A 144,179-nucleotide genomic window follows, 5' to 3' on the forward strand; every position below is an offset into this window, starting at 1 on the left:
CAGACTGTTTTACAAGAGGATGAAGAGCAGTCAAGCTGTTTTACAAGAGGATGAAGAGCAGTCAATCTGTTTTATAAGAGGACCAAGAGCAGTCAAACTGATTTATAATCGATGAAGAGCAATCAAACTGATTTATAAGAGGATGAAGAGCAGTCAAACTGCTTTATAAAAGGATGAAGAGCAGTCAAATTGTTTTATAAGAGGATGAAGAGCAGTCAAACTGATTTATAATCGGATGAAGAGCAGTCAGACTGTTTTACAAGAGGAGAAAGAGCAGTCAAACTGATTTATAAAAGGATGAAGAGCAGTCAAACTGCTTTATAAGAGGATGAAGAGCAGTCAAACTGATTTATAAGAGGATGAAGAGCAGTCAAACTGCTTTATAAAATGATGAAGAGCAGTCAAACTGTTTCATAAGCGGACGAAGAGCAGTCAAACTGATTTATAATCGGACAAAGACCAGTCAAACTGATTTATAATCGGACGAAGAGCAGTCAAACTGATTTATAATTGGATGAATAGCAGTCAAACTGCTTTATAAAAGGATGAAGAGCAGTCAAACTGTTTTATAAGCGGATGAAGAGCAGTCAAACTGATTTATAATCGGACGAAGAGCAGTCAAACTGATTTATAATCGAACAAAGAGCAGTCAAACGGTTTTATAAGAGGATGAAGAGCAGTCAAATTGATTTATAAGAGGATGAAGAGCAGTCAAACTGCTTTATAAAAGGATGAAGAGCAGTCAAACTGTTTTATACGAGGACGTAGAGCAGTCAGACTGTTTTACAAGAGGATGAAGAGCAGTCAACCTGTTTTACAAGAGGATGAAGAGCAGTCAATCTGTTTTATAAGAGGATGAAGAGCAGTCTGAACTGCTTTATAAAATGATGAAGAGCAGTCAAACTGTTTTATAAGAGGACGAAGAGCAGTAAAACTGATTTATAATCGATGAAGAGCAGTCAAACTGCTCTATAGGAGGGTGAAGCGCAGCCAAACTGGTTTATAGGAGGATGAAGAGCAGTCAAACTGCTTTATAAGAGGATGAAGAGCAGTCAAACTGATGTATAAGAGGATAAAGAGCAGTCAAGCTGCTTTATAAAAGGATGAAGAGCAGTCAAACTGTTTTATAAGCGGACGAAGAGCAATCACACTGATTTATAATCGGACGAAGAGCAGTCAAACTGATTTATAATCGGACGAAGAGCAGTCAAACGGTTTTATAAGAGGATGAAGAGCAGTCAAACTGCGTTCTAAAAGGATGAAGAGCAGTCAAACTGTTTTATAAGAGGACAAAGAGCAGTCAAACTGATTTATAATCGGATGAAGAGCAGTCAAACTGTTTTATAAGAGGATGAAGAGCAGTCAAACTGCTTTATAAAAGGATGAAGAGCAGTCAAACTGTTTTATAAGAGGACGAATAGCAGTAAAACTGATTTATAATCGATGAAGAGCAGTCAAACTGATTTATAAGAGGATGAAGAGCAGTCAAACTGCTTTATAAAAGGATGAAGAGCAGTCAAACTGTTTTATACGAGGACGTAGAGCAGTCAGACTGTTTTACAAGAGGATGAAGAGCAGTCAACCTGTTTTACAAGCGGATGAAGAGCAGTCAAACTGATTTATAATCGGACGAAGAGCAGTCAAACTGATTTATAATCGAACGAAGAGCAGTCAAACGGTTTTATAAGAGGATGAAGAGCAGTCAAATTGATTTATAAGAGGATGAAGAGCAGTCAAACTGCTTTATAAAAGGATGGAGAGCAGTCAAACTGTTTTATACGAGGACGTAGAGCAGTCAGACTGTTTTACAAGAGGATGAAGAGCAGTCAACCTGTTTTACAAGAGGATGAAGAGCAGTCAATCTGTTTTATAAGAGGATGAAGAGCAGTCAAACTGCTTTATAAAAGGATGAAGAGCAGTCAAACTGTTTTATAAGAGGACGAAGAGCAGTAAAACTGATTTATAATCGATCAAGAGCAGTCAAACTGATTTATAAGAGGATGAAGAGCAGTCAAACTGCTTTATAAAAGGATGAAGAGCAGTCAAACTGTTTTATAAGAGGACGAAGAGCAGTCAAACTGATTTATAATCGTACGAAGAGCAGTCAAACTGATTTATAATCGGACGAAGAGCAGTCAAACTGTTCTATAGGAGGATGAAGCGCAGTCAAATTTGTCTATAGGAGGATGAAGAGCAGTCAAACTGCTTTATGAAAGGATGAAGAGCAGTCAAACTGATTTATAAGAGGATGAAGAGCAGTCAAACTGCTTTATAAAAGGATGAAGAGCAGTCAAACTGTTTTATAAGCGGACGAAGAGCAGTCAAACTGATTTATAATCGGACGAAGAGCAGTCAAACTGATTTATAAGAGGATGAAGAGCAGTCAAACTGCTTTATAAAAGGATGAAGAGCAGTCAAACTGTTTTATACGAGGACGTAGAGCAGTCAGACTGTTTTACAAGAGGATGAAGAGCAGTCAAGCTGTTTTACAAGAGGATGAAGAGCAGTCAATCTGTTTTATAAGAGGACCAAGAGCAGTCAAACTGATTTATAATCGATGAAGAGCAATCAAACTGATTTATAAGAGGATGAAGAGCAGTCAAACTGCTTTATAAAAGGATGAAGAGCAGTCAAATTGTTTTATAAGAGGATGAAGAGCAGTCAAACTGATTTATAATCGGATGAAGAGCAGTCAGACTGTTTTACAAGAGGAGAAAGAGCAGTCAAACTGATTTATAAAAGGATGAAGAGCAGTCAAACTGCTTTATAAGAGGATGAAGAGCAGTCAAACTGATTTATAAGAGGATGAAGAGCAGTCAAACTGCTTTATAAAAGGATGAAGAGCAGTCAAACTGTTTCATAAGCGGACGAAGAGCAGTCAAACTGATTTATAATCGGACAAAGACCAGTCAAACTGATTTATAATCGGACGAAGAGCAGTCAAACTGATTTATAATTGGATGAATAGCAGTCAAACTGCTTTATAAAAGGATGAAGAGCAGTCAAACTGTTTTATAAGCGGATGAAGAGCAGTCAAACTGATTTATAATCGGACGAAGAGCAGTCAAACTGATTTATAATCGAACGAAGAGCAGTCAAACGGTTTTATAAGAGGATGAAGAGCAGTCAAATTGATTTATAAGAGGATGAAGAGCAGTCAAACTGCTTTATAAAAGGATGAAGAGCAGTCAAACTGTTTTATACGAGGACGTAGAGCAGTCAGACTGTTTTACAAGAGGATGAAGAGCAGTCAACCTGTTTTACAAGAGGATGAAGAGCAGTCAATCTGTTTTATGAGGATGAAGAGCAGTCAAACTGCTTTATAAAATGATGAAGAGCAGTCAAACTGTTTTATAAGAGGACGAAGAGCAGTAAAACTGATTTATAATCGATGAAGAGCAGTCAAACTGCTCTATAGGAGGGTGAAGCGCAGCCAAACTGGTTTATAGGAGGATGAAGAGCAGTCAAACTGCTTTATAAGAGGATGAAGAGCAGTCAAACTGATGTATAAGAGGATAAAGAGCAGTCAAGCTGCTTTATAAAAGGATGAAGAGCAGTCAAACTGCTTTATAAAAGGATGAAGAGCAGTCAAACTGTTTTATAAGAGGACGAAGAGCAGTAAAACTGATTTATAATCGATCAAGAGCAGTCAAACTGATTTATAAGAGGATGAAGAGCAGTCAAACTGCTTTATAAAAGGATGAAGAGCAGTCAAACTGTTTTATAAGAGGACGAAGAGCAGTCAAACTGATTTATAATCGTACGAAGAGCAGTCAAACTGATTTATAATCGGACGAAGAGCAGTCAAACTGTTCTATAGGAGGATGAAGCGCAGTCAAATTTGTCTATAGGAGGATGAAGAGCAGTCAAACTGCTTTATGAAAGGATGAAGAGCAGTCAAACTGATTTATAAGAGGATGAAGAGCAGTCAAACTGCTTTATAAAAGGATGAAGAGCAGTCAAACTGTTTTATAAGCGGACGAAGAGCAGTCAAACTGATTTATAATCGGACAAAGACCAGTCAAACTGATTTATAATCGGACGAAGAGCAGTCAAACTGATTTATAATTGGATGAATAGCAGTCAAACTGCTTTATAAAAGGATGAAGAGCAGTCAAACTGTTTTATAAGCGGATGAAGAGCAGTCAAACTGATTTATAATCGGACGAAGAGCAGTCAAACTGATTTATAATCGAACGAAGAGCAGTCAAACGGTTTTATAAGAGGATGAAGAGCAGTCAAATTGATTTATAAGAGGATGAAGAGCAGTCAAACTGCTTTATAAAAGGATGAAGAGCAGTCAAACTGTTTTATACGAGGACGTAGAGCAGTCAGACTGTTTTACAAGAGGATGAAGAGCAGTCAACCTGTTTTACAAGAGGATGAAGAGCAGTCAATCTGTTTTATGAGGATGAAGAGCAGTCAAACTGCTTTATAAAATGATGAAGAGCAGTCAAACTGTTTTATAAGAGGACGAAGAGCAGTAAAACTGATTTATAATCGATGAAGAGCAGTCAAACTGCTCTATAGGAGGGTGAAGCGCAGCCAAACTGGTTTATAGGAGGATGAAGAGCAGTCAAACTGCTTTATAAGAGGATGAAGAGCAGTCAAACTGATGTATAAGAGGATAAAGAGCAGTCAAGCTGCTTTATAAAAGGATGAAGAGCAGTCAAACTGCTTTATAAAAGGATGAAGAGCAGTCAAACTGTTTTATAAGAGGACGAAGAGCAGTAAAACTGATTTATAATCGATCAAGAGCAGTCAAACTGATTTATAAGAGGATGAAGAGCAGTCAAACTGCTTTATAAAAGGATGAAGAGCAGTCAAACTGTTTTATAAGAGGACGAAGAGCAGTCAAACTGATTTATAATCGTACGAAGAGCAGTCAAACTGATTTATAATCGGACGAAGAGCAGTCAAACTGTTCTATAGGAGGATGAAGCGCAGTCAAATTTGTCTATAGGAGGATGAAGAGCAGTCAAACTGCTTTATGAAAGGATGAAGAGCAGTCAAACTGATTTATAAGAGGATGAAGAGCAGTCAAACTGCTTTATAAAAGGATGAAGAGCAGTCAAACTGTTTTATAAGCGGACGAAGAGCAGTCAAACTGATTTATAATCGGACGAAGAGCAGTCAAACTGATTTATAAGAGGATGAAGAGCAGTCAAACTGCTTTATAAAAGGATGAAGAGCAGTCAAACTGTTTTATACGAGGACGTAGAGCAGTCAGACTGTTTTACAAGAGGATGAAGAGCAGTCAAGCTGTTTTACAAGAGGATGAAGAGCAGTCAATCTGTTTTATAAGAGGACCAAGAGCAGTCAAACTGATTTATAATCGATGAAGAGCAATCAAACTGATTTATAAGAGGATGAAGAGCAGTCAAACTGCTTTATAAAAGGATGAAGAGCAGTCAAATTGTTTTATAAGAGGATGAAGAGCAGTCAAACTGATTTATAATCGGATGAAGAGCAGTCAGACTGTTTTACAAGAGGAGAAAGAGCAGTCAAACTGATTTATAAAAGGATGAAGAGCAGTCAAACTGCTTTATAAGAGGATGAAGAGCAGTCAAACTGATTTATAAGAGGATGAAGAGCAGTCAAACTGCTTTATAAAAGGATGAAGAGCAGTCAAACTGTTTCATAAGCGGACGAAGAGCAGTCAAACTGATTTATAATCGGACAAAGACCAGTCAAACTGATTTATAATCGGACGAAGAGCAGTCAAACTGATTTATAATTGGATGAATAGCAGTCAAACTGCTTTATAAAAGGATGAAGAGCAGTCAAACTGTTTTATAAGCGGATGAAGAGCAGTCAAACTGATTTATAATCGGACGAAGAGCAGTCAAACTGATTTATAATCGAACGAAGAGCAGTCAAACGGTTTTATAAGAGGATGAAGAGCAGTCAAATTGATTTATAAGAGGATGAAGAGCAGTCAAACTGCTTTATAAAAGGATGAAGAGCAGTCAAACTGTTTTATACGAGGACGTAGAGCAGTCAGACTGTTTTACAAGAGGATGAAGAGCAGTCAACCTGTTTTACAAGAGGATGAAGAGCAGTCAATCTGTTTTATGAGGATGAAGAGCAGTCAAACTGCTTTATAAAATGATGAAGAGCAGTCAAACTGTTTTATAAGAGGACGAAGAGCAGTAAAACTGATTTATAATCGATGAAGAGCAGTCAAACTGCTCTATAGGAGGGTGAAGCGCAGCCAAACTGGTTTATAGGAGGATGAAGAGCAGTCAAACTGCTTTATAAGAGGATGAAGAGCAGTCAAACTGATGTATAAGAGGATAAAGAGCAGTCAAGCTGCTTTATAAAAGGATGAAGAGCAGTCAAACTGTTTTATAAGCGGACGAAGAGCAATCACACTGATTTATAATCGGACGAAGAGCAGTCAAACTGATTTATAATCGGACGAAGAGCAGTCAAACGGTTTTATAAGAGGATGAAGAGCAGTCAAACTGCGTTCTAAAAGGATGAAGAGCAGTCAAACTGTTTTATAAGAGGACAAAGAGCAGTCAAACTGATTTATAATCGGATGAAGAGCAGTCAAACTGTTTTATAAGAGGATGAAGAGCAGTCAAACTGCTTTATAAAAGGATGAAGAGCAGTCAAACTGTTTTATAAGAGGACGAATAGCAGTAAAACTGATTTATAATCGATGAAGAGCAGCCAAACTGATTTATAAGAGGATGAAGAGCAGTCAAACTGCTTTATAAAAGGATGAAGAGCAGTCAAACTGTTTTATACGAGGACGTAGAGCAGTCAGACTGTTTTACAAGAGGATGAAGAGCAGTCAACCTGTTTTACAAGCGGATGAAGAGCAGTCAAACTGATTTATAATCGGACGAAGAGCAGTCAAACTGATTTATAATCGAACGAAGAGCAGTAAAACGGTTTTATAAGAGGATGAAGAGCAGTCAAATTGATTTATAAGAGGATGAAGAGCAGTCAAACTGCTTTATAAAAGGATGAAGAGCAGTCAAACTGTTTTATACGAGGACGTAGAGCAGTCAGACTGTTTTACAAGAGGATGAAGAGCAGTCAAGCTGTTTTACAAGAGGATGAAGAGCAGTCAATCTGTTTTATAAGAGGACCAAGAGCAGTCAAACTGATTTATAATCGATGAAGAGCAATCAAACTGATTTATAAGAGGATGAAGAGCAGTCAAACTGCTTTATAAAAGGATGAAGAGCAGTCAAATTGTTTTATAAGAGGATGAAGAGCAGTCAAACTGATTTATAATCGGATGAAGAGCAGTCAGACTGTTTTACAAGAGGAGAAAGAGCAGTCAAACTGATTTATAAAAGGATGAAGAGCAGTCAAACTGCTTTATAAGAGGATGAAGAGCAGTCAAACTGATTTATAAGAGGATGAAGAGCAGTCAAACTGCTTTATAAAAGGATGAAGAGCAGTCAAACTGTTTCATAAGCGGACGAAGAGCAGTCAAACTGATTTATAATCGGACAAAGACCAGTCAAACTGATTTATAATCGGACGAAGAGCAGTCAAACTGATTTATAATTGGATGAATAGCAGTCAAACTGCTTTATAAAAGGATGAAGAGCAGTCAAACTGTTTTATAAGCGGATGAAGAGCAGTCAAACTGATTTATAAGAGGACGAAGAGCAGTCAAACTGATTTATAATCGAACGAAGAGCAGTCAAACGGTTTTATAAGAGGATGAAGAGCAGTCAAATTGATTTATAAGAGGATGAAGAGCAGTCAAACTGCTTTATAAAAGGATGAAGAGCAGTCAAACTGTTTTATACGAGGACGTAGAGCAGTCAGACTGTTTTACAAGAGGATGAAGAGCAGTCAACCTGTTTTACAAGAGGATGAAGAGCAGTCAATCTGTTTTATAAGAGGATGAAGAGCAGTCAAACTGCTTTATAAAATGATGAAGAGCAGTCAAACTGTTTTATAAGAGGACGAAGAGCAGTAAAACTGATTTATAATCGATGAAGAGCAGTCAAACTGCTCTATAGGAGGGTGAAGCGCAGCCAAACTGGTTTATAGGAGGATGAAGAGCAGTCAAACTGCTTTATAAGAGGATGAAGAGCAGTCAAACTGATGTATAAGAGGATAAAGAGCAGTCAAGCTGCTTTATAAAAGGATGAAGAGCAGTCAAACTGTTTTATAAGCGGACGAAGAGCAATCACACTGATTTATAATCGGACGAAGAGCAGTCAAACTGATTTATAATCGGACGAAGAGCAGTCAAACGGTTTTATAAGAGGATGAAGAGCAGTCAAACTGCGTTCTAAAAGGATGAAGAGCAGTCAAACTGTTTTATAAGAGGACAAAGAGCAGTCAAACTGATTTATAATCGGATGAAGAGCAGTCAAACTGTTTTATAAGAGGATGAAGAGCAGTCAAACTGCTTTATAAAAGGATGAAGAGCAGTCAAACTGTTTTATAAGAGGACGAATAGCAGTAAAACTGATTTATAATCGATGAAGAGCAGTCAAACTGATTTATAAGAGGATGAAGAGCAGTCAAACTGCTTTATAAAAGGATGAAGAGCAGTCAAACTGTTTTATACGAGGACGTAGAGCAGTCAGACTGTTTTGCAAGAGGATGAAGAGCAGTCAACCTGTTTTATAATCGAACGAAGAGCAGTCAAACGGTTTTATAAGAGGATGAAGAGCAGTCAAATTGATTTATAAGAGGATGAAGAGCAGTCAAACTGCTTTATAAAAGGATGAAGAGCAGTCAAACTGTTTTATACGAGGACGTAGAGCAGTCAGACTGTTTTACAAGAGGATGAAGAGCAGTCAACCTGTTTTACAAGAGGATGAAGAGCAGTCAATCTGTTTTATAAGAGGACGAAGAGCAGTAAAACTGATTTATAATCGATGAAGAGCAGTCAAACTGATTTATAAGAGGATGAAGAGCAGTCAAACTGCTTTATAAAAGGATGAAGAGCAGTCAAACTGTTTTATAAGAGGACGAAGAGCAGTCAAACTGATTTATAATCGTACGAAGAGCAGTCAAACTGATTTATAATCGGACGAAGAGCAGTCAAACTGTTCTATAGGAGGATGAAGCGCAGTCAAATTGGTCTATAGGAGGATGAAGAGCAGTCAAACTGCTTTATGAAAGGATGAAGAGCAGTCAAACTGATTTATAAGAGGATGAAGAGCAGTCAAACTGCTTTATAAAAGGATGAAGAGCAGTCAAACTGTTTTATAAGCGGACGAAGAGCAGTCAAACTGATTTATAATCGGACGAAGAGCAGTCAAACTGATTTATAAGAGGATGAAGAGCAGTCAAACTGCTTTATAAAAGGATGAAGAGCAGTCAAACTGTTTTATACGAGGACGTAGAGCAGTCAGACTGTTTTACAAGAGGATGAAGAGCAGTCAAGCTGTTTTACAAGAGGATGAAGAGCAGTCAATCTGTTTTATAAGAGGACCAAGAGCAGTCAAACTGATTTATAATCGATGAAGAGCAATCAAACTGATTTATAAGAGGATGAAGAGCAGTCAAACTGCTTTATAAAAGGATGAAGAGCAGTGAAATTGTTTTATAAGAGGATGAAGAGCAGTCAAACTGATTTATAATCGGATGAAGAGCAGTCAGACTGTTTTACAAGAGGAGAAAGAGCAGTCAAACTGATTTATAAAAGGATGAAGAGCAGTCAAACTGCTTTATAAGAGGATGAAGAGCAGTCAAACTGATTTATAAGAGGATGAAGAGCAGTCAAACTGCTTTATAAAAGGATGAAGAGCAGTCAAACTGTTTCATAAGCGGACGAAGAGCAGTCAAACTAATTTATAATCGGACAAAGACCAGTCAAACTGATTTATAATCGGACGAAGAGCAGTCAAACTGATTTATAATTGGATGAATAGCAGTCAAACTGCTTTATAAAAGGATGAAGAGCAGTCAAACTGTTTTATAAGCGGATGAAGAGCAGTCAAACTGATTTATAATCGGACGAAGAGCAGTCAAACTGATTTATAATCGAAAGAAGAGCAGTCAAACGGTTTTATAAGAGGATGAAGAGCAGTCAAATTGATTTATAAGAGGATGAAGAGCAGTCAAACTGCTTTATAAAAGGATGAAGAGCAGTCAAACTGTTTTATACGAGGACGTAGAGCAATCAGACTGTTTTACAAGAGGATGAAGAGCAGTCAACCTGTTTTACAAGAGGATGAAGAGCAGTCAATCTGTTTTATAAGAGGATGAAGAGCAGTCAAACTGCTTTATAAAATGATGAAGAGCAGTAAAACTGATTTATAATCGATGAAGAGCAGTCAAACTGCTCTATAGGAGGGTGAAGCGCAGCCAAACTGGTTTATAGGAGGACGAAGAGCAGTCAAACTGCTTTATAAGAGGATGAAGAGCAGTCAAACTGATTTATAAGAGGATAAAGAGCAGTCAAGCTGCTTTATAAAAGGATGAAGAGCAGTCAAACTGTTTTATAAGCGGACGAAGAGCAGTCAAACTGATTTATAATCGGACGAAGAGCAGTCAAACTGATTTATAATCGGACGAAGAGCTGTCAAACGGTTTTATAAGAGGATGAAGAGCAGTCAAACTGCGTTCTAAAAGGATGAAGAGCAGTCAAACTGTTTTATAAGAGGACAAAGAGCAGTCAAACTGATTTATAATCGGATGAAGAGCAGTCAAACTGTTTTATAAGAGGATGAAGAGCAGTCAAACTGCGTTATAAAAGGATGAAGAGCAGTCAAACTGTTTTATAAGAGGACGAAGAGCAGTCAAACTGATTTATATTCGGATGAAGAGCAGTCAAACTGATTTATAAGCGGACGAAGAGCAGTCAAACTGATTTATAATCGGACGAAGAGCAGTCAAACTGATTTATAATCGGACGAAGAGCAGTCAAACGGTTTTATAAGAGGATGAAGAGCAGTCAAATTGATTTATAAGAGGATGAAGAGCAGTCAAACTGCTTTATAAAAGGATGAAGAGCAGTCAAACTGTTTTATACGAGGACGTAGAGCAGTCAGACTGTTTTACAAGAGGATGAAGAGCAGTCAACCTGTTTTACAAGAGGATGAAGAGCAGTCAAATTGATTTATAATCGGATGAAGAGCAGTCAACTGATTTATAAGCGGACGAAGAGCAGTCAAACTGATTTATAATCGGACGAAGAGCAGTCAAACTGATTTATAATCGGACGAAGAGCAGTCAAACGGTTTTATAAGAGGATGAAGAGCAGTCAAATTGATTTATAAGAGGATAAAGAGCAGTCAAACTGCTTTATAAAAGGATGAAGAGCAGTCAAACTGTTTTATACGAGGACGTAGAGCAGTCAGACTGTTTTACAAGAGGATGAAGAGCAGTCAACCTGTTTTACAAGAGGACGAAGAGCAGTCAAACTGATTTATAATCGGACGAAGAGCAGTCAAACTATTCTATAGGAGGATGAAGCGCAGTCAAACTGGTCTATAGGAGGATGAAGAGCAGTCAAACTGCTTTATAAAAGGATGAAGAGCAGTCAAACTGATTTATAAGAGGATGAAGAGCAGTCAAACTGCTTTATAAAAGGATGAAGAGCAGTCAAACTGTTTTATAAGCGGATGAAGAGCAGTCAAACTGATTTATAATCGGACGAAGAGCAGTCAAACTGATTTATAATCGAACGAAGAGCAGTCAAACTGTTTTATAAGAGGATGAAGAGCAGTCAAATTGATTTATAAAATGATGAAGAGCAGTAAAACTGATTTATAATCGATGAAGAGCAGTCAACCTGCTCTATAGGAGGGTGAAGCGCAGCCAAACTGGTTTATAGGAGGATGAAGAGCAGTCAAACTGCTTTATAAGAGGATGAAGAGCAGTCAAACTGATTTATAAGAGGATAAAGAGCAGTCAAGCTGCTTTATAAAAGGATGAAGAGCAGTCAAACTGTTTTATAAGCGGACGAAGAGCAGTCAAACTGATTTATAATCGGACGAAGAGCAGTCAAACTGATTTATAATCGGACGAAGAGCAGTCAAACGGTTTTATAAGAGGATGAAGAGCAGTCAAACTGCGTTCTAAAAGGATGAAGAGCAGTCAAACTGTTTTATAAGAGGACAAAGAGCAGTCAAACTGATTTATAATCGGATGAAGAGCAGTCAAACTGTTTTATAAGAGGATGAAGAGCAGTCAAACTGCGTTATAAAAGGATGAAGAGCAGTCAAACTGTTTTATAAGAGGACGAAGAGCAGTCAAACTGATTTATATTTGGATGAAGAGCAGTCAAACTGATTTATAAGCGGACGAAGAGCAGTCAAACTGATTTATAATCGGACGAAGAGCAGTCAAACTGATTTATAATCGGACGAAGAGCAGTCAAACGGTTTTATAAGAGGATGAAGAGCAGTCAAATTGATTTATAAGAGGATGAAGAGCAGTCAAACTGCTTTATAAAAGGATGAAGAGCAGTCAAACTGTTTTATACGAGGACGTAGAGCAGTCAGACTGTTTTACAAGAGGATGAAGAGCAGTCAACCTGTTTTACAAGAGGATGAAGAGCAGTCAAATTGATTTATAATAGGATGAAGAGCAGTCAACTGATTTATAAGCGGACGAAGAGCAGTCAAACTGATTTATAATCGGACGAAGAGCAGTCAAACTGATTTATAATCGGACGAAGAGCAGTCAAACGGTTTTATAAGAGGATGAAGAGCAGTCAAATTGATTTATAAGAGGATAAAGAGCAGTCAAACTGCTTTATAAAAGGATGAAGAGCAGTCAAACTGTTTTATACGAGGACGTAGAGCAGTCAGACTGTTTTACAAGAGGATGAAGAGCAGTCAACCTGTTTTACAAGAGGACGAAGAGCAGTCAAACTGATTTATAATCGGACGAAGAGCAGTCAAACTATTCTATAGGAGGATGAAGCGCAGTCAAACTGGTCTATAGGAGGATGAAGAGCAGTCAAACTGCTTTATAAAAGGATGAAGAGCAGTCAAACTGATTTATAAGAGGATGAAGAGCAGTCAAACTGCTTTATAAAAGGATGAAGAGCAGTCAAACTGTTTTATAAGCGGATGAAGAGCAGTCAAACTGATTTATAATCGGACGAAGAGCAGTCAAACTGATTTATAATCGAACGAAGAGCAGTCAAACTGTTTTATAAGAGGATGAAGAGCAGTCAAATTGATTTATAAGAGGATGAAGAGCAGTCAAACTGCTTTATAAAAGGATGAAGAGCAGTCAAACTGTTTTATACGAGGACGTAGAGCAGTCAGACTGTTTTACAAGAGGATGAAGAGCAGTCAACCTGTTTTACAAGAGGATGAAGAGCAGTCAATCTGTTTTATAAGAGGATGAAGAGCAGTCAAACTGCTTTATAAAAGGATGAAGAGCAGTCAAACTGTTTTATAAGAGGACGAAGAGCAGTAAAACTGATTTATAATCGATGAAGAGCAGTCAAACTGATTTATAAGACGATGAAGAGCCGTCAAACTGCTTTATAAAAGGATGAAGAGCAGTCAAACTGTTTTACAAGAGGACGAAGAGCAGTCAAACTGATTTATAATCGTACGAAGAGCAGTCAAACTGTTCTATAGGAGGATGAAGCGCAGTCAAAATGGTTTATAGGAGGATGAAGAGCAGTCAAACTGCTTTATAAGAGGATGAAGAGCAGTCAAACTGATTTATAAGAGGATGAAGAGCAGTCAAACTGCTTTATAAAAGGATGAAGAGCAGGCAAATTGTTTTATAAGAGGATGAAGAGCAGTCAAACTGATTTATAATCGAATGAAGAGCAGTCAGACTGTTTTACAAGAGGAGAAAGAGCAGTCAAACTGATTTATAAAAGGATGAAGAGCAGTCAAACTGCTTTATAAGAGGATGAAGAGTAGTCAAACTGATTTATAAGAGGATGAAGAGCAGTCAAACTGCTTTATAAAAGGATGAAGAGCAGTCAAACTGTTTCATAAGCGGACGAATAGCAGTCAAACTGATTTATAATCGGACAAAGACCAGTCAAACTGATTTATAATCGGACGAAGAGCAGTCAAACTGATTTATAATTGGATGAATAGCAGTCAAACTGCTTTATAAAAGGATGAAGAGCAGTCAAACTGATTTATAATCGGACGAAGAGCAGTCAAACTGATTCATAATCGGACGAAGAGCAGTCAAACTGTTTTATAAGAGGATGAAGAGCAGTCAAATTGATTTATAAGAGGATGAAGAGCAGTCAAACTGCTTTATAAAAGGATGAAGAGCAGTCAAACTGTTTTATACGAGGATGTAGAGCAGTCAGACTGTTTACAAGAGGATGAAGAGCAGTCAAACTGTTTTACAAGAGGATGAAGAGCAGTCAAACTGTTTTATAAGAGGATGAAGCGCAGTCAAACTGCTTTATAAAAGGATGAAGAGCAGTCAAACAGTTTTATAAGAGGACGAAGAGCAGTCAAACTGCTTTATAAAAGGATGAAGAGCAGTCAAACTGAGTTATAAGAGGATGAAGAGCAGTCAAACTGCATTATAAAAAGATGAAGAGCAGTCAAATTGTTTTATAAGAGGATGAAGAGCAGTCAAACTGATTTATAATCGGATGAAGAGCAGTCAGACTGCTTTACAAGAGGAGAAAGAGCAGTCAAACTGCTTTATAAAAGGATGAAGAGCAGTCAAACTGCTTTATAAGAGGATGAAGAGCAGTCAAACTGATTAATAAGAGGATGAAGAGCAGTCAAACTGCTTTATAAAAGGATGAGGAGCAGTCAAACTGTTTTATAAGCGGACGAAGAGCAGTCAAACTGATTTATAATCGGACGAAGAGAAGTCAAACTGATTTATAATCGGACGAAGAGCAGTCAAACTGATTTATAATTGGATGAATAGCAGTCAAACTGATTTATAAGAGGATGTAGAGCAGTCAAACTGCTTTATAAAAGGATGAAGAGCAGTCAAACTGTTTTATAAGAGGAGGAAGAGCAGTCAAACTGATTTATAATCGGACGAAGAGCAGTCAAACTGTTCTATAGGAGGATGAAGCGCAGTCAAACTGGTTTATAGGAGGATGAAGGGCAGTCAAACTGCTTTATGAAAGGATGAAGAGCAGTCAAACTGATTTAAAAGAGGATGAAGAGCAGTCAAACTGCTTTATAAAAGGATGAAGAGCAGTCAAACTGTTTTATAAGCGGACGAAGAGCAGTCAAACTGATTTATAATCGGACGAAGAGCAGTCAAACTGATTTATAAGAGGATGAAGAGCAGTCAAACTGCTTTATAAAAGGATGAAGAGCAGTCAAACTGTTTTATACGAGGACGTAGAGCAGTCAGACTGTTTTACAAGAGGATGAAGAGCAGTCAAGCCTTTTTACAAGAGGATGAAGAGCAGTCAATCTGTTTTATAAGAGGACCAAGAGCAGTCAAACTGATTTATAATCGATAAAGAGCAATCAAACTGATTTATAAGAGGATGAAGAGCAGTCAAACTGCTTTATAAAAGGATGAAGAGCAGTCAAATTGTTTTATAAGAGGATGAAGAGCAGTCAAACTGATTTATAATTGGATGAAGAGCAGTCAGGCTGTTTTACAAGAGGAGAAAGAGCAGTCAAATTGATTTATAAAAGGATGAAGAGCAGTCAAACGGTTTTATAAGAGGATGAAGAGCAGTCAAATTGATTTATAAGAGGATGAAGAGCAGTCAAACTGCTTTATAAAAGGATGAAGAGCAGTCAAACTCTTTTATACGAGGACGTAGAGCAGTCAGACTGTTTTACAAGAGGATGAAGAGCAGTCAACCTGTTTTACAAGAGGACGAAGAGCAGTCAAACTGATTTATAATCGGACGAAGAGCAGTCAAACTATTCTATAGGAGGATGAAGCGCAGTCAAACTGGTCTATAGGAGGATGAAGAGCAGTCAAACTGCTTTATAAAAGGATGAAGAGCAGTCAAACTGATTTATAAGAGGATGAAGAGCAGTCAAACTGCTTTATAAAAGGATGAAGAGCAGTCAAACTGTTTTATAAGCGGATGAAGAGCAGTCAAACTGATTTATAATCGGACGAAGAGCAGTCAAACTGATTTATAATCGAACGAAGAGCAGTCAAACGGTTTTATAAGAGGATGAAGAGCAGTCAAATTTATTTATAAGAGGATGAAGAGCAGTCAAACTGCTTTATAAAAGGATGAAGAGCAGTCAAACTGTTTTATACGAGGACGTAGAGCAGTCAGACTGTTTTACAAGAGGATGAAGAGCAGTCAACCTGTTTTACAAGAGGATGAAGAGCAGTCAATCTGTTTTATAAGAGGATGAAGAGCAGTCAAACTGCTTTATAAAAGGATGAAGAGCAGTCAAACTGTTTTATAAGAGGACGAAGAGCAGTAAAACTGATTTATAATCGATGAAGAGCAGTCAAACTGATTTATAAGAGGATGAAGAGCAGTCAAACTGCTTTATAAAAGGATGAAGAGCAGTCAAACTGTTTTATAAGAGGACGAAGAGCAGTCAAACTGATTTATAATCGTACGAAGAGCAGTCAAACTGTTCTATAGGAGGATGAAGCGCAGTCAAACTGGTTTATAGGAGGATGAAGAGCAGTCAAACTGCTTTATAAGAGGATGAGGGGCAGTCAAACTGATTTATAAGAGGATAAAGAGCAGTCAAGCTGCTTTATAAAAGGATGAAGAGCAGTCAAACTGTTTTATAAGCGAACGAAGAGCAGTCAAACGGTTTTATAAGAGGATGAAGAGCAGTCAAACTGCGTTCTAAAAGGATGAAGAGCAGTCAAACTGTTTTATAAGAGGACAAAGAGCAGTCAAACTGATTTATAATCGGGTGAAGAGCAGTCAAACTGTTTTATAAGAGGATGAAGAGCAGTCAAACTGCGTTATAAAAGGATGAAGAGCAGTCTAACTGTTTTATAAGAGGACGAAGAGCAGTCAAACTGATTTATATTCGGATGAAGAGCAGTCAAACTGATTTATAAGCGGACGAAGAGCAGTCAAACTGATTTATAATCGGACGAAGAGCAGTCAAACTGATTTATAATCGGACGAAGAGCAGTCAAACGGTTTTATAAGAGGATGAAGAGCAGTCAAATTGATTTATAAGAGGATGAAGAGCAGTCAAACTGCTTTATAAAAGGATGAAAAGCAGTCAAACTGTTTTATACGAGGACGTAGAGCAGTCAGACTGTTTTACAAGAGGATGAAGAGCAGTCAACCTGTTTTACAAGAGGATGAAGAGCAGTCAAATTGATTTATAATCGGACGAAGAGCAGTCAAACTGATTTATAATCGGACGAAGAGCAGTCAAACTGTTCTATAGGAGGATGAAGCGCAATCAAACTGGTCTATAGGAGGATGAAGAGCAGTCAAACTGCTTTATGAAAGGATGAAGAGCAGTCAAACTGATTTATAAGAGGATGAAGAGCAGTCAAACTGCTTTATAAAAGGATGAAGAGCAGTCAAACTGTTTTATAAGCGGACGAAGAGCAGTCAAACTGATTTATAATCGGACGAAGAGCAGTCAAACTGATTTATAAGAGGATGAAGAGCAGTCAAACTGCTTTATAAAAGGATGAAGAGCAGTCAAACTGTTTTATACGAGGACGTAGAGCAGTCAGACTGTTTTACAAGAGGATGAAGAGCAGTCAAGCCTTTTTACAAGAGGATGAAGAGCAGTCAATCTGTTTTATAAGAGGACCAAGAGCAGTCAAACTGATTTATAATCGATGAAGAGCAATCAAACTGATTTATAAGAGGATGAAGAGCAGTCAAACTGCTTTATAAAAGGATGAAGAGCAGTCAAATTGTTTTATAAGAGGATGAAGAGCAGTCAAACTGATTTATAATCGGATGAAGAGCAGTCAGACTGTTTTACAAGAGGAGAAAGAGCAGTCAAACTGATTTATAAAAGGATGAAGAGTAGTCAAACTGCTTTATAAGAGGATGAAGAGTAGTCAAACTGATTTATAAGAGGATGAAGAGCAGTCAAACTGCTTTATAAAAGGATGAAGAGCAGTCAAACTGTTTCATAAGCGGACGAAGAGCAGTCAAACTGATTTATAATTGGACAAAGACCAGTCAAACTGATTTATAATCGGACGAAGAGCAGTCAAACTGATTTATAATTGGATGAATAGCAGTCAAACTGCTTTATAAAAGGATGAATAGCAGTCAAACTGATTTATAATCGGACGAAGAGCAGTCAAACTGATTCATAATCGGACGAAGAGCAATCAAACTGTTTTATAAGAGGATGAAGAGCAGTCAAATTGATTTATAAGAGGATGAAGAGCAGTCAAACTGCTTTATAAAAGGATGAAGAGCAGTCAAACTGTTTTATACGAGGATGTAGAGCAGTCAGACTGTTTTACAAGAGGATGAAGAGCAGTCAAACTGTTTTACAAGAGGATGAAGAGCAGTCAAACTGTTTTATAAGAGGATGAAGCGCAGTCAAACTGCTTTATAAAAGGATGAAGAGCAGTCAAACAGTTTTATAAGAGGACGAAGAGCAGTCAAACTGATTTATAATCGGATGAAGAGCAGTCAAACTGAGTTATAAGAGGATGAAGAGCAGTCAAACTGCATTATAAAAAGATGAAGAGCAGTCAAATTGTTTTATAAGAGGATGAAGAGCAGTCAAACTGCTTTATAAAAGGATGAAGAGCAGTCAAACTGATTTATAATCGGATGAAGAGCAGTCAGACTGTTTTACAAGAGGAGAAAGAGCAGTCAAACTGCTTTATAAAAGGATGAAGAGCAGTCAAACTGCTTTATAAGAGGATGAAGAGCAGTCAAACTGATTAATAAGAGGATGTAGAGCAGTCAAACTGCTTTATAAAAGGATGAAGAGCAGTCAAACTGTTTTATAAGAGGAGGAAGAGCAGTCAAACTGATTTATAATCGGACGAAGAGCAGTCAAACTGTTCTATAGGAGGATGAAGCGCAGTCAAACTGGTTTATAGGAGGATGAAGGGCAGTCAAACTGCTTTATGAAAGGATGAAGAGCAGTCAAACTGATTTATAAGAGGATGAAGAGCAGTCAAACTGCTTTATAAAAGGATTAAGAGCAGTCAAACTGTTTTATAAGCGGACGAAGAGCAGTCAAACTGATTTATAATCGGACGAAGAGCAGTCAAACTGATTTATAAGAGGATGAAGAGCAGTCAAACTGCTTTATAAAAGGATGAAGAGCAGTCAAACTGTTTTATACGAGGACGTAGAGCAGTCAGACTGTTTTACAAGAGGATGAAGAGCAGTCAAGCCTTTTTACAAGAGGATGAAGAGCAGTCAATCTGTTTTATAAGAGGACCAAGAGCAGTCAAACTGATTTATAATCGATGAAGAGCAATCAAACTGATTTATAAGAGGATGAAGAGCAGTCAAACTGCTTTATAAAAGGATGAAGAGCAGTCAAATTGTTTTAAAAGAGGATGAAGAGCAGTCAAACTGATTTATAATCGGATGAAGAGCAGTCAGACTGTTTTACAAGAGGAGAAAGAGCAGTCAAACTGATTTATAATCGGACAAAGACCAGTCAAACTGATTTATAATCGGACGAAGAGCAGTCAAACTGATTTATAATTGGATGAATAGCAGTCAAACTGCTTTATAAAAGGATGAAGAGCAGTCAAACTGATTTATAATCGGACGAAGAGCAGTCAAACTGATTCATAATCGGACGAAGAGCAGTCAAACTGTTTTATAAGAGGATGAAGAGCAGTCACTTTATTTTTTAAGAGGATGAAGAGCAGTCAAACTGCTTTATAAAAGGATGAAGAGCAGTCAAACTGTTTTATACGAGGACGAAGAGCAGTCAAACTGATTTATAATCGGATGAAGAGCAGTCAAACTGAGTTATAAGAGGATGAAGAGCAGTCAAACTGCATTATAAAAGGATGAAGAGCAGTCAAATTGTTTTATAAGAGGATGAAGAGCAGTCAAACTGATTTATAATCGGATGAAGAGCAGTCAGACTGTTTTACAAGAGGAGAAAGAGCAGTCAAACTGCTTTATAAAAGGATGAAGAGCAGTCAAACTGCTTTATAAGAGGATGAAGAGCAGTCAAACTGATTAATAAGAGGATGAAGAGCAGTCAAACTGCTTTATAAAAGGATGAGGAGCAGTCAAACTGTTTTATAAGCGGACGAAGAGCAGTCAAACTGATTTATAATCGGACGAAGAGAAGTCAAACTGATTTATAATCGGACGAAGAGCAGTCAAACTGATTTATAATTGGATGAATAGCAGTCAAACTGATTTATAAGAGGATGTAGAGCAGTCAAACTGCTTTATAAAAGGATGAAGAGCAGTCAAACTGTTTTATAAGAGGAGGAATAGCAGTCAAACTGATTTATAATCGGACGAAGAGCAGTCAAACTGTTCTATAGGAGGATGAAGCGCAGTCAAACTGGTTTATAGGAGGATGAAGGGCAGTCAAACTGCTTTATAAGAGGATGAAGAGCAGTCAAACTGATTTATAAGCGGACGAACAGCAGTCAAACTGATTTATAATCGGACGAAGAGCAGTCAAACTGATTTATATACGGACGAAGAGCAGTCAAACGGTTTTATAAAAGGATAAAGAGCAGTCAAACTGTTTTATACGAGGATGTAGACCAGTCAGACTGTTTTACAAGAGGATGAAGAGCAGTCAACCTGTTTTACAAGAGGATGAAGAGCAGTCAAACTGTTTTATAAGAGGATGAAGAGCAGTCAAACTGCGTTATAAAAGGATGAAGAGCAGTCAAACTGTTTTATAAGAGGACGAAGAGCAGTCAAACTGATTTATAATCGGATGAAGAGCAGTCAAACTGATTTATAAGAGGATGAAGAGCAGTCAAACTGCTTTATAAAAGGATGAAGAGCAGTCAAACTGTTTTATAAGAGGATGAAGAGCAGTCAAACTGATTTATAATCGGACGAAGAGCAGTCAAACTGTTCTATAGGAGGATGAAGCGCAGTCAAACTGGTCTATAGGAGGATGAAGAGCAGTCAAACTGCTTTATAAAAGGATGAAGAGCAGTCAAACTGATTTATAAGAGGATGAAGTGCAGTCAAACTGCTTTATAAAAGGATGAAGAGCTGTCAAACTGTTTTATAAGCGGACGAAGAGCAGTCAAACTGATTTATAAGAGGATGAAGTGCAGTCAAACTGCTTTATAAAAGGATGAAGAGCTGTCAAACTGTTTTATAAGCGGACGAAGAGCAGTCAAACTGATTTATAATCGGACGAAGAGCAGTCAAACTGCTTTATAATCGGACGAAGAGCAGTCAAACGGTTTTATAAGAGGATGAAGAGCAGTCAAACTGCTTTATAAAAGGATGAAGAGCAGTCAAACTGTTTTATAAGCGGATGAAGAGCAGTCAAACTGATTTATAATCGGACGAAGAGCAGTCAAACTGCTTTATAATCGGACGAAGAGCAGTCAAACGGTTTTATAAGAGGATGAAGAGCAGTCAAACTGCTTTATAAAAGGATGAAGAGCAGTCAAACTGTTTTATAAGCGGATGAAGAGCAGTCAAACTGATTTATAATCGGACGAAGAGCAGTCAAACTGATTTATAATCGAACGAAGAGCAGTCAAACGGTTTTATAAGAGGATGAAGAGCAGTCAAATTGATTTATAAGAGGATGAAGAGCAGTCAAACTGATTTATAAGAGGATGAAGTGCAGTCAAACTGCTTTATAAAAGGATGAAGAGCTGTCAAACTGTTTTATAAGCGGACGAAGAGCAGTCAAACTGATTTATAATCGGACGAAGAGCAGTCAAACTGCTTTATAATCGGACGAAGAGCAGTCAAACGGTTTTATAAGAGGATGAAGAGCAGTCAAATTGATTTATAAGAGGATGAAGAGCAGTCAAACTGCTTTATGAAAGGATGAAGAGTAGTCAAACTGTTTTATACGAGGACGTAGAGCAGTCAGACTGTTTTACAAGAGGATGAAGAGCAGTCAACCTGTTTTACAAGAGGATGAAGAGCAGTCAATCTGTTTTATAAGAGGATGAAGAGCAGTCAAACTGCTTTATAAAAGGATGAAGAGCAGTCAAACTGTTTTATAAGAGGACGAAGAGCAGTCAAACTGATTTATAATCGATGAACAGCAGTCAAACTGATTTATAAGAGGATGAAGAGCAGTCAAACTGCTTTATAAAAGGATGAAGAGCAGTCAAACTGTTTTATAAGAGGACGAAGAGCAGTCAAACTGATTTATAATCGGACGAAGAGCAGTCAAACAGTTCTATAGGAGGATGAAGCGCAGTCAAACTGGTTTATAGGAGGATGAGGAGCAGTCAAACTGCTTTATAAGAGGATGAAGAGCAGTCAAACTGATTTATAAGAGGATGAAGAGCAGTCAAACTGCTTTATAAAAGGATGAAGAGCAGTCAAACTGTTTTATAAGCGGACGAAGAGCAGTCAAACTGATTTATAATCGGACGAAGAGCAGTCAAACTGATTTATAATCGGACGAAGAGAAGTCAAACTGATTTATAATCGAACGAAGAGCAGTCAAACGGTTTTATAAGAGGATGAAGAGCAGTCAAATTGATTTATAAGAGGATGAAGAGCAGTCAAACTGATTTATAAGAGGATGAAGTGCAGTCAAACTGCTTTATAAAAGGATGAAGAGCTGTCAAACTGTTTTATAAGCGGACGAAGAGCAGTCAAACTGATTTATAATCGGACGAAGAGCAGTCAAACTGCTTTATAATCGAACGAAGAGCAGTCAAACGGTTTTATAAGAGGATGAAGAGCAGTCAAATTGATTTATAAGAGGATGAAGAGCAGTCAAACTGCTTTATAAAAGGATGAAGAGTAGTCAAACTGTTTTATACGAGGACGTAGAGCAGTCAGACTGTTTTACAAGAGGATGAAGAGCAGTCAACCTGTTTTACAAGAGGATGGAGAGCAGTCAATCTGTTTTATAAGAGGATGAAGAGCAGTCAAACTGCTTTATAAAAGGATGAAGAGCAGTCAAACTGTTTTATAAGAGGACGAAGAGCAGTCAAACTGATTTATAATCGATGAAGAGCAGTCAAACTGATTTATAAGAGGATGAAGAGCAGTCAAACTGCTTTATAAAAGGATGAAGAGCAGTCAAACTGTTTTATAAGAGGACGAAGAGCAGTCAAACTGATTTATAATCGGACGAAGAGCAGTCAAACAGTTCTATAGGAGGATGAAGCGCAGTCAAACTGGTTTATAGGAGGATGAGGAGCAGTCAAACTGCTTTATAAGAGGATGAAGAGCAGTCAAACTGATTTATAAGAGGATGAAGAGCAGTCAAACTGCTTTATAAAAGGATGAAGAGCAGTCAAACTGTTTTATAAGCGGACGAAGAGCAGTCAAACTGATTTATAATCGGACGAAGAGCAGTCAAACTGATTTATAATCGGACGAAGAGCAGTCAAACTGATTTATAATCGATGAAGAGCAGTCAAACTGATTTATAAGAGGATGAAGAGCAGTCAAACTGCTTTATAAAAGGATGAAGAGCAGTCAAACTGTTTTATAAGAGGACAAAGAGCAGTCAAACTGATTTATAATCGGACGAAGAGCAGTCAAACAGTTCTATAGGAGGATGAAGCGCAGTCAAACTGGTTTATAGGAGGATGAGGAGCAGTCAAACTGCTTTATAAGAGGATGAAGAGCAGTCAAACTGATTTATAATCGGACGAAGAGCAGTCAAACTGATTTATAATCGAACGAAGAGCAGTCAAACGGTTTTATAAGAGGATGAAGAGCAGTCAAATTGATTTATAAGAGGATGAAGAGCAGTCAAACTGATTTATAAGAAGATGAAGTGCAGTCAAACTGCTTTATAAAAGGATGAAGAGCTGTCAAACTGTTTTATAAGCGGACGAAGAGCAGTCAAACTGATTTATAATCGGACGAAGAGCAGTCAAACTGCTTTATAATCGAACGAAGAGCAGTCAAACGGTTTTATAAGAGGATGAAGAGCAGTCAAATTGATTTATAAGAGGATGAAGAGCAGTCAAACTGCTTTATAAAAGGATGAAGAGTAGTCAAACTGTTTTATACGAGGACGTAGAGCAGTCAGACTGTTTTACAAGAGGATGAAGAGCAGTCAACCTGTTTTACAAGAGGATGAAGAGCAGTCAATCTGTTTTATAAGAGGATGAAGAGCAGTCAAACTGCTTTATAAAAGGATGAAGAGCAGTCAAACTGTTTTATAAGAGGACGAAGAGCAGTCAAACTGATTTATAATCGATGAAGAGCAGTCAAACTGATTATTAAGAGGATGAAGAGCAGTCAAACTGCTTTATAAAAGGATGAAGAGCAGTCAAACTGTTTTATAAGAGGACGAAGAGCAGTCAAACTGATTTATAATCGGACGAAGAGCAGTCAAACAGTTCTATAGGAGGATGAAGCGCAGTCAAACTGGTTTATAGGAGGATGAGGAGCAGTCAAACTGCTTTATAAGAGGATGAAGAGCAGTCAAACTGATTTATAATTGGACGAAGAGCAGTCAAACTGATTTATAATCGAACGAAGAGCAGTCAAACGGTTTTATAAGAGGATGAAGAGCAGTCAAATTGATTTATAAGAGGATGAAGAGCAGTCAAACTGATTTATAAGAGGATGAAGTGCAGTCAAACTGCTTTATAAAAGGATGAAGAGCTGTCAAACTGTTTTATAAGCGGACGAAGAGCAGTCAAACTGATTTATAATCGGACGAAGAGCAGTCAAACTGCTTTATAATCGAACGAAGAGCAGTCAAACGGTTTTATAAGAGGATGAAGAGCAGTCAAATTGATTTATAAGAGGATGAAGAGCAGTCAAACTGCTTTATAAAAGGATGAAGAGTAGTCAAACTGTTTTATACGAGGACGTAGAGCAGTCAGACTGTTTTACAAGAGGATGAAGAGCAGTCAACCTGTTTTACAAGAGGATGAAGAGCAGTCAATCTGTTTTATAAGAGGATGAAGAGCAGTCAAACTGCTTTATAAAAGGATGAAGAGCAGTCAAACTGTTTTATAAGAGGACGAAGAGCAGTCAAACTGATTTATAATCGATGAAGAGCAGTCAAACTGATTTATAAGAGGATGAAGAGCAGTCAAACTGCTTTATAAAAGGATGAAGAGCAGTCAAACTGTTTTATAAGAGGACGAAGAGCAGTCAAACTGATTTATAATCGGACGAAGAGCAGTCAAACAGTTCTATAGGAGGATGAAGCGCAGTCAAACTGGTTTATAGGAGGATGAGGAGCAGTCAAACTGCTTTATAAGAGGATGAAGAGCAGTCAAACTGATTTATAAGAGGATGAAGAGCAGTCAAACTGCTTTATAAAAGGATGAAGAGCAGTCAAACAGTTTTATAAGAGGACGAAGAGCAGTCAAACTGATTTATAATCGGATGAAGAGCAGTCAACCTGTTTTACAAGAGGACGAAGGGCAGTCAAACTGATTTATAATCGGACGAAGAGCAGTCAAACTATTCTATAGGAGGATGAAGCGCAGTCAAACTGGTCTATAGGAGGATGAAGAGCAGTCAAACTGCTTTATAAAAGGATGAAGAGCAGTCAAACTGATTTATAAGAGGATGAAGAGCAGCCAAACTGCTTTATATAAGGATGAAGAGCAGTCAAACTGTTTTATAAGCGGATGAAGAGCAGTCAAACTGATTTATAATCGGACGAAGAGCAGTCAAACTGATTTATAATCGAACGAAGAGCAGTCAAACGGTTTTATAAGAGGATGAAGAGCAGTCAAATTGATTTATAAGAGGATGAAGAGCAGTCAAACTGCTTTATAAAAGGATGAAGAGCAGTCAAACTGTTTTATACGAGGACGTAGAGCAGTCAGACTGTTTTACAAGAGGATGAAGAGCAGTCAACCTGTTTTACAAGAGGATGAAGAGCAGTCAAACTGGTTTATAGGAGGATGAGGAGCAATCAAACTGCTTTATAAGAGGATGAAGAGCAGTCAAACTGATTTATAAGAGGATGAAGAGCAGTCAAACTGCTTTATAAAAGGATGAAGAGCAGTCAAACTGTTTTATAAGCGGACGAAGAGCAGTCAAACTGATTTATAATCGGACGAAGAGCAGTCAAACTGATTTATAATCGGACGAAGAGCAGTCAAACTGATTTATAATCGGATGAAGAGCAGTCAAACTGAGTTATAAGAGGATGAAGAGCAGTCAAACTGCATTATAAAAAGATGAAGAGCAGTCAAATTGTTTTATAAGAGGATGAAGAGCAGTCAAACTGATTTATAATCGGATGAAGAGCAGTCAGACTGTTTTACAAGAGGAGAAAGAGCAGTCAAACTGCTTTATAAAAGGATGAAGAGCAGTCAAACTGCTTTATAAGAGGATGAAGAGCAGTCAAACTGATTAATAAGAGGATGAAGAGCAGTCAAACTGCTTTATAAAAGGATGAGGAGCAGTCAAACTGTTTTATAAGCGGACGAAGAGCAGTCAAACTGATTTATAATCGGACGAAGAGCAGTCAAACTGATTTATAAACGGACGAAGAGCAGTCAAACGGTTTTATAAAAGGATAAAGAGCAGTCAAACTGTTTTATACGAGGATGTAGACCAGTCAGACTGTTTTACAAGAGGATGAAGAGCAGTCAACCTGTTTTACAAGAGGATGAAGAGCAGTCAAACTGTTTTATAAGAGGATGAAGAGCAGTCAAACTGCGTTATAAAAGGATGAAGAGCAGTCAAACTGTTTTATAAGAGGACGAAGAGCAGTCAAACTGATTTATAATCGGATGAAGAGCAGTCAAACTGATTTATAAGAGGATGAAGAGCAGTCAAACTGCTTTATAAAAGGATGAAGAGCAGTCAAACTGTTTTATAAGAGGATGAAGAGCAGTCAAACTGATTTATAATCGGACGAAGAGCAGTCAAACTGTTCTATAGGAGGATGAAGCGCAGTCAAACTGGTCTATAGGAGGATGAAGAGCAGTCAAACTGCTTTATAAAAGGATGAAGAGCAGTCAAACTGATTTATAAGAGGATGAAGTGCAGTCAAACTGCTTTATAAAAGGATGAAGAGCTGTCAAACTGTTTTATAAGCGGACGAAGAGCAGTCAAACTGATTTATAATCGGACGAAGAGCAGTCAAACTGCTTTATAATCGGACGAAGAGCAGTCAAACGGTTTTATAAGAGGATGAAGAGCAGTCAAACTGCTTTATAAAAGGATGAAGAGCAGTCAAACTGTTTTATAAGCGGATGAAGAGCAGTCAAACTGATTTATAATCGGACGAAGAGCAGTCAAACTGCTTTATAATCGGACGAAGAGCAGTCAAACGGTTTTATAAGAGGATGAAGAGCAGTCAAACTGCTTTATAAAAGGATGAAGAGCAGTCAAACTGTTTTATAAGCGGATGAAGAGCAGTCAAACTGATTTATAATCGGACGAAGAGCAGTCAAACTGATTTATAATCGAACGAAGAGCAGTCAAACGGTTTTATAAGAGGATGAAGAGCAGTCAAATTGATTTATAAGAGGATGAAGAGCAGTCAAACTGATTTATAAGAGGATGAAGTGCAGTCAAACTGCTTTATAAAAGGATGAAGAGCTGTCAAACTGTTTTATAAGCGGACGAAGAGCAGTCAAACTGATTTATAATCGGACGAAGAGCAGTCAAACTGCTTTATAATCGGACGAAGAGCAGTCAAACGGTTTTATAAGAGGATGAAGAGCAGTCAAATTGATTTATAAGAGGATGAAGAGCAGTCAAACTGCTTTATAAAAGGATGAAGAGTAGTCAAACTGTTTTATACGAGGACGTAGAGCAGTCAGACTGTTTTACAAGAGGATGAAGAGCAGTCAACCTGTTTTACAAGAGGATGAAGAGCAGTCAATCTGTTTTATAAGAGGATGAAGAGCAGTCAAACTGCTTTATAAAAGGATGAAGAGCAGTCAAACTGTTTTATAAGAGGACGAAGAGCAGTCAAACTGATTTATAATCGATGAACAGCAGTCAAACTGATTTATAAGAGGATGAAGAGCAGTCAAACTGCTTTATAAAAGGATGAAGAGCAGTCAAACTGTTTTATAAGAGGACGAAGAGCAGTCAAACTGATTTATAATCGGACGAAGAGCAGTCAAACAGTTCTATAGGAGGATGAAGCGCAGTCAAACTGGTTTATAGGAGGATGAGGAGCAGTCAAACTGCTTTATAAGAGGATGAAGAGCAGTCAAACTGATTTATAAGAGGATGAAGAGCAGTCAAAATGCTTTATAAAAGGATGAAGAGCAGTCAAACTGTTTTATAAGCGGACGAAGAGCAGTCAAACTGATTTATAATCGGACGAAGAGCAGTCAAACTGATTTATAATCGGACGAAGAGAAGTCAAACTGATTTATAATCGAACGAAGAGCAGTCAAACGGTTTTATAAGAGGATGAAGAGCAGTCAAATTGATTTATAAGAGGATGAAGAGCAGTCAAACTGATTTATAAGAGGATGAAGTGCAGTCAAACTGCTTTATAAAAGGATGAAGAGCTGTCAAACTGTTTTATAAGCGGACGAAGAGCAGTCAAACTGATTTATAATCGGACGAAGAGCAGTCAAACTGCTTTATAATCGAACGAAGAGCAGTCAAACGGTTTTATAAGAGGATGAAGAGCAGTCAAATTGATTTATAAGAGGATGAAGAGCAGTCAAACTGCTTTATAAAAGGATGAAGAGTAGTCAAACTGTTTTATACGAGGACGTAGAGCAGTCAGACTGTTTTACAAGAGGATGAAGAGCAGTCAACCTGTTTTACAAGAGGATGAAGAGCAGTCAATCTGTTTTATAAGAGGATGAAGAGCAGTCAAACTGCTTTATAAAAGGATGAAGAGCAGTCAAACTGTTTTATAAGAGGACGAAGAGCAGTCAAACTGATTTATAATCGATGAAGAGCAGTCAAACTGATTTATAAGAGGATGAAGAGCAGTCAAACTGCTTTATAAAAGGATGAAGAGCAGTCAAACTGTTTTATAAGAGGACGAAGAGCAGTCAAACTGATTTATAATCGGACGAAGAGCAGTCAAACAGTTCTATAGGAGGATGAAGCGCAGTCAAACTGGTTTATAGGAGGATGAGGAGCAGTCAAACTGCTTTATAAGAGGATGAAGAGCAGTCAAACTGATTTATAAGAGGATGAAGAGCAGTCAAACTGCTTTATAAAAGGATGAAGAGCAGTCAATCTGTTTTATAAGCGGACGAAGAGCAGTCAAACTGATTTATAATCGGACGAAGAGCAGTCAAACTGATTTATAATCGGACGAAGAGCAGTCAAACTGATTTATAATCGATGAAGAGCAGTCAAACTGATTTATAAGAGGATGAAGAGCAGTCAAACTGCTTTATAAAAGGATGAAGAGCAGTCAAACTGTTTTATAAGAGGACGAAGAGCAGTCAAACTGATTTATAATCGGACGAAGAGCAGTCAAACAGTTCTATAGGAGGATGAAGCGCAGTCAAACTGGTTTATAGGAGGATGAGGAGCAGTCAAACTGCTTTATAAGAGGATGAAGAGCAGTCAAACTGATTTATAATCGGACGAAGAGCAGTCAAACTGATTTATAATCGAACGAAGAGCAGTCAAACGGTTTTATAAGAGGATGAAGAGCAGTCAAATTGATTTATAAGAGGATGAAGAGCAGTCAAACTGATTTATAAGAGGATGAAGTGCAGTCAAACTGCTTTATAAAAGGATGAAGAGCTGTCAAACTGTTTTATAAGCGGACGAAGAGCAGTCAAACTGATTTATAATCGAACGAAGAGCAGTCAAACGGTTTTATAATCGGACGAAGAGCAGTCAAACGGTTTTATAAGAGGATGAAGAGCAGTCAAATTGATTTATAAGAGGATGAAGAGCAGTCAAACTGCTTTATAAAAGGATGAAGAGTAGTCAAACTGTTTTATACGAGGACGTAGAGCAGTCAGACTGTTTTACAAGAGGATGAAGAGCAGTCAACCTGTTTTACAAGAGGATGAAGAGCAGTCAATCTGTTTTATAAGAGGATGAAGAGCAGTCAAACTGCTTTATAAAAGGATGAAGAGCAGTCAAACTGTATTATAAGAGGACGAAGAGCAGTCAAACTGATTTATAATCGATGAAGAGCAGTCAAACTGATTTATAAGAGGATGAAGAGCAGTCAAACTGCTTTATAAAAGGATGAAGAGCAGTCAAACTGTTTTATAAGAGGACGAAGAGCAGTCAAACTGATTTATAATCGGACGAAGAGCAGTCAAACAGTTCTATAGGAGGATGAAGCGCAGTCAAACTGGTTTATAGGAGGATGAGGAGCAGTCAAACTGCTTTATAAGAGGATGAAGAGCAGTCAAACTGATTTATAAGAGGATGAAGAGCAGTCAAACTGCTTTATAAAAGGATGAAGAGCAGTCAAACTGTTTTATGAGCGGACGAAGAGCAGTCAAACTGATTTATAATCGGACGAAGAGCAGTCAAACTGATTTATAATCGGACGAAGAGCAGTCAAACGGTTTTATAAGAGGATGAAGAGCAGTCAAATTGATTTATAAGAGGATGAAGAGTAGTCAAACTGCTTTATAAAAGGATGAAGAGCAGTCAAACTGTTTTATACGAGGATGTAGAGCAGTCAAACTGTTTTATAAGAGGATGAAGAGCAGTCAAACTGCTTTATAAAAGGATGAAGAGCAGTCAAACAGTTTTATAAGAGGACGAAGAGCAGTCAAACTGATTTATAATCGGATGAAGAGCAGTCAACCTGTTTTACAAGAGGACGAAGGGCAGTCAAACTGATTTATAATCGGACGAAGAGCAGTCAAACTATTCTATAGGAGGATGAAGCGCAGTCAAACTGGTCTATAGGAGGATGAAGAGCAGTCAAACTGCTTTATAAAAGGATGAAGAGCAGTCAAACTGATTTATAAGAGGATGAAGAGCAGCCAAACTGCTTTATATAAGGATGAAGAGCAGTCAAACTGTTTTATAAGCGGATGAAGAGCAGTCAAACTGATTTATAATCGGACGAAGAGCAGTCAAACTGATTTATAATCGAACGAAGAGCAGTCAAACGGTTTTATAAGAGGATGAAGAGCAGTCAAATTGATTTATAAGAGGATGAAGAGCAGTCAAACTGCTTTATAAAAGGATGAAGAGCAGTCAAACTGTTTTATACGAGGACGTAGAGCAGTCAGACTGTTTTACAAGAGGATGAAGAGCAGTCAACCTGTTTTACAAGAGGATGAAGAGCAGTCAAATTGGTTTATAGGAGGATGAGGAGCAGTCAAACTGCTTTATAAGAGGATGAAGAGCAGTCAAACTGATTTATAAGAGGATGAAGAGCAGTCAAACTGCTTTATAAAAGGATGAAGAGCAGTCAAACTGTTTTATAAGCGGACGAAGAGCAGTCAAACTGATTTATAATCGGACGAAGAGCAGTCAAACTGATTTATAATCGGACGAAGAGCAGTCAAACTGATTTATAATCGAACGAAGAGCAGTCAAACGGTTTTATAAGAGGATGAAGAGCAGTCAAATTGATTTATAAGAGGATGAAGAGCAGTCAAACTGATTTATAAGAGGATGAAGTGCAGTCAAACTGCTTTATAAAAGGATGAAGAGCTGTCAAACTGTTTTATAAAAGGATGAAGAGCAGTCAAACTGATTTATAATCGGACGAAGAGCAGTCAAACTGCTTTATAATCGAACGAAGAGCAGTCAAACGGTTTTATAAGAGGATGAAGAGCAGTCAAATTGATTTATAAGAGGATGAAGAGCAGTCAAACTGCTTTATAAAAGGATGAAGAGTAGTCAAACTGTTTTATACGAGAACGTAGAGCAGTCAGACTGTTTTACAAGAGGATGAAGAGCAGTCAACCTGTTTTACAAGAGGATGAAGAGCAGTTTATCTGTTTTATAAGAGGATGAAGAGCAGTCAAACTGCTTTATAAAAGGATGAAGAGCAGTCAAACTGTTTTATAAGAGGACGAAGAGCAGTCAAACTGATTTATAATCGATGAAGAGCAGTCAAACTGATTTATAAGAGGATGAAGAGCAGTCAAACTGCTTTATAAAAGGATGAAGAGCAGTCAAACTGTTTTAAAAGAGGACGAAGAGCAGTCAAACTGATTTATAATCGGACGAAGAGCAGTCAAACAGTTCTCTAGGAGGATGAAGCGCAGTCAAACTGGTTTATAGGAGGATGAGGAGCAGTCAAACTGCTTTATAAGAGGATGAAGAGCAGTCAAACTGATTTATAAGAGGATGAAGAGCAGTCAAACTGCTTTATAAAAGGATGAAGAGCAGTCAAACTGTTTTATGAGCGGACGAAGAGCAGTCAAACTGATTTATAATCGGACGAAGATCAGTCAAACTGATTTATAATCGGACGAAGAGCAGTCAAACGGTTTTATAAGAGGATGAAGAGCAGTGAAATTGATTTATAAGAGGATGAAGAGTAGTCAAACTGCTTTATAAAAGGATGAAGAGCAGTCAAACTGTTTTATACGAGGATGTAGAGCAGTCAAACTGTTTTATAAGAGGATGAAGAGCAGTCAAACTGCTTTATAAAAGGATGAAGAGCAGTCAAACAGTTTTATAAGAGGACGAAGAGCAGTCAAACTGATTTATAATCGGATGAAGAGCAGTCAACCTGTTTTACAAGAGGACGAAGAGCAGTCAAACTGATTTATATTCGGATGAAGAGCAGTCAAACTGATTTATAAGCGGACGAAGAGCAGTCAAACTGATTTATAATCGGACGAAGAGCAGTCAAACTGATTTATAATCGGACGAAGAGCAGTCAAACGGTTTTATAAGAGGATGAAGAGCAGTCAAATTGATTTATAAGAGGATGAAGAGCAGTCAAACTGCTTTATAAAAGGATGAAGAGCAGTCAAACTGTTTTATACGAGGACGTAGAGCAGTCAGACTGTTTTACAAGAGGATGAAGAGCAGTCAACCTGTTTTACAAGAGGATGAAGAGCAGTCAATTGATTTATAATCGGACGAAGAGCAGTCAAACTGATTTATAATCGGACGAAGAGCATTCAAACTGTTCTATAGGAGGATGAAGCGCAGTCAAACTGGTCTATAGGAGGATGAAGAGCAGTCAAACTGCTATATGAAAGGATGAAGAGCAGTCAAACTGATTTATAAGAGGATGAAGAGCAGTCAAACTGCTTTATAAAAGGATGAAGAGCAGTCAAACTGTTTTATAAGCAGACGAAGAGCAGTCAAACTGATTTATAATCGGACGAGGAGCAGTCAAACTGATTTATAAGAAGATGAAGAGCAGTCAAACTGCTTTATAAAAGGATGAAGAGCAGTCAAACTGTTTTATACGAGGACGTAGAGCAGTCAGACTGTTTTACAAGAGGATGAAGAGCAGTCAAGCTGTTTTACAAGAGGATGAAGAGCAGTCAATCTGTTTTATAAGAGGACCAAGAGCAGTCAAACTGATTTATAATCGATGAAGAGCAATCAAACTGATTTATAAGAGGATGAAGAGCAGTCAAACTGCTTTATAAAAGGATGAAGAGCAGTCAAACTGATTTATAAGAGGATGAAGAGCAGTCAAACTGCTTTATAAAAGGATGAAGAGCAGTCAAACTGTTTTATAAGCGGACGAAGAGCAGTCAAACTGATTTATAATCGGACGAAGAGCAGTCAAACTGATTTATAATCGGACGAAGAGAAGTCAAACTGATTTATAATCGAACGAAGAGCAGTCAAACGGTTTTATAAGAGGATGAAGAGCAGTCAAACTGCTTTATAAAAGGATGAAGAGCAGTCAAACTGATTTATAAGAGGATGAAGTGCAGTCAAACTGCTTTATAAAAGGATGAAGAGCTGTCAAACTGTTTTATAAGCGGACGAAGAGCAGTCAAACTGATTTATAATCGGACGAAGAGCAGTCAAACTGCTTTATAATCGGACGAAGAGCAGTCAAACGGTTTTATAAGAGGATGAAGAGCAGTCAAATTGATTTATAAGAGGATGAAGAGCAGTCAAACTGCTTTATAAAAGGATGAAGAGTAGTCAAACTGTTTTATACGAGGACGTAGAGCAGTCAGACTGTTTTACAAGAGGATGAAGAGCAGTCAACCTGTTTTACAAGAGGATGAAGAGCAGTCAATCTGTTTTATAAGAGGATGAAGAGCAGTCAAACTGCTTTATAAAAGGATGAAGAGCAGTCAAACTGTTTTATAAGAGGACGAAGAGCAGTCAAACTGATTTATAATCGATGAAGAGCAGTCAAACTGATTTATAAGAGGATGAAGAGCAGTCAAACTGCTTTATAAAAGGATGAAGAGCAGTCAAACTGTTTTATAAGAAGACGAAGAGCAGTCAAACTGATTTATAATCGGACGAAGAGCAGTCAAACAGTTCTATAGGAGGATGAAGCGCAGTCAAACTGATTTATAATCGGACGAAGAGCAGTCAAACTGCTTTATAATTGAACGAAGAGCAGTCAAACAGTTCTATAGGAGGATGAAGCGCAGTCAAACTGGTTTATAGGAGGATGAGGAGCAGTCAAACTGCTTTATAAGAGGATGAAGAGCAGTCAAACTGATTTATAAGAGGATGAAGAGCAGTCAAACTGCTTTATAAAAGGATGAAGAGCAGTCAAACTGTTTTATGAGCGGACGAAGAGCAGTCAAACTGATTTATAATCGGACGAAGAGCAGTCAAACTGATTTATAATCGGACGAAGAGCAGTCAAACGGTTTTATAAGAGGATGAAGAGCAGTGAAATTGATTTATAAGAGGATGAAGAGTAGTCAAACTGCTTTATAAAAGGATGAAGAGCAGTCAAACTGTTTTATACGAGGATGTAGAGCAGTCAAACTGTTTTATAAGAGGATGAAGAGCAGTCAAACTGCTTTATAAAAGGATGAAGAGCAGTCAAACAGTTTTATAAGAGGACGAAGAGCAGTCAAACTGATTTATAATCGGATGAAGAGCAGTCAACCTGTTTTACAAGAGGACGAAGAGCAGTCAAACTGATTTATATTCGGATGAAGAGCAGTCAAACTGATTTATAAGCGGACGAAGAGCAGTCAAACTGATTTATAATCGGACGAAGAGCAGTCAAACTGATTTATAATCGGACGAAGAGCAGTCAAACGGTTTTATAAGAGGATGAAGAGCAGTCAAATTGATTTATAAGAGGATGAAGAGCAGTCAAACTGCTTTATAAAAGGATGAAGAGCAGTCAAACTGTTTTATACGAGGACGTAGAGCAGTCAGACTGTTTTACAAGAGGATGAAGAGCAGTCAACCTGTTTTACAAGAGGATGAAGAGCAGTCAATTGATTTATAATCGGACGAAGAGCAGTCAAACTGATTTATAATCGGACGAAGAGCATTCAAACTGTTCTATAGGAGGATGAAGCGCAGTCAAACTGGTCTATAGGAGGATGAAGAGCAGTCAAACTGCTATATGAAAGGATGAAGAGCAGTCAAACTGATTTATAAGAGGATGAAGAGCAGTCAAACTGCTTTATAAAAGGATGAAGAGCAGTCAAACTGTTTTATAAGCAGACGAAGAGCAGTCAAACTGATTTATAATCGGACGAGGAGCAGTCAAACTGATTTATAAGAAGATGAAGAGCAGTCAAACTGCTTTATAAAAGGATGAAGAGCAGTCAAACTGTTTTATACGAGGACGTAGAGCAGTCAGACTGTTTTACAAGAGGATGAAGAGCAGTCAAGCTGTTTTACAAGAGGATGAAGAGCAGTCAATCTGTTTTATAAGAGGACCAAGAGCAGTCAAACTGATTTATAATCGATGAAGAGCGATCAAACTGATTTATAAGAGGATGAAGAGCAGTCAAACTGCTTTATAAAAGGATGAAGAGCAGTCAAACTGATTTATAAGAGGATGAAGAGCAGTCAAACTGCTTTATAAAAGGATGAAGAGCAGTCAAACTGTTTTATAAGCGGACGAAGAGCAGTCAAACTGATTTATAATCGGACGAAGAGCAGTCAAACTGATTTATAATCGGACGAAGAGAAGTCAAACTGATTTATAATCGAACGAAGAGCAGTCAAACGGTTTTATAAGAGGATGAAGAGCAGTCAAACTGCTTTATAAAAGGATGAAGAGCAGTCAAACTGATTTATAAGAGGATGAAGTGCAGTCAAACTGCTTTATAAAAGGATGAAGAGCTGTCAAACTGTTTTATAAGCGGACGAAGAGCAGTCAAACTGATTTATAATCGGACGAAGAGCAGTCAAACTGCTTTATAATCGGACGAAGAGCAGTCAAACGGTTTTATAAGAGGATGAAGAGCAGTCAAATTGATTTATAAGAGGATGAAGAGCAGTCAAACTGCTTTATAAAAGGATGAAGAGTAGTCAAACTGTTTTATACGAGGACGTAGAGCAGTCAGACTGTTTTACAAGAGGATGAAGAGCAGTCAACCTGTTTTACAAGAGGATGAAGAGCAGTCAATCTGTTTTATAAGAGGATGAAGAGCAGTCAAACTGCTTTATAAAAGGATGAAGAGCAGTCAAACTGTTTTATAAGAGGACGAAGAGCAGTCAAACTGATTTATAATCAATGAAGAGCAGTCAAACTGATTTATAAGAGGATGAAGAGCAGTCAAACTGCTTTATAAAAGGATGAAGAGCAGTCAAACTGTTTTATAAGAGGACGAAGAGCAGTCAAACTGATTTATAATCGGACGAAGAGCAGTCAAACAGTTCTATAGGAGGATGAAGCGCAGTCAAACTGGTTTATAGGAGGATGAGGAGCAGTCAAACTGCTTTATAAGAGGATGAAGAGCAGTCAAACTGATTTATAAGAGGATGAAGAGCAGTCAAACTGCTTTATAAAAGGATGAAGAGCAGTCAAACTGTTTTATGAGCGGACGAAGAGCAGTCAAACTGATTTATAATCGGACGAAGAGCAGTCAAACTGATTTATAATCGGACGAAGAGCAGTCAAACGGTTTTATAAGAGGATGAAGAGCAGTCAAATTGATTTATAAGAGGATGAAGAGTAGTCAAACTGCTTTATAAAAGGATGAAGAGCAGTCAAACTGTTTTATACGAGGATGTAGAGCAGTCAAACTGTTTTATAAGAGGATGAAGAGCAGTCAAACTGCTTTATAAAAGGATGAAGAGCAGTCAAACAGTTTTATAAGAGGACGAAGAGCAGTCAAACTGATTTATAATCGGATGAAGAGCAGTCAACCTGTTTTACAAGAGGACGAAGGGCAGTCAAACTGATTTATAATCGGACGAAGAGCAGTCAAACTATTCTATAGGAGGATGAAGCGCAGTCAAACTGGTCTATAGGAGGATGAAGAGCAGTCAAACTGCTTTATAAAAGGATGAAGAGCAGTCAAACTGATTTATAAGAGGATGAAGAGCAGTCAAACTGCTTTATAAAAGGATGAAGAGCAGTCAAACTGTTTTATAAGCGGATGAAGAGCAGTCAAACTGATTTATAATCGGACGAAGAGCAGTCAAACTGATTTATAATCGAACGAAGAGCAGTCAAACGGTTTTATAAGAGGATGAAGAGCAGTCAAATTGATTTATAAGAGGATGAAGAGCAGTCAAACTGCTTTATAAAAGGATGAAGAGCAGTCAAACTGTTTTATACGAGGACGTAGAGCAGTCAGACTGTTTTACAAGAGGATGAAGAGCAGTCAACCTGTTTTACAAGAGGATGAAGAGCAGTCAAACTGGTTTATAGGAGGATGAGGAGCAGTCAAACTGCTTTATAAGAGGATGAAGAGCAGTCAAACTGATTTATAAGAGGATGAAGAGCAGTCAAACTGCTTTATAAAAGGATGAAGAGCAGTCAAACTGTTTTATAAGCGGACGAAGAGCAGTCAAACTGATTTATAATCGGACGAAGAGCAGTCAAACTGATTTATAATCGGACGAAGAGCAGTCAAACTGATTTATAATCGAACGAAGAGCAGTCAAACGGTTTTATAAGAGGATGAAGAGCAGTCAAATTGATTTATAAGAGGATGAAGAGCAGTCAAACTGATTTATAAGAGGATGAAGTGCAGTCAAACTGCTTTATAAAAGGATGAAGAGCTGTCAAACTGTTTTATAAAAGGATGAAGAGCAGTCAAACTGATTTATAATCGGACGAAGAGCAGTCAAACTGCTTTATAATCGAACGAAGAGCAGTCAAACGGTTTTATAAGAGGATGAAGAGCAGTCAAATTGATTTATAAGAGGATGAAGAGCAGTCAAACTGCTTTATAAAAGGATGAAGAGTAGTCAAACTATTTTATACGAGGACGTAGAGCAGTCAGACTGTTTTACAAGAGGATGAAGAGCAGTCAACCTGTTTTACAAGAGGATGAAGAGCAGTCAATCTGTTTTATAAGAGGATGAAGAGCAGTCAAACTGCTTTATAAAAGGATGAAGAGCAGTCAAACTGTTTTATAAGAGGACGAAGAGCAGTCAAACTGATTTATAATCGATGACGAGCAGTCAAACTGATTTATAAGAGGATGAAGAGCAGTCAAACTGCTTTATAAAAGGATGAAGAGCAGTCAAACTGTTTTATAAGAGGACGAAGAGCAGTCAAACTGATTTATAATCGTACGAAGAGCAGTCAAACTGTTCTATAGGAGGATGAAGCGCAGCCAAACTGGTTTATAGGAGGATGAAGAGCAGTCAAACTGCTTTATAAGAGGATGAAGAGCAGTCAAACTGATTTATAAGAGGATAAAGAGCAGTCAAGCTGCTTTATAAAAGGATGAAGAGCAGTCAAACTGTTTTATAAGCGGACGAAGAGCAGTCAAACTGATTTATAATCGGACGAAGAGCAGTCAAACTGATTTATAATCGGACGAAGAGCAGTCAAACGGTTTTATAAGAGGATGAAGAGCAGTCAAACTGCGTTCTAAAAGGATGAAGAGCAGTCAAACTGTTTTATAAGAGGACAAAGAGCAGTCAAACTGATTTATAATCGGATGAAGAGCAGTCAAACTGTTTTATAAGAGGATGAAGAGCAGTCAAACTGCGTTATAAAAGGATGAAGAGCAGTCAAACTGTTTTATAAGAGGACGAAGAGCAGTCAAACTGATTTATATCCGGATGAAGAGCAGTCAAACTGATTTATAAGCGGACGAAGAGCAGTCAAACTGATTTATAATCGGACGAAGAGCAGTCAAACTGATTTATAATCGGACGAAGAGCAGTCAAACGGTTTTATAAGAGGATGAAGAGCAGTCAAATTGATTTATAAGAGGATGAAGAGCAGTCAAACTGCTTTATAAAAGGATGAAGAGCAGTCAAACTGTTTTATACGAGGACGTAGAGCAGTCAGACTGTTTTACAAGAGGATGAAGAGCAGTCAACCTGTTTTACAAGAGGATGAAGAGCAGTCAATTGATTTATAATCGGACGAAGAGCAGTCAAACTGATTTATAATCGGACGAAGAGCATTCAAACTGTTCTATAGGAGGATGAAGCGCAGTCAAACTGGTCTATAGGAGGATGAAGAGCAGTCAAACTGCTATATGAAAGGATGAAGAGCAGTCAAACTGATTTATAAGAGGATGAAGAGCAGTCAAACTGCTTTATAAAAGGATGAAGAGCAGTCAAACTGTTTTATAAGCAGACGAAGAGCAGTCAAACTGATTTATAATCGGACGAAGAGCAGTCAAACTGATTTATAAGAAGATGAAGAGCAGTCAAACTGCTTTATAAAAGGATGAAGAGCAGTCAAACTGTTTTATACGAGGACGTAGAGCAGTCAGACTGTTTTACAAGAGGATGAAGAGCAGTCAAGCTGTTTTACAAGAGGATGAAGAGCAGTCAATCTGTTTTATAAGAGGACCAAGAGCAGTCAAACTGATTTATAATCGATGAAGAGCAATCAAACTGATTTATAAGAGGATGAAGAGCAGTCAAACTGCTTTATAAAAGGATGAAGAGCAGTCAAATTGTTTTATAAGAGGATGAAGAGCAGTCAAACTGATTTATAATCGGATGAAGAGCAGTCAAACTGTTTTACAAGAGGAGAAAGAGCAGTCAAACTGATTTATAAAAGGATGAAGAGCAGTCAAACTGCTTTATAAGAGGATGAAGAGCAGTCAAACTGATTTATAAGCGGACGAAGAGCAGTCAAACTGATTTATAATCGGACGAAGAGCAGTCAAACTGATTTATAATCGGACGAAGAGCAGTCAAACGGTTTTATAAGAGGATGAACAGCAGTCAAACTGCTTTATAAAAGGATGAAGAGCAGTCAAACTGTTTTATACGAGGACGTAGAGCAGTCAGACTGTTTTACAAGAGGATGAAGAGCAGTCAACCTGTTTTACAAGAGGATGAAGAGCAGTCAAACTGATTTATAATCGGACGAAGAGCAGTCAAACTGTTTTATACGAGGACGTAGAGCAGTCAGACTGTTTTACAAGAGGATGAAGAGCAGTCAAGCTGTTTTACAAGAGGATGAAGAGCAGTCAATCTGTTTTATAAGAGGACCAAGAGCAGTCAAACTGATTTATAATCGATGAAGAGCAATCAAACTGATTTATAAGAGGATGAAGAGCAGTCAAACTGCTTTATAAAAGGATGAAGAGCAGTCAAATTGTTTTATAAGAGGATGAAGAGCAGTCAAACTGATTTATAATCGGATGAAGAGCAGTCAGACTGTTTTACAAGAGGAGAAAGAGCAGTCAAACTGATTTATAAAAGGATGAAGAGCAGTCAAACTGCTTTATAAGAGGATGAAGAGCAGTCAAACTGATTTATAAGAGGATGAAGAGCAGTCAAACTGCATATAAAAGGATGAAGAGCAGTCAAACTGATTTATAATCGGACAAAGACCAGTCAAACTGATTTATAATCGGACGAAGAGCAGTCAAACTGATTTATAATTGGATGAATAGCAGTCAAACTGCTTTATAAAAGGATGAAGAGCAGTCAAACTGTTTTATAAGCGGATGAAGAGCAGTCAAACTGATTTATAATCGGACGAAGAGCAGTCAAACTGATTTATAATCGAACGAAGAGCAGTCAAACAGTTTTATAAGAGGATGAAGAGCAGTCAAATTGATTTATAAGAGGATGAAGAGCAGTCAAACTGCTTTATAAAAGGATGAAGAGCAGTCAAAATGTTTTATACGAGGACGTAGAGCAGTCAGACTGTTTTACAAGAGGATGAAGAGCAGTCAACCTGTTTTACAAGAGGATGAAGAGCAGTCAAACTGTTTTATAAGAGGACGAAGAGCAGTAAAACTGATTTATAATCGATGAAGAGCAGTCAAACTAATTTATAAGAGGATGAAGAGCAGTCAAGCTGCTTTATAAAAGGATGAAGAGCAGTCAAACTGTTTTATAAGAGGACGAAGAGCAGTCAAACTGATTTATAATCGTACGAAGAGCAGTCAAACTGTTCTATAGGAGGATGAAGCGCAGCCAAACTGGTTTATAGGAGGATGAAGAGCAGTCAAACTGCTTTATAAGAGGATGAAGAGCAGTCAAACTGATTTATAAGAGGATAAAGAGCAGTCAAGCTGCTTTATAAAAGGATGAAGAGCAGTCAAACTGTTTTATAAGCGGACGAAGAGCAGTCAAACTGATTTATAATCGGACGAAGAGCAGTCAAACTGATTTATAATCGGACGAAGAGCAGTCAAACGGTTTTATAAGAGGATGAAGAGCAGTCAAACTGCGTTCTAAAAGGATGAAGAGCAGTCAAACTGTTTTATAAGAGGACAAAGAGCAGTCAAACTGATTTATAATCGGATGAAGAGCAGTCAAACTGTTTTATAAGAGGATGAAGAGCAGTCAAACTGCGTTATAAAAGGATGAAGAGCAGTCAAACTGTTTTATAAGAGGACGAAGAGCAGTCAAACTGATTTATATTCGGATGAAGAGCAGTCAAACTGATTTATAAGCGGACGAAGAGCAGTCAAACTGATTTATAATCGGACGAAGAGCAGTCAAACTGATTTATAATCGATGAAGAGCAATCAAACTGATTTATAAGAGGATGAAGAGCAGTCAAACTGCTTTATAAAAGGATGAAGAGCAGTCAAATTGTTTTATAAGAGGATGAAGAGCAGTCAAACTGATTTATAATCGGATGAAGAGCAGTCAGACTGTTTTACAAGAGGAGAAAGAGCAGTCAAACTGATTTATAAAAGGATGAAGAGCAGTCAAACTGCTTTATAAGAGGATGAAGAGCAGTCAAACTGATTTATAAGAGGATGAAGAGCAGTCAAACTGCTTTATAAAAGAATGAAGAGCAGTCAAACTGTTTCATAAGCGGACGAAGAGCAGTCAAACTGATTTATAATCGGACGAAGAGCAGTCAAACTGATTTATAATCGATGAAGAGCAATCAAACTGATTTATAAGAGGATGAAGAGCGGTCAAACTGCTTTATAAAAGGATGAAGAGCAGTCAAATTGTTTTATAAGAGGATGAAGAGCAGTCAAACTGATTTATAATCGGATGAAGAGCAGTCAGACTGTTTTACAAGAGGAGAAAGAGCAGTCAAACTGATTTATAAAAGGATGAAGAGCAGTCAAACTGCTTTATAAGAGGATGAAGAGCAGTCAAACTGATTTATAAGAGGATGAAGAGCAGTCAAACTGCTTTATAAAAGAATGAAGAGCAGTCAAACTGTTTCATAAGCGGACGAAGAGCAGTCAAACTGATTTATAATCGGACAAAGACGAGTCAAACTGATTTATAATCGGACGAAGAGCAGTCAAACTGATTTATAATTGGATGAATAGCAGTCAAACTGCTTTATAAAAGGATGAAGAGCAGTCAAACTGTTTTATAAGCGGATGAAGAGCAGTCAAACTGATTTATAATCGGACGAAGAGCAGTCAAACTGATTTATAATCGAACGAAGAGCAGTCAAACGGTTTTATAAGAGGATGAAGAGCAGTCAAATTGATATATAAGAGGATGAAGAGCAGTCAAACTGCTTTATAAAAGGATGAAGAGCAGTCAAACTGTTTTATAAGAGGATGAAGAGCAGTCAAACTGATTTATAATCGGACGAAGAGCAGTCAAACTGATTTATAATCGAACGAAGAGCAGTCAAACGGTTTTATAAGAGGATGAAGAGCAGTCAAATTGATATATAAGAGGATGAAGAGCAGTCAAACTGCTTTATAAAAGGATGAAGAGCAGTCAAACTGTTCTATAGGAGGATGAAGCGCAGCCAAACTGGTTTATAGGAGGATGAAGAGCAGTCAAACTGCTTTATAAGAGGATGAAGAGCAGTCAAACTGATTTATAAGAGGATAAAGAGCAGTCAAGCTGCTTTATAAAAGGATGAAGAGCAGTCAAACTGTTTTATAAGCGGACGAAGAGCAGTCAAACTGATTTATAATCGGACGAAGAGCAGTCAAACTGATTTATAATCGATGAAGAGCAATCAAACTGATTTATAAGAGGATGAAGAGCAGTCAAACTGCTTTATAAAAGGATGAAGAGCAGTCAAATTGTTTTATAAGAGGATGAAGAGCAGTCAAACTGATTTATAATCGGATGAAGAGCAGTCAGACTGTTTTACAAGAGGAGAAAGAGCAGTCAAACTGATTTATAAAAGGATGAAGAGCAGTCAAACTGCTTTATAAGAGGATGAAGAGCAGTCAAACTGATTTATAAGAGGATGAAGAGCAGTCAAACTGCTTTATAAAAGAATGAAGAGCAGTCAAACTGTTTCATAAGCGGACGAAGAGCAGTCAAACTGATTTATAATCGGACGAAGAGCAGTCAAACTGATTTATAATCGATGAAGAGCAATCAAACTGATTTATAAGAGGATGAAGAGCGGTCAAACTGCTTTATAAAAGGATGAAGAGCAGTCAAATTGTTTTATAAGAGGATGAAGAGCAGTCAAACTGATTTATAATCGGATGAAGAGCAGTCAGACTGTTTTACAAGAGGAGAAAGAGCAGTCAAACTGATTTATAAAAGGATGAAGAGCAGTCAAACTGCTTTATAAGAGGATGAAGAGCAGTCAAACTGATTTATAAGAGGATGAAGAGCAGTCAAACTGCTTTATAAAAGAATGAAGAGCAGTCAAACTGTTTCATAAGCGGACGAAGAGCAGTCAAACTCATTTATAATCGGACAAAGACCAGTCAAACTGATTTATAATCGGACGAAGAGCAGTCAAACTGATTTATAATTGGATGAATAGCAGTCAAACTGCTTTATAAAAGGATGAAGAGCAGTCAAACTGTTTTAAAAGCGGATGAAGAGCAGTCAAACTGATTTATAATCGGACGAAGAGCAGTCAAACTGATTTATAATCGAACGAAGAGCAGTCAAACGGTTTTATAAGAGGATGAAGAGCAGTCAAATTGATATATAAGAGGATGAAGTGCAGTCAAACTGCTTTATAAAAGGATGAAGAGCAGTCAAAATGTTTTATACGAGGACGTAGAGCAGTCAGACTGTTTTACAAGAGGATGAAGAGCAGTCAACCTGTTTTACAAGAGGATGAAGAGCAGTCAATCTGTTTTATAAGAGGATGAAGAGCAGTCAAACTGCTTTATAAAAGGATGAAGAGCAGTCAAACTGTTTTATAAGAGGACGAAGAGCAGTCAAACTGATTTATAATCGTACGAAGAGCAGTCAAACTGTTCTATAGGAGGATGAAGCGCAGCCAAACTGGTTTATAGGAGGATGAAGAGCAGTCAAACTGCTTTATAAGAGGATGAAGAGCAGTCAAACTGATTTATAAGAGGATAAAGAGCAGTCAAGCTGCTTTATAAAAGGATGAAGAGTAGTCAAACTGTTTTATAAGCGGACGAAGAGCAGTCAAACTGATTTATATTCGGACGAAGAGCAGTCAAACTGATTTATAATCGGACGAAGAGCAGTCAAACGGTTTTATAAGAGGATGAAGAGCAGTCAAACTGCGTTCTAAAAGGATGAAGAGCAGTCAAACTGTTTTATAAGAGGACAAAGAGCAGTCAAACTGATTTATAATCGGATGAAGAGCAGTCAAACTGTTTTATAAGAGGATGAAGAGCAGTCAAACTGCGTTATAAAAGGATGAAGAGCAGTCAAACTGTTTTATAAGAGGACGAAGAGCAGTCAAAATGATTTATATTCGGATGAAGAGCAGTCAAACTGATTTATAAGCGGACGAAGAGCAGTCAAACTGATTTATAATCGGACGAAGAGCAGTCAAACTGATTTATAATCGGACGAAGAGCAGTCAAACGGTTTTATAAGAGGATGAAGAGCAGTCAAATTGATTTATAAGAGGATGAAGAGCAGTCAAACTGCTTTATAAAAGGATGAAGAGCAGTCAAACTGTTTTATACGAGGACGTAGAGCAGTCAGACTGTTTTACAAGAGGATGAAGAGCAGTCAACCTGTTTTACAAGAGGATGAAGAGCAGTCAATTGATTTATAATCGGACGAAGAGCAGTCAAACTGATTTATAATCGGACGAAGAGCATTCAAACTGTTCTATAGGAGGATGAAGCGCAGTCAAACTGGTCTATAGGAGGATGAAGAGCAGTCAAACTGCTATATGAAAGGATGAAGAGCAGTCAAACTGATTTATAAGAGGATGAAGAGCAGTCAAACTGCTTTATAAAAGGATGAAGAGCAGTCAAACTGTTTTATAAGCAGACGAAGAGCAGTCAAACTGATTTATAATCGGACGAAGAGCAGTCAAACTGATTTATAAGAAGATGAAGAGCAGTCAAACTGCTTTATAAAAGGATGAAGAGCAGTCAAACTGTTTTATACGAGGACGTAGAGCAGTCAGACTGTTTTACAAGAGGATGAAGAGCAGTCAAGCTGTTTTACAAGAGGATGAAGAGCAGTCAATCTGTTTTATAAGAGGACCAAGAGCAGTCAAACTGATTTATAATCGATGAAGAGCAATCAAACAGATTTATAAGAGGATGAAGAGCAGTCAAACTGCTTTATAAAAGGATGAAGAGCAGTCAAATTGTTTTATAAGAGGATGAAGAGCAGTCAAACTGATTTATAATCGGATGAAGAGCAGTCAAACTGTTTTACAAGAGGAGAAAGAGCAGTCAAACTGATTTATAAAAGGATGAAGAGCAGTCAAACTGCTTTATAAGAGGATGAAGAGCAGTCAAACTGATTTATAAGCGGACGAAGAGCAGTCAAACTGATTTATAAGAGGATGAAGAGCAGTCAAACTGATTTATATTCGGATGAAGAGCAGTCAAACTGATTTATAAGCGGACGAAGAGCAGTCAAACTGATTTATAATCGGACGAAGAGCAGTCAAACTGATTTATAATCGGACGAAGAGCAGTCAAACGGTTTTATAAGAGGATGAACAGCAGTCAAACTGCTTTATAAAAGGATGAAGAGCAGTCAAACTGTTTTATACGAGGACGTAGAGCAGTCAGATTGTTTTACAAGAGGATGAAGAGCAGTCAACCTGTTTTACAAGAGGATGAAGAGCAGTCAAACTGATTTATAATCGGACGAAGAGCAGTCAAACTGTTTTATACGAGGACGTAGAGCAGTCAGACTGTTTTACAAGAGGATGAAGAGCAGTCAAGCTGTTTTACAAGAGGATGAAGAGCAGTCAATCTGTTTTATAAGAGGACCAAGAGCAGTCAAACTGATTTATAATCGATGAAGAGCAATCAAACTGATTTATAAGAGGATGAAGAGCAGTCAAACTGCTTTATAAAAGGATGAAGAGCAGTCATATTGTTTTATAAGAGGATGAAGAGCAGTCAAACTGATTTATAATCGGATGAAGAGCAGTCAAACTGCATATAAAAGGATGAAGAGCAGTCAAACTGATTTATAATCGGACAAAGACCAGTCAAACTGATTTATAATCGGACGAAGAGCAGTCAAACTGATTTATAATTGGATGAATAGCAGTCAAACTGCTTTATAAAAGGATGAAGAGCAGTCAAACTGTTTTATAAGCGGATGAAGAGCAGTCAAACTGATTTATAATCGGACGAAGAGCAGTCAAACTGATTTATAATCGAACGAAGAGCAGTCAAACAGTTTTATAAGAGGATGAAGAGCAGTCAAATTGATTTATAAGAGGATGAAGAGCAGTCAAACTGCTTTATAAAAGGATGAAGAGCAGTCAAAATGTTTTATACGAGGACGTAGAGCAGTCAGACTGTTTTACAAGAGGATGAAGAGCAGTCAACCTGTTTTACAAGAGGATGAAGAGCAGTCAAACTGTTTTATAAGAGGACGAAGAGCAGTAAAACTGATTTATAATCGATGAAGAGCAGTCAAACTGATTTATAAGAGGATGAAGAGCAGTCAAACTGCTTTATAAAAGGATGAAGAGCAGTCAAACTGTTTTATAAGAGGACGAAGAGCAGTCAAACTGATTTATAATCGTACGAAGAGCAGTCAAACTGTTCTATAGGAGGATGAAGCGCAGCCAAACTGGTTTATAGGAGGATGAAGAGCAGTCAAACTGCTTTATAAGAGGATGAAGAGCAGTCAAACTGATTTATAAGAGGATAAAGAGCAGTCAAGCTGCTTTATAAAAGGATGAAGAGCAGTCAAACTGTTTTATAAGCGGACGAAGAGCAGTCAAACTGATTTATAATCGGACGAAGAGCAGTCAAACTGATTTATAATCGGACGAAGAGCAGTCAAACGGTTTTATAAGAGGATGAAGAGCAGTCAAACTGCGTTCTAAAAGGATGAAGAGCAGTCAAACTGTTTTATAAGAGGACAAAGAGCAGTCAAACTGATTTATAATCGGATGAACAGCAGTCAAACTGTTTCATAAGAGGATGAAGAGCAGTCAAACTGCGTTATAAAAGGATGAAGAGCAGTCAAACTGTTTTATAAGAGGACGAAGAGCAGTCAAACTGATTTATATTCGGATGAAGAGCAGTCAAACTGATTTATAAGCGGACGAAGAGCAGTCAAACTGATTTATAATCGGACGAAGAGCAGTCAAACTGATTTATAATCGATGAAGAGCAATCAAACTGATTTATAAGAGGATGAAGAGCAGTCAAACTGCTTTATAAAAGGATGAAGAGCAGTCAAATTGTTTTATAAGAGGATGAAGAGCAGTCAAACTGATTTATAATCGGATGAAGAGCAGTCAGACTGTTTTACAAGAGGAGAAAGAGCAGTCAAACTGATTTATAAAAGGATGAAGAGCAGTCAAACTGCTTTATAAGAGGATGAAGATCAGTCAAACTGATTTATAAGAGGATGAAGAGCAGTCAAACTGCTTTATAAAAGAATGAAGAGCAGTCAAACTATTTCATAAGCGGACGAAGAGCAGTCAAACTGATTTATAATCGGACGAAGAGCAGTCAAACTGATTTATAATCGATGAAGAGCAATCAAACTGATTTATAAGAGGATGAAGAGCGGTCAAACTGCTTTATAAAAGGATGAAGAGCAGTCAAATTGTTTTATAAGAGGATGAAGAGCAGTCAAACTGATTTATAATCGGATGAAGAGCAGTCAGACTGTTTTACAAGAGGAGAAAGAGCAGTCAAACTGATTTATAAAAGGATGAAGAGCAGTCAAACTGCTTTATAAGAGGATGAAGAGCAGTCAAACTGATTTATAAGAGGATGAAGAGCAGTCAAACTGCTTTATAAAAGAATGAAGAGCAGTCAAACTGTTTCATAAGAGGACGAAGAGCAGTCAAACTGATTTATAATCGGACGAAGAGCAGTCAAACTGATTTATAATCGAACGAAGAGCAGTCAAACGGTTTTATAAGAGGATGAAGAGCAATCAAATTGATTTATAAGAGGATGAAGAGCAGTCAAACTGATTTATAAGAGGATGAAGTGCAGTCAAACTGCTTTATAAAAGGATGAAGAGCTGTCAAACTGTTTTATAAGCGGACGAAGAGCAGTCAAACTGATTTATAATCGGACGAAGAGCAGTCAAACTGCTTTATAATCGAACGAAGAGCAGTCAAACGGTTTTATAAGAGGATGAAGAGCAGTCAAATTGATTTATAAGAGGATGAAGAGCAGTCAAACTGCTTTATAAAAGGATGAAGAGTAGTCAAACTGTTTTATACGAGGACGTAGAGCAGTCAGACTGTTTTACAAGAGGATGAAGAGCAGTCAACCTGTTTTACAAGAGGATGAAGAGCAGTCAATCTGTTTTATAAGAGGATGAAGAGCAGTCAAACTGCTTTATAAAAGGATGAAGAGCAGTCAAACTGTTTTATAAGAGGACGAAGAGCAGTCAAACTGATTTATAATCGATGAAGAGCAGTCAAACTGATTTATAAGAGGATGAAGAGCAGTCAAACTGCTTTATAAAAGGATGAAGAGCAGTCAAACTGTTTTATAAGAGGACGAAGAGCAGTCAAACTGATTTATAATCGGACGAAGAGCAGTCAAACAGTTCTATAGGAGGATGAAGCGCAGTCAAACTGGTTTAGAGGAGGATGACGAGCAGTCAAACTGCTTTATAAGAGGATGAAGAGCAGTCAAACTGATTTATAAGAGGATGAAGAGCAGTCAAACTGCTTTATAAAAGGATGAAGAGCAGTCAAACTGTTTTATGAGCGGACGAAGAGCAGTCAAACTGATTTATAATCGGACGAAGAGCAGTCAAACTGATTTATAATCGGACGAAGAGCAGTCAAACGGTTTTATAAGAGGATGAAGAGCAGTCAAATTGATTTATAAGAGGATGAAGAGTAGTCAAACTGCTTTATAAAAGGATGAAGAGCAGTCAAACTGTTTTATACGAGGATGTAGAGCAGTCAAACTGTTTTATAAGAGGATGAAGAGCAGTCAAACTGCTTTATAAAAGGATGAAGAGCAGTCAAACAGTTTTATAAGAGGACGAAGAGCAGTCAAACTGATTTATAATCGGATGAAGAGCAGTCAACCTGTTTTACAAGAGGACGAAGGGCAGTCAAACTGATTTATAATCGGACGAAGAGCAGTCAAACTATTCTATAGGAGGATGAAGCGCAGTCAAACTGGTCTATAGGAGGATGAAGAGCAGTCAAACTGCTTTATAAAAGGATGAAGAGCAGTCAAACTGATTTATAAGAGGATGAAGAGCAGCCAAACTGCTTTATATAAGGATGAAGAGCAGTCAAACTGTTTTATAAGCGGATGAAGAGCAGTCAAACTGATTTATAATCGGACGAAGAGCAGTCAAACTGATTTATAATCGAACGAAGAGCAGTCAAACGGTTTTATAAGAGGATGAAGAGCAGTCAAATTGATTTATAAGAGGATGAAGAGCAGTCAAACTGCTTTATAAAAGGATGAAGAGCAGTCAAACTGTTTTATACGAGGACGTAGAGCAGTCAGACTGTTTTACAAGAGGATGAAGAGCAGTCAACCTGTTTTACAAGAGGATGAAGAGCAGTCAAACTGGTTTATAGGAGGATGAGGAGCAGTCAAACTGCTTTATAAGAGGATGAAGAGCAGTCAAACTGATTTATAAGAGGATGAAGAGCAGTCAAACTGCTTTATAAAAGGATGAAGAGCAGTCAAACTGTTTTATAAGCGGACGAAGAGCAGTCAAACTGATTTATAATCGGACGAAGAGCAGTCAAACTGATTTTTAATCGGACGAAGAGCAGTCAAACTGATTTATAATCGAACGAAGAGCAGTCAAACGGTTTTATAAGAGGATGAAGAGCAGTCAAATTGATTTATAAGAGGATGAAGAGCAGTCAAACTGATTTATAAGAGGATGAAGTGCAGTCAAACTGCTTTATAAAAGGATGAAGAGCTGTCAAACTGTTTTATAAGAGGATGAAGAGCAGTCAAACTGATTTATAATCGGACGAAGAGCAGTCAAACTGCTTTATAATCGAACGAAGAGCAGTCAAACGGTTTTATAAGAGGATGAAGAGCAGTCAAATTGATTTATAAGAGGATGAAGAGCAGTCAAACTGCTTTATAAAAGGATGAAGAGTAGTCAAACTGTTTTATACGAGGACGTAGAGCAGTCAGACTGTTTTACAAGAGGATGAAGAGCAGTCAACCTGTTTTACAAGAGGATGAAGAGCAGTTTATCTGTTTTATAAGAGGATGAAGAGCAGTCAAACTGCTTTATAAAAGGATGAAGAGCAGTCAAACTGTTTTATAAGAGGACGAAGAGCAGTCAAACTGATTTATAATCGATGAAGAGCAGTCAAACTGATTTATAAGAGGATGAAGAGCAGTCAAACTGCTTTATAAAAGGATGAAGAGCAGTCAAACTGTTTTATAAGAGGACGAAGAGCAGTCAAACTGATTTATAATCGGACGAAGAGCAGTCAAACAGTTCTATAGGAGGTTGAAGCGCAGTCAAACTGGTTTATAGGAGGATGAGGAGCAGTCAAACTGCTTTATAAGAGGATGAAGAGCAGTCAAACTGATTTATAAGAGGATGAAGAGCAGTCAAACTGCTTTATAAAAGGATGAAGAGCAGTCAAACTGTTTTATGAGCGGACGAAGAGCAGTCAAACTGATTTATAATCGGACGAAGAGCAGTCAAACTGATTTATAATCGGACGAAGAGCAGTCAAACGGTTTTATAAGAGGATGAAGAGCAGTGAAATTGATTTATAAGAGGATGAAGAGTAGTCAAACTGCTTTATAAAAGGATGAAGAGCAGTCAAACTGTTTTATACGAGGATGTAGAGCAGTCAAACTGTTTTATAAGAGGATGAAGAGCAGTCAAACTGCTTTATAAAAGGATGAAGAGCAGTCAAACAGTTTTATAAGACGACGAAGAGCAGTCAAACTGATTTATAATCGGATGAAGAGCAGTCAAACTGATTTATAATCGGACGAAGAGCAGTCAACCTGTTTTACAAGAGGATGAAGAGCAGTTTATCTGTTTTATAAGAGGATGAAGAGCAGTCAAACTGCTTTATAAAAGGATGAAGAGCAGTCAAACTGTTTTATAAGAGGACGAAGAGCAGTCAAACTGATTTATAATCGATGAAGAGCAGTCAAACTGATTTATAAGAGGATGAAGAGCAGTCAAACTGCTTTATAAAAGGATGAAGAGCAGTCAAACTGTTTTATAAGAGGACGAAGAGCAGTCAAACTGATTTATAATCGGACGAAGAGCAGTCAAACAGTTCTATAGGAGGATGAAGCGCAGTCAAACTGGTTTATAGGAGGATGAGGAGCAGTCAAACTGCTTTATAAGAGGATGAAGAGCAGTCAAACTGATTTATAAGAGGATGAAGAGCAGTCAAACTGCTTTATAAAAGGATGAAGAGCAGTCAAACTGTTTTATGAGCGGACGAAGAGCAGTCAAACTGATTTATAATCGGACGAAGAGCAGTCAAACTGATTTATAATCGGACGAAGAGCAGTCAAACGGTTTTATAAGAGGATGAAGAGCAGTGAAATTGATTTATAAGAGGATGAAGAGTAGTCAAACTGCTTTATAAAAGGATGAAGAGCAGTCAAACTGTTTTATACGAGGATGTAGAGCAGTCAAACTGTTTTATAAGAGGATGAAGAGCAGTCAAACTGCTTTATAAAAGGATGAAGAGCAGTCAAACAGTTTTATAAGAGGACGAAGAGCAGTCAAACTGATTTATAATCGGATGAAGAGCAGTCAACCTGTTTTACAAGAGGACGAAGAGCAGTCAAACTGATTTATATTCGGATGAAGAGCAGTCAAACTGATTTATAAGCGGACGAAGAGCAGTCAAACTGATTTATAATCGGACGAAGAGCAGTCAAACTGATTTATAATCGGACGAAGAGCAGTCAAACGGTTTTATAAGAGGATGAAGAGCAGTCAAATTGATTTATAAGAGGATGAAGAGCAGTCAAACTGCTTTATAAAAGGATGAAGAGCAGTCAAACTGTTTTATACGAGGACGTAGAGCAGTCAGACTGTTTTACAAGAGGATGAAGAGCAGTCAACCTGTTTTACAAGAGGATGAAGAGCAGTCAATTGATTTATAATCGGACGAAGAGCAGTCAAACTGATTTATAATCGGACGAAGAGCATTCAAACTGTTCTATAGGAGGATGAAGCGCAGTCAAACTGGTCTATAGGAGGATGAAGAGCAGTCAAACTGCTATATGAAAGGATGAAGAGCAGTCAAACTGATTTATAAGAGGATGAAGAGCAGTCAAACTGCTTTATAAAAGGATGAAGAGCAGTCAAACTGTTTTATAAGCAGACGAAGGGCAGTCAAACTGATTTATAATCGATGAAGAGCAATCAAACTGATTTATAAGAGGATGAAGAGCAGTCAAACTGCTTTATAAAAGGATGAAGAGCAGTCAAACTGATTTATAAGAGGATGAAGAGCAGTCAAACTGCTTTATAAAAGGATGAAGAGCAGTCAAACTGTTTTATAAGCGGACGAAGAGCAGTCAAACTGATTTATAATCGGACGAAGAGCAGTCAAACTGATTTATAATCGGACGAAGAGAAGTCAAACTGATTTATAATCGAACGAAGAGCAGTCAAACGGTTTTATAAGAGGATGAAGAGCAGTCAAACTGCTTTATAAAAGGATGAAGAGCAGTCAAACTGATTTATAAGAGGATGAAGTGCAGTCAAACTGCTTTATAAAAGGATGAAGAGCTGTCAAACTGTTTTATAAGCGGACGAAGAGCAGTCAAACTGATTTATAATCGGACGAAGAGCAGTCAAACTGCTTTATAATCGGACGAAGAGCAGTCAAACGGTTTTATAAGAGGATGAAGAGCAGTCAAATTGATTTATAAGAGGATGAAGAGCAGTCAAACTGCTTTATAAAAGGATGAAGAGTAGTCAAACTGTTTTATACGAGGACGTAGAGCAGTCAGACTGTTTTACAAGAGGATGAAGAGCAGTCAACCTGTTTTACAAGAGGATGAAGAGCAGTCAAACAGTTTTATAAGAGGACGAAGAGCAGTCAAACTGATTTATAATCGGATGAAGAGCAGTCAACCTGTTTTACAAAAGGACGAAGGGCAGTCAAACTGATTTATAATCGGACGAAGAGCAGTCAAACTATTCTATAGGAGGATGAAGCGCAGTCAAACTGGTCTATAGGAGGATGAAGAGCAGTCAAACTGCTTTATAAAAGGATGAAGAGCAGTCAAACTGATTTATAAGAGGATGAAGAGCAGCCAAACTGCTTTATATAAGGATGAAGAGCAGTCAAACTGTTTTATAAGCGGATGAAGAGCAGTCAAACTGATTTATAATCGGACGAAGAGCAGTCAAACTGATTTATAATCGAACGAAGAGCAGTCAAACGGTTTTATAAGAGGATGAAGAGCAGTCAAATTGATTTAAAAGAGGATGAAGAGCAGTCAAACTGCTTTATAAAAGGATGAAGAGCAGTCAAACTGTTTTATACGAGGACGTAGAGCAGTCAGACTGTTTTACAAGAGGATGAAGAGCAGTCAACCTGTTTTACAAGAGGATGAAGAGCAGTCAAACTGGTTTATAGGAGGATGAGGAGCAGTCAAACTGCTTTATAAGAGGATGAAGAGCAGTCAAACTGATTTATAAGAGGATGAAGAGCAGTCAAACTGCTTTATAAAAGGATGAAGAGCAGTCAAACTGTTTTATAAGCGGACGAAGAGCAGTCAAACTGATTTATAATCGGACGAAGAGCAGTCAAACTGATTTTTAATCGGACGAAGAGCAGTCAAACTGATTTATAATCGAACGAAGAGCAGTCAAACGGTTTTATAAGAGGATGAAGAGCAGTCAAATTGATTTATAAGAGGATGAAGAGCAGTCAAACTGATTTATAAGAGGATGAAGTGCAGTCAAACTGCTTTATAAAAGGATGAAGAGCTGTCAAACTGTTTTATAAAAGGATGAAGAGCAGTCAAACTGATTTATAATCGGACGAAGAGCAGTCAAACTGCTTTATAATCGAACGAAGAGCAGTCAAACGGTTTTATAAGAGGATGAAGAGCAGTCAAATTGATTTATAAGAGGATGAAGAGCAGTCAAACTGCTTTATAAAAGGATGAAGAGCAGTCAAACTGTTTTATAAGCGGACGAAGAGCAGTCAAACTGATTTATAATCGGACGAAGAGCAGTCAAACTGATTTATAATCGGACGAAGAGAAGTCAAACTGATTTATAATCGAACGAAGAGCAGTCAAACGGTTTTATAAGAGGATGAAGAGCAGTCAAACTGCTTTATAAAAGGATGAAGAGCAGTCAAACTGATTTATAAGAGGATGAAGTGCAGTCAAACTGCTTTATAAAAGGATGAAGAGCTGTCAAACTGTTTTATAAGCGGATGAAGAGCAGTCAAACTGATTTATAATCGGACGAAGAGCAGTCAAACTGCTTTATAATCGGACGAAGAGCAGTCAAACGGTTTTATAAGAGGATGAAGAGCAGTCAAATTGATTTATAAGAGGATGAAGAGCAGTCAAACTGCTTTATAAAAGGATGAAGAGTAGTCAAACTGTTTTATACGAGGACGTAGAGCAGTCAGACTGTTTTACAAGAGGATGAAGAGCAGTCAACCTGTTTTACAAGAGGATGAAGAGCAGTCAAACAGTTTTATAAGAGGACGAAGAGCAGTCAAACTGATTTATAATCGGATGAAGAGCAGTCAACCTGTTTTACAAAAGGACGAAGGGCAGTCAAACTGATTTATAATCGGACGAAGAGCAGTCAAACTATTCTATAGGAGGATGAAGCGCAGTCAAACTGGTCTATAGGAGGATGAAGAGCAGTCAAACTGCTTTATAAAAGGATGAAGAGCAGTCAAACTGATTTATAAGAGGATGAAGAGCAGCCAAACTGCTTTATATAAGGATGAAGAGCAGTCAAACTGTTTTATAAGCGGATGAAGAGCAGTCAAACTGATTTATAATCGGACGAAGAGCAGTCAAACTGATTTATAATCGAACGAAGAGCAGTCAAACGGTTTTATAAGAGGATGAAGAGCAGTCAAATTGATTTAAAAGAGGATGAAGAGCAGTCAAACTGCTTTATAAAAGGATGAAGAGCAGTCAAACTGTTTTATACGAGGACGTAGAGCAGTCAGACTGTTTTACAAGAGGATGAAGAGCAGTCAACCTGTTTTACAAGAGGATGAAGAGCAGTCAAACTGGTTTATAGGAGGATGAGGAGCAGTCAAACTGCTTTATAAGAGGATGAAGAGCAGTCAAACTGATTTATAAGAGGATGAAGAGCAGTCAAACTGCTTTATAAAAGGATGAAGAGCAGTCAAACTGTTTTATAAGCGGACGAAGAGCAGTCAAACTGATTTATAATCGGACGAAGAGCAGTCAAACTGATTTTTAATCGGACGAAGAGCAGTCAAACTGATTTATAATCGAACGAAGAGCAGTCAAACGGTTTTATAAGAGGATGAAGAGCAGTCAAATTGATTTATAAGAGGATGAAGAGCAGTCAAACTGATTTATAAGAGGATGAAGTGCAGTCAAACTGCTTTATAAAAGGATGAAGAGCTGTCAAACTGTTTTATAAAAGGATGAAGAGCAGTCAAACTGATTTATAATCGGACGAAGAGCAGTCAAACTGCTTTATAATCGAACGAAGAGCAGTCAAACGGTTTTATAAGAGGATGAAGAGCAGTCAAATTGATTTATAAGAGGATGAAGAGCAGTCAAACTGCTTTATAAAAGGATGAAGAGTAGTCAAACTGTTTTATACGAGGACGTAGAGCAGTCAGACTGTTTTACAAGAGGATGAAGAGCAGTCAACCTGTTTTACAAGAGGATGAAGAGCAGTTTATCTGTTTTATAAGAGGATGAAGAGCAGTCAAACTGCTTTATAAAAGGATGAAGAGCAGTCAAACTGTTTTATAAGAGGACGAAGAGCAGTCAAACTGATTTATAATCGATGAAGAGCAGTCAAACTGCTTTATAAGAGGATGAAGAGCAGTCAAACTGCTTTATAAAAGGATGAAGAGCAGTCAAACTGTTTTATAAGAGGACGAAGAGCAGTCAAACTGATTTATAATCGGACGAAGAGCAGTCAAACAGTTCTATAGGAGGATGAAGCGCAGTCAAACTGGTTTATAGGAGGATGAGGAGCAGTCAAACTGCTTTATAAGAGGATGAAGAGCAGTCAAACTGATTTATAAGAGGATGAAGAGCAGTCAAACTGCTTTATAAAAGGATGAAGAGCAGTCAAACTGTTTTATGAGCGGACGAAGAGCAGTCAAACTGATTTATAATCGGACGAAGAGCAGTCAAACTGATTTATAATCGGACGAAGAGCAGTCAAACGGTTTTATAAGAGGATGAAGAGCAGTGAAATTGATTTATAAGAGGATGAAGAGTAGTAAACTGCTTTATAAAAGGATGAAGAGCAGTCAAACTGTTTTATACGAGGATGTAGAGCAGTCAAACTGTTTTATAAGAGGATGAAGAACAGTCAAACTGCTTTATAAAAGGATGAAGAGCAGTCAAACAGTTTTATAAGAGGACGAAGAGCAGTCAAACTGATTTATAATCGGATGAAGAGCAGTCAAACTGATTTATAATCGGACGAAGAGCAGTCAACCTGTTTTACAAGAGGATGAAGAGCAGTTTATCTGTTTTATAAGAGGATGAAGAGCAGTCAAACTGCTTTATAAAAGGATGAAGAGCAGTCAAACTGTTTTATAAGAGGACGAAGAGCAGTCAAACTGATTTATAATCGATGAAGAGCAGTCAAACTGATTTATAAGAGGATGAAGAGCAGTCAAACTGCTTTATAAAAGGATGAAGAGCAGTCAAACTGTTTTATAAGAGGACGAAGAGCAGTCAAACTGATTTATAATCGGACGAAGAGCAGTCAAACAGTTCTATAGGAGGATGAAGCGCAGTCAAACTGGTTTATAGGAGGATGAGGAGCAGTCAAACTGCTTTATAAGAGGATGAAGAGCAGTCAAACTGATTTATAAGAGGATGAAGAGCAGTCAAACTGCTTTATAAAAGGATGAAGAGCAGTCAAACTGTTTTATGAGCGGACGAAGAGCAGTCAAACTGATTTATAATCGGACGAAGAGCAGTCAAACTGATTTATAATCGGACGAAGAGCAGTCAAACGGTTTTATAAGAGGATGAAGAGCAGTGAAATTGATTTATAAGAGGATGAAGAGTAGTCAAACTGCTTTATAAAAGGATGAAGAGCAGTCAAACTGTTTTATACGAGGATGTAGAGCAGTCAAACTGTTTTATAAGAGGATGAAGAGCAGTCAAACTGCTTTATAAAAGGATGAAGAGCAGTCAAACAGTTTTATAAGAGGACGAAGAGCAGTCAAACTGATTTATAATCGGATGAAGAGCAGTCAACCTGTTTTACAAGAGGACGAAGAGCAGTCAAACTGATTTATATTCGGATGAAGAGCAGTCAAACTGATTTATAAGCGGACGAAGAGCAGTCAAACTGATTTATAATCGGACGAAGAGCAGTCAAACTGATTTATAATCGGACGAAGAGCAGTCAAACGGTTTTATAAGAGGATGAAGAGCAGTCAAATTGATTTATAAGAGGATGAAGAGCAGTCAAACTGCTTTATAAAAGGATGAAGAGCAGTCAAACTGTTTTATACGAGGACGTAGAGCAGTCAGACTGTTTTACAAGAGGATGAAGAGCAGTCAACCTGTTTTACAAGAGGATGAAGAGCAGTCAATTGATTTATAATCGGACGAAGAGCAGTCAAACTGATTTATAATCGGACGAAGAGCATTCAAACTGTTCTATAGGAGGATGAAGCGCAGTCAAACTGGTCTATAGGAGGATGAAGAGCAGTCAAACTGCTATATGAAAGGATGAAGAGCAGTCAAACTGATTTATAAGAGGATGAAGAGCAGTCAAACTGCTTTATAAAAGGATGAAGAGCAGTCAAACTGTTTTATAAGCAGACGAAGAGCAGTCAAACTGATTTATAATCGGACGAGGAGCAGTCAAACTGATTTATAAGAAGATGAAGAGCAGTCAAACTGCTTTATAAAAGGATGAAGAGCAGTCAAACTGTTTTATACGAGGACGTAGAGCAGTCAGACTGTTTTACAAGAGGATGAAGAGCAGTCAAGCTGTTTTACAAGAGGATGAAGAGCAGTCAATCTGTTTTATAAGAGGACCAAGAGCAGTCAAACTGATTTATAATCGATGAAGAGCAATCAAACTGATTTATAAGAGGATGAAGAGCAGTCAAACTGCTTTATAAAAGGATGAAGAGCAGTCAAACTGATTTATAAGAGGATGAAGAGCAGTCAAACTGCTTTATAAAAGGATGAAGAGCAGTCAAACTGTTTTATAAGCGGACGAAGAGCAGTCAAACTGATTTATAATCGGACGAAGAGCAGTCAAACTGATTTATAATCGGACGAAGAGAAGTCAAACTGATTTATAATCGAACGAAGAGCAGTCAAACGGTTTTATAAGAGGATGAAGAGCAGTCAAACTGCTTTATAAAAGGATGAAGAGCAGTCAAACTGATTTATAAGAGGATGAAGTGCAGTCAAACTGCTTTATAAAAGGATGAAGAGCTGTCAAACTGTTTTATAAGCGGACGAAGAGCAGTCAAACTGATTTATAATCGGACGAAGAGCAGTCAAACTGCTTTATAATCGGACGAAGAGCAGTCAAACGGTTTTATAAGAGGATGAAGAGCAGTCAAATTGATTTATAAGAGGATGAAGAGCAGTCAAACTGCTTTATAAAAGGATGAAGAGTAGTCAAACTGTTTTATACGAGGACGTAGAGCAGTCAGACTGTTTTACAAGAGGATGAAGAGCAGTCAACCTGTTTTACAAGAGGATGAAGAGCAGTCAATCTGTTTTATAAGAGGATGAAGAGCAGTCAAACTGCTTTATAAAAGGATGAAGAGCAGTCAAACTGTTTTATAAGAGGACGAAGAGCAGTCAAACTGATTTATAATCGATGAAGAGCAGTCAAACTGATTTATAAGAGGATGAAGAGCAGTCAAACTGCTTTATAAAAGGATGAAGAGCAGTCAAACTGTTTTATAAGAGGACGAAGAGCAGTCAAACTGATTTATAATCGGACGAAGAGCAGTCAAACAGTTCTATAGGAGGATGAAGCGCAGTCAAACTGGTTTATAGGAGGATGAGGAGCAGTCAAACTGCTTTATAAGAGGATGAAGAGCAGTCAAACTGCTTTATAAAAGGATGAAGAGCAGTCAAACAGTTTTATAAGAGGACGAAGAGCAGTCAAACTGATTTATAATCGGATGAAGAGCAGTCAACCTGTTTTACAAGAGGACGAAGGGCAGTCAAACTGATTTATAATCGGACGAAGAGCAGTCAAACTATTCTATAGGAGGATGAAGCGCAGTCAAACTGGTCTATAGGAGGATGAAGAGCAGTCAAACTGCTTTATAAAAGGATGAAGAGCAGTCAAACTGATTTATAAGAGGATGAAGAGCAGCCAAACTGCTTTATATAAGGATGAAGAGCAGTCAAACTGTTTTATAAGCGGATGAAGAGCAGTCAAACTGATTTATAATCGGACGAAGAGCAGTCAAACTGATTTATAATCGAACGAAGAGCAGTCAAACGGTTTTATAAGAGGATGAAGAGCAGTCAAATTGATTTATAAGAGGATGAAGAGCAGTCAAACTGCTTTATAAAAGGATGAAGAGCAGTCAAACTGTTTTATACGAGGACGTAGAGCAGTCAGACTGTTTTACAAGAGGATGAAGAGCAGTCAACCTGTTTTACAAGAGGATGAAGAGCAGTCAAACTGGTTTATAGGAGGATGAGGAGCAGTCAAACTGCTTTATAAGAGGATGAAGAGCAGTCAAACTGATTTATAAGAGGATGAAGAGCAGTCAAACTGCTTTATAAAAGGATGAAGAGCAGTCAAACTGTTTTATAAGCGGACGAAGAGCAGTCAAACTGATTTATAATCGGACGAAGAGCAGTCAAACTGATTTTTAATCGGACGAAGAGCAGTCAAACTGATTTATAATCGAACGAAGAGCAGTCAAACGGTTTTATAAGAGGATGAAGAGCAGTCAAATTGATTTATAAGAGGATGAAGAGCAGTCAAACTGATTTATAAGAGGATGAAGTGCAGTCAAACTGCTTTATAAAAGGATGAAGAGCTGTCAAACTGTTTTATAAGAGGATGAAGAGCAGTCAAACTGATTTATAATCGGACGAAGAGCAGTCAAACTGCTTTATAATCGAACGAAGAGCAGTCAAACGGTTTTATAAGAGGATGAAGAGCAGTCAAATTGATTTATAAGAGGATGAAGAGCAGTCAAACTGCTTTATAAAAGGATGAAGAGTAGTCAAACTGTTTTATACGAGGACGTAGAGCAGTCAGACTGTTTTACAAGAGGATGAAGAGCAGTCAACCTGTTTTACAAGAGGATGAAGAGCAGTTTATCTGTTTTATAAGAGGATGAAGAGCAGTCAAACTGCTTTATAAAAGGATGAAGAGCAGTCAAACTGTTTTATAAGAGGACGAAGAGCAGTCAAACTGATTTATAATCGATGAAGAGCAGTCAAACTGATTTATAAGAGGATGAAGAGCAGTCAAACTGCTTTATAAAAGGATGAAGAGCAGTCAAACTGTTTTATAAGAGGACGAAGAGCAGTCAAACTGATTTATAATCGGACGAAGAGCAGTCAAACAGTTCTATAGGAGGTTGAAGCGCAGTCAAACTGGTTTATAGGAGGATGAGGAGCAGTCAAACTGCTTTATAAGAGGATGAAGAGCAGTCAAACTGATTTATAAGAGGATGAAGAGCAGTCAAACTGCTTTATAAAAGGATGAAGAGCAGTCAAACTGTTTTATGAGCGGACGAAGAGCAGTCAAACTGATTTATAATCGGACGAAGAGCAGTCAAACTGATTTATAATCGGACGAAGAGCAGTCAAACGGTTTTATAAGAGGATGAAGAGCAGTGAAATTGATTTATAAGAGGATGAAGAGTAGTCAAACTGCTTTATAAAAGGATGAAGAGCAGTCAAACTGTTTTATACGAGGATGTAGAGCAGTCAAACTGTTTTATAAGAGGATGAAGAGCAGTCAAACTGCTTTATAAAAGGATGAAGAGCAGTCAAACAGTTTTATAAGACGACGAAGAGCAGTCAAACTGATTTATAATCGGATGAAGAGCAGTCAAACTGATTTATAATCGGACGAAGAGCAGTCAACCTGTTTTACAAGAGGATGAAGAGCAGTTTATCTGTTTTATAAGAGGATGAAGAGCAGTCAAACTGCTTTATAAAAGGATGAAGAGCAGTCAAACTGTTTTATAAGAGGACGAAGAGCAGTCAAACTGATTTATAATCGATGAAGAGCAGTCAAACTGATTTATAAGAGGATGAAGAGCAGTCAAACTGCTTTATAAAAGGATGAAGAGCAGTCAAACTGTTTTATAAGAGGACGAAGAGCAGTCAAACTGATTTATAATCGGACGAAGAGCAGTCAAACAGTTCTATAGGAGGATGAAGCGCAGTCAAACTGGTTTATAGGAGGATGAGGAGCAGTCAAACTGCTTTATAAGAGGATGAAGAGCAGTCAAACTGATTTATAAGAGGATGAAGAGCAGTCAAACTGCTTTATAAAAGGATGAAGAGCAGTCAAACTGTTTTATGAGCGGACGAAGAGCAGTCAAACTGATTTATAATCGGACGAAGAGCAGTCAAACTGATTTATAATCGGACGAAGAGCAGTCAAACGGTTTTATAAGAGGATGAAGAGCAGTGAAATTGATTTATAAGAGGATGAAGAGTAGTCAAACTGCTTTATAAAAGGATGAAGAGCAGTCAAACTGTTTTATACGAGGATGTAGAGCAGTCAAACTGTTTTATAAGAGGATGAAGAGCAGTCAAACTGCTTTATAAAAGGATGAAGAGCAGTCAAACAGTTTTATAAGAGGACGAAGAGCAGTCAAACTGATTTATAATCGGATGAAGAGCAGTCAACCTGTTTTACAAGAGGACGAAGAGCAGTCAAACTGATTTATATTCGGATGAAGAGCAGTCAAACTGATTTATAAGCGGACGAAGAGCAGTCAAACTGATTTATAATCGGACGAAGAGCAGTCAAACTGATTTATAATCGGACGAAGAGCAGTCAAACGGTTTTATAAGAGGATGAAGAGCAGTCAAATTGATTTATAAGAGGATGAAGAGCAGTCAAACTGCTTTATAAAAGGATGAAGAGCAGTCAAACTGTTTTATACGAGGACGTAGAGCAGTCAGACTGTTTTACAAGAGGATGAAGAGCAGTCAACCTGTTTTACAAGAGGATGAAGAGCAGTCAATTGATTTATAATCGGACGAAGAGCAGTCAAACTGATTTATAATCGGACGAAGAGCATTCAAACTGTTCTATAGGAGGATGAAGCGCAGTCAAACTGGTCTATAGGAGGATGAAGAGCAGTCAAACTGCTATATGAAAGGATGAAGAGCAGTCAAACTGATTTATAAGAGGATGAAGAGCAGTCAAACTGCTTTATAAAAGGATGAAGAGCAGTCAAACTGTTTTATAAGCAGACGAAGGGCAGTCAAACTGATTTATAATCGATGAAGAGCAATCAAACTGATTTATAAGAGGATGAAGAGCAGTCAAACTGCTTTATAAAAGGATGAAGAGCAGTCAAACTGATTTATAAGAGGATGAAGAGCAGTCAAACTGCTTTATAAAAGGATGAAGAGCAGTCAAACTGTTTTATAAGCGGACGAAGAGCAGTCAAACTGATTTATAATCGGACGAAGAGCAGTCAAACTGATTTATAATCGGACGAAGAGAAGTCAAACTGATTTATAATCGAACGAAGAGCAGTCAAACGGTTTTATAAGAGGATGAAGAGCAGTCAAACTGCTTTATAAAAGGATGAAGAGCAGTCAAACTGATTTATAAGAGGATGAAGTGCAGTCAAACTGCTTTATAAAAGGATGAAGAGCTGTCAAACTGTTTTATAAGCGGACGAAGAGCAGTCAAACTGATTTATAATCGGACGAAGAGCAGTCAAACTGCTTTATAATCGGACGAAGAGCAGTCAAACGGTTTTATAAGAGGATGAAGAGCAGTCAAATTGATTTATAAGAGGATGAAGAGCAGTCAAACTGCTTTATAAAAGGATGAAGAGTAGTCAAACTGTTTTATACGAGGACGTAGAGCAGTCAGACTGTTTTACAAGAGGATGAAGAGCAGTCAACCTGTTTTACAAGAGGATGAAGAGCAGTCAAACAGTTTTATAAGAGGACGAAGAGCAGTCAAACTGATTTATAATCGGATGAAGAGCAGTCAACCTGTTTTACAAAAGGACGAAGGGCAGTCAAACTGATTTATAATCGGACGAAGAGCAGTCAAACTATTCTATAGGAGGATGAAGCGCAGTCAAACTGGTCTATAGGAGGATGAAGAGCAGTCAAACTGCTTTATAAAAGGATGAAGAGCAGTCAAACTGATTTATAAGAGGATGAAGAGCAGCCAAACTGCTTTATATAAGGATGAAGAGCAGTCAAACTGTTTTATAAGCGGATGAAGAGCAGTCAAACTGATTTATAATCGGACGAAGAGCAGTCAAACTGATTTATAATCGAACGAAGAGCAGTCAAACGGTTTTATAAGAGGATGAAGAGCAGTCAAATTGATTTAAAAGAGGATGAAGAGCAGTCAAACTGCTTTATAAAAGGATGAAGAGCAGTCAAACTGTTTTATACGAGGACGTAGAGCAGTCAGACTGTTTTACAAGAGGATGAAGAGCAGTCAACCTGTTTTACAAGAGGATGAAGAGCAGTCAAACTGGTTTATAGGAGGATGAGGAGCAGTCAAACTGCTTTATAAGAGGATGAAGAGCAGTCAAACTGATTTATAAGAGGATGAAGAGCAGTCAAACTGCTTTATAAAAGGATGAAGAGCAGTCAAACTGTTTTATAAGCGGACGAAGAGCAGTCAAACTGATTTATAATCGGACGAAGAGCAGTCAAACTGATTTTTAATCGGACGAAGAGCAGTCAAACTGATTTATAATCGAACGAAGAGCAGTCAAACGGTTTTATAAGAGGATGAAGAGCAGTCAAATTGATTTATAAGAGGATGAAGAGCAGTCAAACTGATTTATAAGAGGATGAAGTGCAGTCAAACTGCTTTATAAAAGGATGAAGAGCTGTCAAACTGTTTTATAAAAGGATGAAGAGCAGTCAAACTGATTTATAATCGGACGAAGAGCAGTCAAACTGCTTTATAATCGAACGAAGAGCAGTCAAACGGTTTTATAAGAGGATGAAGAGCAGTCAAATTGATTTATAAGAGGATGAAGAGCAGTCAAACTGCTTTATAAAAGGATGAAGAGCAGTCAAACTGTTTTATAAGCGGACGAAGAGCAGTCAAACTGATTTATAATCGGACGAAGAGCAGTCAAACTGATTTATAATCGGACGAAGAGAAGTCAAACTGATTTATAATCGAACGAAGAGCAGTCAAACGGTTTTATAAGAGGATGAAGAGCAGTCAAACTGCTTTATAAAAGGATGAAGAGCAGTCAAACTGATTTATAAGAGGATGAAGTGCAGTCAAACTGCTTTATAAAAGGATGAAGAGCTGTCAAACTGTTTTATAAGCGGATGAAGAGCAGTCAAACTGATTTATAATCGGACGAAGAGCAGTCAAACTGCTTTATAATCGGACGAAGAGCAGTCAAACGGTTTTATAAGAGGATGAAGAGCAGTCAAATTGATTTATAAGAGGATGAAGAGCAGTCAAACTGCTTTATAAAAGGATGAAGAGTAGTCAAACTGTTTTATACGAGGACGTAGAGCAGTCAGACTGTTTTACAAGAGGATGAAGAGCAGTCAACCTGTTTTACAAGAGGATGAAGAGCAGTCAAACAGTTTTATAAGAGGACGAAGAGCAGTCAAACTGATTTATAATCGGATGAAGAGCAGTCAACCTGTTTTACAAAAGGACGAAGGGCAGTCAAACTGATTTATAATCGGACGAAGAGCAGTCAAACTATTCTATAGGAGGATGAAGCGCAGTCAAACTGGTCTATAGGAGGATGAAGAGCAGTCAAACTGCTTTATAAAAGGATGAAGAGCAGTCAAACTGATTTATAAGAGGATGAAGAGCAGCCAAACTGCTTTATATAAGGATGAAGAGCAGTCAAACTGTTTTATAAGCGGATGAAGAGCAGTCAAACTGATTTATAATCGGACGAAGAGCAGTCAAACTGATTTATAATCGAACGAAGAGCAGTCAAACGGTTTTATAAGAGGATGAAGAGCAGTCAAATTGATTTAAAAGAGGATGAAGAGCAGTCAAACTGCTTTATAAAAGGATGAAGAGCAGTCAAACTGTTTTATACGAGGACGTAGAGCAGTCAGACTGTTTTACAAGAGGATGAAGAGCAGTCAACCTGTTTTACAAGAGGATGAAGAGCAGTCAAACTGGTTTATAGGAGGATGAGGAGCAGTCAAACTGCTTTATAAGAGGATGAAGAGCAGTCAAACTGATTTATAAGAGGATGAAGAGCAGTCAAACTGCTTTATAAAAGGATGAAGAGCAGTCAAACTGTTTTATAAGCGGACGAAGAGCAGTCAAACTGATTTATAATCGGACGAAGAGCAGTCAAACTGATTTTTAATCGGACGAAGAGCAGTCAAACTGATTTATAATCGAACGAAGAGCAGTCAAACGGTTTTATAAGAGGATGAAGAGCAGTCAAATTGATTTATAAGAGGATGAAGAGCAGTCAAACTGATTTATAAGAGGATGAAGTGCAGTCAAACTGCTTTATAAAAGGATGAAGAGCTGTCAAACTGTTTTATAAAAGGATGAAGAGCAGTCAAACTGATTTATAATCGGACGAAGAGCAGTCAAACTGCTTTATAATCGAACGAAGAGCAGTCAAACGGTTTTATAAGAGGATGAAGAGCAGTCAAATTGATTTATAAGAGGATGAAGAGCAGTCAAACTGCTTTATAAAAGGATGAAGAGTAGTCAAACTGTTTTATACGAGGACGTAGAGCAGTCAGACTGTTTTACAAGAGGATGAAGAGCAGTCAACCTGTTTTACAAGAGGATGAAGAGCAGTTTATCTGTTTTATAAGAGGATGAAGAGCAGTCAAACTGCTTTATAAAAGGATGAAGAGCAGTCAAACTGTTTTATAAGAGGACGAAGAGCAGTCAAACTGATTTATAATCGATGAAGAGCAGTCAAACTGCTTTATAAGAGGATGAAGAGCAGTCAAACTGCTTTATAAAAGGATGAAGAGCAGTCAAACTGTTTTATAAGAGGACGAAGAGCAGTCAAACTGATTTATAATCGGACGAAGAGCAGTCAAACAGTTCTATAGGAGGATGAAGCGCAGTCAAACTGGTTTATAGGAGGATGAGGAGCAGTCAAACTGCTTTATAAGAGGATGAAGAGCAGTCAAACTGATTTATAAGAGGATGAAGAGCAGTCAAACTGCTTTATAAAAGGATGAAGAGCAGTCAAACTGTTTTATGAGCGGACGAAGAGCAGTCAAACTGATTTATAATCGGACGAAGAGCAGTCAAACTGATTTATAATCGGACGAAGAGCAGTCAAACGGTTTTATAAGAGGATGAAGAGCAGTGAAATTGATTTATAAGAGGATGAAGAGTAGTAAACTGCTTTATAAAAGGATGAAGAGCAGTCAAACTGTTTTATACGAGGATGTAGAGCAGTCAAACTGTTTTATAAGAGGATGAAGAACAGTCAAACTGCTTTATAAAAGGATGAAGAGCAGTCAAACAGTTTTATAAGAGGACGAAGAGCAGTCAAACTGATTTATAATCGGATGAAGAGCAGTCAAACTGATTTATAATCGGACGAAGAGCAGTCAACCTGTTTTACAAGAGGATGAAGAGCAGTTTATCTGTTTTATAAGAGGATGAAGAGCAGTCAAACTGCTTTATAAAAGGATGAAGAGCAGTCAAACTGTTTTATAAGAGGACGAAGAGCAGTCAAACTGATTTATAATCGATGAAGAGCAGTCAAACTGATTTATAAGAGGATGAAGAGCAGTCAAACTGCTTTATAAAAGGATGAAGAGCAGTCAAACTGTTTTATAAGAGGACGAAGAGCAGTCAAACTGATTTATAATCGGACGAAGAGCAGTCAAACTGTTCTATAGGAGGATGAAGCGCAGTCAAACTGGTTTATAGGAGGATGAGGAGCAGTCAAACTGCTTTATAAGAGGATGAAGAGCAGTCAAACTGATTTATAAGAGGATGAAGAGCAGTCAAACTGCTTTATAAAAGGATGAAGAGCAGTCAAACTGTTTTATGAGCGGACGAAGAGCAGTCAAACTGATTTATAATCGGACGAAGAGCAGTCAAACTGATTTATAATCGGACGAAGAGCAGTCAAACGGTTTTATAAGAGGATGAAGAGCAGTGAAATTGATTTATAAGAGGATGAAGAGTAGTCAAACTGCTTTATAAAAGGATGAAGAGCAGTCAAACTGTTTTATACGAGGATGTAGAGCAGTCAAACTGTTTTATAAGAGGATGAAGAGCAGTCAAACTGCTTTATAAAAGGATGAAGAGCAGTCAAACAGTTTTATAAGAGGACGAAGAGCAGTCAAACTGATTTATAATCGGATGAAGAGCAGTCAACCTGTTTTACAAGAGGACGAAGAGCAGTCAAACTGATTTATATTCGGATGAAGAGCAGTCAAACTGATTTATAAGCGGACGAAGAGCAGTCAAACTGATTTATAATCGGACGAAGAGCAGTCAAACTGATTTATAATCGGACGAAGAGCAGTCAAACGGTTTTATAAGAGGATGAAGAGCAGTCAAATTGATTTATAAGAGGATGAAGAGCAGTCAAACTGCTTTATAAAAGGATGAAGAGCAGTCAAACTGTTTTATACGAGGACGTAGAGCAGTCAGACTGTTTTACAAGAGGATGAAGAGCAGTCAACCTGTTTTACAAGAGGATGAAGAGCAGTCAATTGATTTATAATCGGACGAAGAGCAGTCAAACTGATTTATAATCGGACGAAGAGCATTCAAACTGTTCTATAGGAGGATGAAGCGCAGTCAAACTGGTCTATAGGAGGATGAAGAGCAGTCAAACTGCTATATGAAAGGATGAAGAGCAGTCAAACTGATTTATAAGAGGATGAAGAGCAGTCAAACTGCTTTATAAAAGGATGAAGAGCAGTCAAACTGTTTTATAAGCAGACGAAGAGCAGTCAAACTGATTTATAATCGGACGAGGAGCAGTCAAACTGATTTATAAGAAGATGAAGAGCAGTCAAACTGCTTTATAAAAGGATGAAGAGCAGTCAAACTGTTTTATACGAGGACGTAGAGCAGTCAGACTGTTTTACAAGAGGATGAAGAGCAGTCAAGCTGTTTTACAAGAGGATGAAGAGCAGTCAATCTGTTTTATAAGAGGACCAAGAGCAGTCAAACTGATTTATAATCGATGAAGAGCAATCAAACTGATTTATAAGAGGATGAAGAGCAGTCAAACTGCTTTATAAAAGGATGAAGAGCAGTCAAACTGATTTATAAGAGGATGAAGAGCAGTCAAACTGCTTTATAAAAGGATGAAGAGCAGTCAAACTGTTTTATAAGCGGACGAAGAGCAGTCAAACTGATTTATAATCGGACGAAGAGCAGTCAAACTGATTTATAATCGGACGAAGAGAAGTCAAACTGATTTATAATCGAACGAAGAGCAGTCAAACGGTTTTATAAGAGGATGAAGAGCAGTCAAACTGCTTTATAAAAGGATGAAGAGCAGTCAAACTGATTTATAAGAGGATGAAGTGCAGTCAAACTGCTTTATAAAAGGATGAAGAGCTGTCAAACTGTTTTATAAGCGGACGAAGAGCAGTCAAACTGATTTATAATCGGACGAAGAGCAGTCAAACTGCTTTATAATCGGACGAAGAGCAGTCAAACGGTTTTATAAGAGGATGAAGAGCAGTCAAATTGATTTATAAGAGGATGAAGAGCAGTCAAACTGCTTTATAAAAGGATGAAGAGTAGTCAAACTGTTTTATACGAGGACGTAGAGCAGTCAGACTGTTTTACAAGAGGATGAAGAGCAGTCAACCTGTTTTACAAGAGGATGAAGAGCAGTCAATCTGTTTTATAAGAGGATGAAGAGCAGTCAAACTGCTTTATAAAAGGATGAAGAGCAGTCAAACTGTTTTATAAGAGGACGAAGAGCAGTCAAACTGATTTATAATCGATGAAGAGCAGTCAAACTGATTTATAAGAGGATGAAGAGCAGTCAAACTGCTTTATAAAAGGATGAAGAGCAGTCAAACTGTTTTATAAGAGGACGAAGAGCAGTCAAACTGATTTATAATCGGACGAAGAGCAGTCAAACAGTTCTATAGGAGGATGAAGCGCAGTCAAACTGGTTTATAGGAGGATGAGGAGCAGTCAAACTGCTTTATAAGAGGATGAAGAGCAGTCAAACTGATTTATAAGAGGATGAAGAGCAGTCAAACTGCTTTATAAAAGGATGAAGAGCAGTCAAACTGTTTTATGAGCGGACGAAGAGCAGTCAACCTGATTTATAATCGGACGAAGAGCAGTCAAACTGATTTATAATCGGACGAAGAGCAGTCAAACGGTTTTATAAGAGGATGAAGAGCAGTCAAATTGATTTATAAGAGGATGAAGAGTAGTCAAACTGCTTTATAAAAGGATGAAGAGCAGTCAAACTGTTTTATACGAGGATGTAGAGCAGTCAAACTGTTTTATAAGAGGATGAAGAGCAGTCAAACTGCTTTATAAAAGGATGAAGAGCAGTCAAACAGTTTTATAAGAGGACGAAGAGCAGTCAAACTGATTTATAATCGGATGAAGAGCAGTCAACCTGTTTTACAAGAGGACGAAGGGCAGTCAAACTGATTTATAATCGGACGAAGAGCAGTCAAACTATTCTATAGGAGGATGAAGCGCAGTCAAACTGGTCTATAGGAGGATGAAGAGCAGTCAAACTGATTTATAAGAGGATGAAGAGCAGTCAAACTGCTTTATAAAAGGATGAAGAGCAGTCAAACTGATTTATAAGAGGATGAAGAGCAGTCAAACTGCTTTATAAAAGGATGAAGAGCAGTCAAACTGTTTTATAAGCGGATGAAGAGCAGTCAAACTGATTTATAATCGGACGAAGAGCAGTCAAACTGATTTATAATCGAACGAAGAGCAGTCAAACGGTTTTATAAGAGGATGAAGAGCAGTCAAATTGATTTATAAGAGGATGAAGAGCAGTCAAACTGCTTTATAAAAGGATGAAGAGCAGTCAAACTGTTTTATACGAGGACGTAGAGCAGTCAGACTGTTTTACAAGAGGATGAAGAGCAGTCAACCTGTTTTACAAGAGGATGAAGAGCAGTCAAACTGGTTTATAGGAGGATGAGGAGCAGTCAAACTGCTTTATAAGAGGATGAAGAGCAGTCAAACTGATTTATAAGAGGATGAAGAGCAGTCAAACTGCTTTATAAAAGGATGAAGAGCAGTCAAACTGTTTTATAAGCGGACGAAGAGCAGTCAAACTGATTTATAATCGGACGAAGAGCAGTCAAACTGATTTATAATCGGACGAAGAGCAGTCAAACTGATTTATAATCGAACGAAGAGCAGTCAAACGGTTTTATAAGAGGATGAAGAGCAGTCAAATTGATTTATAAGAGGATGAAGAGCAGTCAACCTGATTTATAAGAGGATGAAGTGCAGTCAAACTGCTTTATAAAAGGATGAAGAGCTGTCAAACTGTTTTATAAAAGGATGAAGAGCAGTCAAACTGATTTATAATCGGACGAAGAGCAGTCAAACTGCTTTATAATCGAACGAAGAGCAGTCAAACGGTTATATAAGAGGATGAAGAGCAGTCAAATTGATTTATAAGAGGATGAAGAGCAGTCAAACTGCTTTATAAAAGGATGAAGAGTAGTCAAACTATTTTATACGAGGACGTAGAGCAGTCAGACTGTTTTACAAGAGGATGAAGAGCAGTCAACCTGTTTTACAAGAGGATGAAGAGCAGTCAATCTGTTTTATAAGAGGATGAAGAGCAGTCAAACTGCTTTATAAAAGGATGAAGAGCAGTCAAACTGTTTTATAAGAGGACGAAGAGCAGTCAAACTGATTTATAATCGATGACGAGCAGTCAAACTGATTTATAAGAGGATGAAGAGCAGTCAAACTGCTTTATAAAAGGATGAAGAGCAGTCAAACTGTTTTATAAGAGGACGAAGAGCAGTCAAACTGATTTATAATCGTACGAAGAGCAGTCAAACTGTTCTATAGGAGGATGAAGCGCAGCCAAACTGGTTTATAGGAGGATGAAGAGCAGTCAAACTGCTTTATAAGAGGATGAAGAGCAGTCAAACTGATTTATATTCGGATGAAGAGCAGTCAAACTGATTTATAAGCGGACGAAGAGCAGTCAAACTGATTTATAATCGGACGAAGAGCAGTCAAACTGATTTATAATCGGACGAAGAGCAGTCAAACGGTTTTATAAGAGGATGAAGAGCAGTCAAATTGATTTATAAGAGGATGAAGAGCAGTCCAACTGCTTTATAAAAGGATGAAGAGCAGTCAAACTGTTTTATACGAGGACGTAGAGCAGTCAGACTGTTTTACAAGAGGATGAAGAGCAGTCAACCTGTTTTACAAGAGGATGAAGAGCAGTCAATTGATTTATAATCGGACGAAAAGCAGTCAAACTGATTTATAATCGGACGAACAGCATTCAAACTGTTCTATAGGAGGATGAAGCGCAGTCAAACTGGTCTATAGGAGGATGAAGAGCAGTCAAACTGCTATATGAAAGGATGAAGAGCAGTCAAACTGATTTATAAGAGGATGAAGAGCAGTCAAACTGCTTTATAAAAGGATGAAGAGCAGTCAAACTGTTTTATAAGCAGACGAAGAGCAGTCAAACTGATTTATAATCGGACGAGGAGCAGTCAAACTGATTTATAAGAAGATGAAGAGCAGTCAAACTGCTTTATAAAAGGATGAAGAGCAGTCAAACTGTTTTATACGAGGACGTAGAGCAGTCAGACTGTTTTACAAGAGGATGAAGAGCAGTCAAGCTGTTTTACAAGAGGATGAAGAGCAGTCAATCTGTTTTATAAGAGGACCAAGAGCAGTCAAACTGATTTATAATCGATGAAGAGCAATCAAACTGATTTATAAGAGGATGAAGAGCAGTCAAACTGCTTTATAAAAGGATGAAGAGCAGTCAAACTGATTTATAAGAGGATGAAGAGCAGTCAAACTGCTTTATAAAAGGATGAAGAGCAGTCAAACTGTTTTATAAGCGGACGAAGAGCAGTCAAACTGATTTATAATCGGACGAAGAGCAGTCAAACTGATTTATAATCGGACGAAGAGAAGTCAAACTGATTTATAATCGAACGAAGAGCAGTCAAACGGTTTTATAAGAGGATGAAGAGCAGTCAAACTGCTTTATAAAAGGATGAAGAGCAGTCAAACTGCTTTATAAAAGGATGAAGAGTAGTCAAACTGTTTTATACGAGGACATAGAGCAGTCAGACTGTTTTACAAGAGGATGAAGAGCAGTCAACCTGTTTTACAAGAGGATGAAGAGCAGTCAATCTGTTTTATAAGAGGATGAAGAGCAGTCAAACTGCTTTATAAAAGGATGAAGAGCAGTCAAACTGTTTTATAAGAGGACGAAGAGCAGTCAAACTGATTTATAATCGATGAAAAGCAGTCAAACTGATTTATAAGAGGATGAAGAGCAGTCAAACTGCTTTATAAAAGGATGAAGAGCAGTCAAACTGTTTTATAAGAGGACGAAGAGCAGTCAAACTGATTTATAATCGGACGAAGAGCAGTCAAACAGTTCTATAGGAGGATGAAGCGCAGTCAAACTGGTTTATAGGAGGATGAGGAGCAGTCAAACTGCTTTATAAGAGGATGAAGAGCAGTCAAACTGATTTATAAGAGGATGAAGAGCAGTCAAACTGCTTTATAAAAGGATGAAGAGCAGTCAAACTGTTTTATGAGCGGACGAAGAGCAGTCAACCTGATTTATAATCGGACGAAGAGCAGTCAAACTGATTTATAATCGGACGAAGAGCAGTCAAACGGTTTTATAAGAGGATGAAGAGCAGTCAAATTGATTTATAAGAGGATGAAGAGTAGTCAAACTGCTTTATAAAAGGATGAAGAGCAGTCAAACTGTTTTATACGAGGATGTAGAGCAGTCAAACTGTTTTATAAGAGGATGAAGAGCAGTCAAACTGCTTTATAAAAGGATGAAGAGCAGTCAAACAGTTTTATAAGAGGACGAAGAGCAGTCAAACTGATTTATAATCGGATGAAGAGCAGTCAACCTGTTTTACAAGAGGACGAAGGGCAGTCAAACTGATTTATAATCGGACGAAGAGCAGTCAAACTATTCTATAGGAGGATGAAGCGCAGTCAAACTGGTCTATAGGAGGATGAAGAGCAGTCAAACTGCTTTATAAAAGGATGAAGAGCAGTCAAACTGATTTATAAGAGGATGAAGAGCAGTCAAACTGCTTTACAAAAGGATGAAGAGCAGTCAAACTGTTTTATAAGCGGATGAAGAGCAGTCAAACTGATTTATAATCGGACGAAGAGCAGTCAAACTGATTTATAATCGAACGAAGAGCAGTCAAACGGTTTTATAAGAGGATGAAGAGCAGTCAAATTGATTTATAAGAGGATGAAGAGCAGTCAAACTGCTTTATAAAAGGATGAAGAGCAGTCAAACTGTTTTATACGAGGACGTAGAGCAGTCAGACTGTTTTACAAGAGGATGAAGAGCAGTCAACCTGTTTTACAAGAGGATGAAGAGCAGTCAAACTGGTTTATAGGAGGATGAGGAGCAGTCAAACTGCTTTATAAGAGGATGAAGAGCAGTCAAACTGATTTATAAGAGGATGAAGAGCAGTCAAACTGCTTTATAAAAGGATGAAGAGCAGTCAAACTGTTTTATAAGCGGACGAAGAGCAGTCAAACTGATTTATAATCGGACGAAGAGCAGTCAAACTGATTTATAATCGGACGAAGAGCAGTCAAACTGATTTATAATCGAACGAAGAGCAGTCAAACGGTTTTATAAGAGGATGAAGAGCAGTCAAATTGATTTATAAGAGGATGAAGAGCAGTCAAACTGATTTATAAGAGGATGAAGTGCAGTCAAACTGCTTTATAAAAGGATGAAGAGCTGTCAAACTGTTTTATAAAAGGATGAAGAGCAGTCAAACTGATTTATAATCGGACGAAGAGCAGTCAAACTGCTTTATAATCGAACGAAGAGCAGTCAAACGGTTATATAAGAGGATGAAGAGCAGTCAAATTGATTTATAAGAGGATGAAGAGCAGTCAAACTGCTTTATAAAAGGATGAAGAGTAGTCAAACTATTTTATACGAGGACGTAGAGCAGTCAGACTGTTTTACAAGAGGATGAAGAGCAGTCAACCATTTTTACAAGAGGATGAAGAGCAGTCAATCTGTTTTATAAGAGGATGAAGAGCAGTCAAACTGCTTTATAAAAGGATGAAGAGCAGTCAAACTGTTTTATAAGAGGACGAAGAGCAGTCAAACTGATTTATAATCGATGACGAGCAGTCAAACTGATTTATAAGAGGATGAAGAGCAGTCAAACTGCTTTATAAAAGGATGAAGAGCAGTCAAACTGTTTTATAAGAGGACGAAGAGCAGTCAAACTGATTTATAATCGTACGAAGAGCAGTCAAACTGTTCTATAGGAGGATGAAGCGCAGCCAAACTGGTTTATAGGAGGATGAAGAGCAGTCAAACTGCTTTATAAGAGGATGAAGAGCAGTCAAACTGATTTATAAGAGGATAAAGAGCAGTCAAGCTGCTTTATAAAAGGATGAAGAGCAGTCAAACTGTTTTATAAGCGGACGAAGAGCAGTCAAACTGATTTATAATCGGACGAAGAGCAGTCAAACTGATTTATAATCGGACGAAGAGCAGTCAAACTGTTTTATAAGAGGATGAAGAGCAGTCAAACTGCGTTATAAAAGGATGAAGAGCAGTCAAACTGTTTTATAAGAGGACAAAGAGCAGTCAAACTGATTTATAATCGGATGAAGAGCAGTCAAACTGTTTTATAAGAGGATGAAGAGCAGTCAAACTGCGTTATAAAAGGATGAAGAGCAGTCAAACTGTTTTATAAGAGGACGAAGAGCAGTCAAACTGATTTATATTCGGATGAAGAGCAGTCAAACTGATTTATAAGCGGACGAAGAGCAGTCAAACTGATTTATAATCGGACGAAGAGCAGTCAAACTGATTTATAATCGGACGAAGAGCAGTCAAACGGTTTTATAAGAGGATGAAGAGCAGTCAAATTGATTTATAAGAGGATGAAGAGCAGTCAAACTGCTTTATAAAAGGATGAAGAGCAGTCAAACTGTTTTATACGAGGACGTAGAGCAGTCAGACTGTTTTACAAGAGGATGAAGAGCAGTCAACCTGTTTTACAAGAGGATGAAGAGCAGTCAATTGATTTATAATCGGACGAAGAGCAGTCAAACTGATTTATAATCGGACGAAGAGCATTCAAACTGTTCTATAGGAGGATGAAGCGCAGTCAAACTGGTCTATAGGAGGATGAAGAGCAGTCAAACTGCTATATGAAAGGATGAAGAGCAGTCAAACTGATTTATAAGAGGATGAAGAGCAGTCAAACTGCTTTATAAAAGGATGAAGAGCAGTCAAACTGTTTTATAAGCAGACGAAGAGAAGTCAAACTGATTTATAATCGGACGAAGAGCAGTCAAACTGATTTATAAGAAGATGAAGAGCAGTCAAACTGCTTTATAAAAGGATGAAGAGCAGTCAAACTGTTTTATACGAGGACGTAGAGCAGTCAGACTGTTTTACAAGAGGATGAAGAGCAGTCAAGCTGTTTTACAAGAGGATGAAGAGCAGTCAATCTGTTTTATAAGAGGACCAAGAGCAGTCAAACTGATTTATAATCGATGAAGAGCAATCAAACTGATTTATAAGAGGATGAAGAGCAGTCAAACTGCTTTATAAAAGGATGAAGAGCAGTCAAATTGTTTTATAAGAGGATGAAGAGCAGTCAAACTGATTTATAATCGGATGAAGAGCAGTCAAACTGTTTTACAAGAGGAGAAAGAGCAGTCAAACTGATTTATAAAAGGATGAAGAGCAGTCAAACTGCTTTATAAGAGGATGAAGAGCAGTCAAACTGATTTATAAGAGGATGAAGAGCAGTCAAACTGATTTATATTCGGATGAAGAGCAGTCAAACTGATTTATAAGCGGACGAAGAGCAGTCAAACTGATTTATAATCGGACGAAGAGCAGTCAAACTGATTTATAATCGGACGAAGAGCAGTCAAACGGTTTTATAAGAGGATGAACAGCAGTCAAACTGCTTTATAAAAGGATGAAGAGCAGTCAAACTGTTTTATACGAGGACGTAGAGCAGTCAGACTGTTTTACAAGAGGATGAAGAGCAGTCAACCTGTTTTACAAGAGGATGAAGAGCAGTCAAACTGATTTATAATCGGACGAAGAGCAGTCAAACTGTTTTATACGAGGACGTAGAGCAGTCAGACTGTTTTACAAGAGGATGAAGAGCAGTCAAGCTGTTTTACAAGAGGATGAAGAGCAGTCAATCTGTTTTACAAGAGGACCAAGAGCAGTCAAACTGATTTATAATCGATGAAGAGCAATCAAACTGATTTATAAGAGGATGAAGAGCAGTCAAACTGCTTTATAAAAGGATGAAGAGCAGTCAAATTGTTTTATAAGAGGATGAAGAGCAGTCAAACTGATTTATAATCGGATGAAGAGCAGTCAGACTGTTTTACAAGAGGAGAAAGAGCAGTCAAACTGATTTATAAAAGGATGAAGAGCAGTCAAACTGCTTTATAAGAGGATGAAGAGCAGTCAAACTGATTTATAAGAGGATGAAGAGCAGTCAAACTGCATATAAAAGGATGAAGAGCAGTCAAACTGATTTATAATCGGACAAAGACCAGTCAAACTGATTTATAATCGGACGAAGAGCAGTCAAACTGATTTATAATTGGATGAATAGCAGTCAAACTGCTTTATAAGCGGATGAAGAGCAGTCAAACTGATTTATAATTGGACGAAGAGCAGTCAAACTGATTTATAATCGAACGAAGAGCAGTCAAACAGTTTTATAAGAGGATGAAGAGCAGTCAAATTGATTTATAAGAGGATGAAGAGCAGTCAAACTGCTTTATAAAAGGATGAAGAGCAGTCAAAATGTTTTATACGAGGACGTAGAGCAGTCAGACTGTTTTACAAGAGGATGAAGAGCAGTCAACCTGTTTTACAAGAGGATGAAGAGCAGTCAAACTGTTTTATAAGAGGACGAAGAGCAGTAAAACTGATTTATAATCGATGAAGAGCAGTCAAACTGATTTATAAGAGGATGAAGAGCAGTCAAACTGCTTTATAAAAGGATGAAGAGCAGTCAAACTGTTTTATAAGAGGACGAAGAGCAGTCAAACTGATTTATAATCGTACGAAGAGCAGTCAAACTGTTCTATAGGAGGATGAAGCGCAGCCAAACTGGTTTATAGGAGGATGAAGAGCAGTCAAACTGCTTTATAAGAGGATGAAGAGCAGTCAAACTGATTTATAAGAGGATAAAGAGCAGTCAAGCTGCTTTATAAAAGGATGAAGAGCAGTCAAACTGTTTTATAAGCGGACGAAGAGCAGTCAAACTGATTTATAATCGGACGAAGAGCAGTCAAACTGATTTATAATCGGACGAAGAGCAGTCAAACGGTTTTATAAGAGGATGAAGAGCAGTCAAACTGCGTTCTAAAAGGATGAAGAGCAGTCAAACTGTTTTATAAGAGGACAAAGAGCAGTCAAACTGATTTATAATCGGATGAAGAGCAGTCAAACTGTTTTATAAGAGGATGAAGAGCAGTCAAACTGCGTTATAAAAGGATGAAGAGCTGTCAAACTGTTTTATAAGAGGACGAAGAGCAGTCAAACTGATTTATATTCGGATGAAGAGCAGTCAAACTGATTTATAAGCGGACGAAGAGCAGTCAAACTGATTTATAATCGGACGAAGAGCAGTCAAACTGATTTATAATCGATGAAGAGCAATCAAACTGATTTATAAGAGGATGAAGAGCAGTCAAACTGCTTTATAAAAGGATGAAGAGCAGTCAAATTGTTTTATAAGAGGATGAAGAGCAGTCAAACTGATTTATAATCGGATGAAGAGCAGTCAGACTGTTTTACAAGAGGAGAAAGAGCAGTCAAACTGATTTATAAAAGGATGAAGAGCAGTCAAACTGCTTTATAAGAGGATGAAGAGCAGTCAAACTGATTTATAAGAGGATGAAGAGCAGTCAAACTGCTTTATAAAAGAATGAAGAGCAGTCAAACTGTTTCATAAGCGGACGAAGAGCAGTCAAACTGATTTATAATCGGACGAAGAGCAGTCAAACTGATTTAAAATCGATGAAGAGCAATCAAACTGATTTATAAGAGGATGAAGAGCGGTCAAACTGCTTTATAAAAGGATGAAGAGCAGTCAAATTGTTTTATAAGAGGATGAAGAGCAGTCATACTGATTTATAATCGGATGAAGAGCAGTCAGACTGTTTTACAAGAGGAGAAAGAGCAGTCAAACTGATTTATAAAAGGATGAAGAGCAGTCAAACTGCTTTATAAGAGGATGAAGAGCAGTCAAACTGATTTATAAGAGGATGAAGAGCAGTCAAACTGCTTTATAAAAGAATGAAGAGCAGTCAAACTGTTTCATAAGCGGACGAAGAGCAGTCAAACTGATTTATAATCGGACAAAGACCAGTCAAACTGATTTATAATCGGACGAAGAGCAGTCAAACTGATTTATAATTGGATGAATAGCAGTCAAACTGCTTTATAAAAGGATGAAGAGCAGTCAAACTGTTTTATAAGCGGATGAAGAGCAGTCAAACTGATTTATAATCGGACGAAGAGCAGTCAAACTGATTTATAATCGAACGAAGAGCAGTCAAACGGTTTTATAAGAGGATGAAGAGCAGTCAAATTGATATATAAGAGGATGAAGAGCAGTCAAACTGCTTTATAAAAGGATGAAGAGCAGTCAAAATGTTTTATACGAGGACGTAGAGCAGTCAGACTGTTTTACAAGAGGATGAAGAGCAGTCAACCTGTTTTACAAGAGGATGAAGAGCAGTCAATCTGTTTTATAAGAGGATGAAGAGCAGTCAAACTGCTTTATAAAAGGATGAAGAGCAGTCAAACTGTTTTATAAGAGGACGAAGAGCAGTCAAACTGATTTATAATCGTACGAAGAGCAGTCAAACTGTTCTATAGGAGGATGAAGCGCAGCCAAACTGGTTTATAGGAGGATGAAGAGCAGTCAAACTGCTTTATAAGAGGATGAAGAGCAGTCAAACTGATTTATAAGAGGATAAAGAGCAGTCAAGCTGCTTTATAAAAGGATGAAGAGCAGTCAAACTGTTTTATAAGCGGACGAAGAGCAGTCAAACTGATTTATAATCGGACGAAGAGCAGTCAAACTGATTTATAATCGGACGAAGAGCATTCAAACTGTTCTATAGGAGGATGAAGCGCAGTCAAACTGGTCTATAGGAGGATGAAGAGCAGTCAAACTGCTATATGAAAGGATGAAGAGCAGTCAAACTGATTTATAAGAGGATGAAGAGCAGTCAAACTGCTTTATAAAAGGATGAAGAGCAGTCAAACTGTTTTATAAGCAGACGAAGAGCAGTCAAACTGATTTATAATCGGACGAAGAGCAGTCAAACTGATTTATAAGAAGATGAAGAGCAGTCAAACTGCTTTATAAAAGGATGAAGAGCAGTCAAACTGTTTTATACGAGGACGTAGAGCAGTCAGACTGTTTTACAAGAGGATGAAGAGCAGTCAAGCTGTTTTACAAGAGGATGAAGAGCAGTCAATCTGTTTTATAAGAGGACCAAGAGCAGTCAAACTGATTTATAATCGATGAAGAGCAATCAAACTGATTTATAAGAGGATGAAGAGCAGTCAAACTGCTTTATAAAAGGATGAAGAGCAGTCAAATTGTTTTATAAGAGGATGAAGAGCAGTCAAACTGATTTATAATCGGATGAAGAGCAGTCAAACTGTTTTACAAGAGGAGAAAGAGCAGTCAAACTGATTTATAAAAGGATGAAGAGCAGTCAAACTGCTTTATAAGAGGATGAAGAGCAGTCAAACTGATTTATATTCGGATGAAGAGCAGTCAAACTGATTTATAAGCGGACGAAGAGCAGTCAAACTGATTTATAATCGGACGAAGAGCAGTCAAACTGATTTATAATCGGACGAAGAGCAGTCAAACGGTTTTATAAGAGGATGAACAGCAGTCAAACTGCTTTATAAAAGGATGAAGAGCAGTCAAACTGTTTTATACGAGGACGTAGAGCAGTCAGACTGTTTTACAAGAGGATGAAGAGCAGTCAACCTGTTTTACAAGAGGATGAAGAGCAGTCAAACTGATTTATAATCGGACGAAGAGCAGTCAAACTGTTTTATACGAGGACGTAGAGCAGTCAGACTGTTTTACAAGAGGATGAAGAGCAGTCAAGCTGTTTTACAAGAGGATGAAGAGCAGTCAATCTGTTTTATAAGAGGACCAAGAGCAGTCAAACTGATTTATAATCGATGAAGAGCAATCAAACTGATTTATAAGAGGATGAAGAGCAGTCAAACTGCTTTATAAAAGGATGAAGAGCAGTCAAATTGTTTTATAAGAGGATGAAGAGCAGTCAAACTGATTTATAATCGGATGAAGAGCAGTCAGACTGTTTTACAAGAGGAGAAAGAGCAGTCAAACTGATTTATAAAAGGATGAAGAGCAGTCAAACTGCTTTATAAGAGGATGAAGAGCAGTCAAACTGATTTATAAGAGGATGAAGAGCAGTCAAACTGCATATAAAAGGATGAAGAGCAGTCAAACTGATTTATAATCGGACAAAGACCAGTCAAACTGATTTATAATCGGACGAAGAGCAGTCAAACTGATTTATAATTGGATGAATAGCAGTCAAACTGCTTTATAAAAGGATGAAGAGCAGTCAAACTGTTTTATAAGCGGATGAAGAGCAGTCAAACTGATTTATAATCGGACGAAGAGCAGTCAAACTGATTTATAATCGAACGAAGAGCAGTCAAACAGTTTTATAAGAGGATGAAGAGCAGTCAAATTGATTTATAAGAGGATGAAGAGCAGTCAAACTGCTTTATAAAAGGATGAAGAGCAGTCAAAATGTTTTATACGAGGACGTAGAGCAGTCAGACTGTTTTACAAGAGGATGAAGAGCAGTCAACCTGTTTTACAAGAGGTTGAAGAGCAGTCAAACTGTTTTATAAGAGGATGAAGAGCAGTCAAACTGATTTATAGGAGGATGAAGAGCAGTCAAAATGCTTTATAAAAGGATAAAGAGCAGTCAAACTGTTTTATAAGCGGACGAAGAGCAGTCAAACTGATTATAATCGGACGAAGAGCAGTCAAACTGATTTATAATCGGACGAAGAGCAGTCAAACTGTTCTATAGGAGGATGAAGGGCAATCAAACTGGTTTATATGAGGATGAAGAGCAGTCAAACTGCTTTATAAGAGGATGAAGAGCAGTCAAACTGCTTTATAAAACGATGAAGAGCAGTCAAACTCTTTTATAAGAGGACGAAGAGCAGTCAAACTGATTTATAAAAGGATGAAGAGCAGTCAAACTGATTTATAATCGGATGAACAGCAGTCAATAATCGGACGAAGAGCAGTCAAACTGTTATATAGGAGGACGAAGAGCAGTCAAACTGAATTATAATCAGATGAAGAGCAGTCAAACTGATTTATAAACGGACGAAGAGCAGTCAATAATCGGACGAAGAGCAGCCAAACTGTTCTATAGGAGGATGAAGCGCAGTCAAACTGTTTTACACGAGGATGTAGAGCAGTCACACTGGTTTACAAGAGGATGAAGAGCAGTCAACCTGTTTTACAAGAGGTTGAAGAGCAGTCAAACTGTTTTATAAGAGGATGAAGAGCAGTCAAACTGTTTTATAAGCAGACGAAGAGCAGTCAAACTGATTTATAAAAGGATGAAGAGCAGTCAAACGGTTTTATAATCGGACGAAGAGCAGTCAAACGGTTTTATAAGAGGATGAACAGCAGTCAAACTGCTTTATAAAAGGATGAAGAGCAGTCAAACTGTTTTATACGAGGACGTAGAGCAGTCAGACTGTTTTACAAGAGGATGAAGAGCAGTCAACCTGTTTTACAAGAGGATGAAGAGCAGTCAAACTGATTTATAATCGGACGAAGAGCAGTCAAACTGTTTTATACGAGGACGTAGAGCAGTCAGACTGTTTTACAAGAGGATGAAGAGCAGTCAAGCTGTTTTACAAGAGGATGACGAGCAGTCCATCTGTTTTATAAGAGGACCAAGAGCAGTCAAACTGATTTATAATCGATGAAGAGCAATCAAACTGATTTATAAGAGGATGAAGAGCAGTCAAACTGCTTTATAAAAGGATGAAGAGCAGTCAAATTGTTTTATAAGAGGATGAAGAGCAGTCAAACTGATTTATAATCGGATGAAGAGCAGTCAGACTGTTTTACAAGAGGAGAAAGAGCAGTCAAACTGATTTATAAAAGGATGAAGAGCAGTCAAACTGCTTTATAAGAGGATGAAGAGCAGTCAAACTGATTTATAAGAGGATGAAGAGCAGTCAAACTGCATATAAAAGGATGAAGAGCAGTCAAACTGATTTATAATCGGACAAAGACCAGTCAAACTGATTTATAATCGGACGAAGAGCAGTCAAACTGATTTATAATTGGATGAATAGCAGTCAAACTGCTTTATAAAAGGATGAAGAGCAGTCAAACTGTTTTATAAGCGGATGAAGAGCAGTCAAACTGATTTATAATCGGACGAAGAGCAGTCAAACTGATTTATAATCGAACGAAGAGCAGTCAAACAGTTTTATAAGAGGATGAAGAGCAGTCAAATTGATTTATAAGAGGATGAAGAGCAGTCAAACTGCTTTATAAAAGGATGAAGAGCAGTCAAAATGTTTTATACGAGGACGTAGAGCAGTCAGACTGTTTTACAAGAGGATGAAGAGCAGTCAACCTGTTTTACAAGAGGTTGAAGAGCAGTCAAACTGTTTTATAAGAGGATGAAGAGCAGTCAAACTGATTTATAGGAGGATGAAGAGCAGTCAAACTGCTTTATAAAAGGATAAAGAGCAGTCAAACTGTTTTATAAGCGGACGAAGAGCAGTCAAACTGATTATAATCGGACGAAGAGCAGTCAAACTGATTTATAATCGGACGAAGAGCAGTCAAACTGTTCTATAGGAGGATGAAGGGCAATCAAACTGGTTTATATGAGGATGAAGAGCAGTCAAACTGCTTTATAAGAGGATGAAGAGCAGTCAAACTGCTTTATAAAACGATGAAGAGCAGTCAAACTCTTTTATAAGAGGACGAAGAGCAGTCAAACTGATTTATAAAAGGATGAAGAGCAGTCAAACTGATTTATAATCGGATGAACAGCAGTCAATAATCGGACGAAGAGCAGTCAAACTGTTATATAGGAGGACGAAGAGCAGTCAAACTGAATTATAATCAGATGAAGAGCAGTCAAACTGATTTATAAACGGACGAAGAGCAGTCAATAATCGGACGAAGAGCAGCCAAACTGTTCTATAGGAGGATGAAGCGCAGTCAAACTGTTTTATAATCGGACGAAGAGCAGTCAAACTGATTTATAATTGGACGAAGAGCAGTCAAACGGTTTTATAAGAGGATGAAGAGCAGTCAAATTGATTTATAAGAGGATGAAGAGCAGTCAAACTGATTTATAAGAGGATGAAGAGCAGTCAAACTGCTTTATAAAAGGATGAAGAGCAGTCAAACTGTTTTATAAGCAGACGAAGCGCAGTCAAACTGATTTATAATCGGACGAAGAGCAGTCAAACTGATTTATAAAAGGATGAAGAGCAGTCAAACTGTTTTATAAGCAGATGAACCGCAGTCAAACTGATTTATAATCGGACGAAGAGCAGTCAAACTGTTATATAATCGGACGAAGAGCAGTCAAACTGCTTTATAAAAGGATGAAGAGCAGTCAAACGGTTTTATAAGAGGATGAAGAGCAGTCAAATTGATTTATAAGAGGATGAAGAGCAGTCAAACTGATCTATAAGAGGATGAAGAGCAGTCAAACTGCTTTATAAAAGGATGAAGAGCAGTCAAACTGATTATAATCGGACGAAGAGCAGTCAAACTGATTTATAATCGGACGAAGAGCAGTCAAACTGTTCTATAGGAGGATGAAGGGCAATCAAACTGGTTTATATGAGGATGAAGAGCAGTCAAACTGCTTTATAAGAGGATGAAGAGCAGTCAAACTGCTTTATAAAACGATGAAGAGCAGTCAAACTCTTTTATAAGAGGACGAAGAGCAGTCAAACTGATTTATAAAAGGATGAAGAGCAGTCAAACTGATTTATAATCGGATGAACAGCAGTCAATAATCGGACGAAGAGCAGTCAAACTGTTATATAGGAGGACGAAGAGCAGTCAAACTGAATTATAATCAGATGAAGAGCAGTCAAACTGATTTATAAACGGACGAAGAGCAGTCAATAATCGGACGAAGAGCAGCCAAACTGTTCTATAGGAGGATGAAGCGCAGTCAAACTGTTTTATAATCGGACGAAGAGCAGTCAAACTGATTTATAATTGGACGAAGAGCAGTCAAACGGTTTTATAAGAGGATGAAGAGCAGTCAAATTGATTTATAAGAGGATGAAGAGCAGTCAAACTGATTTATAAGAGGATGAAGAGCAGTCAAACTGCTTTATAAAAGGATGAAGAGCAGTCAAACTGTTTTATAAGCAGACGAAGCGCAGTCAAACTGATTTATAATCGGACGAAGAGCAGTCAAACTGATTTATAAAAGGATGAAGAGCAGTCAAACTGTTTTATAAGCAGATGAACCGCAGTCAAACTGATTTATAATCGGACGAAGAGCAGTCAAACTGTTATATAATCGGACGAAGAGCAGTCAAACTGCTTTATAAAAGGATGAAGAGCAGTCAAACGGTTTTATAAGAGGATGAAGAGCAGTCAAATTGATTTATAAGAGGATGAAGAGCAGTCAAACTGATCTATAAGAGGATGAAGAGCAGTCAAACTGCTTTATAAAAGGATGAAGAGCAGTCAAACTGTTTTATAAGAGGACGAAGAGCAGTCAAACTGTTTTATAAGAGGATGAAGAGCAGTCAAACTGCTTTATAAGAGGATGAAGAGCTGTCAACCTGCTTTATAAAACGATGAAGAGCAGTCAAACTGTTTTATAAGAGGACGAAGAGCAGTCAAACTGATTTATAAGAGGATGAAGAGCAGTCAAACTGATTTATAAGAGGATGAAGAGCAGTCAAACTGCTTTATAAAAGGATGAAGAGCAGTCAAACTGTTTTATAAGCAGACGAAGAGCAGTCAAACTGATTTATAATCGGACGAAGAGCAGTCAAACTGATTTATAAAAGGATTAAGAGCAGTCAAACTGTTTTATAAGCGGATGAACCGCAGTCAAACTGATTTATAATCGGACGAAGAGCAGTCAAACTGATTTATAAGAGGATGAAGAGCAGTCAAACTGCTTTATAAGAGGATGAAGAGCAGTCAAACTGTTCTATAGGAGGATGAGGCGCAGTCAAACTGGTTTATATGAGGATGAAGAGCAGTCAAACTGTTTTATAAGAGGACGAAGAGCAGTCAAACTGCTTTATAAAACGATGAAGAGCAGTCAAACTGTTTTATAAGAGGACGAAGAGCAGTCAAACTGATTTATAAAAGGATGAAGAGCAGTCAAACTGATTTATAATCGGATGAACAGCAGTCAATAATCGGACGAAGAGCAGTCAAACTGTTATATAGGAGGACGAAGAGCAGTCAAACTGAATTATAATCAGATGAAGAGCAGTCAAACTGATTTATAAACGGACGAAGAGCAGTCAATAATTGGACGAAGAGCAGCCAAACTGTTCTATAGGAGGATGAAGCGCAGTCAAACTGTTTTACACGAGGATGTAGAGCAGTCACACTGGTTTACAAGAGGATGAAGAGCAGTCAACCTGTTTTACAAGAGGTTGAAGAGCAGTCAAACTGTTTTATAAGAGGATGAAGAGCAGTCAAACTGTTTTATAAGCAGACGAAGAGCAGTCAAACTGATTTATAAAAGGATGAAGAGCAGTCAAACGGTTTTATAATCGGACGAAGAGCAGTCAAACTGATTTATAATCGGACGAAGAGCAGTCAAACGGTTTTATAAGAGGATGAAGAGCAGTCAAATTGATTTATAAGAGGATGAAGAGCAGTCAAACTGTTTTATAAGAGGACGAAGAGCAGTCAAACTGATTTATAAGAGGATGAAGAGCAGTCAAACTGATTTATAAGAGGATGAAGAGCAGTCAAACTGCTTTATAAAAGAGGACGAAGAGCAGTCAAACTGTTTTATAAGCAGACGAAGAGCAGTCAAACTGATTTATAATCGGACGAAGAGCAGTCAAACTGATTTATAAAAGGATTAAGAGCAGTCAAACTGTTTTATAAGCGGATGAACCGCAGTCAAACTGATTTATAATCGGACGAAGAGCAGTCAAACTGATTTATAAGAGGATGAAGAGCAGTCAAACTGCTTTATAAGAGGATGAAGAGCAGTCAAACTGTTCTATAGGAGGATGAAGCGCAGTCAAACTGGTTTATATGAGGATGAAGAGCAGTCAAACTGTTTTATAAGAGGACGAAGAGCAGTCAAACTGCTTTATAAAACGATGAAGAGCAGTCAAACTGTTTTATAAGAGGACGAAGAGCAGTCAAACTGATTTATAAAAGGATGAAGAGCAGTCAAACTGATTTATAATCGGATGAACAGCAGTCAATAATCGGACGAAGAGCAGTCAAACTGTTATATAGGAGGACGAAGAGCAGTCAAACTGAATTATAATCAGATGAAGAGCAGTCAAACTGATTTATAAGAGGACGAAGAGCAGTCAATAATCGGACGAAGAGCAGCCAAACTGTTCTATAGGAGGATGAAGCGCAGTCAAACTGTTTTACACGAGGATGTAGAGCAGTCACACTGGTTTACAAGAGGATGAAGAGCAGTCAACCTGTTTTACAAGAGGTTGAAGAGCAGTCAAACTGTTTTATAAGAGGATGAAGAGCAGTCAAACTGTTTTATAAGCAGACGAAGAGCAGTCAAACTGATTTATAAAAGGATGAAGAGCAGTCAAACGGTTTTATAATCGGACGAAGAGCAGTCAAACTGATTTATAATCGGACGAAGAGCAGTCAAACGGTTTTATAAGAGGATGAAGAGCAGTCAAATTGATTTATAAGAGGATGAAGAGCAGTCAAACTGATTTATAAGAGGATGAAGGCAGTCAAACTGCTTTATAAAAGGATGAAGAGCAGTCAAACTGTTTTATAAGCAGACGAAGCGCAGTCAAACTGATTTATAATCGGACGAAGAGCAGTCAAACTGATTTATAAAAGGATGAAGAGCAGTCAAACTGTTTTATAAGCAGACGAAGCGCAGTCAAACTGATTTATAATCGGACGAAGAGCAGTCAAACTGTTATATAATCGGACGAAGAGCAGTCAAACAGCTTTATAAAAGGATGAAGAGCAGTCAAACTGTTTTATAAAAGGATTAAGAGCAGTCAAACTGTTTTATAAGCGGATGAACCGCAGTCAAACTGATTTATAATCGGACGAAGAGCAGTCAAACTGATTTATAAGAGGATGAAGAGCAGTCAAACTGCTTTATAAGAGGATGAAGAGCAGTCAAACTGTTCTATAGGAGGATGAAGCGCAGTCAAACTGGTTTATATGAGGATGAAGAGCAGTCAAACTGTTTTATAAGAGGACGAAGAGCAGTCAAACTGCTTTATAAAACGATGAAGAGCAGTCAAACTGTTTTATAAGAGGACGAAGAGCAGTCAAACTGATTTATAAGAGGATGAAGAGCAGTCAAACTGATTTAAAAGAGGATGAAGAGCAGTCAAACTGCTTTATAAAAGGATGAAGAGCAGTCAAACTGATTTATAATCGGACGAAGAGCAGTCAAACTGATTTATAATCGGACGAAGAGCAGTCAAACGGTTTTATAAGAGGATGAAGAGCAGTCAAATTGATTTATAAGAGGATGAAGAGCAGTCAAACTGATTTATAAGAGGATGAAGAGCAGTCAAACTGCTTTATAAAAGGATGAAGAGCAGTCAAACTGTTTTATAAGCAGACGAAGAGCAGTCAAACTGATTTATAATCGGACGAAGAGCAGTCAAACTGATTTATAAAAGGATGAAGAGCAGTCAAACTGTTTTATAAGCGGATGAACCGCAGTCAAACTGATTTATAATCGGACGAAGAGCAGTCAAACTGATTTATAAGAGGATGAAGAGCTGTCAAACTGTTCTATAGGAGGATGAAGCGCAGTCAAACTGGTTTATATGAGGATGAAGAGCAGTCAATCTGCTTTATAAGAGGATGAAGAGCAGTCAAACTGCTTTATAAAACGATTAAGAGCAGTCAAACTGTTTTATAAGAGGACGAAGAGCAGTCAAACTGATTTATAAGAGGATGAAGAGCAGTCAAAGTGATTTAAAAGTGGATGAAGAGCAGTCAAACTGCTTTATAAAAGGATGAAGAGCAGTCAAACTGATTTATAATCGGATGAACAGCAGTCAATAATCGGACGAAGAGCAGTCAAACTGTTATATAGGAGGACGAAGAGCAGTCAAACTGAAATATAATCGGATGAAGAGCAGTCAAACTGATTTATAAACGGACGAAGAGCAGTCAATAATCGGACGAAGAGCAGCCAAACTGTTCTATAGGAGGATGAAGCGCAGTCAAACTGTTTTACACGAGGATGTAGAGCAGTCAGACTGGTTTACAAGAGGATGAAGAGCAGTCAACCTGTTTTAAAAGAGGTTGAAGAGCAGTCAAACTGTTTTATAAGAGGATGAAGAGCAGTCAAACTGATTTATAAGAGGATGAAGAGCAGTTAAACTGCTTTATAAAAGGATGAAGAGCAGTCAAACTGTTTTATAAGCAGACGAAGAGCAGTCAAACTGATTTATTATCGGACGAAGAGCAGTCAAACTGATTTATAAGAGGATGAAGAGCAGTCAAACTGCTTTATAAGAGGATGAAGAGCAGTCAAACTGTTCTATAGGAGGATGAAGAGCAGTCAAACTGCTTTATAAAACGATGAAGAGCAGTCAAACTGTTTTATAAGAGGACGAAGAGCAGTCAAACTGTTTTATAAGAGGATGAAGAGCAGTCAAACTGATTTATAAAAGGATGAAGAGCAGTCAAACAGATTTATAATCGGATGAACAGCAGTCAATAATCGGACGAAGAGCAGTCAAACTGTTATAAAGGAGGACGATGGGCAGTCAAACTGAATTATAATCGGATGAAGAGCAGTCAAACTGATTTATAAGAGGATGAAGAGCAGTCAAACTGCTTTATAAAAGGATGAAGAGCAGTCAAGCTGTTTAATAAGAGGATGAAGAGCAGTCAAACTGTTTTATAAGCGGACGAACAGCAGTCAAACTGATTTATAATCGGACGAAGAGCAGTCAAACTGATTTATAACCGGACGAAGAGCAGTCAAACGGTTTTATAAGAGGATGAAGAGCAGTCAAATTGATTTATAAGAGGATGAAGAGCAGTCAAACGGTTTTATAAGAGGATGAAGAGCAGTCAAATTGATTTATAAGAGGATGAAAAGCAGTCAAACTGATTTATAATCGGACGAAGAGCAGTCATACTGATTTATAATCGGACGAAGAGCAGTCAAACGGTTTTATAAGAGGATGAAGAGCAGTGAAATTGATTTATAAGAGGATGAAGAGCAGTCAAACTGATTTATAAGAGGATGAAGAGCAGTCAAACTGCTTTATAAAAGGATGAAGAGCAGTCAAACTGTTTTATAAGCAGACGAAGCGCAGTCAAACTGATTTATAATCGGACGAGGAGCAGTCAAACTGATTTATAAAAGGATGAAGAGCAGTCAAACTGTTTTATAAGCGGATGAACCGCAGTCAAACTGATTTATAATCGGACGAAGAGCAGTCAAACTGTTATATAATCGGACGAAGAGCAGTCAAACTGATTTATAAGAGGATGAAGAGCAGTCAAACTGCTTTATAAGAGGATGAAGAGCAGTCAAACTGTTCTATAGGAGGATGAAGCGCAATCAAACTGGTTTATATGAGGATGAAGAGCAGTCAAACTGCTTTATAAGAGGATGAAGAGCAGTCAAACTGCTTTATAAAACGATGAAGAGCAGTCAAACGGTTTTATAAGAGGACGAAGAGCAGTCAAACTGTTTTAAAAGAGGATGAAGAGCAGTCAAACTGATTTAAAAGAGGATGAAGAGCAGTCAAACTGCTTTATAAAAGGATGAAGAGCAGTCAAACTGATTTATAATCGGATGAACAGCAGTCAATAATCGGACGAAGAGCAGTCAAACTGTTATATAGGAGGATGAAGCGCAGTCAAACTGTTTTACACGAGGATGTAGAGCAGTCAGACTGGTTTACAAGAGGATGAAGAGCAGTCAACCTGTTTTACAAGAGGTTGAAGAGCAGTCAAACTGTTTTATAAGAGGATGAAGAGCAGTCAAACTGATTTATAGGAGGATGAAGAGCAGTAAAACTGCTTTATAAAAGGATAAAGAGCAGTCAAACTGTTTTATAAGCGGACGAAGAGCAGTCAAACTGATTATAATCGGACGAAGAGCAGTCAAACTGATTTATAATCGGACGAAGAGCAGTCAAACTGTTCTATAGGAGGATGAAGGGCAATCAAACTGGTTTATATGAGGATGAAGAGCAGTCAAACTGCTTTATAAGAGGATGAAGAGCAGTCAAACTGCTTTATAAAACGATGAAGAGCATTCAAACTGTCTTATAAGAGGACGAAGAGCAGTCAAACTGATTTATAAAAGGATGAAGAGCAGTCAAACTGATTTATAATCGGATGAACAGCAGTCAATAATCGGACGAAGAGCAGTCAAACTGTTATATAGGAGGACGAAGAGCAGTCAAACTGAATTATAATCAGATGAAGAGCAGTCAAACTGATTTATAAACGGACGAAGAGCAGTCAATAATCGGACGAAGAGCAGTCAAACTGCTTTATAAGAGGATGAAGAGCTGTCAACCTGCGTTATAAAACGATGAAGAGCAGTCAAACTGTTTTATAAGAGGACGAAGAGCAGTCAAACTGTTTTATAAGAGGATGAAGAGCAGTCAAACTGCTTTATAAGAGGATGAAGAGCTGTCAACCTGCTTTATAAAACGATGAAGAGCAGTCAAACTGTTTTATAAGAGGACGAAGAGCAGTCAAACTTTTTTATAAGAGGATGAAGAGCAGTCAAACTGATTTATAAGAGGATGAAGAGCAGTCAAACTGCTTTATAAAAGGATGAAGAGCAGTCAAACTGTTTTATAAGCAGACGAAGAGCAGTCAAACTGATTTATAATCGGACGAAGAGCAGTCAAACTGATTTATAAAAGGATTAAGAGCAGTCAAACTGTTTTATAAGCGGATGAACCGCAGTCAAACTGATTTATAATCGGACGAAGAGCAGTCAAACTGATTTATAAGAGGATGAAGAGCAGTCAAACTGCTTTATAAGAGGATGAAGAGCAGTCAAACTGTTCTATAGGAGGATGAAGAGCAGTCAAACTGATTTATAATCGGATGAACAGCAGTCAATAATCGGACGAAGAGCAGTCAAACTGTTATATAGGAGGACGAAGAGCAGTCAAACTGAATTATAATCAGATGAAGAGCAGTCAAACTGATTTATAAACGGACGAAGAGCAGTCAATAATCGGACGAAGAGCAGCCAAACTGTTCTATAGGAGGATGAAGCGCAGTCAAACTGTTTTACACGAGGATGTAGAGCAGTCACACTGGTTTACAAGAGGATGAAGAGCAGTCAACCTGTTTTACAAGAGGTTGAAGAGCAGTCAAACTGTTTTATAAGAGGATGAAGAGCAGTCAAACTGTTTTATAACCAGACGAAGAGCAGTCAAACTGATTTATAAAAGGATGAAGAGCAGTCAAACGGTTTTATAATCGGACGAAGAGCAGTCAAACTGATTTATAATCGGACGAAGAGCAGTCAAACGGATTTATAAGAGGATGAAGAGCAGTCAAATTGATTTATAAGAGGATGAAGAGCAGTCAAACTGATTTATAAGAGGATGAAGAGCAGTCAAACTGCTTTATAAAAGGATGAAGAGCAGTCAAACTGTTTTATAAGCAGACGAAGCGCAGTCAAACTGATTTATAATCGGACGAAGAGCAGTCAAACTGATTTATAAAAGGATGAAGAGCAGTCAAACTGTTTTATAAGCAGATGAACCGCAGTCAAACTGATTTATAATCGGACGAAGAGCAGTCAAACTGTTATATAATCGGACGAAGAGCAGTCAAACTGCTTTATAAAAGGATGAAGAGCAGTCAAACTGTTTTATAAGCAGACGAAGAGCAGTCAAACTGATTTATAATCGGACGAAGAGCAGTCAAACTGCTTTATAAGAGGATGAAGAGCTGTCAACCTGCGTTATAAAACGATGAAGAGCAGTCAAACTGTTTTATAAGAGGACGAAGAGCAGTCAAACTGTTTTATAAGAGGATGAAGAGCAGTCAAACTGCTTTATAAGAGGATGAAGAGCTGTCAACCTGCTTTATAAAACGATGAAGAGTAGTCAAACTGTTTTATAAGAGGACGAAGAGCAGTCAAACTTTTTTATAAGAGGATGAAGAGCAGTCAAACTGATTTTTAAGAGGATGAAGAGCAGTCAAACTGCTTTATAAAAGGATGAAGAGCAGTCAAACTGTTTTATAAGCAGACGAAGAGCAGTCAAACTGATTTATAATCGGACGAAGAGCAGTCAAACTGATTTATAAAAGGATTAAGAGCAGTCAAACTGTTTTATAAGCGGATGAACCGCAGTCAAACTGATTTATAATCGGACGAAGAGCAGTCAAACTGATTTATAAGAGGATGAAGAGCAGTCAAACTGCTTTATAAGAGGATGAAGAGCAGTCAAACTGTTCTATAGGAGGATGAAGTGCAGTCAAACTGGTTTATATGAGGATGAAGAGCAGTCAAACTGTTTTATAAGAGGACGAAGAGCAGTCAAACTGCTTTATAAAACGATGAAGAGCAGTCAAACTGTTTTATAAGAGGACGAAGAGCAGTCAAACTGATTTATAAGAGGATGAAGAGCAGTCAAACTGATTTAAAAGAGGATGAAGAGCAGTCAAACTGCTTTATAAAAGGATGAAGAGCAGTCAAACTGATTTATAATCGGACGAAGAGCAGTCAAACTGATTTATAATCGGACGAAGAGCAGTCAAACGGTTTTATAAGAGGATGAAGAGCAGTCAAATTGATTTATAAGAGGATGAAGAGCAGTCAAACTGATTTATGAGAGGATGAAGAGCAGTCAAACTGCTTTATAAAAGGATGAAGAGCAGTCAAACTGTTTTATAAGCAGACGAAGAGCAGTCAAACTGATTTATAATCGGACGAAGAGCAGTCAAACTGATTTATAAAAGGATGAAGAGCAGTCAAACTGTTTTATAAGCGGATGAACCGCAGTCAAACTGATTTATAATCGGACGAAGAGCAGTCAAACTGATTTATAAGAGGATGAAGAGCAGTCAAATTGCTTTATAAGAGGATGAAGAGCTGTCAAACTGTTCTATAGGAGGATGAAGCACAGTCAAACTGGTTTATATGAGGATGAAGAGCAGTCAATCTGCTTTATAAGAGGATGAAGAGCAGTCAAACTGCTTTATAAAACGATGAAGAGCAGTCAAACTGTTTTATAAGAGGACGAAGAGCAGTCAAACTGATTTATAAGAGGATGAAGAGCAGTCAAAGTGATTTAAAAGTGGATGAAGAGCAGTCAAACTGCTTTATAAAAGGATGAAGAGCAGTCAAACTGATTTATAATCGGATGAACAGCAGTCAATAATCGGACGAAGAGCAGTCAAACTGTTATATAGGAGGACGAAGAGCAGTCAAACTGAATTATAATCGGATGAAGAGCAGTCAAACTGATTTATAAACGGACGAAGAGCAGTCAATAATCGGACGAAGAGCAGCCAAACTGTTCTATAGGAGGATGAAGCGCAGTCAAACTGTTTTACACGAGGATGTAGAGCAGTCAGACTGGCTTACAAGAGGATGAAGAGCAGTCAACCTGTTTTACAAGAGGTTGAAGAGCAGTCAAACTGTTTTATAAGAGGATGAAGAGCAGTCAAACTGATTTATAAGAGGATGAAGAGCAGTCAAACTGCTTTATAAAAGGATGAAGAGCAGTCAAACTGTTTTATAAGCAGACGAAGAGCAGTCAAACTGATTTATTATCGGACGAAGAGCAGTCAAACTGATTTATAAGAGGATGAAGAGCAGTCAAACTGCTTTATAAGAGGATGAAGAGCAGTCAAACTGTTCTATAGGAGGATGAAGAGCAGTCAAACTGCTTTATAAAACGATGAAGAGCAGTCAAACTGTTTTATAAGAAGACGAAGAGCAGTCAAACTGTTTTATAAGAGGATGAAGAGCAGTCAAACTGATTTATAAAAGGATGAAGAGCAGTCAAACAGATTTATAATCGGATGAACAGCAGTCAATAATCGGACGAAGAGCAGTCAAACTGTTATAAAGGAGGACGATGGGCAGTCAAACTGAATTATAATCGGATGAAGAGCAGTCAAACTGATTTATAAGAGGATGAAGAGCAGTCAAACTGCTTTATAAAAGGATGAAGAGCAGTCAAACTGTTTAATAAGAGGACGAAGAGCAGTCAAACTGTTTTATAAGCGGACGAACAGCAGTCAAACTGATTTATAATCGGACGAAGAGCAGTCAAACTGATTTATAACCGGACGAAGAGCAGTCAAACGGTTTTATAAGAGGATGAAGAGCAGTCAAATTGATTTATAAGAGGATGAAGAGCAGTCAAACGGTTTTATAAGAGGATGAAGAGCAGTCAAATTGATTTATAAGAGGATGAAAAGCAGTCAAACTGATTTATAATCGGACGAAGAGCAGTCAAACTGATTTATAATCGGACGAAGAGCAGTCAAACGGTTTTATAAGAGGATGAAGAGCAGTCAAATTGATTTATAAGAGGATGAAGAGCAGTCAAACTGATTTATAAGAGGATGAAGAGCAGTCAAACTGCTTTATAAAAGGATGAAGAGCAGTCAAACTGTTTTATAAGCAGACGAAGCGCAGTCAAACTGATTTATAATCGGACGAAGAGCAGTCAAACTGATTTATAAAAGGATGAAGAGCAGTCAAACTGTTTTATAAGCGGATGAACCGCAGTCAAACTGATTTATAATCGGACGAAGAGCAGTCAAACTGTTATATAATCGGACGAAGAGCAGTCAAACTGATTTATAAGAGGATGAAGAGCAGTCAAACTGCTTTATAAGAGGATGAAGAGCAGTCAAACTGTTCTATAGGAGGATGAAGCGCAATCAAACTGGTTTATATGAGGATGAAGAGCAGTCAAACTGCTTTATAAGAGGATGAAGAGCAGTCAAACTGCTTTATAAAACGATGAAGAGCAGTCAAACGGTTTTATAAGAGGACGAAGAGCAGTCAAACTGTTTTATAAGAGGATGAAGAGCAGTCAAACTGATTTAAAAGAGGATGAAGAGCAGTCAAACTGCTTTATAAAATGATAAAGAGCAGTCAAACTGTTTTATAAGAGGATGAAGAGCAGTCAAACTGCTTTATAAAAGGATGAAGAGCAGTCAAACTGATTTATAATCGGATGAACAGCAGTCAATAATCGGACGAAGAGCAGTCAAACTGTTATATAGGAGGATGAAGCGCAGTCAAACTGTTTTACACGAGGATGTACAGCAGTCAGACTCGTTTACAAGAGGATGAAGAGCAGTCAACCTGTTTTACAAGAGGTTGAAGAGCAGTCAAACTGTTTTATAAGAGGATGCAGTCAAACTGATTTATAGGAGGATGAAGAGCAGTCAAACTGCTTTATAAAATGATAAAGAGCAGTCAAACTGTTTTATAAGCGGACGAAGAGCAGTCAAACTGATTTATAATCGGACGAAGAGCAGTCAAACTGATTTATAAGAGGATGAAGAGCAGTGAAACTGATTTATAAACCGACGAAGAGCAGTCAATAATCGGACGAAGAGCAGCCAAACTGTTCTATAGGAGGATGAAGCGCAGTCAAACTGTTTTACACGAGGATGTAGAGCAGTCAGACTGGTTTACAAGAGGATGAAGAGCAGTCAACCTGTTTTACAAGAGGTTGAAGAGCAGTCAAACTGTTTTATAAGAGGATGAAGAGCAGTCAAACTGATTTATAAGAGGATGAAGAGCAGTCAAACTGCTTTATAAAAGGATGAAGAGCAGTCAAACTGTTTTATAAGCAGACGAAGAGCAGTCAAACTGATTTATAATCGGACGAAGAGCAGTCAAACTGATTTATAAAAGGATGAAGAGCAGTCAAACTGTTATATAAGCGGACGAAGAGCAGTCAACCTGATTTATAAGCAGACGAAGAGCAGTCAAACTGATTTATAAGAGGATGAAGAGCAGTCAAACTGCTTTATAAGAGGATGAAGAGCAGTCAAACTGTTCTATAGGAGGATGAAGAGCAGTCAAACTGCTTTATAAGAGGATGAAGAGCAGTCAACCTGCTTTATAAAACGATGAAGAGCAGTCAAACTGTTTTATAAGAGGACGAAGAGCAGTCAAACTGTTTTATAAGAGGATTAAGAGCAGTCAAACTGATTTAAAAGAGGATGAAGAGCAGTCAAACTGCTTTTTAAAAGGATGAAGAGCAGTAAAACTGATTTATAATCGGATGAACAGCAGTCAATAATCGGACGAAGAGCAGTCAAACTGTTATATAGGAGGATGAAGCGCAGTCAAACTGTTTTACACGAGGATGTAGAGCAGTCAGACTGGTTTACAAGAGGATGAAGAGCAGTCAACCTGTTTTACAAGAGGTTGAAGAGCAGTCAAACTGTTTTATAAGAGGATGAAGAGCAGTCAAACTGATTTAAAAGAGGATGAAGAGCAGTCAAACTGCTTTATAAAATGATAAAGAGCAGTCAAACTGTTTTATAAGAGGATGAAGAGCAGTCAAACTGCTTTATAAAAGGATGAAGAGCAGTCAAACTGATTTATAATCGGATGAACAGCAGTCAATAATCGGACGAAGAGCAGTCAAACTGTTATATAGGAGGATGAAGCGCAGTCAAACTGTTTTACACGAGGATGTACAGCAGTCAGACTCGTTTACAAGAGGATGAAGAGCAGTCAACCTGTTTTACAAGAGGTTGAAGAGCAGTCAAACTGTTTTATAAGAGGATGCAGTCAAACTGATTTATAGGAGGATGAAGAGCAGTCAAACTGCTTTATAAAATGATAAAGAGCAGTCAAACTGTTTTATAAGCGGACGAAGAGCAGTCAAACTGATTTATAATCGGACGAAGAGCAGTCAAACTGATTTATAAAAGGATGAAGAGCAGTCAAACTGTTATATAAGCGGACGAAGAGCAGTCAACCTGATTTATAAGCAGACGAAGAGCAGTCAAACTGATTTATAAGAGGATGAAGAGCAGTCAAACTGCTTTATAAGAGGATGAAGAGCAGTCAAACTGTTCTATAGGAGGATGAAGAGCAGTCAAACTGCTTTATAAGAGGATGAAGAGCAGTCAACCTGCTTTATAAAACGATGAAGAGCAGTCAAACTGTTTTATAAGAGGACGAAGAGCAGTCAAACTGTTTTATAAGAGGATTAAGAGCAGTCAAACTGATTTAAAAGAGGATGAAGAGCAGTCAAACTGCTTTTTAAAAGGATGAAGAGCAGTAAAACTGATTTATAATCGGATGAACAGCAGTCAATAATCGGACGAAGAGCAGTCAAACTGTTATATAGGAGGATGAAGCGCAGTCAAACTGTTTTACACGAGGATGTAGAGCAGTCAGACTGGTTTACAAGAGGATGAAGAGCAGTCAACCTGTTTTACAAGAGGTTGAAGAGCAGTCAAACTGTTTTATAAGAGGATGAAGAGCAGTCAAACTGATTTAAAAGAGGATGAAGAGCAGTCAAACTGCTTTATAAAATGATAAAGAGCAGTCAAACTGTTTTATAAGAGGATGAAGAGCAGTCAAACTGCTTTATAAAAGGATGAAGAGCAGTCAAACTGATTTATAATCGGATGAACAGCAGTCAATAATCGGACGAAGAGCAGTCAAACTGTTATATAGGAGGATGAAGCGCAGTCAAACTGTTTTACACGAGGATGTACAGCAGTCAGACTCGTTTACAAGAGGATGAAGAGCAGTCAACCTGTTTTACAAGAGGTTGAAGAGCAGTCAAACTGTTTTATAAGAGGATGCAGTCAAACTGATTTATAGGAGGATGAAGAGCAGTCAAACTGCTTTATAAAATGATAAAGAGCAGTCAAACTGTTTTATAAGCGGACGAAGAGCAGTCAAACTGATTTATAATCGGACGAAGAGCAGTCAAACTGATTTATAAGAGGATGAAGAGCAGTGAAACTGATTTATAAACCGACGAAGAGCAGTCAATAATCGGACGAAGAGCAGCCAAACTGTTCTATAGGAGGATGAAGCGCAGTCAAACTGTTTTACACGAGGATGTAGAGCAGTCAGACTGGTTTACAAGAGGATGAAGAGCAGTCAACCTGTTTTACAAGAGGTTGAAGAGCAGTCAAACTGTTTTATAAGAGGATGAAGAGCAGTCAAACTGATTTATAAGAGGATGAAGAGCAGTCAAACTGCTTTATAAAAGGATGAAGAGCAGTCAAACTGTTTTATAAGCAGACGAAGAGCAGTCAAACTGATTTATAATCGGACGAAGAGCAGTCAAACTGATTTATAAAAGGATGAAGAGCAGTCAAACTGTTATATAAGCGGACGAAGAGCAGTCAACCTGATTTATAAGCAGACGAAGAGCAGTCAAACTGATTTATAAGAGGATGAAGAGCAGTCAAACTGCTTTATAAGAGGATGAAGAGCAGTCAAACTGTTCTATAGGAGGATGAAGAGCAGTCAAACTGCTTTATAAGAGGATGAAGAGCAGTCAACCTGCTTTATAAAACGATGAAGAGCAGTCAAACTGTTTTATAAGAGGACGAAGAGCAGTCAAACTGTTTTATAAGAGGATTAAGAGCAGTCAAACTGATTTAAAAGAGGATGAAGAGCAGTCAAACTGCTTTTTAAAAGGATGAAGAGCAGTAAAACTGATTTATAATCGGATGAACAGCAGTCAATAATCGGACGAAGAGCAGTCAAACTGTTATATAGGAGGATGAAGCGCAGTCAAACTGTTTTACACGAGGATGTAGAGCAGTCAGACTGGTTTACAAGAGGATGAAGAGCAGTCAACCTGTTTTACAAGAGGTTGAAGAGCAGTCAAACTGTTTTATAAGAGGATGAAGAGCAGTCAAACTGATTTATAGGAGGATGAAGAGCAGTCAAACTGCTTTATAAAAGGATAAAGAGCAGTCAAACTGTTTTATAAGCGGACGAAGAGCAGTCAAACTGATTTATAATCGGACGGAGAGCAGTCAAACAGTTTTATAAGAGGATGAAGAGCAGTCAAATTGATTTATAAGAGGATGAAGAGCAGTCAAACTGCTTTATAAAAGGATGAAGAGCAGTCAAACTGTTTTATAAGAGGACGAAGAGCAGTAAAACTGATTTATAAGAGGATGAAGAGCAGTCAAACTGATTTATAAGAGGATGAAGAGCAGTCAAACTGCTTTATAAAACGACGAAGAGCAGTCAATAATCGGACGAAGAGCAGCCAAACTGTTCTATAGGAGGATGAAGCGCAGTCAAACTGTTTTACACGAGGATGTAGAGCAGTCAGATTGGTTTACAAGAGTATGAAGAGCAGTCAACCTGTTTTACAAGAGGTTGAAGAGCAGTCAAACTTTTTTATAAGAGGATGAAGAGCAGTCAAACTGATTTATAAGAGGATGAAGAGCAGTCAAACTGCTTTATAAAAGGATGAAGAGCAGTCAAACTGTTTTATAAGCAGACGAAGAGCAGTCAAACTGATTTATAAAAGGACGAAGAGCAGTCAAACTGATTTATAATCGCACGAAGAGCAGTCAAACTGATTTATAAGAGGATGAAGAGCAGTCAAACTGCTTTATAAGAGGATGAAGAGCAGTCAAACTGTTCTATAGGAGGATGAAGCGCAGTCAAACTGGTTTATATGAGGATGAAGAGCAGTCAAACTGCTTTATAAGAGGATGAAGAGCAGTCAAACTGCTTTATAAGAGGATGAAGAGCAGTCAAACTGTTTTATAAGAGGACGAAGAGCAGTCAAACTGATTTATAAGAGGATGAAGAGCAGTCAAACTGATTTATAATCGGACGAAGAGCAGTCAAACTGATTTATAATCGGACGAAGAGCAGTCAAACGGTTTTATAAGAGGATGAAGAGCAGTCAAATTGATTTATAAGAAGATGAAGAGCAGTCAAACTGATTTATAATCGGACGAAGAGCAGTCAAACTGATTTATAATCCGACGAAGAGCAGTCAAACAGTTTTATAAGAGGATGAAGAGCAGTCAAATTGATTTATAAGAGGATGAAGAGCAGTCAAACTGATTTATAAGAGGATGAAGAGCAGTCAAACTGATTTATAAGAGGATGAAGAGCAGTCAAACTGCTTTATAAGAGGATGAAGAGCAGTCAAACTGTTCTATAGGAGGATGAAGCGCAGTCAAACTGGTTTATATGAGGATGAAGAGCAGTCAAACTGCTTTATAAGAGGATGAAGAGCAGTCAAACTGCTTTATAAAAGGATGAAGAGCAGTCAAACTGATTTATAATCGGATGAACAGCAGTCAATAATCGGACGAAGAGCAGTCAAACTGTTATATAGGAGGATGAAGCGCAGTCAAACTGTTTTACACGAGGATGTACAGCAGTCAGACTCGTTTACAAGAGGATGAAGAGCAGTCAACCTGTTTTACAAGAGGTTGAAGAGCAGTCAAACTGTTTTATAAGAGGATGCAGTCAAACTGATTTATAGGAGGATGAAGAGCAGTCAAACTGCTTTATAAAATGATAAAGAGCAGTCAAACTGTTTTATAAGCGGACGAAGAGCAGTCAAACTGATTTATAATCGGACGAAGAGCAGTCAAACTGATTTATAAGAGGATGAAGAGCAGTGAAACTGATTTATAAACCGACGAAGAGCAGTCAATAATCGGACGAAGAGCAGTCAAACAGTTTTATAAGAGGATGAAGAGCAGTCAAATTGATTTATAAGAGGATGAAGAGCAGTCAAACTGATTTATAAGAGGATGAAGAGCAGTCAAACTGATTTATAAGAGGATGAAGAGCAGTCAAACTGCTTTATAAGAGGATGAAGAGCAGTCAAACTGTTCTATAGGAGGATGAAGCGCAGTCAAACTGGTTTATATGAGGATGAAGAGCAGTCAAACTGCTTTATAAGAGGATGAAGAGCAGTCAAACTGCTTTATAAAAGGATGAAGAGCAGTCAAACTGATTTATAATCGGATGAACAGCAGTCAATAATCGGACGAAGAGCAGTCAAACTGTTATATAGGAGGATGAAGCGCAGTCAAACTGTTTTACACGAGGATGTACAGCAGTCAGACTCGTTTACAAGAGGATGAAGAGCAGTCAACCTGTTTTACAAGAGGTTGAAGAGCAGTCAAACTGTTTTATAAGAGGATGCAGTCAAACTGATTTATAGGAGGATGAAGAGCAGTCAAACTGCTTTATAAAATGATAAAGAGCAGTCAAACTGTTTTATAAGCGGACGAAGAGCAGTCAAACTGATTTATAATCTGACGAAGAGCAGTCAAACTGATTTATAAGAGGATGAAGAGCAGTGAAACTGATTTATAAACCGACGAAGAGCAGTCAATAATCGGACGAAGAGCAGCCAAACTGTTCTATAGGAGGATGAAGCGCAGTCAAACTGTTTTACACGAGGATGTAGAGCAGTCAGACTGGTTTACAAGAGGATGAAGAGCAGTCAACCTGTTTTACAAGAGGTTGAAGAGCAGTCAAACTGTTTTATAAGAGGATGAAGAGCAGTCAAACTGATTTATAAGAGGATGAAGAGCAGTCAAACTGCTTTATAAAAGGATGAAGAGCAGTCAAACTGTTTTATAAGCAGACGAAGAGCAGTCAAACTGATTTATAATCGGACGAAGAGCAGTCAAACTGATTTATAAAAGGATGAAGAGCAGTCAAACTGTTATATAAGCGGACGAAGAGCAGTCAACCTGATTTATAAGCAGACGAAGAGCAGTCAAACTGATTTATAAGAGGATGAAGAGCAGTCAAACTGCTTTATAAGAGGATGAAGAGCAGTCAAACTGTTCTATAGGAGGATGAAGAGCAGTCAAACTGCTTTATAAGAGGATGAAGAGCAGTCAACCTGCTTTATAAAACGATGAAGAGCAGTCAAACTGTTTTATAAGAGGACGAAGAGCAGTCAAACTGTTTTATAAGAGGATTAAGAGCAGTCAAACTGATTTAAAAGAGGATGAAGAGCAGTCAAACTTCTTTTTAAAAGGATGAAGAGCAGTAAAACTGATTTATAATCGGATGAACAGCAGTCAATAATCGGACGAAGAGCAGTCAAACTGTTATATAGGAGGATGAAGCGCAGTCAAACTGTTTTACACGAGGATGTAGAGCAGTCAGACTGGTTTACAAGAGGATGAAGAGCAGTCAACCTGTTTTACAAGAGGTTGAAGAGCAGTCAAACTGTTTTATAAGAGGATGAAGAGCAGTCAAACTGATTTATAGGAGGATGAAGAGCAGTCAAACTGCTTTATAAAAGGATAAAGAGCAGTCAAACTGTTTTATAAGCGGACGAAGAGCAGTCAAACTGATTTATAATCGGACGGAGAGCAGTCAAACAGTTTTATAAGAGGATGAAGAGCAGTCAAATTGATTTATAAGAGGATGAAGAGCAGTCAAACTGCTTTATAAAAGGATGAAGAGCAGTCAAACTGTTTTATAAGAGGACGAAGAGCAGTAAAACTGATTTATAAGAGGATGAAGAGCAGTCAAACTGATTTATAAGAGGATGAAGAGCAGTCAAACTGCTTTATAAAACGACGAAGAGCAGTCAATAATCGGACGAAGAGCAGCCAAACTGTTCTATAGGAGGATGAAGCGCAGTCAAACTGTTTTACACGAGGATGTAGAGCAGTCAGATTGGTTTACAAGAGTATGAAGAGCAGTCAACCTGTTTTACAAGAGGTTGAAGAGCAGTCAAACTTTTTTATAAGAGGATGAAGAGCAGTCAAACTGATTTATAAGAGGATGAAGAGCAGTCAAACTGCTTTATAAAAGGATGAAGAGCAGTCAAACTGTTTTATAAGCAGACGAAGAGCAGTCAAACTGATTTATAATCGGACGAAGAGCAGTCAAACTGATTTATAATCGCACGAAGAGCAGTCAAACTGATTTATAAGAGGATGAAGAGCAGTCAAACTGCTTTATAAGAGGATGAAGAGCAGTCAAACTGTTCTATAGGAGGATGAAGCGCAGTCAAACTGGTTTATATGAGGATGAAGAGCAGTCAAACTGCTTTATAAGAGGATGAAGAGCAGTCAAACTGCTTTATAAGAGGATGAAGATCAGTCAAACTGTTTTATAAGAGGACGAAGAGCAGTCAAACTGATTTATAAGAGGATGAAGAGCAGTCAAACTGATTTATAATCGGACGAAGAGCAGTCAAACTGATTTATAATCGGACGAAGAGCAGTCAAACGGTTTTATAAGAGGATGAAGAGCAGTCAAATTGATTTATAAGAAGATGAAGAGCAGTCAAACTGATTTATAATCGGACGAAGAGCAGTCAAACTGATTTATAATCCGACGAAGAGCAGTCAAACAGTTTTATAAGAGGATGAAGAGCAGTCAAATTGATTTATAAGAGGATGAAGAGCAGTCAAACTGATTTATAAGAGGATGAAGAGCAGTCAAACTGCTTTATAAAAGGATGAAGAGCAGTCAAACTGTTTTATAAGCAGACGAAGAGCAGTCAAACTGATTTATAATCGGACGAAGAGCAGTCAAACTGATTTATAAAAGGATGAAGAGCAGTCAAACTGATTTATAATCGGACGAAGAGCAGTCAAACTGATTTATAAAAGGATGAAGAGCAGTCAAACTGTTATATAAGCGGACGAAGAGCAGTCAACCTGATTTATAATCGGACGAAGAGCAGTCAAACTGATTTATAAGAGGATGAAGAGCAGTCAAACTGCTTTATAAGAGGATGAAGAGCAGTCAAACTGTTCTATAGGAGGATGAAGAGCAGTCAAACTGCTTTATAAGAGGATGAAGAGCAGTCAAACTGCTTTATAAAACGATGAAGAGCAGTCAAACTGTTTTATAAGAGGACGAAGAGCAGTCAAACTGTTTTATAAGAGGATGAAGAGCAGTCAAACTGATTTAAAAGAGGATGAAGAGCAGTCAAACTGCTTTATAAAAGGATGAAGAGCAGTCAAACTGATTTATAATCGGATGAAGAGCAGTCAATAATCGGACGAAGAGCAGTCAAACTGTTATATAGGAGGATGAAGCGCAGTCAAACTGTTTTACACGAGGATGTAGAGCAGTCAGACTGGTTTACAAGAGGATGAAGAGCAGTCAACCTGTTTTACAAGAGGTTGAAGAGCAGTCAAACTGTTTTATAAGAGGATGAAGAGCAGTCAAACTGATTTATAGGAGGATGAAGAGCAGTCAAACTGCTTTATAAAATGATAAAGAGCAGTCAAACTGTTTTATAAGCGGACGAAGAGCAGTTAAACTGATTTATAATCGGACGAAGCGCAGTCAAACTGATTTATAAGAGGATGAGGAGCAGTGTAACTGATTTAGAAACGGACGAAGAGCAGTCAATAATCGGACGAAGAGCAGCCAAACTGTTCTATAGGAGGATGAAGCGCAGTCAAACTGTTTTACACGAGGATGTAGAGCAGTCAGACTGGTTTACAAGAGGATGAAGAGCAGTCAACCTGTTTTACAAGAGGTTGAAGAGCAGTCAAACTGTTTTATAAGAGGATGAAGAGCAGTCAAACTGCTTTATAAAAGGATGAAGAGCAGTCAAACTGTTTTATAGGCAGACGAAGAGCAGTCAAACTGATTTATAATCGGACGAAGAGCAGTCAAACTGCTTTATAAGAGGATGAAGAGCTGTCAACCTGCGTTATAAAACGATGAAGAGCAGTCAAACTGTTTTATAAGAGGACGAAGAGCAGTCAAACTGTTTTATAAGAGGATGAAGAGCAGTCAAACTGCTTTATAAGAGGATGAAGAGCTGTCAACCTGCTTTATAAAACGATGAAGAGCAGTCAAACTGTTTTATAAGAGGACGAAGAGCAGTCAAACTGTTTTATAAGAGGATGAAGAGCAGTCAAACTGATTTAAAAGAGGATGAAGAGTAGTCAAACTTCTTTATAAAAGGATGAAGAGCAGTCAAACTGATTTATAATCGGATGAACAGCAGTCAATAATCGGACGAAGAGCAGTCAAACTGTTATATAGGAGGATGAAGCGCAGTCAAACTGTTTTACACGAGGATGTAGAGCAGTCAGACTGGTTTACACGAGGATGAAGAGCAGTCAACCTGTTTTACAAGAGGTTGAAGAGCAGTCAAACTGTTTTATAAGAGGATGAAGAGCAGTCAAACTGATTTATAGGAGGATGAAGAGCAGTCAAACTGCTTTATAAAAGGATAAAGAGCAGTCAAACTGTTTTTTAAGCGGACGAAGAGCAGTCAAACTGATTTATAATCGGACGAAGAGCAGTCAAACTGATTTATAATCGGACGAAGAGCAGTCAAACGGTTTTATAAGAGGATGAAGAGCAGTCAAATTGATTTATAAGAGGATGAAGAGCAGTCAAACTGCTTTATAAAAGGATGAAGAGCAGTCAAACTGTTTTATAAGAGGACGAAGAGCAGTAAAACTGATTTATAAGAGGATGAAGAGCAGTCAAACTGATTTATAAGAGGATGAAGAGCAGTGAAACTGATTTATAAACGGACGAAGAGCAGTCAATAATCGGACGAAGAGCAGCCAAACTGTTCTATAGGAGGATGAAGCGCAGTCAAACTGTTTTACACGAGGATGTAGAGCAGTCAGATTGGTTTACAAGAGTATGAAGAGCAGTCAACCTGTTTTACAAGAGGTTGAAGAGCAGTCAAACTTTTTTATAAGAGGATGAAGAGCAGTCAAACTGATTTATAAGAGGATGAAGAGCAGTCAAACTGCTTTATAAAAGGATGAAGAGCAGTCAAACTGTTTTATAAGCAGACGAAGAGCAGTCAAACTGATTTATAATCGGACGAAGAGCAGTCAAACTGATTTATAAAAGGATTAAAAGCAGTCAAACTGTTTTATAAGCGGATGAACCGCAGTCAAACTGATTTATAATCGGACGAAGAGCAGTCAAACTGATTTATAAGAGGATGAAGAGCAGTCAAACTGCTTTATAAGAGGATGAAGAGCAGTCAAACTGTTCTATAGGATGATGAAGCGCAGTCAAACTGGTTTATATGAGGATGAAGAGCAGTCAAACTGTTTTATACGAAGACGAAGAGCAGTCAAACTGCTTTATAAAACGATGAAGAGCAGTCAAACTGTTTTATAAGAGGACGAAGAGCAGTCAAACTGATTTATAAGAGGATGAAGAGCAGTCAAACTGATTTAAAAGAGGATGAAGAGCAGTCAAACTGCTTTATAAAAGGATGAAGAGCAGTCAAACTGATTTATAATCGGACGAAGAGCATTCAAACTGATTTATAATCGGACGAAGAGCAGTCAAACGGTTTTATAAGAGGATGAAGAGCAGTCAAATTGATTTATAAGAGGATGAAGAGCAGTCAAACTGATTTATAAGCAGACGAAGAGCAGTCAAACTGATTTATAATCGGACGAAGAGCAGTCAAACTGATTTATAAAATGATGAAGAGCAGTCAAACTGTTTCATAAGCGGATGAACCGCAGTCAAACTGATTTATAATCGGACGAAGAGCAGTCAAACTGATTTATAAGAGGATGAAGAGCAGTCAAACTGCTTTATAAGAGGATGAAGAGCAGTCAAACTGTTCTATAGGAGGATGAAGCGCAGTCAAACTGGTTTATATGAGGATGAAGAGCAGTCAATCTGCTTTATAAGAGGATGAAGAGCAGTCAAACTGCTTTATAAAACGATGAAGAGCAGTCAAACTGTTTTATAGGAGGACGAAGAGCAGTCAAACTGATTTATAAGAGGATGAAGAGCAGTCAAAGTGATTTAAAAGAGGATGAAGAGCAGTCAAACTGCTTTATAAAAGGATGAAGAGCAGTCAAACTGATTTATAATCGGATGAACAGCAGTCAATAATCGGACGAAGAGCAGTCAAACTGTTATATAGGAGGACGAAGAGCAGTCAAACTGAATTATAATCGGATGAAGAGCAGTCAAACTGATTTATAAACGGACGAAGAGCAGTCAATAATTGGACGAAGAGCAGCCAAACTGTTCTTTAGGAGGATGAAGCGCAGTCAAACTGTTTTACACGTGGATGTAGAGCAGTCAGACTGGTTTACAAGAGGATGAAGAGCAGTCAACCTGTTTTACAAGAGGTTGAAGAGCAGTCAAACTGTTTTATAAGAGGATGAAGAGCAGTCAAACTGCTTTATAAAAGGATGAAGAGCAGTCAAACTGTTTTATAAGCAGACGAAGAGCAGTCAAACTGATTTATAATCGGACGAAGAGCAGTCAAACTGCTTTATAAGAGGATGAAGAGCAGTCAAACTGTTCTATAGGAGGATGAAGCGCAGTCAAACTGGTTTATATGAGGATGAAGAGCAGTCAAACTGCTTTATAAGAGGATGAAGAGCAGTCAAACTGCTTTATAAAAAGATGAAGAGCAGTCAAACTGTTTTATAAGAGGACGAAGAGCAGTCAAACTGTTTTATAAGAGGATGAAGAGCAGTCAAACTGCTTTATAAGAGGATGAAGAGCTGTCAACCTGCTTTATAAAACGATGAAGAGCAGTCAAACTGTTTTATAAGAGGATGAAGAGCAGTCAAACTGATTTAAAAGAGGATGAAGAGCAGTCAAACTGCTTTATAAGAGGATGAAGAGCAGTCAAATTGATTTATAACAGGATGAAGAGCAGTCAAACTGCTTTATAAAAGGATGAAGAGCAGTCAAACTGTTTTATAAGAGGACGAAGAGCAGTAAAACTGATTTATAAGAGGATGAAGAGCAGTCAAACTGATTTATAAGAGGATGAAGAGCAGTGAAACTGATTTATAAACGGACGAAGAGCAGTCAATAATCGGACGAAGAGCAGCCAAACTGTTCTATAGGAGGATGAAGCGCAGTCAAACTGTTTTACACGAGGATTTAGAGCAGTCAGATTGGTTTACAAGAGTATGAAGAGCAGTCAACCTGTTTTACAAGAGGTTGAAGAGCAATCAAACTTTTTTATAAGAGGATGAAGAGCATTCAAACTGATTTATAAGAGGATGAAGAGCAGTCAAACTGCTTTATAATCGGACGAAGAGCAGTCAAACTGATTTATAATCGGACGAAGAGCAGTCAAACGGTTTTATAAGGGGATGAAGAGCAGTCAAATTGATTTATAAGAGGATGAAGAGCAGTCAAACTGATTTATAAGAGGATGAAGAGCAGTCAAACTGCTTTATAAAAGGATGAAGAGCAGTCAAACTGTTTTATAAGCAGACGAAGAGCAGTCAAACTGATTTATAATCGGACGCAGAGCAGTCAAACTGATTTATAAAAGGATGAAGAGCAGTCAAACTGTTTCATAAGCGGATGAACCACAGTCAAACTGATTTATAATCGGACGAAGAGCAGTCAAACTGATTTATAAGAGGATGAAGAGCAGTCAAACTGCTTTATAAGAGGATGAAGAGCAGTCAAACTGTTCTATAGGAGGATGAAGCGCAGTCAAACTGTTTTATAAGAGGATGAAGAGCAGTCAATCTGCTTTAGAAGAGGATGAAGAGCAGTCAAACTGCTTTATAAAACGATGAAGAGCAGTCAAACTGTTTTATAAGCAGACGAAGAGCAGTCAAACTGATTTATAATCGGACGAAGAGCAGTCAAACTGATTTATAAAAGGATGAAGAGCAGTCAAACTGTTTTATAAGCAGACGAAGAGCAGTCAAACTGATTTATAATCGGACGAAGAGCAGTCAAACTGTTATATAAGCGGACGAAGAGCAGTCAACCTGATTTATAATCGGACGAAGAGCAGTCAAACTGATTTATAAGAGGATGAAGAGCAGTCAAACTGCTTTATAAGAGGATGAAGAGCAGTCAAACTGTTCTATAGGAGGATGAAGAGCAGTCAAACTGCTTTATAAGAGGATGAAGAGCAGTCAAACTGCTTTATAAAACGATGAAGAGCAGTCAAACTGTTTTATAAGAGGACGAAGAGCAGTCAAACTGTTTTATAAGAGGATGAAGAGCAGTCAAACTGATTTAAAAGAGGATGAAGAGCAGTCAAACTGCTTTATAAAAGGATGAAGAGCAGTCAAACTGATTTATAATCGGATGAAGAGCAGTCAATAATCGGACGAAGAGCAGTCAAACTGTTATATAGGAGGATGAAGCGCAGTCAAACTGTTTTACACGAGGATGTAGAGCAGTCAGACTGGTTTACAAGAGGATGAAGAGCAGTCAACCTGTTTTACAAGAGGTTGAAGAGCAGTCAAACTGTTTTATAAGAGGATGAAGAGCAGTCAAACTGATTTATAGGAGGATGAAGAGCAGTCAAACTGCTTTATAAAATGATAAAGAGCAGTCAAACTGTTTTATAAGCGGACGAAGAGCAGTTAAACTGATTTATAATCGGACGAAGCGCAGTCAAACTGATTTATAAGAGGATGAGGAGCAGTGTAACTGATTTAGAAACGGACGAAGAGCAGTCAATAATCGGACGAAGAGCAGCCAAACTGTTCTATAGGAGGATGAAGCGCAGTCAAACTGTTTTACACGAGGATGTAGAGCAGTCAGACTGGTTTACAAGAGGATGAAGAGCAGTCAACCTGTTTTACAAGAGGTTGAAGAGCAGTCAAACTGTTTTATAAGAGGATGAAGAGCAGTCAAACTGCTTTATAAAAGGATGAAGAGCAGTCAAACTGTTTTATAGGCAGACGAAGAGCAGTCAAACTGATTTATAATCGGACGAAGAGCAGTCAAACTGCTTTATAAGAGGATGAAGAGCTGTCAACCTGCGTTATAAAACGATGAAGAGCAGTCAAACTGTTTTATAAGAGGACGAAGAGCAGTCAAACTGTTTTATAAGAGGATGAAGAGCAGTCAAACTGCTTTATAAGAGGATGAAGAGCTGTCAACCTGCTTTATAAAACGATGAAGAGCAGTCAAACTGTTTTATAAGAGGACGAAGAGCAGTCAAACTGTTTTATAAGAGGATGAAGAGCAGTCAAACTGATTTAAAAGAGGATGAAGAGTAGTCAAACTTCTTTATAAAAGGATGAAGAGCAGTCAAACTGATTTATAATCGGATGAACAGCAGTCAATAATCGGACGAAGAGCAGTCAAACTGTTATATAGGAGGATGAAGCGCAGTCAAACTGTTTTACACGAGGATGTAGAGCAGTCAGACTGGTTTACACGAGGATGAAGAGCAGTCAACCTGTTTTACAAGAGGTTGAAGAGCAGTCAAACTGTTTTATAAGAGGATGAAGAGCAGTCAAACTGATTTATAGGAGGATGAAGAGCAGTCAAACTGCTTTATAAAAGGATAAAGAGCAGTCAAACTGTTTTTTAAGCGGACGAAGAGCAGTCAAACTGATTTATAATCGGACGAAGAGCAGTCAAACTGATTTATAATCGGACGAAGAGCAGTCAAACGGTTTTATAAGAGGATGAAGAGCAGTCAAATTGATTTATAAGAGGATGAAGAGCAGTCAAACTGCTTTATAAAAGGATGAAGAGCAGTCAAACTGTTTTATAAGAGGACGAAGAGCAGTAAAACTGATTTATAAGAGGATGAAGAGCAGTCAAACTGATTTATAAGAGGATGAAGAGCAGTGAAACTGATTTATAAACGGACGAAGAGCAGTCAATAATCGGACGAAGAGCAGCCAAACTGTTCTATAGGAGGATGAAGCGCAGTCAAACTGTTTTACACGAGGATGTAGAGCAGTCAGATTGGTTTACAAGAGTATGAAGAGCAGTCAACCTGTTTTACAAGAGGTTGAAGAGCAGTCAAACTTTTTTATAAGAGGATGAAGAGCAGTCAAACTGATTTATAAGAGGATGAAGAGCAGTCAAACTGCTTTATAAAAGGATGAAGAGCAGTCAAACTGTTTTATAAGCAGACGAAGAGCAGTCAAACTGATTTATAATCGGACGAAGAGCAGTCAAACTGATTTATAAAAGGATTAAAAGCAGTCAAACTGTTTTATAAGCGGATGAACCGCAGTCAAACTGATTTATAATCGGACGAAGAGCAGTCAAACTGATTTATAAGAGGATGAAGAGCAGTCAAACTGCTTTATAAGAGGATGAAGAGCAGTCAAACTGTTCTATAGGATGATGAAGCGCAGTCAAACTGGTTTATATGAGGATGAAGAGCAGTCAAACTGTTTTATACGAAGACGAAGAGCAGTCAAACTGCTTTATAAAACGATGAAGAGCAGTCAAACTGTTTTATAAGAGGACGAAGAGCAGTCAAACTGATTTATAAGAGGATGAAGAGCAGTCAAACTGATTTAAAAGAGGATGAAGAGCAGTCAAACTGCTTTATAAAAGGATGAAGAGCAGTCAAACTGATTTATAATCGGACGAAGAGCATTCAAACTGATTTATAATCGGACGAAGAGCAGTCAAACGGTTTTATAAGAGGATGAAGAGCAGTCAAATTGATTTATAAGAGGATGAAGAGCAGTCAAACTGATTTATAAGCAGACGAAGAGCAGTCAAACTGATTTATAATCGGACGAAGAGCAGTCAAACTGATTTATAAAATGATGAAGAGCAGTCAAACTGTTTCATAAGCGGATGAACCGCAGTCAAACTGATTTATAATCGGACGAAGAGCAGTCAAACTGATTTATAAGAGGATGAAGAGCAGTCAAACTGCTTTATAAGAGGATGAAGAGCAGTCAAACTGTTCTATAGGAGGATGAAGCGCAGTCAAACTGGTTTATATGAGGATGAAGAGCAGTCAATCTGCTTTATAAGAGGATGAAGAGCAGTCAAACTGCTTTATAAAACGATGAAGAGCAGTCAAACTGTTTTATAGGAGGACGAAGAGCAGTCAAACTGATTTATAAGAGGATGAAGAGCAGTCAAAGTGATTTAAAAGAGGATGAAGAGCAGTCAAACTGCTTTATAAAAGGATGAAGAGCAGTCAAACTGATTTATAATCGGATGAACAGCAGTCAATAATCGGACGAAGAGCAGTCAAACTGTTATATAGGAGGACGAAGAGCAGTCAAACTGAATTATAATCGGATGAAGAGCAGTCAAACTGATTTATAAACGGACGAAGAGCAGTCAATAATTGGACGAAGAGCAGCCAAACTGTTCTTTAGGAGGATGAAGCGCAGTCAAACTGTTTTACACGTGGATGTAGAGCAGTCAGACTGGTTTACAAGAGGATGAAGAGCAGTCAACCTGTTTTACAAGAGGTTGAAGAGCAGTCAAACTGTTTTATAAGAGGATGAAGAGCAGTCAAACTGCTTTATAAAAGGATGAAGAGCAGTCAAACTGTTTTATAAGCAGACGAAGAGCAGTCAAACTGATTTATAATCGGACGAAGAGCAGTCAAACTGCTTTATAAGAGGATGAAGAGCAGTCAAACTGTTCTATAGGAGGATGAAGCGCAGTCAAACTGGTTTATATGAGGATGAAGAGCAGTCAAACTGCTTTATAAGAGGATGAAGAGCAGTCAAACTGCTTTATAAAAAGATGAAGAGCAGTCAAACTGTTTTATAAGAGGACGAAGAGCAGTCAAACTGTTTTATAAGAGGATGAAGAGCAGTCAAACTGCTTTATAAGAGGATGAAGAGCTGTCAACCTGCTTTATAAAACGATGAAGAGCAGTCAAACTGTTTTATAAGAGGATGAAGAGCAGTCAAACTGATTTAAAAGAGGATGAAGAGCAGTCAAACTGCTTTATAAGAGGATGAAGAGCAGTCAAATTGATTTATAACAGGATGAAGAGCAGTCAAACTGCTTTATAAAAGGATGAAGAGCAGTCAAACTGTTTTATAAGAGGACGAAGAGCAGTAAAACTGATTTATAAGAGGATGAAGAGCAGTCAAACTGATTTATAAGAGGATGAAGAGCAGTGAAACTGATTTATAAACGGACGAAGAGCAGTCAATAATCGGACGAAGAGCAGCCAAACTGTTCTATAGGAGGATGAAGCGCAGTCAAACTGTTTTACACGAGGATTTAGAGCAGTCAGATTGGTTTACAAGAGTATGAAGAGCAGTCAACCTGTTTTACAAGAGGTTGAAGAGCAATCAAACTTTTTTATAAGAGGATGAAGAGCATTCAAACTGATTTATAAGAGGATGAAGAGCAGTCAAACTGCTTTATAATCGGACGAAGAGCAGTCAAACTGATTTATAATCGGACGAAGAGCAGTCAAACGGTTTTATAAGGGGATGAAGAGCAGTCAAATTGATTTATAAGAGGATGAAGAGCAGTCAAACTGATTTATAAGAGGATGAAGAGCAGTCAAACTGCTTTATAAAAGGATGAAGAGCAGTCAAACTGTTTTATAAGCAGACGAAGAGCAGTCAAACTGATTTATAATCGGACGCAGAGCAGTCAAACTGATTTATAAAAGGATGAAGAGCAGTCAAACTGTTTCATAAGCGGATGAACCACAGTCAAACTGATTTATAATCGGACGAAGAGCAGTCAAACTGATTTATAAGAGGATGAAGAGCAGTCAAACTGCTTTATAAGAGGATGAAGAGCAGTCAAACTGTTCTATAGGAGGATGAAGCGCAGTCAAACTGGTTTATATGAGGATGAAGAGCAGTCAATCTGCTTTAGAAGAGGATGAAGAGCAGTCAAACTGCTTTATAAAACGATGAAGAGCAGTCAAACTGTTTTATAAGCAGACGAAGAGCAGTCAAACTGATTTATAATCGGACGAAGAGCAGTCAAACTGATTTATAAAAGGATGAAGAGCAGTCAAACTGTTATATAAGTGGACGAAGAGCAGTCAACCTGATTTATTATCGGACGAAGAGCAGTCAAACTGATTTATAAGAGGATGAAGAGCAGTCAAACTGCTTTATAAGAGGATGAAGAGCAGTCAAACTGTTCTATAGGAGGATGAAGAGCAGTCAAACTGCTTTATAAAACGATGAAGAGCAGTCAAACTGTTTTATAAGAGGACGAAGAGCAGTCAAACTGTTTTATAAGAGGATGAAGAGCAGTCAAACTGATTTATAAAAGGATGAAGAGCAGTCAAACAGATTTATAATCGGATGAACAGCAGTCAATAATCGGACGAAGAGCAGTCAAACTGTTATAAAGGAGGACGATGGGCAGTCAAACTGAATTATAATCGGATGAAGAGCAGTCAAACTGATTTATAAGAGGATGAAGAGCAGTCAAACTGCTTTATAAAAGGATGAAGAGCAGTCAAACTGTTTAATAAGAGGACGAAGAGCAGTCAAACTGTTTTATAAGCGGACGAACAGCAGTCAAACTGATTTATAATCGGACGAAGAGCAGTCAAACTGATTTATAATCGGACGAAGAGCAGTCAAACGGTTTTATAAGAGGATGAAGAGCAGTCAAATTGATTTATAAGAGGATTAAGAGCAGTCAAATGGTTTTATAAGAGGATGAAGAGCAGTCAAATTGATTTATAAGAGGATGAAAAGCAGTCAAACTGATTTATAATCGGACGAAGAGCAGTCAAACTGATTTATAATCGGACGAAGAGCAGTCAAACGGTTTTATAAGAGGATGAAGAGCAGTCAAATTGATTTATAAGAGGATGAAGAGCAGTCAAACTGATTTATAATCGGACGAAGAGCAGTCAAACTGATTTATATGCGGATGAACCGCAGTCAAACTGATTTATAATCGGACGAAGAGCAGTCAAACTGATTTATAAGCAGACGAAGAGCAGTCAAACTGATTTATAATCGGACGAAGAGCAGTCAAACTGATTTATAAGCGGATGAACCGCAGTCAAACTGATTTATAATCGGACGAAGAGCAGTCAAACTGATTTATAAGAGGATGAAGAGCAGTCAAACTGCTTTATAAGAGGATGAAGAGCAGTCAAACTGATTTATAAGAGGATGAAGAGCAGTCAAACTGCTTTATAAAAGGATGAAGAGCAGTCAAACTGTTTTATAAGCAGACGAAGAGCAGTCAAACTGATTTATAATCGGACGAAGAGCAGTCAAACTGCTTTATAAGAGGATGAAGAGCAGTCAAACTGTTCTATAGGAGGATGAAGCGCAGTCAAACTGGTTTATATGAGGATGAAGAGCAGTCAAACTGCTTTATAAGAGGATGAAGAGCAGTCAAACTGCTTTATAAAAAGATGAAGAGCAGTCAAACTGTTTTATAAGAGGACGAAGAGCAGTCAAACTGTTTTATAAGAGGATGAAGAGCAGTCAAACTGCTTTATAAGAGGATGAAGAGCTGTCAACCTGCTTTATAAAACGATGAAGAGCAGTCAAACTGTTTTATAAGAGGATGAAGAGCAGTCAAACTGATTTAAAAGAGGATGAAGAGCAGTCAAACTGCTTTATAAGAGGATGAAGAGCAGTCAAATTGATTTATAACAGGATGAAGAGCAGTCAAACTGCTTTATAAAAGGATGAAGAGCAGTCAAACTGTTTTATAAGAGGACGAAGAGCAGTAAAACTGATTTATAAGAGGATGAAGAGCAGTCAAACTGATTTATAAGAGGATGAAGAGCAGTGAAACTGATTTATAAACGGACGAAGAGCAGTCAATAATCGGACGAAGAGCAGCCAAACTGTTCTATAGGAGGATGAAGCGCAGTCAAACTGTTTTACACGAGGATTTAGAGCAGTCAGATTGGTTTACAAGAGTATGAAGAGCAGTCAACCTGTTTTACAAGAGGTTGAAGAGCAATCAAACTTTTTTATAAGAGGATGAAGAGCATTCAAACTGATTTATAAGAGGATGAAGAGCAGTCAAACTGCTTTATAATCGGACGAAGAGCAGTCAAACTGATTTATAATCGGACGAAGAGCAGTCAAACGGTTTTATAAGGGGATGAAGAGCAGTCAAATTGATTTATAAGAGGATGAAGAGCAGTCAAACTGATTTATAAGAGGATGAAGAGCAGTCAAACTGCTTTATAAAAGGATGAAGAGCAGTCAAACTGTTTTATAAGCAGACGAAGAGCAGTCAAACTGATTTATAATCGGACGCAGAGCAGTCAAACTGATTTATAAAAGGATGAAGAGCAGTCAAACTGTTTCATAAGCGGATGAACCACAGTCAAACTGATTTATAATCGGACGAAGAGCAGTCAAACTGATTTATAAGAGGATGAAGAGCAGTCAAACTGCTTTATAAGAGGATGAAGAGCAGTCAAACTGTTCTATAGGAGGATGAAGCGCAGTCAAACTGTTTTATAAGAGGATGAAGAGCAGTCAATCTGCTTTAGAAGAGGATGAAGAGCAGTCAAACTGCTTTATAAAACGATGAAGAGCAGTCAAACTGTTTTATAAGCAGACGAAGAGCAGTCAAACTGATTTATAATCGGACGAAGAGCAGTCAAACTGATTTATAAAAGGATGAAGAGCAGTCAAACTGTTATATAAGTGGACGAAGAGCAGTCAACCTGATTTATTATCGGACGAAGAGCAGTCAAACTGATTTATAAGAGGATGAAGAGCAGTCAAACTGCTTTATAAGAGGATGAAGAGCAGTCAAACTGTTCTATAGGAGGATGAAGAGCAGTCAAACTGCTTTATAAAACGATGAAGAGCAGTCAAACTGTTTTATAAGAGGACGAAGAGCAGTCAAACTGTTTTATAAGAGGATGAAGAGCAGTCAAACTGATTTATAAAAGGATGAAGAGCAGTCAAACAGATTTATAATCGGATGAACAGCAGTCAATAATCGGACGAAGAGCAGTCAAACTGTTATAAAGGAGGACGATGGGCAGTCAAACTGAATTATAATCGGATGAAGAGCAGTCAAACTGATTTATAAGAGGATGAAGATCAGTCAAACTGCTTTATAAAAGGATGAAGAGCAGTCAAACTGTTTAATAAGAGGACGAAGAGCAGTCAAACTGTTTTATAAGCGGACGAACAGCAGTCAAACTGATTTATAATCGGACGAAGAGCAGTCAAACTGATTTATAATCGGACGAAGAGCAGTCAAACGGTTTTATAAGAGGATGAAGAGCAGTCAAATTGATTTATAAGAGGATTAAGAGCAGTCAAATGGTTTTATAAGAGGATGAAGAGCAGTCAAATTGATTTATAAGAGGATGAAAAGCAGTCAAACTGATTTATAATCGGACGAAGAGCAGTCAAACTGATTTATAATCGGACGAAGAGCAGTCAAACGGTTTTATAAGAGGATGAAGAGCAGTCAAATTGATTTATAAGAGGATGAAGAGCAGTCAAACTGATTTATAATCGGACGAAGAGCAGTCAAACTGATTTATATGCGGATGAACCGCAGTCAAACTGATTTATAATCGGACGAAGAGCAGTCAAACTGATTTATAAGCAGACGAAGAGCAGTCAAACTGATTTATAATCGGACGAAGAGCAGTCAAACTGATTTATAAGCGGATGAACCGCAGTCAAACTGATTTATAATCGGACGAAGAGCAGTCAAACTGATTTATAAGAGGATGAAGAGCAGTCAAACTGCTTTATAAGAGGATGAAGAGCAGTCAAACTGTTCTATAGGAGGATGAAGCGCAGTCAAACTGGTTTATATGAGGATGAAGAGCAGTCAAACTGCTTTATAAGAGGATGAAGAGCAGTCAAACTGCTTTATAAAAAGATGAAGAGCAGTCAAACTGTTTTATAAGAGGACGAAGAGCAGTCAAACTGTTTTATAAGAGGATGAAGAGCAGTCAAACTGCTTTATAAGAGGATGAAGAGCTGTCAACCTGCTTTATAAAACGATGAAGAGCAGTCAAACTGTTTTATAAGAGGATGAAGAGCAGTCAAACTGATTTAAAAGAGGATGAAGAGCAGTCAAACTGCTTTATAAGAGGATGAAGAGCAGTCAAATTGATTTATAACAGGATGAAGAGCAGTCAAACTGCTTTATAAAAGGATGAAGAGCAGTCAAACTGTTTTATAAGAGGACGAAGAGCAGTAAAACTGATTTATAAGAGGATGAAGAGCAGTCAAACTGATTTATAAGAGGATGAAGAGCAGTGAAACTGATTTATAAACGGACGAAGAGCAGTCAATAATCGGACGAAGAGCAGCCAAACTGTTCTATAGGAGGATGAAGCGCAGTCAAACTGTTTTACACGAGGATGTAGAGCAGTCAGATTGGTTTACAAGAGTATGAAGAGCAGTCAACCTGTTTTACAAGAGGTTGAAGAGCAATCAAACTTTTTTATAAGAGGATGAAGAGCATTCAAACTGATTTATAAGAGGATGAAGAGCAGTCAAACTGCTTTATAATCGGACGAAGAGCAGTCAAACTGATTTATAATCGGACGAAGAGCAGTCAAACGGTTTTATAAGGGGATGAAGAGCAGTCAAATTGATTTATAAGAGGATGAAGAGCAGTCAAACTGATTTATAAGAGGATGAAGAGCAGTCAAACTGCTTTATAAAAGGATGAAGAGCAGTCAAACTGTTTTATAAGCAGACGAAGAGCAGTCAAACTGATTTATAATCGGACGCAGAGCAGTCAAACTGATTTATAAAAGGATGAAGAGCAGTCAAACTGTTTCATAAGCGGATGAACCACAGTCAAACTGATTTATAATCGGACGAAGAGCAGTCAAACTGATTTATAAGAGGATGAAGAGCAGTCAAACTGCTTTATAAGAGGATGAAGAGCAGTCAAACTGTTCTATAGGAGGATGAAGCGCAGTCAAACTGGTTTATATGAGGATGAAGAGCAGTCAATCTGCTTTAGAAGAGGATGAAGAGCAGTCAAACTGCTTTATAAAACGATGAAGAGCAGTCAAACTGTTTTATAAGCAGACGAAGAGCAGTCAAACTGATTTATAATCGGACGAAGAGCAGTCAAACTGATTTATAAAAGGATGAAGAGCAGTCAAACTGTTATATAAGCGGACGAAGAGCAGTCAACCTGATTTATTATCGGACGAAGAGCAGTCAAACTGATTTATAAGAGGATGAAGAGCAGTCAAACTGCTTTATAAGAGGATGAAGAGCAGTCAAACTGTTCTATAGGAGGATGAAGAGCAGTCAAACTGCTTTATAAAACGATGAAGAGCAGTCAAACTGTTTTATATGAGGACGAAGAGCAGTCAAACTGTTTTATAAGAGGATGAAGAGCAGTCAAACTGATTTATAAAAGGATGAAGAGCAGTCAAACAGATTTATAATCGGATGAACAGCAGTCAATAATCGGACGAAGAGCAGTCAAACTGTTATAAAGGAGGACGATGGGCAGTCAAACTGAATTATAATCGGATGAAGAGCAGTCAAACTGATTTATAAGAGGATGAAGAGCAGTCAAACTGCTTTATAAAAGGATGAAGAGCAGTCAAACTGTTTAATAAGAGGACGAAGAGCAGTCAAACTGTTTTATAAGCGGACGAACAGCAGTCAAACTGATTTATAATCGGACGAAGAGCAGTCAAACTGATTTATAATCGGACGAAGAGCAGTCAAACGGTTTTATAAGAGGATGAAGAGCAGTCAAATTGATTTATAAGAGGATGAAGAGCAGTCAAACTGATTTATAATCGGACGAAGAGCAGTCAAACTGATTTATATGCGGATGAACCGCAGTCAAACTGATTTATAATCGGACGAAGAGCAGTCAAACTGATTTATAAGCAGACGAAGAGCAGTCAAACTGATTTATAATCGGACGAAGAGCAGTCAAACTGATTTATAAGCGGATGAACCGCAGTCAAACTGATTTATAATCGGACGAAGAGCAGTCAAACTGATTTATAAGAGGATGAAGAGCAGTCAAACTGCTTTATAAGAGGATGAAGAGCAGTCAAACTGTTCTATAGGAGGATGAAGCGCAGTCAAACTGGTTTATATGAGGATGAAGAGCAGTCAAACTGCTTTATAAGAGGATGAAGAGCAGTCAAACTGCTTTATAAAAAGATGAAGAGCAGTCAAACTGTTTTATAAGAGGACGAAGAGCAGTCAAACTGTTTTATAAGAGGATGAAGAGCAGTCAAACTGCTTTATAAGAGGATGAAGAGCTGTCAACCTGCTTTATAAAACGATGAAGAGCAGTCAAACTGTTTTATAAGAGGATGAAGAGCAGTCAAACTGATTTAAAAGAGGATGAAGAGCAGTCAAACTGCTTTATAAGAGGATGAAGAGCAGTCAAATTGATTTATAACAGGATGAAGAGCAGTCAAACTGCTTTATAAAAGGATGAAGAGCAGTCAAACTGTTTTATAAGAGGACGAAGAGCAGTAAAACTGATTTATAAGAGGATGAAGAGCAGTCAAACTGATTTATAAGAGGATGAAGAGCAGTGAAACTGATTTATAAACGGACGAAGAGCAGTCAATAATCGGACGAAGAGCAGCCAAACTGTTCTATAGGAGGATGAAGCGCAGTCAAACTGTTTTACACGAGGATGTAGAGCAGTCAGATTGGTTTACAAGAGTATGAAGAGCAGTCAACCTGTTTTACAAGAGGTTGAAGAGCAATCAAACTTTTTTATAAGAGGATGAAGAGCATTCAAACTGATTTATAAGAGGATGAAGAGCAGTCAAACTGCTTTATAATCGGACGAAGAGCAGTCAAACTGATTTATAATCGGACGAAGAGCAGTCAAACGGTTTTATAAGGGGATGAAGAGCAGTCAAATTGATTTATAAGAGGATGAAGAGCAGTCAAACTGATTTATAAGAGGATGAAGAGCAGTCAAACTGCTTTATAAAAGGATGAAGAGCAGTCAAACTGTTTTATAAGCAGACGAAGAGCAGTCAAACTGATTTATAATCGGACGCAGAGCAGTCAAACTGATTTATAAAAGGATGAAGAGCAGTCAAACTGTTTCATAAGCGGATGAACCACAGTCAAACTGATTTATAATCGGACGAAGAGCAGTCAAACTGATTTATAAGAGGATGAAGAGCAGTCAAACTGCTTTATAAGAGGATGAAGAGCAGTCAAACTGTTCTATAGGAGGATGAAGCGCAGTCAAACTGGTTTATATGAGGATGAAGAGCAGTCAATCTGCTTTAGAAGAGGATGAAGAGCAGTCAAACTGCTTTATAAAACGATGAAGAGCAGTCAAACTGTTTTATAAGCAGACGAAGAGCAGTCAAACTGATTTATAATCGGACGAAGAGCAGTCAAACTGATTTATAAAAGGATGAAGAGCAGTCAAACTGTTATATAAGCGGACGAAGAGCAGTCAACCTGATTTATTATCGGACGAAGAGCAGTCAAACTGATTTATAAGAGGATGAAGAGCAGTCAAACTGCTTTATAAGAGGATGAAGAGCAGTCAAACTGTTCTATAGGAGGATGAAGAGCAGTCAAACTGCTTTATAAAACGATGAAGAGCAGTCAAACTGTTTTATATGAGGACGAAGAGCAGTCAAACTGTTTTATAAGAGGATGAAGAGCAGTCAAACTGATTTATAAAAGGATGAAGAGCAGTCAAACAGATTTATAATCGGATGAACAGCAGTCAATAATCGGACGAAGAGCAGTCAAACTGTTATAAAGGAGGACGATGGGCAGTCAAACTGAATTATAATCGGATGAAGAGCAGTCAAACTGATTTATAAGAGGATGAAGAGCAGTCAAACTGCTTTATAAAAGGATGAAGAGCAGTCAAACTGTTTAATAAGAGGACGAAGAGCAGTCAAACTGTTTTATAAGCGGACGAACAGCAGTCAAACTGATTTATAATCGGACGAAGAGCAGTCAAACTGATTTATAATCGGACGAAGAGCAGTCAAACGGTTTTATAAGAGGACGAAGAGCAGTCAAATTGATTTATAAGAGGATGAAGAGCAGTCAAATGGTTTTATAAGAGGATGAAGAGCAGTCAAATTGATTTATAAGAGGATGAAAAGCAGTCAAACTGATTTATAATCGGACGAAGAGCAGTCAAACTGATTTATAATCGGACGAAGAGCAGTCAAACGGTTTTATAAGAGGATGAAGAGCAGTCAAATTGATTTATAAGAGGATGAAGAGCAGTCAAACTGATTTATAATCGGACGAAGAGCAGTCAAACTGATTTATAAGCGGATGAACCGCAGTCAAACTGATTTATAATCGGACGAAGAGCAGTCAAACTGATTTATAAGAGGATGAAGAGCAGTCAAACTGCTTTATAAGAGGATGAAGAGCAGTCAAACTGTTCTATAGGAGGATGAAGCGCAGTCAAACTGGTTTATATGAGGATGAAGAGCAGTCAAACTGCTTTATAAGAGGATGAAGAGCAGTCAAACTGCTTTATAAGAGGATGAAGAGCTGTCAACCTGCTTTATAAAACGATGAAGAGCAGTCAAACTGTTTTATAAGAGGATGAAGAGCAGTCAAACTGATTTAAAAGAGGATGAAGAGCAGTCAAACTGCTTTATAAGAGGATGAAGAGCAGTCAAATTGATTTATAACAGGATGAAGAGCAGTCAAACTGCTTTATAAAAGGATGAAGAGCAGTCAAACTGTTTTATAAGAGGACGAAGAGCAGTAAAACTGATTTATAAGAGGATGAAGAGCAGTCAAACTGATTTATAAGAGGATGAAGAGCAGTGAAACTGATTTATAAACGGACGAAGAGCAGTCAATAATCGGACGAAGAGCAGCCAAACTGTTCTATAGGAGGATGAAGCGCAGTCAAACTGTTTTACACGAGGATGTAGAGCAGTCAGATTGGTTTACAAGAGTATGAAGAGCAGTCAACCTGTTTTACAAGAGGTTGAAGAGCAATCAAACTTTTTTATAAGAGGATGAAGAGCATTCAAACTGATTTATAAGAGGATGAAGAGCAGTCAAACTGCTTTATAATCGGACGAAGAGCAGTCAAACTGATTTATAATCGGACGAAGAGCAGTCAAACGGTTTTATAAGGGGATGAAGAGCAGTCAAATTGATTTATAAGAGGATGAAGAGCAGTCAAACTGATTTATAAGAGGATGAAGAGCAGTCAAACTGCTTTATAAAAGGATGAAGAGCAGTCAAACTGTTTTATAAGCAGACGAAGAGCAGTCAAACTGATTTATAATCGGACGCAGAGCAGTCAAACTGATTTATAAAAGGATGAAGAGCAGTCAAACTGTTTCATAAGCGGATGAACCACAGTCAAACTGATTTATAATCGGACGAAGAGCAGTCAAACTGATTTATAAGAGGATGAAGAGCAGTCAAACTGCTTTATAAGAGGATGAAGAGCAGTCAAACTGTTCTATAGGAGGATGAAGCGCAGTCAAACTGGTTTATATGAGGATGAAGAGCAGTCAATCTGCTTTAGAAGAGGATGAAGAGCAGTCAAACTGCTTTATAAAACGATGAAGAGCAGTCAAACTGTTTTATAAGCAGACGAAGAGCAGTCAAACTGATTTATAATCGGACGAAGAGCAGTCAAACTGATTTATAAAAGGATGAAGAGCAGTCAAACTGTTATATAAGCGGACGAAGAGCAGTCAACCTGATTTATTATCGGACGAAGAGCAGTCAAACTGATTTATAAGAGGATGAAGAGCAGTCAAACTGCTTTATAAGAGGATGAAGAGCAGTCAAACTGTTCTATAGGAGGATGAAGAGCAGTCAAACTGCTTTATAAAACGATGAAGAGCAGTCAAACTGTTTTATAAGAGGACGAAGAGCAGTCAAACTGTTTTATAAGAGGATGAAGAGCAGTCAAACTGATTTATAAAAGGATGAAGAGCAGTCAAACAGATTTATAATCGGATGAACAGCAGTCAATAATCGGACGAAGAGCAGTCAAACTGTTATAAAGGAGGACGATGGGCAGTCAAACTGAATTATAATCGGATGAAGAGCAGTCAAACTGATTTATAAGAGGATGAAGAGCAGTCAAACTGCTTTATAAAAGGATGAAGAGCAGTCAAACTGTTTAATAAGAGGACGAAGAGCAGTCAAACTGTTTTATAAGCGGACGAACAGCAGTCAAACTGATTTATAATCGGACGAAGAGCAGTCAAACTGATTTATAATCGGACGAAGAGCAGTCAAACGGTTTTATAAGAGGACGAAGAGCAGTCAAATTGATTTATAAGAGGATGAAGAGCAGTCAAATGGTTTTATAAGAGGATGAAGAGCAGTCAAATTGATTTATAAGAGGATGAAAAGCAGTCAAACTGATTTATAATCGGACGAAGAGCAGTCAAACTGATTTATAATCGGACGAAGAGCAGTCAAACGGTTTTATAAGAGGATGAAGAGCAGTCAAATTGATTTATAAGAGGATGAAGAGCAGTCAAACTGATTTATAATCGGACGAAGAGCAGTCAAACTGATTTATAAGCGGATGAACCGCAGTCAAACTGATTTATAATCGGACGAAGAGCAGTCAAACTGATTTATAAGAGGATGAAGAGCAGTCAAACTGCTTTATAAGAGGATGAAGAGCAGTCAAACTGTTCTATAGGAGGATGAAGCGCAGTCAAACTGGTTTATATGAGGATGAAGAGCAGTCAAACTGCTTTATAAGAGGATGAAGAGCAGTCAAACTGCTTTATAAAACGATGAAGAGCAGTCAAACTGTTTTATAAGAGGACGAAGAGCAGTCAAACTGTTTTATAAGAGGATGAAGAGCAGTCAAACTGCTTTATAAGAGGATGAAGAGCTGTCAACCTGCTTTATAAAACGATGAAGAGCAGTCAAACTGTTTTATAAGAGGATGAAGAGCAGTCAAACTGATTTAAAAGAGGATGAAGAGCAGTCAAACTGCTTTATAAGAGGATGAAGAGCAGTCAAATTGATTTATAACAGGATGAAGAGCAGTCAAACTGCTTTATAAAAGGATGAAGAGCAGTCAAACTGTTTTATAAGAGGACGAAGAGCAGTAAAACTGATTTATAAGAGGATGAAGAGCAGTCAAACTGATTTATAAGAGGATGAAGAGCAGTGAAACTGATTTATAAACGGACGAAGAGCAGTCAATAATCGGACGAAGAGCAGCCAAACTGTTCTATAGGAGGATGAAGCGCAGTCAAACTGTTTTACACGAGGATGTAGAGCAGTCAGATTGGTTTACAAGAGTATGAAGAGCAGTCAACCTGTTTTACAAGAGGTTGAAGAGCAATCAAACTTTTTTATAAGAGGATGAAGAGCATTCAAACTGATTTATAAGAGGATGAAGAGCAGTCAAACTGCTTTATAATCGGACAAAGAGCAGTCAAACTGATTTATAATCGGACGAAGAGCAGTCAAACGGTTTTATAAGGGGATGAAGAGCAGTCAAATTGATTTATAAGAGGATGAAGAGCAGTCAAACTGATTTATAAGAGGATGAAGAGCAGTCAAACTGCTTTATAAAAGGATGAAGAGCAGTCAAACTGTTTTATAAGCAGACGAAGAGCAGTCAAACTGATTTATAATCGGACGAAGAGCAGTCAAACTGCTTTATAAGAGGATGAAGAGCAGTCAAACTGTTCTATAGGAGGATGAAGCGCAGTCAAACTGGTTTATATGAGGATGAAGAGCAGTCAAACTGCTTTATAAGAGGATGAAGAGCAGTCAAACTGCTTTATAAAACGATGAAGAGCAGTCAAACTGTTTTATAAGAGGACGAAGAGCAGTCAAACTGTTTTATAAGAGGATGAAGAGCAGTCAAACTGCTTTATAAGAGGATGAAGAGCTGTCAACCTGCTTTATAAAACGATGAAGAGCAGTCAAACTGTTTTATAAGAGGATGAAGAGCAGTCAAACTGATTTAAAAGAGGATGAAGAGCAGTCAAACTGCTTTATAAGAGGATGAAGAGCAGTCAAATTGATTTATAACAGGATGAAGAGCAGTCAAACTGCTTTATAAAAGGATGAAGAGCAGTCAAACTGTTTTATAAGAGGACGAAGAGCAGTAAAACTGATTTATAAGAGGATGAAGAGCAGTCAAACTGATTTATAAGAGGATGAAGAGCAGTGAAACTGATTTATAAACGGACGAAGAGCAGTCAATAATCGGACGAAGAGCAGCCAAACTGTTCTATAGGAGGATGAAGCGCAGTCAAACTGTTTTACACGAGGATGTAGAGCAGTCAGATTGGTTTACAAGAGTATGAAGAGCAGTCAACCTGTTTTACAAGAGGTTGAAGAGCAATCAAACTTTTTTATAAGAGGATGAAGAGCATTCAAACTGATTTATAAGAGGATGAAGAGCAGTCAAACTGCTTTATAATCGGACAAAGAGCAGTCAAACTGATTTATAATCGGACGAAGAGCAGTCAAACGGTTTTATAAGGGGATGAAGAGCAGTCAAATTGATTTATAAGAGGATGAAGAGCAGTCAAACTGATTTATAAGAGGATGAAGAGCAGTCAAACTGCTTTATAAAAGGATGAAGAGCAGTCAAACTGTTTTATAAGCAGACGAAGAGCAGTCAAACTGATTTATAATCGGACGAAGAGCAGTCAAACTGATTTATAAAAGGATGAAGAGCAGTCAAACTGTTTCATAAGCGGATGAACCACAGTTAAACTGATTTATAATCGGACGAAGAGCAGTCAAACTGATTTATAAGAGGATGAAGAGCAGTCAAACTGCTTTATAAGAGGATGAAGAGCAGTCAAACTGTTCTATAGGAGGATGAAGCGAAGTCAAACTGGTTTATATGAGGATGAAGAGCAGTCAATCTGCTTTAGAAGAGGATGAAGAGCAGTCAAACTGCTTTATAAAACGATGAAGAGCAGTCAAACTGTTTTATAAGAGGACGAAGAGCAGTCAAACTGATTTATAAGAGGATGAAGAGCAGTCAAAGTGATTTAAAAGAGGATGAAGAGCAGTCAAACTGCTTTATAAAAGGATGAAGAGCAGTCAAACTGATTTATAATCGGATGAACAGCAGTCAATAATCGGACGAAGAGCAGTCAAACTGTTATATAGGAGGACGAAGAGCAGTCAAACTGAATTATAATCGGATGAAGAGCAGTCAAACTGATTTATAAACGGACGAAGAGCAGTCAATAATCGGACGAAGAGCAGCCAAACTGTTCTATAGGAGGATGAATGCAGTCAAACTGTTTTACACGAGGATGTAGAGCAGTCAGACTGGTTTACAAGAGGATGAAGAGCAGTCAACCTGTTTTACAAGAGGTTGAAGAGCAGTCAAACTGTTTTATAAGAGGATGAAGAGCAGTCAAACTGATTTATAAGAGGATAAAGAGCAGTCAAACTGCTTTATAAAAGGATGAAGAGCAGTCAAACTGTTTTATAAGCAGACGAAGAGCAGTCAAACTGGTTTTTAATCGGACGAAGAGCAGTCAAACTGATTTATAAAAGGATGAAGAGCAGTCAAACTGTTATATAAGCGGACGAAGAGCAGTCAACCTGATTTATTATCGGACGAAGAGCAGTCAAACTGATTTATAAGAGGATGAAGAGCAGTCAAACGGCTTTATAAGAGGTTGAAGAGCAGTCAAACTGTTCTATAGGAGGATGAAGAGCAGTCAAACTGCTTTATAAAACGATGAAGAGCAGTCAAACTGTTTTATAAGAGGACGAAGAGCAGTCAAACTGTTTTATAAGAGGATAAAGAGCAGTCAAACTGATTTATAAAAGGATGAAGAGCAGTCAAACAGATTTATAATCGGATGAACAGCAGTCAATAATCGGACGAAGAGCAGTCAAACTGTTATAAAGGAGGACGATGGGCAGTCAAACTGAATTATAATCGGATGAAGAGCAGTCAAACTGATTTATAAGAGGATGAAGAGCAGTCAAACTGCTTTATAAAAGGATGAAGAGCAGTCAAACTGTTTAATAAGAGGACGAAGAGCAGTCAAACTGTTTTATAAGCGGACGAACAGCAGTCAAACTGATTTATAATCCGACGAAGAGCAGTCAAACTGATTTATAATCGGACGAAGAGCAGTCAAACGGTTTTATAAGAGGATGAAGAGCAGTCAAATTGATTTATAAGAGGATGAAGAGCAGTCAAACGGTTTTATAAGAGGATGAAGAGCAGTCAAATTGATTTATAAGAGGATGAAAAGCAGTCAAACTGATTTATAATCGGACGAAGAGCAGTCAAGCTGATTTATAATCGGACGAAGAGCAGTCAAACGGTTTTATAAGAGGATGAAGAGCAGTCAAATTGATTTATAAGAGGATGAAGAGCAGTCAAACTGATTTATAATCGGACGAAGAGCAGTCAAACTGATTTATATGCGGATGAACCGCAGTCAAACTGATTTATAATCGGACGAAGAGCAGTCAAACTGATTTATAAGCAGACGAAGAGCAGTCAAACTGATTTATAATCGGACGAAGAGCAGTCAAACTGATTTATAAGCGGATGAACCGCAGTCAAACTGATTTATAATCGGACGAAGAGCAGTCAAACTGATTTATAAGAGGATGAAGAGCAGTCAAACTGCTTTATAAGAGGATGAAGAGCAGTCAAACTGTTCTATAGGAGGATGAAGCGCAGTCAAACTGGTTTATATGAGGATGAAGAGCAGTCAAACTGCTTTATAAGAGGATGAAGAGCAGTCAAACTGCTTTATAAAAAGATGAAGAGCAGTCAAACTGTTTTATAAGAGGACGAAGAGCAGTCAAACTGTTTTATAAGAGGATGAAGAGCAGTCAAACTGCTTTATAAGAGGATGAAGAGCTGTCAACCTGCTTTATAAAACGATGAAGAGCAGTCAAACTGTTTTATAAGAGGATGAAGAGCAGTCAAACTGATTTAAAAGAGGATGAAGAGCAGTCAAACTGCTTTATAAGAGGATGAAGAGCAGTCAAATTGATTTATAACAGGATGAAGAGCAGTCAAACTGCTTTATAAAAGGATGAAGAGCAGTCAAACTGTTTTATAAGAGGACAAAGAGCAGTAAAACTGATTTATAAGAGGATGAAGAGCAGTCAAACTGATTTATAAGAGGATGAAGAGCAGTGAAACTGATTTATAAACGGACGAAGAGCAGTCAATAATCGGACGAAGAGCAGCCAAACTGTTCTATAGGAGGATGAAGCGCAGTCAAACTGTTTTACACGAGGATGTAGAGCAGTCAGATTGGTTTACAAGAGTATGAAGAGCAGTCAACCTGTTTTACAAGAGGTTGAAGAGCAATAAAACTTTTTTATAAGAGGATGAAGAGCATTCAAACTGATTTATAAGAGGATGAAGAGCAGTCAAACTGCTTTATAATCGGACGAAGAGCAGTCAAACTGATTTATAATCGGACGAAGAGCAGTCAAACGGTTTTATAAGGGGATGAAGAGCAGTCAAATTGATTTATAAGAGGATGAAGAGCAGTCAAACTGATTTATAAGAGGATGAAGAGCAGTCAAACTGCTTTATAAAAGGATGAAGAGCAGTCAAACTGTTTTATAAGCAGACGAAGAGCAGTCAAACTGATTTATAATCGGACGCAGAGCAGTCAAACTGATTTATAAAAGGATGAAGAGCAGTCAAACTGTTTCATAAGCGGATGAACCACAGTCAAACTGATTTATAATCGGACGAAGAGCAGTCAAACTGATTTATAAGAGGATGAAGAGCAGTCAAACTGCTTTATAAGAGGATGAAGAGCAGTCAAACTGTTCTATAGGAGGATGAAGCGCAGTCAAACTGGTTTATATGAGGATGAAGAGCAGTCAATCTGCTTTAGAAGAGGATGAAGAGCAGTCAAACTGCTTTATAAAACGATGAAGAGCAGTCAAACTGTTTTATAAGCAGACGAAGAGCAGTCAAACTGATTTATAATCGGACGAAGAGCAGTCAAACTGATTTATAAAAGGATGAAGAGCAGTCAAACTGTTATATAAGCGGACGAAGAGCAGTCAACCTGATTTATTATCGGACGAAGAGCAGTCAAACTGATTTATAAGAGGATGAAGAGCAGTCAAACTGCTTTATAAGAGGATGAAGAGCAGTCAAACTGTTCTATAGGAGGATGAAGAGCAGTCAAACTGCTTTATAAAACGATGAAGAGCAGTCAAACTGTTTTATAAGAGAACGAAGAGCAGTCAAACTGTTTTATAAGAGGATGAAGAGCAGTCAAACTGATTTATAAAAGGATGAAGAGCAGTCAAACAGATTTATAATCGGATGAACAGCAGTCAATAATCGGACGAAGAGCAGCCAAACTGTTCTATAGGAGGATGAAGCGCAGTCAAACTGTTTTACACGAGGATGTAGAGCAGTCAGATTGGTTTACAAGAGTATGAAGAGCAGTCAACCTGTTTTACAAGAGGTTGAAGAGCAATAAAACTTTTTTATAAGAGGATGAAGAGCATTCAAACTGATTTATAAGAGGATGAAGAGCAGTCAAACTGCTTTATAATCGGACGAAGAGCAGTCAAACTGATTTATAATCGGACGAAGAGCAGTCAAACGGTTTTATAAGGGGATGAAGAGCAGTCAAATTGATTTATAAGAGGATGAAGAGCAGTCAAACTGATTTATAAGAGGATGAAGAGCAGTCAAACTGCTTTATAAAAGGATGAAGAGCAGTCAAACTGTTTTATAAGCAGACGAAGAGCAGTCAAACTGATTTATAATCGGACGCAGAGCAGTCAAACTGATTTATAAAAGGATGAAGAGCAGTCAAACTGTTTCATAAGCGGATGAACCACAGTCAAACTGATTTATAATCGGACGAAGAGCAGTCAAACTGATTTATAAGAGGATGAAGAGCAGTCAAACTGCTTTATAAGAGGATGAAGAGCAGTCAAACTGTTCTATAGGAGGATGAAGCGCAGTCAAACTGGTTTATATGAGGATGAAGAGCAGTCAATCTGCTTTAGAAGAGGATGAAGAGCAGTCAAACTGCTTTATAAAACGATGAAGAGCAGTCAAACTGTTTTATAAGCAGACGAAGAGCAGTCAAACTGATTTATAATCGGACGAAGAGCAGTCAAACTGATTTATAAAAGGATGAAGAGCAGTCAAACTGTTATATAAGCGGACGAAGAGCAGTCAACCTGATTTATTATCGGACGAAGAGCAGTCAAACTGATTTATAAGAGGATGAAGAGCAGTCAAACTGCTTTATAAGAGGATGAAGAGCAGTCAAACTGTTCTATAGGAGGATGAAGAGCAGTCAAACTGCTTTATAAAACGATGAAGAGCAGTCAAACTGTTTTATAAGAGAACGAAGAGCAGTCAAACTGTTTTATAAGAGGATGAAGAGCAGTCAAACTGATTTATAAAAGGATGAAGAGCAGTCAAACAGATTTATAATCGGATGAACAGCAGTCAATAATCGGACGAAGAGCAGTCAAACTGTTATAAAGGAGGACGATGGGCAGTCAAACTGAATTATAATCGGATGAAGAGCAGTCAAACTGATTTATAAGAGGATGAAGAGCAGTCAAACTGCTTTATAAAAGGATGAAGAGCAGTCAAACTGTTTAATAAGAGGACGAAGAGCAGTCAAACTGTTTTATAAGCGGACGAACAGCAGTCAAACTGATTTATAATCGGACGAAGAGCAGTCAAACTGATTTATAATCGGACGAAGAGCAGTCAAACGGTTTTATAAGAGGACGAAGAGCAGTCAAATTGATTTATAAGAGGATGAAGAGCAGTCAAATGGTTTTATAAGAGGATGAAGAGCAGTCAAATTGATTTATAAGAGGATGAAAAGCAGTCAAACTGATTTATAATCGGACGAAGAGCAGTCAAACTGATTTATAATCGGACGAAGAGCAGTCAAACGGTTTTATAAGAGGATGAAGAGCAGTCAAATTGATTTATAAGAGGATGAAGAGCAGTCAAACTGATTTATAATCGGACGAAGAGCAGTCAAACTGATTTATAAGCGGATGAACCGCAGTCAAACTGATTTATAATCGGACGAAGAGCAGTCAAACTGATTTATAAGAGGATGAAGAGCAGTCAAACTGCTTTATAAGAGGATGAAGAGCAGTCAAACTGTTCTATAGGAGGATGAAGCGCAGTCAAACTGGTTTATATGAGGATGAAGAGCAGTCAAACTGCTTTATAAGAGGATGAAGAGCAGTCAAACTGCTTTATAAAACGATGAAGAGCAGTCAAACTGTTTTATAAGAGGACGAAGAGCAGTCAAACTGTTTTATAAGAGGATGAAGAGCAGTCAAACTGCTTTATAAGAGGATGAAGAGCTATCAACCTGCTTTATAAAACGATGAAGAGCAGTCAAACTGTTTTATAAGAGGATGAAGAGCAGTCAAACTGATTTAAAAGAGGATGAAGAGCAGTCAAACTGCTTTATAAGAGGATGAAGAGCAGTCAAATTGATTTATAACAGGATGAAGAGCAGTCAAACTGCTTTATAAAAGGATGAAGAGCAGTCAAACTGTTTTATAAGAGGACGAAGAGCAGTAAAACTGATTTATAAGAGGATGAAGAGCAGTCAAACTGATTTATAAGAGGATGAAGAGCAGTGAAACTGATTTATAAACGGACGAAGAGCAGTCAATAATCGGACGAAGAGCAGCCAAACTGTTCTATAGGAGGATGAAGCGCAGTCAAACTGTTTTATACGAGGATGTAGAGCAGTCAGATTGGTTTACAAGAGTATGAAGAGCAGTCAACCTGTTTTACAAGAGGTTGAAGAGCAATCAAACTTTTTTATAAGAGGATGAAGAGCATTCAAACTGATTTATAAGAGGATGAAGAGCAGTCAAACTGCTTTATAATCGGACGAAGAGCAGTCAAACTGATTTATAATCGAACGAAGAGCAGTCAAACGGTTTTATAAGGGGATGAAGAGCAGTCAAATTGATTTATAAGAGGATGAAGAGCAGTCAAACTGATTTATAAGAGGATGAAGAGCAGTCAAACTGCTTTATAAAAGGATGAAGAGCAGTCAAACTGTTTTATAAGCAGACGAAGAGCAGTCAAACTGATTTATAATCGGACGCAGAGCAGTCAAACTGATTTATAAAAGGATGAAGAGCAGTCAAACTGTTTCATAAGCGGATGAACCACAGTCAAACTGATTTATAATCGGACGAAGAGCAGTCAAACTGATTTATAAGAGGATGAAGAGCAGTCAAACTGCTTTATAAGAGGATGAAGAGCAGTCAAACTGTTCTATAGGAGGATGAAGCGCAGTCAAACTGGTTTATATGAGGATGAAGAGCAGTCAATCTGCTTTAGAAGAGGATGAAGAGCAGTCAAACTGCTTTATAAAACGATGAAGAGCAGTCAAACTGTTTTATAAGCAGACGAAGAGCAGTCAAACTGATTTATAATCGGACGAAGAGCAGTCAAACTGATTTATAAAAGGATGAAGAGCAGTCAAACTGTTATATAAGCGGACGAAGAGCAGTCAACCTGATTTATTATCAGACGAAGAGCAGTCAAACTGATTTATAAGAGGATGAAGAGCAGTCAAACTGCTTTATAAGAGGATGAAGAGCAGTCAAACTGTTCTATAGGAGGATGAAGAGCAGTCAAACTGCTTTATAAAACGATGAAGAGCAGTCAAACTGTTTTATAAGAGGACGAAGAGCAGTCAAACTGTTTTATAAGAGGATGAAGAGCAGTCAAACTGATTTATAAAAGGATGAAGAGCAGTCAAACAGATTTATAATCGGATGAACAGCAGTCAATAATCGGACGAAGAGCAGTCAAACTGTTATAAAGGAGGACGATGGGCAGTCAAACTGAATTATAATCGGATGAAGAGCAGTCAAACTGATTTATAAGAGGATGAAGAGCAGTCAAACTGCTTTATAAAAGGATGAAGAGCAGTCAAACTGTTTAATAAGAGGACGAAGAGCAGTCAAACTGTTTTATAAGCGGACGAACAGCAGTCAAACTGATTTATAATCGGACGAAGAGCAGTCAAACTGATTTATAATCGGACGAAGAGCAGTCAAACGGTTTTATAAGAGGACGAAGAGCAGTCAAATTGATTTATAAGAGGATGAAGAGCAGTCAAATGGTTTTATAAGAGGATGAAGAGCAGTCAAATTGATTTATAAGAGGATGAAAAGCAGTCAAACTGATTTATAATCGGACGAAGAGCAGTCAAACTGATTTATAATCGGACGAAGAGCAGTCAAACGGTTTTATAAGAGGATGAAGAGCAGTCAAATTGATTTATAAGAGGATGAAGAGCAGTCAAACTGATTTATAATCGGACGAAGAGCAGTCAAACTGATTTATAAGCGGATGAACCGCAGTCAAACTGATTTATAATCGGACGAAGAGCAGTCAAACTGATTTATAAGAGGATGAAGAGCAGTCAAACTGCTTTATAAGAGGATGAAGAGCAGTCAAACTGTTCTATAGGAGGATGAAGCGCAGTCAAACTGGTTTATATGAGGATGAAGAGCAGTCAAACTGCTTTATAAGAGGATGAAGAGCAGTCAAACTGCTTTATAAAACGATGAAGAGCAGTCAAACTGTTTTATAAGAGGACGAAGAGCAGTCAAACTGTTTTATAAGAGGATGAAGAGCAGTCAAACTGCTTTATAAGAGGATGAAGAGCTGTCAACCTGCTTTATAAAACGATGAAGAGCAGTCAAACTGTTTTATAAGAGGATGAAGAGCAGTCAAACTGATTTAAAAGAGGATGAAGAGCAGTCAAACTGCTTTATAAGAGGATGAAGAGCAGTCAAATTGATTTATAACAGGATGATAAGCAGTCAAACTGCTTTATAAAAGGATGAAGAGCAGTCAAACTGTTTTATAAGAGGACGAAGAGCAGTAAAACTGATTTATAAGAGGATGAAGAGCAGTCAAACTGATTTATAAGAGGATGAAGAGCAGTGAAACTGATTTATAAACGGACGAAGAGCAGTCAATAATCGGACGAAGAGCAGCCAAACTGTTCTATAGGAGGATGAAGCGCAGTCAAACTGTTTTACACGAGGATGTAGAGCAGTCAGATTGGTTTACAAGAGTATGAAGAGCAGTCAACCTGTTTTACAAGAGGTTGAAGAGCAATCAAACTTTTTTATAAGAGGATGAAGAGCATTCAAACTGATTTATAAGAGGATGAAGAGCAGTCAAACTGCTTTATAATCGGACAAAGAGCAGTCAAACTGATTTATAATCGGACGAAGAGCAGTCAAACGGTTTTATAAGGGGATGAAGAGCAGTCAAATTGATTTATAAGAGGATGAAGAGCAGTCAAACTGATTTATAAGAGGATGAAGAGCAGTCAAACTGCTTTATAAAAGGATGAAGAGCAGTCAAACTGTTTTATAAGCAGACGAAGAGCAGTCAAACTGATTTATAATCGGACGAAGAGCAGTCAAACTGATTTATAAAAGGATGAAGAGCAGTCAAACTGTTTCATAAGCGGATGAACCACAGTTAAACTGATTTATAATCGGACGAAGAGCAGTCAAACTGATTTATAAGAGGATGAAGAGCAGTCAAACTGCTTTATAAGAGGATGAAGAGCAGTCAAACTGTTCTATAGGAGGATGAAGCGCAGTCAAACTGGTTTATATGAGGATGAAGAGCAGTCAATCTGCTTTAGAAGAGGATGAAGAGCAGTCAAACTGCTTTATAAAACGATGAAGAGCAGTCAAACTGTTTTATAAGAGGACGAAGAGCAGTCAAACTGATTTATAAGAGGATGAAGAGCAGTCAAAGTGATTTAAAAGAGGATGAAGAGCAGTCAAACTGCTTTATAAAAGGATGAAGAGCAGTCAAACTGATTTATAATCGGATGAACAGCAGTCAATAATCGGACGAAGAGCAGTCAAACTGTTATATAGGAGGACGAAGAGCAGTCAAACTGAATTATAATCGGATGAAGAGCAGTCAAACTGATTTATAAACGGACGAAGAGCAGTCAATAATCGGACGAAGAGCAGCCAAACTGTTCTATAGGAGGATGAATGCAGTCAAACTGTTTTACACGAGGATGTAGAGCAGTCAGACTGGTTTACAAGAGGATGAAGAGCAGTCAACCTGTTTTACAAGAGGTTGAAGAGCAGTCAAACTGTTTTATAAGAGGATGAAGAGCAGTCAAACTGATTTATAAGAGGATAAAGAGCAGTCAAACTGCTTTATAAAAGGATGAAGAGCAGTTAAACTGTTTTATAAGCAGATGAAGAGCAGTCAAACTGATTTTTAATCGGACGAAGAGCAGTCAAACTGATTTATAAAAGGATGAAGAGCAGTCAAACTGTTATATAAGCGGACGAAGAGCAGTCAACCTGATTTATTATCGGACGAAGAGCAGTCAAACTGATTTATAAGAGGATGAAGAGCAGTCAAACGGCTTTATAAGAGGTTGAAGAGCAGTCAAACTGTTCTATAGGAGGATGAAGAGCAGTCAAACTGCTTTATAAAACGATGAAGAGCAGTCAAACTGTTTTATAAGAGGACGAAGAGCAGTCAAACTGTTTTATAAGAGGATAAAGAGCAGTCAAACTGATTTATAAAAGGATGAAGAGCAGTCAAACAGATTTATAATCGGATGAACAGCAGTCAATAATCGGACGAAGAGCAGTCAAACTGTTATAAAGGAGGACGATGGGCAGTCAAACTGAATTATAATCGGATGAAGAGCAGTCAAACTGATTTAAAAGAGGATGAAGAGCAGTCAAACTGCTTTATAAGAGGATGAAGAGCAGTCAAACTGCTTTATAAGAGGATGAAGAGCAGTCAAATTGATTTATAAGAGGATGAAGAGCAGTCAAACTGCTTTATAAAAGGATGAAGAGCAGTCAAACTGTTTTATAAGAGGACGAAGAGCAGTAAAACTGATTTATAAGAGGATGAAGAGCAGTCAAACTGATTTATAAGAGGATGAAGAGCAGTGAAACTGATTTATAAAAGGACGAAGAGCAGTCAATAATCGGACGAAGAGCAGCCAAACTGTTCTATCGGAGGATGAAGCGCAGTCAAACTGTTTTACACGAGGATGTAGAGCAGTCAGATTGGTTTACAAGAGTATGAAGAGCAGTCAACCTGTTTTACAAGAGGTTGAAGAGCAGTCAAACTTTTTTATAAGAGGATGAAGAGCAGTCAAACTGATTTATAAGAGGATGAAGAGCAGTCAAACTGCTTTATAATCGGACGAAGAGCAGTCAAACTGATTTATAATCGGACGAAGAGCAGTCAAACGGTTTTATAAGAGGATGAAGAGCAGTCAAATTGATTTATAAGAGGATGAAGAGCAGTCAAACTGATTTATAAGAGGATGAAGAGCAGTCAAACTGCTTTATAAAAGGATGAAGAGCAGTCAAACTGTTTTATAAGCAGACGAAGAGCAGTCAAACTGATTTATAATCGGACGAAGAGCAGTCAAACTGATTTATAAAAGGATGAAGAGCAGTCAAACTGTTTCATAAGCGGATGAACCGCAGTCAAACTGATTTATAATCGGACGAAGAGCAGTCAAACTGATTTATAAGAGGATGAAGAGCAGTCAAACTGCTTTATAAGAGGATGAAGAGCAGTCAAACTGTTCTATAGGAGGATGAAGCGCAGTCAAACTGGTTTATATGATGATGAAGAGCAGTCAATCTGCTTTATAAGAGGATGAAGAGCAGTCAAACTGCTTTATAAAACGATGAAGAACAGTCAAACTGTTTTATAAGAGGACGAAGAGCAGTCAAACTGATTTATAAGAGGATGAAGAGCAGTCAAAGTGATTTAAAAGAGGATGAAGAGCAGTCAAACTGCTTTATAAAAGGATGAAGAGCAGTCAAACTGATTTATAATCGGATGAACAGCAGTCAATAATCGGACGAAGAGCAGTCAAACTGTTATATAGGAGGACGAAGAGCAGTCAAACTGAATTATAATCGGATGAAGAGCAGTCAAACTGATTTATAAACGGACGAAGAGCAGTCAATAATCGGACGAAGAGCAGCCAAACTGTTCTATAGGAGGATGAAGCGCAGTCAAACTGTTTTACACGAGGATGTAGAGCAGTCAGACTGGTTTACAAGAGGATGAAGAGCAGTCAACCTGTTTTACAAGAGGTTGAAGAGCAGTCAAACTGTTTTATAAGAGGATGAAGAGCAGTCAAACTGATTTATAAGAGGATGAAGAGCAGTCAAACTGCTTTATAAAAGGATGAAGAGCAGTCAAACTCTTTTATAAGCAGACGAAGAGCAGTCAAACTGATTTATAATCGGACGAAGAGCAGTCAAACTGATTTATAAAAGGATGAAGAGCAGTCAAACTGTTATATAAGCGGACGAAGAGCAGTCAACCTGATTTATTATCGGACGAAGAGCAGTCAAACTGATTTATAAGAGGATGAAGAGCAGTCAAACTGTTTTATAAGCAGACGAAGAGCAGTCAAACTGATTTATAATCGGACGAAGAGCAGTCAAACTGATTCATAAAAGGATGAAGAGCAGTCAAACTGTTTCATAAGCGGATGAACCGCAGTCAAACTGATTTATAATCGGACGAAGAGCAGTCAAACTGATTTATAAGAGGATGAAGAGCAGTCAAACTGCTTTATAAGAGGATGAAGAGCAGTCAAACTGTTCTATAGGAGGATGAAGCGCAGTCAAACTGGTTTATATGAGGATGAAGAGCAGTCAACCTGTTTTATAAAACGATGAAGAGCAGTCAAACTGTTTTATAAGAGGATGAAGAGCAGTCAAACTGATTTATAGGAGGATGAAGAGCAGTCAAACTGCTTTATAAAATGATAAAGAGCAGTCAAACTGTTTTGTAAGCGGACGAAGAGCAGTCAAACTGATTTATAATCGGACGAAGCGCAGTCAAACTGATTTATAAGAGGATGAGGAGCAGTGAAACTGATTTATAAACGGACGAAGAGCAGTCAATAATCGGACGAAGAGCAGCCAAACTGTTCTATAGGAGGATGAAGCGCAGTCAAACTGTTTTACACGAGGATGTAGAGCAGTCAGACTGGTTTACAAGAGGATGAAGAGCAGTCAACCTGTTTTACAAGAGGTTGAAGAGCAGTCAAACTGTTTTATAAGAGGATGAAAAGCAGTCAAACTGCTTTATAAAAGGATGAAGAGCAGTCAAACTGTTTTATAAGCAGACGAAGAGCAGTCAAACTGATTTATAATCGGACGAAGAGCAGTCAAACTGCTTTATAAGAGGATGAAGAGCTGTCAACCTGCGTTATAAAACGATGAAGAGCAGTCAAACTGTTTTATAAGAGGACGAAGAGCAGTCAAACTGTTTTATAAGAGGATGAAGAGCAGTCAAACTGCTTTATAAGAGGATGAAGAGCTGTCAACCTGCTTTATAAAACGATGAAGAGCAGTCAAACTGTTTTATAAGAGGACGAAGAGCAGTCAAACTGTTTTATAAGAGGATGAAGAGCAGTCAAACTGATTTAAAAGAGGATGAAGAGCAATCAAACTGCTTTATAAAAGGATGAAGACCAGTCAAACTGATTTATAATCGGATGAACAGCAGTCAATAATCGGACGAAGAGCAGTCAAACTGTTATATAGGAGGATGAAGCGCAGTCAAACTGTTTTACACGAGGATGTAGAGCAGTCAGACTGGTTTACAAGAGGATGAAGAGCAGTCAACCTGTTTTACAAGAGGTTGAAGAGCAGTCAAACTGTTTTATAAGAGGATGAAGAGCAGTCAAACTGCTTTATAAAAGGATAAAGAGCAGTCAAACTGTTTTATAAGCGGACGAAGAGCAGTCAAACTGATTTATAATCGGACGAAGAGCAGTCAAACTGATTTATAATCGGTCGAAGAGCAGTCAAACGGTTTTATAAGAGGATGAAGAGCAGTCAAATTGATTTATAAGAGGATGAAGAGCAGTCAAACTGCTTTATAAAAGGATGAAGAGCAGTCAAACTGTTTTATAAGAGGACGAAGAGCAGTAAAACTGATTTATAAGAGGATGAAGAGCAGTCAAACTGATTTATAAGAGGATGAAGAGCAGTGAAACTGATTTATAAACGGACGAAGAGCAGTCAATAATCGGACGAAGAGCAGCCAAACTGTTCTATAGGTGGATGAAGCGCAGTCAAACTGTTTTACACGAGGATGTAGAGCTGTCAGATTGGTTTACAAGAGTATGAAGAGCAGTCAACCTGTTTTACAAGAGGTTGAAGAGCAGTCAAACTTTTTTATAAGTGGATGATGAGCAGTCAAACTGATTTATAAGAGGATGAAGAGCAGTCAAACTGCTTTATAAAAGGATGAAGAGCAGTCAAACTGTTTTATAAGAGGATGAAGAGCAGTCAAACTGATTTATAAGAGGATGAAGAGCAGTCAAACTGCTTTATAAAAGGATGAAGAGCAGTCAAACTGTTTTATAAGCAGACGAAGAGCAGTCAAACTGATTTTTAATCGGACGAAGAGCAGTCATACTGATTTATAAAAGGATGAAGAGCAGTCAAACTGTTATATAAGCGGACGAAGAGCAGTCAACCTGATTTATTATCGGACGAAGAGCAGTCAAACTGATTTATAAGAGGATGAAGAGCAGTCAAACTGCTTTATAAGAGGATGAAGAGCAGTCAAACTGTTCTATAGGAGGATGAAGAGCAGTTAAACTGCTTTATAAAACGATGAAGAGCAGTCAAACTGTTTTATAAGAGGACGAAGAGCAGTCAAACTGTTTTATAAGAGGATAAAGAGCAGTCAAACTGATTTATAAAAGGATGAAGAGCAGTCAAACAGATTTATAATCGGATGAACAGCAGTCAATAATCGGACGAAGAGCAGTCAAACTGTTATAAAGGAGGACGATGGGCAGTCAAACTGAATTATAATCGGATGAAGAGCAGTCAAACTGATTTATAAGAGGATGAAGAGCAGTCAAACTGCTTTATAAAAGGATGAAGAGCAGTCAAACTGTTTAATAAGAGGACGAAGAGCAGTCAAACTGTTTTATAAGCGGACGAACAGCAGTCAAACTGATTTATAATCCGACGAAGAGCAGTCAAACTGATTTATAATCGGACGAAGAGCAGTCAAACGGTTTTATAAGAGGATGAAGAGCAGTCAAATTGATTTATAAGAGGATGAAGAGCAGTCAAACGGTTTTATAAGACAGTCAAATTGATTTATAAGAGGATGAAAAGCAGTCAAACTGATTTATAATCGGACGAAGAGCAGTCAAACTGATTTATAATCGGACGAAGAGCAGTCAAACGGTTTTATAAGAGGATGAAGAGCAGTCAAATTGATTTATAAGAGGATGAAGAGCAGTCAAACTGATTTATAAGAGGATGAAGAGCAGTCAAACTGCTTTATAAAAGGATGAAGAGCAGTCAAACTGTTTTATAAGCAGACGAAGAGCAGTCAAACTGATTTATAATCGGACGAAGAGCAGTCAAACTGATTTATAAAAGGATGAAGAGCAGTCAAACTGTTTTATAAGCGGATGAACCGCAGTCAAACTGATTTATAATCGGACGAAGAGCAGTCAAACTGATTTATAAGAGGATGAAGAGCAGTCAAACTGCTTTATAAGAGGATGAAGAGCAGTCAAACTGTTCTATAGGAGGATGAAGCGCAGTCAAACTGGTTTATATGAGGATGAAGAGCAGTCAAACTGCTTTATAAGAGGATGAAGAGCAGTCAAACTGCTTTATAAAACGATGAAGAGCAGTCAAACTGTTTTATAAGAGGACGAAGAGCAGTCAAACTGTTTTATAAGAGGATGAAAAGCAGTCAAACTGCTTTATAAGAGGATGAAGAGCTGTCAACCTGCTTTATAAAACGATGAAGAGCAGTCAAACTGTTTTATAAGAGGACTAAGAGCAGACAAACTGTTTTATAAGAGGATGAAGAGCAGTCAAACTGATTTAAAAGAGGATGAAGAGCAGTCAAACTGCTTTATAAGAGGATGAAGAGCAGTCAAATTGATTTATAAGAGGATGAAGAGCAGTCAAACTGCTTTATAAAAGGATGAAGAGCAGTCAAACTGTTTTATAAGAGGACGAAGAGCAGTAAAACTGATTTATAAGAGGATGAAGAGCAGTCAAACTGATTTATAAGAGGATGAAGAGCAGTGAAACTGATTTATAAAAGGACGAAGAGCAGTCAATAATCGGACGAAGAGCAGCCAAACTGTTCTATCGGAGGATGAAGCGCAGTCAAACTGTTTTACACGAGGATGTAGAGCAGTCAGATTGGTTTACAAGAGTATGAAGAGCAGTCAACCTGTTTTACAAGAGGTTGAAGAGCAATCAAACTTTTTTATAAGAGGATGAAGAGCAGTCAAACTGATTTATAAGAGGATGAAGAGCAGTCAAACTGCTTTATAATCGGACAAAGAGCAGTCAAACTGATTTATAATCGGACGAAGAGCAGTCAAACGGTTTTATAAGGGGATGAAGAGCAGTCAAATTGATTTATAAGAGGATGAAGAGCAGTCAAACTGATTTATAAGAGGATGAAGAGCAGTCAAACTGTTTTATAAGAGGACGAAGAGCAGTCAAACTGTTTTATAAGCAGACGAAGAGCAGTCAAACTGATTTATAATCGGACGAAGAGCAGTCAAACTGATTTATAAAAGGATGAAGAGCAGTCAAACTGTTTCATAAGCGGATGAACCACAGTTAAACTGATTTATAATCGGACAAAGAGCAGTCAAACTGATTTATAATCGGACGAAGAGCAGTCAAACTGATTTATAAGAGGATGAAGAGCAGTCAAACTGCTTTATAAGAGGATGAAGAGCAGTCAAACTGTTCTATAGGAGGATGAAGCGCAGTCAAACTGGTTTATATGAGGATGAAGAGCAGTCAACATGTTTTATAAAACGATGAAGAGCAGTCAAACTGTTTTATAAGAGGATGAAGAGCAGTCAAACTGATTTATAGGAGGATGAAGAGCAGTCAAACTGCTTTATAAAATGATAAAGAGCAGTCAAACTGTTTTATAAGCGGACGAAGAGCAGTCAAACTGATTTATAATCGGACGAAGCGCAGTCAAACTGATTTATAAGAGGATGAGGAGCAGTGAAACTGATTTATAAACGGACGAAGAGCAGTCA

Source organism: Lampris incognitus, chromosome 12 (genome assembly GCF_029633865.1).
Source record: "Lampris incognitus isolate fLamInc1 chromosome 12, fLamInc1.hap2, whole genome shotgun sequence".
Classification (NCBI taxonomy): Eukaryota; Metazoa; Chordata; class Actinopteri; order Lampriformes; family Lampridae; genus Lampris; species Lampris incognitus.